This window comes from Gigantopelta aegis, chromosome 9 (genome assembly GCF_016097555.1).
Source record: "Gigantopelta aegis isolate Gae_Host chromosome 9, Gae_host_genome, whole genome shotgun sequence".
NCBI lineage: Eukaryota > Metazoa > Mollusca > Gastropoda > Neomphalida > Peltospiridae > Gigantopelta > Gigantopelta aegis.
Window position 1 is genome coordinate 57441187 of NC_054707.1, and position 135759 is coordinate 57576945.

General features: G+C 36.2%; 3 protein-coding genes across 7 annotated transcripts; 1 reads left to right on the plus strand and 2 right to left on the minus strand.

The window, feature by feature from the left end:
• Positions 1-27906: 27906 nt before the first annotated feature.
• LOC121381873 (U1 small nuclear ribonucleoprotein A-like) lies at positions 27907-37846 on the minus strand. Its single transcript, XM_041511259.1, has 7 exons — positions 37676-37846; positions 32658-32742; positions 32104-32276; positions 30907-31046; positions 30542-30612; positions 29661-29790; positions 27907-28592 (listed from the first exon to the last, which is right to left on the minus strand). The coding sequence occupies exons 2-7, from the start codon at positions 32719-32721 to the stop codon at positions 28433-28435; spliced, it is 738 nt and encodes a 245-aa protein (XP_041367193.1). The 5' UTR covers positions 32722-32742; positions 37676-37846; the 3' UTR covers positions 27907-28432.
• A 2080-nt stretch (positions 37847-39926) lies between these two features.
• LOC121380554 (vacuolar protein sorting-associated protein 26B-like) lies at positions 39927-63286 on the plus strand. Its single transcript, XM_041509418.1, has 9 exons — positions 39927-39967; positions 42570-42713; positions 47610-47685; positions 47851-48007; positions 50198-50362; positions 51897-52003; positions 54257-54325; positions 56391-56533; positions 57894-63286. The coding sequence occupies exons 1-9, from the start codon at positions 39965-39967 to the stop codon at positions 58053-58055; spliced, it is 1026 nt and encodes a 341-aa protein (XP_041365352.1). The 5' UTR covers positions 39927-39964; the 3' UTR covers positions 58056-63286.
• An 8233-nt stretch (positions 63287-71519) lies between these two features.
• On the minus strand, positions 71520-121132 carry LOC121380743 (UDP-N-acetylhexosamine pyrophosphorylase-like). Of its 5 annotated transcripts, XM_041509703.1 has the most exons (12): positions 121068-121132; positions 120679-120733; positions 92981-93354; positions 92106-92310; positions 89397-89572; positions 84125-84297; positions 83636-83829; positions 80920-81063; positions 79149-79340; positions 76186-76212; positions 75036-75114; positions 71520-74357 (listed from the first exon to the last, which is right to left on the minus strand). In XM_041509703.1, exons 3-12 carry the CDS (start codon positions 93255-93257, stop codon positions 74259-74261), a joined length of 1566 nt encoding a protein of 521 aa, XP_041365637.1. In that variant the 5' UTR covers positions 93258-93354; positions 120679-120733; positions 121068-121132; the 3' UTR covers positions 71520-74258. The 5 variants fall into 5 exon arrangements, with proteins under 5 accessions (XP_041365637.1, XP_041365639.1, XP_041365636.1 ...); XM_041509705.1 differs by lacking the exon at positions 121068-121132 and having other exon boundaries at positions 79149-79334; positions 120679-120800; XM_041509702.1 differs by lacking the exon at positions 121068-121132 and having other exon boundaries at positions 120679-120800.
• Positions 121133-135759: the final 14627 nt, after the last annotated feature.

The window sequence follows — 135759 nt, forward strand, 5'->3', positions numbered from 1 at the left end:
TAGTATGACTGCAGTATCACCATTTACTACCTAGATCGCTGATTGTATATTAGTATGACTGCAGTATCACCATTTACTACCTAGATCGCTGATTGTATATTAGTATGACTGCAGTATCACCATTTACTACCTAGATCGCTGATTGTATATTAGTATGACTGCAGTATCACCATTTACTACCTAGATCGCTGATTGTATATTAGTATGACTGCAGTATCACCATTTACTACCTAGATCGCTGATTGTATATAGTATATGACTGCAGTATCACCATTTACTACCTAGATCGCTGATTGTATATTAGTATGACTGCAGTATCACCATTTACTACCTAGATCGCTGATTGTATATTAGTATGACTGCAGTATCACCATTTACTACCTAGATCGCTGATTGTATATTAGTATGACTGCAGTATCACCATTTACTACCTAGATCGCTGATTGTATATTAGTATCGCTGAGTGTATATTTAGTATAGATCGCTGAGTATCACTGCAGTATTTTACTACCTAGATCGCTGATTGTATATTAGTATGACTGCAGTATCTACATTTACTACCTAGATCGCTGATTGTATATTAGTATGACTGCAGTATCACCATTTACTACCTAGATCGCTGATTGTATATTAGTATGACTGCAGTATCACCATTTACTACCTAGATCGCTGATTGTATATTAGTATGACTGCAGTATCTACATTTACTACCTAGATCGCTGATTGTATATTCGTATGACTGCAGTATCACCATTTACTACCTAGATCGCTGATTGTATATTAGTATGACTGCAGTATCACCATTTACTACCTAGATCGCTGATTGTATATTAGTATGACTGCAGTATCACCATTTACTACCTAGATCGCTGATTGTATATTAGTATGACTGCAGTATCACCATTTACTACCTAGATCGCTGATTGTATATTAGTATGACTGCAGTATCACCATTTACTACCTAGATCGCTGATTGTATATTAGTATGACTGCAGTATCACCATTTACTACCTAGATCGCTGATTGTATATTAGTATGACTGCAGTATCACCATTTACTACCTAGATCGCTGATTGTATATTAGTATGACTGCAGTATCACCATTTACTACCTAGATCGCTGATTGTATATTAGTATGACTGCAGTATCACCATTTACTACCTAGATCGCTGATTGTATATTAGTATGACTGCAGTATCACCATTTACTACCTAGATCGCTGATTGTATATTAGTATGACTGCAGTATCACCATTTACTACCTAGATCGCTGATTGTATATTAGTATGACTGCAGTATCACCATTTACTACCTAGATCGCTGATTGTATATTAGTATGACTGCAGTATCACATTTTACTACCTAGATCGCTGATTGTATATTAGTATGACTGCAGTATCACCATTTACTACCTAGATCGCTGATTGTATATTAGTATGACTGCAGTATCACCATTTACTACCTAGATCGCTGATTGTATATTAGTATGACTGCAGTATCACCATTTACTACCTAGATCGCTGATTGTATATTAGTATGACTGCAGTATCACCATTTACTACCTAGATCGCTGATTGTATATTAGTATGACTGCAGTATCACCATTTACTACCTAGATCGCTGATTGTATATTAGTATGACTGCAGTATCACCATTTACTACCTAGATCGCTGATTGTATATTAGTATGACTGCAGTATCACCATTTACTACCTAGATCGCTGATTGTATATTAGTATGACTGCAGTATCACCATTTACTACCTAGATCGCTGATTGTATATTAGTATGACTGCAGTATCACCATTTACTACCTAGATCGCTGATTGTATATTAGTATGACTGCAGTATCACCATTTACTACCTAGATCGCTGATTGTATATTAGTATGACTGCAGTATCACCATTTACTACCTAGATCGCTGATTGTATATTAGTATGACTGCAGTATCACAATTTACTACCTAGATCGCTGATTGTATATTAGTGACCTGCAGTATCACCATTTACTACCTAGATCGCTGATTGTATATTAGTATGACTGCAGTATCACCATTTACTACCTAGATCGCTGATTGTATATTATTATATGACTGCAGTATCACCATTTACTACCTAGATCGCTGATTGTATATTAGTATGACTGCAGTATCACCATTTACTACCTAGATCGCTGATTGTATATTAGTATGACTGCAGTATCACCATTTACTACCTAGATCGCTGATTGTATATTAGTATGACTGCAGTATCACCATTTACTACCTAGATCGCTGATTGTATATTAGTATGACTGCAGTATCACCATTTACTACCTAGATCGCTGATTGTATATTAGTTGACTGCAGTATCACCATTTACTACCTAGATCGCTGATTGTATATTAGTATGACTGCAGTATCACCATTTACTACCTAGATCGCTGATTGTATATTAGTATGACTGCAGTATCACCATTTACTACCTAGATCGCTGATTGTATATTAGTATGACTGCAGTATCACCATTTACTACCTAGATCGCTGATTGTATATTAGTATGACTGCAGTATCACCATTTACTACCTAGATCGCTGATTGTATATTAGTATGACTGCAGTATCACCATTTACTACCTAGATCGCTGATTGTATATTAGTATGACTGCAGTATCACCATTTACTACCTAGATCGCTGATTGTATATTAGTATGACTGCAGTATCACCATTTACTACCTAGATCGCTGATTGTATATTAGTATGACTGCAGTATCACCATTTACTACCTAGATCGCTGATTGTATATTAGTATGACTGCAGTATCACCATTTACTACCTAGATCGCTGATTGTATATTAGTATGACTGCAGTATCACCATTTACTACCTAGATCGCTGATTGTATATTAGTATGACTGCAGTATCACCATTTACTACCTAGATCGCTGATTGTATATTAGTATGACTGCAGTATCACCATTTACTACCTAGATCGCTGATTGTATATTAGTATGACTGCAGTATCACCATTTACTACCTAGATCGCTGATTGTATATTAGTATGACTGCAGTATCACCATTTACTACCTAGATCGCTGATTGTATATTAGTATGACTGCAGTATCACCATTTACTACCTAGATCGCTGATTGTATATTAGTATGACTGCAGTATCACCATTTACTACCTAGATCGCTGATTGTATATTAGTATGACTGCAGTATCACCATTTACTACCTAGATCGCTGATTGTATATTAGTATGACTGCAGTATCACCATTTACTACCTTTACTATAGATCGCTGATTGTATATTAGTATGACTGCAGTATCACCATTTACTACCTAGATCGCTGATTGTATATTAGTATGACTGCAGTATCACCATTACTACCTAGATCGCTGATTGTATATTAGTATGACTGCAGTATCACCATTTACTACCTAGATCGCTGATTGTATATTAGTATGACTGCAGTATCACCATTACTACCTAGATCGCTGATTGTATATTAGTATGACTGCAGTATCACCATTTACTACCTAGATCGCTGATTGTATATTAGTATGACTGCAGTATCACCATTTACTACCTAGATCGCTGATTGTATATTAGTATGACTGCAGTATCACCATTTACTACCTAGATCGCTGATTGTATATTAGTATGACTGCAGTATCACCATTTACTACCTAGATCGCTGATTGTATATTAGTATGACTGCAGTATCACCATTTACTACCTAGATCGCTGATTGTATATTAGTATGACTGCAGTATCACCATTTACTACCTAGATCGCTGATTGTATATTAGTATGACTGCAGTATCACCATTTACTACCTAGATCGCTGATTGTATATCAGTATGACTGCAGTATCACCATTTACTACCTAGATCGCTGATTGTATATTAGTATGACTGCAGTATCACCATTTACTACCTAGATCGCTGATTGTATATTAGTATGACCGCAGTATCACCATTTACTACCTAGATCGCTGATTGTATATTAGTATGACTGCAGTATCACCATTTACTACCTAGATCGCTGATTGTATATTAGTATGACTGCAGTATCACCATTTACTACCTAGATCGCTGATTGTATATTAGTATGACTGCAGTATCACCATTTACTACCTAGATCGCTGATTGTATATTAGTATGACTGCAGTATCACAATTTACTACCTAGATCGCTGATTGTATATTAGTATGACTGCAGTATCACCATTTACTACCTAGATCGCTGATTGTATATTGGTATGACTGCAGTATCACCATTTACTACCTAGATCGCTGATTGTATATTAGTATGACTGCAGTATCACCATTTACTACCTAGATCGCTGATTGTATATTAGTATGACTGCAGTATCACCATTTACTACCTAGATCGCTGATTGTATATTAGTATGACTGCAGTATCACCATTTACTACCTAGATCGCTGATTGTATATTAGTATGACTGCAGTATCACAATTTACTACCTAGATCGCTGATTGTATATTAGTATGACTGCAGTATCACCATTTACTACCTAGATCGCTGATTGTATATTAGTATGACTGCAGTATCACCATTACTACCTAGATCGCTGATTGTATATTAGTATGACTGCAGTATCACCATTTACTACCTAGATCGCTGATTGTATATTAGTATGACTGCAGTATCACCATTTACTACCTAGATCGCTGATTGTATATTAGTATGACCGCAGTATCACCATTTACTATCTAGATCGCTGATTGTATTTCAGTATGACCGCAGTATCACCATTTACTACCTAGATCGCTGATTGTATATTAGTATGACTGCAGTATCACCATTTACTACCTAGATCGCTGATTGTATATTCGTATGACTGCAGTATCACCATTTACTACCTAGATCGCTGATTGTATATTAGTATGACTGCAGTATCACCATTTACTACCTAGATCGCTGATTGTATATTAGTATGACTGCAGTATCACCATTTACTACCTAGATCGCTGATTGTATATTAGTATGACTGCAGTATCACCATTTACTACCTAGATCGCTGATTGTATATTAGTATGACTGCAGTATCACCATTTACTACCTAGATCGCTGATTGTATATTAGTATGACTGCAGTATCACCATTTACTACCTAGATCGCTGATTGTATATTAGTATGACTGCAGTATCACCATTTACTACCTAGATCGCTGATTGTATATTAGTATGACTGCAGTATCACCATTTACTACCTAGATCGCTGATTGTATATTAGTATGACTGCAGTATCACCATTTACTACCTAGATCGCTGATTGTATATTAGTATGACTGCAGTATCACCATTTACTACCTAGATCGCTGATTGTATATTAGTATGACTGCAGTATCACCATTTACTACCTAGATCGCTGATTGTATATTAGTATGACTGCAGTATCACCATTTACTACCTAGATCGCTGATTGTATATTAGTATGACTGCAGTATCACCATTTACTACCTAGATCGCTGATTGTATATTAGTATGACTGCAGTATCACCATTTACTACCTAGATCGCTGATTGTATATTAGTATGACTGCAGTATCACCATTTACTACCTAGATCGCTGATTGTATATTAGTATGACTGCAGTATCACCATTTACTACCTAGATCGCTGATTGTATATTAGTATGACTGCAGTATCACCATTTACTACCTAGATCGCTGATTGTATATTAGTATGACTGCAGTATCACCATTTACTACCTAGATCGCTGATTGTATATTAGTATGACTGCAGTATCTACATTTACTACCTAGATCGCTGATTGTATATTAGTATGACTGCAGTATCACCATTTACTACCTAGATCGCTGATTGTATATTAGTATGACTGCAGTATCACCATTTACTACCTAGATCGCTGATTGTATATTAGTATGACTGCAGTATCACCATTTACTACCTAGATCGCTGATTATATATTAGTATGACTGCAGTATCACCATTTACTACCTAGATCGCTGATTGTATATTAGTATGACTGCAGTATCACCATTTACTACCTAGATCGCTGATTGTATATTAGTATGACTGCAGTATCACCATTTACTACCTAGATCGCTGATTGTATATTAGTATGACTGCAGTATCACCATTTACTACCTAGATCGCTGATTGTATATTAGTATGACTGCAGTATCACCATTTACTACCTAGATCGCTGATTGTATATTAGTATGACTGCAGTATCACCATTTACTACCTAGATCGCTGATTGTATATTAGTATGACTGCAGTATCACCATTTACTACCTAGATCGCTGATTGTATATTAGTATGACTGCAGTATCACCATTTACTACCTAGATCGCTGATTGTATATTAGTATGACTGCAGTATCACACATTTACTACCTAGATCGCTGATTGTATATTAGTATGACTGCAGTATCACACATTTACTACCTAGATCGCTGATTGTATATTAGTATGACTGCAGTATCACCATTTACTACCTAGATCGCTGATTGTATATTAGTATGACTGCAGTATCACCATTTACTACCTAGATCGCTGATTGTATATTAGTATGACTGCAGTATCACCATTTACTACCTAGATCGCTGATTGTATATTAGTATGACTGCAGTATCACCATTTACTACCTAGATCGCTGATTGTATATTAGTATGACTGCAGTATCACCATTTACTACCTAGATCGCTGATTGTATATTAGTATGACTGCAGTATCACCATTTACTACCTAGATCGCTGATTGTATATTAGTATGACTGCAGTATCACCATTTACTACCTAGATCGCTGATTGTATATTAGTATGACTGCAGTATCACCATTTACTACCTAGATCGCTGATTGTATATTAGTATGACTGCAGTATCACCATTTACTACCTAGATCGCTGATTGTATATTAGTATGACTGCAGTATCACCATTTACTACCTAGATCGCTGATTGTATATTAGTATGACTGCAGTATCACCATTTACTACCTAGATCGCTGATTGTATATTAGTATGACTGCAGTATCACCATTTACTACCTAGATCGCTGATTGTATATTAGTATGACTGCAGTATCACCATTTACTACCTAGATCGCTGATTGTATATTAGTATGACTGCAGTATCACCATTTACTACCTAGATCGCTGATTGTATATTAGTATGACTGCAGTATCACCATTTACTACCTAGATCGCTGATTGTATATTAGTATGACTGCAGTATCACCATTTACTACCTAGATCGCTGATTGTATATTAGTATGACTGCAGTATCACCATTTACTACCTAGATCGCTGATTGTATATTAGTATGACTGCAGTATCACCATTTACTACCTAGATCGCTGATTGTATATTAGTATGACTGCAGTATCACCATTTACTACCTAGATCGCTGATTGTATATTAGTATGACTGCAGTATCACCATTTACTACCTAGATCGCTGATTGTATATTAGTATGACTGCAGTATCACCATTTACTACCTAGATCGCTGATTGTATATTAGTATGACTGCAGTATCATCATTTACTACCTAGATAGCTGATTGTACATTAGTATGACTGCAGTATCACCATTTACTACCTAGATCGCTGATTGTATATTAGTATGACAGCAGTATCACCATATACTACCTAGATCGCTGATTGTATATTAGTATGACGCAGTATCACATTTACTACCTAGATCGCTGATTGTATATATTAGTATGACTGCAGTATCACCATTTACTACCTAGATCGCTGATTGTATATTAGTAGTATGACTGCAGTATCACCATTTACTACCTAGATCGCTGATTGTATATTAGTATGACTGCAGTATCACCATTTACTACCTAGATCGCTGATTGTATATTAGTATGACTGCAGTATCACCATTTACTACCTAGATCGCTGATTGTATATTAGTATGACTGCAGTATCACCATTTACTACCTAGATCGCTGATTGTATATTAGTATGACTGCAGTATCACCATTTACTACCTAGATCGCTGATTGTATATTAGTATGACTGCAGTATCACCATTTACTACCTAGATCGCTGATTGTATATTAGTATGACTGCAGTATCACCATTTACTACCTAGATCGCTGATTGTATATTAGTATGACTGCAGTATCACCATTTACTACCTAGATCGCTGATTGTATATTAGTATGACTGCAGTATCACCATTTACTACCTAGATCGCTGATTGTATATTAGTATGACTGCAGTATCACCATTTACTACCTAGATCGCTGATTGTATATTAGTATGACTGCAGTATCACCATTTACTACCTAGATCGCTGATTGTATATTAGTATGACTGCAGTATCACCATTTACTACCTAGATCGCTGATTGTATATTAGTATGACTGCAGTATCACCATTTACTACCTAGATCGCTGATTGTATATTAGTATGACAAGTATCTACATTTACTACCTAGATCGCTGATTGTATATTCGTATGACTGCAGTATCACCATTTACTACCTAGATCGCTGATTGTATATCAGTATGACCGCAGTATCACCATTTACTTCCTAGATCGCTGATTGTATATTAGTATGACTGCAGTATCACCATTTACTACCTAGATCGCTGATTGTATATCAGTATTACCGCAGTATCACAATTTACTACCTAGATAGCTAATTGTATATTAATATGACCGCAGAATCACCATTTACAACCTAGATCGCTGATTGTATATCAGTATGACCGCGTAAAGAACAGGGCGGACCACAGGAGAAGGAAGGGCAATAGCGAGGCGAGGAAAAAAGGACGGGGAAGGGGAGAGAAGAGGGGGGAGGGGGGGGAAGAGGGAGAAAAGGTGGAAAAAAAAAAATGAAGGAGGGGGGGAAAAGGACGAGGGACATAGGAAATGGTAAAAGAAAGGGGAAAAACAGAAAAGGGTAGCTAAGTGTATATTAGTATGACCGCAGTATTACAAAGTACGAAAAAGATCGAGATGTATACAAGTATGCATGTAGTCTCACCTTTACTACATAGAAGAAAGATTGTATATGAGGGAATGGGGGGAGGGACAACCATTATACCTAGATCGGGGTATTGTGAAGAGTAGGACGAAGTACCAGCATTTACTAAGAGGGGTAGCGAAAAAAGATCGGGGAAGGAGTGGGGTCACTTACTACTAGGAAGGTGTGAAAAATAGGGAGGAGACAAGCAGTATCAAACGCGGTGGGGAGACGTCGGGATGTAAAGAAAGTATGCTGCAGTATCGGAATGACAAAGCCGATCGAGAGATTGTATATTATTAAGGTGCGCAGTATCAAGAAAACTACCTAGATCGCTGATTGTAAAAAAAAAGAAAGTAAGAATCCCCTTTAATAAAAGGATCGCTGAGGGTTATAGGATGACAAGTATATGACATTTACTAAGAGAGATCGAAGATGGTTGATTGTATGACGGCAGTATCACCATTTAACTCATAGATCGCTGATGGTATATTAGTATGGGGGAGGTATATCACATTATCTACCAGACGCTGATTGTATATAGGTAAGGGGCAAGTATCAATGGGGACATAGCAAAGATCGATTATTGTATTGTATGGGGGCAGTATCACCATTTATACCTAGATCGGAATTAGGTCGAAAAGCTGCAGAACAGCAAGGTAAATATTAGGGATAGGGAGAATTGTAATAAAATTATGACCGCAGTATCACCTGTACTACCTAGATCGCTGATTGTATATAGTACACTTGATAGTATCACCATTTACTACCTAGATCGCTGATTTAATTAGTGGACTGCAGTTAAATCGAATAAGTGGGGAAGGAAAGAGGAGAGAAGTAGATGATAGCAGTAAGAATGGGACTACCTAGATGAGCTATTGGATATGTAGTTGATGCCGTATTAACAATTTACTACCTGATCCTGAAAAGGGGGGGAGAGAGGGGACTAAAGTATCACCAGTACTACCTAGAGCGCTGATTGTAGATTAGTATGACAAAGTATTACATTACTAACCTAGATTTCCGATCAAACTAGATCCGCTGATTGTATTATTAGTACTTTATGCACCTATCACAATGGAATACTTCTTTTTGTGGATTGCCTTTTTAGGTTTGATCAGGTACTGAGACATACGGACCTCTTCTTCGTTCGTTTGGTTGATCTGCTGACTGGTGTTTGACCTAACATTCGATGCTTGGTGTGGGTTATAGCTATAGAATCGACCTTTCTCTAGAATCATCCATGTACTTTAGTAAGTAAAGTTTTTTAACATGTAGCGATAGAGACGCATTTTGATGGTCTTAATGACCCGTTCGGCATAACTTGCTTTGGTTTCATTGAGAGCAAACAGCTGCGTTATGCCATGCGACTTTCAACAATGCTTTGACCTTATGGTTCTTGTATTCTGACCCTGAATCGCGACTGAAACAGCTTGGGTTTTCTGGACTCTGATTTCCAGAATTCTGTCAAAGTCTCTACCACGTCGTTCCCCACGTTTTCGACTTGAGTGGTAGCACCCACAAGTACCTGGAGAACAGGTCAATGATCACCATGAGGTATCTCACCCCTTCATTGTATTTAGCCAAAAGCTGACCATATCCATTAGATCGGATTGCCAGTGACTGTCTAACCCTTCCACAACATAGGTACTACGTGGAAACTTTCGCCTCACTTGATGTGTCATGGTATAGGTCTCTTGACCTTTCAACCATGATTTAATACGTGTCAGAGGAATGTTAAATTTACCCTCTGCTTTAACAGCTTGATACAGTTTACTAGGACCTGCATAACTCCCAGGGTGCTTTGCATCGTAGTAAATAGACTCTAGGTACCTTTCCCACCGAGACATGGTTCTCAACTAACATACGTGCCACAAAGTCATGCTATTTATAAATAACAAAAGGATACAACACACAATTTTATTACTAAACAACAAAAATGTAGTACATAAAATATATGACAAAACATAGTGACAAAAACATTTGTCTCACGCGTGTTTAAAACTGATAATGTCTGAACACATTGTTCACATGGGGGCATCTCGGGGACAGTCTGTAATGTTCCATCACTGGGTCGTCCATTCTCTGCCATCGGTAGGCGCGTAGTCCACAACAGTAACAGACGACGGCATCGTGATCCCCTGTGTAGAAGAAACCGGCCTTGGCGAGCTCCCTCGGTTTCTGGCGTAACTGTATGGGCCACCACCCAAATGTCTGCATCCGGGCATAGAAATGTCTCATTTCAGGATGATGACAGAACAGGTAACGTCTCGAACAGCAGTCTTCTTCATCCCAGGCAGCGTCTGTGCCACGGGCGGCATCTGTTTGATCCACGGCTTCTTTGATTTCACCATCTTGATCCATATTGTCACAGGCAACATCCGTTTGATCCATGAAATGTTCTTCTGGTTTGGTAGCCACTCTTTTGATTGTATGTCTTTCTGAACATTTGCAGACCAAGACGTCGTCCTCGTCGCTACTGCTGCTGCTACTAAGACTGCTCGAATATCCCGATGCCATCTTCTTCGTTCCAGATAGAGTGCAACAAGCCACAAGAATGTCAGAATCATAAAACACGTCTGTTCTCTAGTAAAACGAACGTAGATCTGGTCGTTTTCGGCGAGCGAATGACAATGAAACCGTATCTAGCCTTTTTATACTCTTTCGTGTTAGTCTAGGTAGGTCAGGGGCCGGTCTAAGTAGGTCAGGGGCCGGGGTCAGTAGGACGTTGCACATGGCACAGTAGGCCAGTCTAAGTAGGTCACGGTCAGTCTAAGTAGGTCAGGGCCAGTAGGACGTTGCACACGGTACAGTAGTCCGTGACATCATCAAGGTCATGGCACCATACAGGCATGACGCTATACAGGACGAGGTCACGTGACGTCATCAAGGTCATCAAGGTCATGACCCCATACAGGCATCATGACCCCATACAGGCCCTGATACTACTTTCACCCTCAAATATGAATATAGTAAATATGTATTAATATAAATAAGAAAGACGAGGTTCAGGATCTGAAGGGCTTTAATAATAGGGTTAATTAATTGTAAGTAAATTAGAACACTGGGGTTTCCATACAGGATAATTTATCCCCCGGATCTATAAATCAATATACAAGTAGTGTATATCACACAGGTATAGCCCTAATATTTAACAAAATAGAAAACAGTTATATAAATACATGTTCAACAAAAGTGTAGGCTAATCAATTAAATAGCATTAGTAACCAAGCTTCATCTATCAAACCAAATACACATAATCATTAATATCAACTCTTCCATTAATATAAATAAGAAAGACGAGGTTCAGGATCTGAAGGGCTTTAATAATAGGGTTAATTAATTGTAAGTAAATTAGAACACTGGGGTTTCCATATAGGATAATTTATCCCCAGGATCTATAAATCAATATACAAGTAGTGTATATCACACGGGTATAGCCCTAATATTTAACAAAATAGAAAACAGTTATATAAATACATGTTCAACAAAAGTGTAGGCTAATCAATTAAATAGCATTAGTAACCAAGCTTCATCTATCAAACCAAATACACATAATCATTAATATCAACACTCTTCCACAATATCATTAAACCATGGCTTCAAGAAGAAGTAACATGAATAAGACATTTGTAATCATCCTCAACCCATATAAATTTGGCCGGCACTAATGCAACAAGTTAACAATACAAAATAGATTATTTCTAAACACTTAATAAGAACTGTCACTCTATTATTAGAAAAGCATTTTTACTTTAATATTATCCTGATAAACATGTTTTCCTATTCTATTTATGTAAAGTTGTATACGTTTCTTCTCTAGTGTACATGTATATCCTTCACATAAAAACAAAGTGAGAAAGCCATTCTCAAACAAATACAAACACATTACCAAAGGTTATTCAGCTTAAGTCAATTAATTTCAAGCTGAGACCAATGTTTATGTTGCAGCTGAGGATTTAATAGATATCGGTGTCAAACTGGTCGTCTGCTAAAGGAATGAGCCCCGGTCATTGTGACTATTTCCCAAAATTCTAAGTGCTTTGTTCTCTTAGAGTTAGAGCTGTTGGTGCTAATTAGGACACACACCATAATCCCCTACTGAGAGAGAGAGAGAGAGAGAGAGAGAGAGAGAGAGAGAGAGAGAGAGAGAGAGAGAGAGAGAGAGAGAGAGAGAGAGAGAGAGAGAGAGAGAGAGAGAGAGAGAGAGAGAGAGAGAGAGAGAGAGAGAGAGAGAGAGAGAGAGAGAGAGAGAGAGAGAGAGGCTAAATACCAACTGTTCCCTTGCAGTAATCGTTTACATGTGTGATCATTTGGTGATAAAATATATTTTGCTCACTAACTCAGCTCTTTCCTTTCAATACTAACAATGTCTTTAATATATTTTATCCCAGCATAAACATTTACAATAATCAAACCATTAACCTCGTTAATGAATACATATGTATGCAATATTCTAATATTAATTATTCAAATAAGTACAGAGATGAGCCTTTTACTAAAAAGGGCACCTCTATTTAAAAGCATACTAAATATGTGTCCAAAAATGACTGATCACATATGTATCATTTAAGTACAAATTATGAAAATTATAATATACATATCTGTAAAAGTATAATATGAATGAACAAACTAATATGTAATGATGTCAGTATCACTTACCCCACACGACCAGAGTCCAAACCTAAAGATGGCTCGAGTAACTCGGTGTTGATTGCTCGGTGACCAGAGTGGAATGCCTTGTGTGAGATCCACACCAAGAACAAGGAACTTTGACCCTTTTCCACATATGGTCATGTCACATGACCACGAAAGCTGTCCCCTCTGGCACCAGCCTTCCAAACATAATAATGTAAGCCCTTAGAGAGTGGTTGGTTGTGTTCTTTTTATAGAAAGGGAGGAACTATACATGCAGTAAATGAAGCAATGATAGTGCATTTCCACCACCATATGAAGCAGGCAAATCCCGACCTTCAAGATATAAGAAATAATACACCATATATATTTCACTATCCTACACATGCATAAGTGTGTTATACAGTCACTTAACATTATGATGCATATTCAATTGAATTAAAATTAACTCTTGGTTTGTTTCTGCCATTTACCAACACAAAGATCTAAAAACATCTTGTGGTCTTTGTCCCATTGATCTTCGGTGAAGTTTGAGGCAATATAACGCTAAGAGGTGGTCTAGACTATGGAATAAATAAGCAGTTAAACTTATGTCCCATCGACCTTCCATACTCTACTCCGTACCAGAGATCTACAACACACGAAATTACCTATGTGAGGTGGAGCTGGACCGACTAGAAGCATGTTCGATTGAATGTACATTTATGGATAATATGCCACTTTGTGATGAAGATGTGAACGAGCTTGGATTAATGTATATGGAAGAATACGGACTGGCACTCCCTGTTGATGCATACGAGGCTTCCAACCTGTATTTCAGACTACGGAATTGCATCAGACGAGATCTGGATATGTAGCTTGCTGGCGGCTAGCATATTGTGAGTGAGTTAAGCTGATAGGAACAAGAAGATATTTCACATCGCGATCGGAGGACTCCCTGTGACAAACATGTATGTGTCCATGAATAAATTAGGTGTTTCTAATACATCTTTATTCAATGAACATTTCTTTTGTAGAACTGTACATAAATGTAAACATATTTTCACAGAAATAAAAAACTTAATATATTTTTGAAGTTGATATTTTAAACTTCAAAAAAAATACAACGAAAAAAACAAACAAACAAAAAACCAATGGTGGACAAATTTCCAACTAAACATTCAGCTCTATCTAAAACAAATAATAATAAAACTTGTTCAAATATTAATTTGTTATATTGTTAATTTTCAAAGTGTTAGGCGTTCAGTATAGTATTCAGGGGTGAAAAACGAGTTCACAGTGCACATACCTGCAGCATTGACATTTCTGTAACAAACTAGGAATCGCAAAACATTAATAAACTACTGAAATTGTGAAAGCTAAATGATAATTGCTTATTTGTGCATGCATAATCGTAATTTATATATCGGCTACTAAAGCAACGTGCCTTCAAACTGTAAGTTGTACAAATATTTGAATAATAAAAAACGCATCAATTCTGGAAAGCACCCAGTTATAAAAAAAAAAGATAATTAATTATGATTATCATGGTTGTGTTGGTCTAAACCAAACCCTTGTGTAAAACTATCTAAAACATAAATCTAAACTCGACATCTGTGCATGCATCAGTTCTAAAAGGCAACCATTCGTTCACTTGCTTGGAGGAGTTAATCTGCCATACATCCACCTTACTACTATCTACGCAATGTCCATGATCCAAACACCACTTGACAACAAGTTGTTAAGTTCAGAACGAAAGGCTGTGTACCTTTCATATTCTGTAGGGAGTTCTAAAACTCGACCACACGTGTGTGCCACTGGTCATCGGCCAAGTTCATTTCGTTTGGCAAATGTTATGGTAATGACATTGGGCGTTTGCAGCATTAAATTTGAACCCGTTGTGAATCTCAGGAATTGCTTTAATGTAGATGGACTCATTTCACGTACAAATCGTCTCAGGTGGTTCACTGTCTCCATCTCCGATTCAGACATAACATTCGGCGGTACAAGTATCTTGCATACTTTCCGATTAGTTGGTACCAATTCCACATACAATTTCTGTAAGTCTTCGGGACTGAGAACCTTGCCCATGTCTTCCAGGACTTTTGACCAGCAGTCTATTATTTACTTAGGTTTCTGAATGAGTTCCTTGTGGGCAAGTTCCTGTACAAGTTTCCTCAAATTGTCTTTTGTCGGATGTGTTCTGCATTTATTATTGTCTAAAACTTCTATCAGGTCATTCACATCCTCTGATGAGAAGTTGGTCATCGCCATGTTCAGAGTAGTCTTGTCTTCTGCTGGTAGAGTGTCCAGAAATGAATCTATGAGGTCAGTAGTACTCGTACCAAACATAGCCATTTCTATAACGTTTGGTACCACGTGGATTGGAAAATAGTTTGCCTGAATCCATCCTTTGTATATTATACGGCTAACTGCTTTCCATTCTTCGTGCTGAAAATCATGCCTGATGACAGGAACTTTTATTTCATTGCCATTACAACAACTTTCATAAAAGTCGGTCCAGAACTCCGTTGCCATTTGGAAGAATCATGATCGCAGTGATTTCAGTTGAAAGTACTGTCGGGTCCTTGAAATATGATGTCATTTCCATGAGGCAGTTGCCTCGATGAAGTCTCATTGTGTTACATGCCATGTGCTCTGTAGAATAGGGCAATGTACCATCTAGTTCTTCGTTTGAAGTACTGGGAAATTGTTGGAAATTAATGTCAACGTCACTGGTGCTATTTTCAAGCATGTCTGATGATTCTAAAGGATGTTCGTTTCCTATCGGACCATCAGTAATAGTATTGATATATGTAGTCTCATCTGAAAGTGCAATTGATAGTGCTGGCAGTTTTACCTTTGTGGTTTTATCTGAAGGTGCAATTGATAGTGCTGGAAGTTCATCATTAGATGAATCATCGGCTATGTCCAGTGAATCCTTTTTGCAACATGTACTCATGTAGAGGCGAAGCAATCTCACTTTGGTGCATTGGTACATGCTGTCAACTGTGGTGAGGGTATCGACAACATCGTGCTTAAAGTCTCTGATATTAACATTAAATTCATCCATTTGACCTCTGCTGGACTTGCCATCCGGGAAAAACAGCTGTTTAGCTTATGTCAAGAAGTTCTCCAGCTGTAATAGTTTTGGACACCTTGAGATGTCGTATTCCTCCCCCAGTTTTTGACCGAACCTGTTTGTACTGATGATTACACTCATCCAAATGCACCCATCCTAGTTCCACACGCCTAGTAGTCTTTGAAGCACTTTTGTTTCCTGTTCACTTGGTCGGTGTAGAGGGTCCATAACAATCATCGTCGTCGGATGCTGGTGATCGTTTGTGCATTTTTGCACGTAGATTTCTTAAATGTACTTTACGCGTTGCCTTGAAAGGCAAATAATCAGACAGTTCTTCATCATCCAGCAAGAGTAGGACACTACAGTCAAACTGTAAAAGAGAAAGACAGTGTTATCACTTACATTTAAGTGTATATTGCTTAGAGCAATTAGCCCTAGTGATGGGAATCGGTTAGAATTCCATCATCGATTATCGGATGTAATCGGATTGTACCAACCGATGCACGTTTTGTTATATATTCGGTTTGAATATACATGTATATGATCTTGGGAAGGATCAGAGTTACTACTTTCCATGTTCACCATGTCAGGGCCGTACCCTCCGGGGGGGCAAGGGGGGCAGCTGCACCCCCCCCCCCCACCCCGAGAATCTTGTCCTTTATTTTTATTTTTTTATATATCTCCAGTAATAGCATAGAAATGTTTAATCTTTATAGTATGTTAAAAATTATTTATAAAATTTAGTGCCCCCCCCCCCCCCCCCCCCCCCCCCCCCCCCCATGGATTTTGGTCAGGGTACGGCCCTGCATGTTGATTTTTTAACATAGCAACGTAGTTCATCATCTAAAATGTCTGATTCAGTAATTTTTACGTTTAAACACTTTTAAACTCGGGCAGGGATCTGTTGCATGAAATTTGGATTTAAAGAAGGTTTGTAGAAGTTTTCCGCGACAATCGATTGTGGATTTCATATTCGATCATCACATCACTAGATCCACAACCGATAAATTTTCGATTATAATCGATCATCGGTACACCACTAATTAATCCTATTGGAAAGTTCTAATATGTATTATCATTCGCCGTTTACAGAAAGAGAGAAACAAAGCAAGAGAGAGAGAGAGAGAGAGAGAGAGAGAGAGAGAGAGAGAGAGAGAGAGAGAGAGAGAGAGAGAGAGAGAGAGAGAGAGAGAGAGAGAGAGAGAGAGAGAGAGAGACAGACAGACAGACCGACCGACGGAGAGAGAGAGGCTCCTCCTTATTTTATTAAAATGTAGATTATTACCATTGTGAAATGTTTTATCGTCTCAAATATTTAAATTATTATCGCAGATTCGTTAAATGCCATTAACTCACTCACTGAAACCTATCGCTAAGCGATTCCTACCCAACCTGTGTGATTATTCGTCACTGAACGTAGCTGTAGCCTAGAATGAGAAGTTTTTGGGGCGGGAGATGCGACTATATACAGTGTATAGATATAGCTGAAACACTGTAGACGTCAAATTATTTATCAGACAATAAGAACTCGTTATTCGTACCTTCTTGTCTCGCATTCGTTGTACATCCTCTTCTGGAATGTCGCGATCTTTTAACAGAAACTCTCCAAGTTTGTCCATTTCTCAATGGCGTCAAAGCTTGGGCGTAATTTAATAACTCATGTGCACGTTTTAATATCTCGTGCGCACGCTTTAATATTTCGTGCGCACGTTTTAATAACTCGTGCGCACGCTTTAATAACTCGTGCGCACGCTTTAAATTATTTTTTTCTATGTCCCTTCAACGCCGTGGTAAGTAACGAAGCAGAATTAAACTGATGATAATAACAACAGGAACAGCAGTCGGGCCTGTGTTGGAATGCTATATGAACATGCAATTACAAAAAGTTTTTCCTTTGAGTAGATCGTTATCTGAGTGTAATGTGTTTTTTCTCTTTCTTTCACTATATAAAAAGATTGAGCCATTGTGCCCATTCTTTATTAAACTTTTCATAGTTGCAGTTTTTGAAATAAATATATTTCTCAATTTCAAATTTGTTTTGCAACACGTTTTGAACGGACGCGATAGTTAAAAAAAATTCTTGCATTTTCGTACAGTATATAAAATATTTAATGTTAATAATTAACCAGTTAATTATATTAACGTTCTTTTTGTTCATAATACCAAACATAACAATATGTTTGTCAAAGTGGACAACAATTCCTGTTTTGGACAAAACCCAGTCTTCTACAGCTTTCCATAAAGTATTAACCTGAGTGCATTCATAGAAAAGATGTAGAGTTTCTGGGAAGTTATTACAGAATATACACATATTAGAATCTACATAATGAATCATATATAGAAAAGTGTTTGTTGCTAAAATCCGATGTAGGATGCGATACTGAAACCATAATAAAGTTGTATCATTAATGCTTTGGAAAGGTAATTCATAGTATTGTTCCTAATCACTTGAGTCAAAATTAAATCCTTGATTTCTATATTTTATCTGCGCTTTTGGGATTATGTGTTTATGGTTGAGTATGCAATACATGTCCGTACATCCCTGTTTACTTTTCAAAATAAGTCTTAACCTAAAAGGAAAAATTGGATTATTCACTTTTTTGAAACGATCGTCCCTTAAATCACTAAATGTTGATATGAATGATTTCACAGCATTTATTAGTGAAGCATAGCTAATGAAATTTGAATTAACATGATATTTTTCTGCAAATTGTTCATACTTTAATAATTCTCCATAATCATCTACTAAATCGTTTATGAAGATTATACCTTTTTGGGCATAATGTTTATATAAAAATGGTTTATGATTTATAACTATTTCACTATTATGCCAAATATTAACTGATAAAATATCATCTACAGATTGTGGCTTATGTTTTTGTTCAGTAGTTATCCAACTCAGTAATGTATCTTTCCAAAACATGTTTGACATCTCATTGCATTTTTTAGAAATAAAAGGATCACCATATATTATTAAATCGTTCTTTGGGATACCTGTTCTTTGAGATTGATCACTTAACACTCGATAAAACACGGAGAACACTGAACATAACATAGTCTGGATATATCACTGAATACACATCATACATAACCTGGAGAGATCTCCGAACACAATAGAACTTGGAGAGATCACTGAACACGCAACAGAACCTGGAAATGAAATATCACTGGATTCACAACAGAACCTGGAGAGATCACCGAACACACAATAGAACCTGGAGAGATCACTGAACACACAACAGCACCTGGAGAGATCAGTGAACACACATCATAACCTGGAGAGATCACTGAACACACAACAGAATCTGGAGAGATCACTGAACACACATCATAACCTGGAGAGATCACTGAACACACAACATAATCTGGAGAGATCAATGAACACACAATATAACCTGGAGAGACTACTGGACACATAACAGAACCTGGAGAGATCACTGAACACACAACAGAACTTGTAAAGATCACCGGACACACAACGGTACCTGGAGAGATCACTGAACACACAATATAACCTGGAGACCACTGGACAAATAACAGAACCCGGAGAGATCACCAAATACACAACAAAACCAGGAGTGTGCACTGAACACACAACAGAACCCGGAGAGTACACCAAACACACAACATAACCTGGAAAGATCACTGGACACACAATAGAACCTGGAGAGATCACTGAACACACAACAGAAACTGGAGAGACCACTGGACATATAACATAACCTGGAGAGATCACTGAACACACAATAGAACCTGGAGAGACCACTGGACACATAACAGAACCCAGAGAGATCACCAAATACACAACAAAACCAGGAGTGTGCACTGAACACACAACAGAACCCGGAGAGTACACCCAACACACAACATAACCTGGAAAGATCACTGGACACACAATAGAACCTGGAGAGATCACTGAACACACAACAGAAACTGGAGAGACCACTGGACATATAACATAACCTGGAGAGATCACTGAACACACAATAGAACCTGGAGAGACCACTGGACACATAACAGAACCCAGAGAGATCACCAAATACACAACAAAACCAGGAGTGTGCACTGAACACACAACAGAACCCGGAGAGTACACCCAACACACAACATAACCTGGAAAGATCACTGGACACACAACAGAACCTGGAGAGATCACTGAACACACAATAGAAACTGGAGAGACCACCGGACACATAACAGAACCTGGAGAGATCACTGAACACACAATAGAACCTGGATGCCCCCCCCCCCCACCCCACCCCCCCAACACACAGACAAAGCAACATGGCAATGTTTAGTTATACCCATGTGTACTACGATGATGTCATTAAAGTGACGTATTGCTGTACGATGGGGGAAAAAACTAGGTCTAGCGGGTTCGGCGGCATGCTTTCCCGGATTTTTTTTTTTTTTAATGTACATGCTCAGAGGTGCATTCTATTTGTGATGGGTTTTTAATATTTTATTTCAGGTATTTTGAGGTAGTAGAACGTACATTTTTTTTTATAAGACTTCAAGAGCAGCAGTAAACTTTAACAACATTAAAACTGTAAAACCGTTAACATTGATGAATAATGCACTTAATTGAGTATATTGCATATGTGTATGGGTAGAAGAAACGTAAATATACTCAACAACGAAAGTTTAGCTAATGTTAAAGAGAATGACATCACATTTATAAATTGACCTATCTTTTATTAATTAGTATTCACATCTGAAATATTTACCATTTACAAACAACACAAACGCATCAACCTTTGCCGTAACACAACAGGAGGACCTGGGTTTTTTAAAAGTTTATTCAACCATGGCAAATTTAGACGTCATAAAAGATATTTGCTAAACTTTCGTTGTTGAGTATATATGGAACGTGCGTATGCTTACATAATGGGTACATCTCGTACACTATTTTATGATAATTTCTAAGTACGCCAATATATACTTTATGTCTGATCCGACCATGCATGTCCAAGGTAGAAATCATCAGTCGTGAAATTTAATTTCACGCTTATGTTCAAGTATTTTGTTGAAAAACATATTTGGAACATCTAGTGATCAGTTTAATTAGAAAAAAGATTTCCCATCTTCATTCGTCGATGGTGCAATGTCGATAATTTGGGCATTTTAAAAAAAAATCCTCTAAAACAAAAAAAGACCTAGAAAAATCGGGCCTGAATGATGAATCCGAGGTGAAAGCAAACAGCGCGATTGTTGGAAAGGAAGAAAAGGACACCCATCAGTCAGTAAAAGAAAGCAACACCACCGTTCGGACAGCTCCGAAGCAAGAAAAACTTGAAGCTGCTAAATCTAAAATAAATGAGGATCTTAACAATTTGTACAAGAAAAAACATCAAGGACTGCTCTCAAAGGCAGAATGTGAAGACCTGAAGAAAAAACAGACAGAACTGGATAGAATAAAATTGGATATGATTTTTTTTTATGAAAAACAAAGAAAGGCAACAACGCTATCGAGATAACTTCAAATGAAAGCTGGAGGACTTAGATAATGACACTCGCAAACATCTAAGAGGAACAACCATTGGTCGGCCACCAACTGTCGAAAATGAGAATCTTTTGCATAAGGTGATTTTAGATATTGTCATTGGTGGTCGATGGATTAGCTGTTCCATCCGATACATCGGTTGTCAACGGCACACCTCTACTTTCACCTGAATCCCGAGAATCTCCTTGGGAACACATATACACATGTAAATACAATATTAAAATGTCTGGTGTATTAAAGCCGTTCAGCTTGATTTATAATTGTTTTGGGTTTACATTTACCTCTAAAAACCTACATTATATATTGCTGTCATGGCATGGCACGTTTAAGAGAAAACAAAATTGTGTTACGTAACGCTGTTCAATACACACACCCAGGGGCGTGCGCAGGAAATTTTGCAGGGTGGGTCGAGGTGTCTGGCGAAGCCCGACACCGCGAGCGCCGCAGACGCGAAGCCCGTGGCGGGGGGGTCTGCCCCCCCCCCCCCCGAAAATGTTGAAAATATACCCCTTCTAGGGCTATTCTGAGGTTTCTGCTGGCTAGTCGAGCTGCTTTCTGACCAAAAAAATGTCGCCTTGAGCAGGGGGGTTTCGACCCCCAACCCCCCCCCTGCGCACGCGCCTGACACCCCACCCCTTGTAACGCCACATAACGCTTGGAGTTACACGCCCCCCCCCCCCCCCCCCCTAAGCGTTACGTAATATTTGAATGGCCCCTTCTTTACATGAAGATCAGTTTGAAGTAAACATATATCTGTATGTACAACAGTGTTTGGTTACTATTTTGTATTTTGTACCGGAGAACATCGGTCGAGGTCGTTAGCGATGCCATCAGTATACACATTTACAAGCATAGAGAGAAGTCCTATAGGTTGGACTATACCAATTCAAATCCCATAGGCTACCATGTCAACGTTTGTGTTTAAAAACACTATATGCAATATATCAACCAAACTGTGACCCATAAATATCAGTACTACAACCCCTACCTCAAAGTATTAACTGCAGAAAATGGTACCTTTCATGGCTCATTTTCGGTATGACCAGATGTTTCTGCAACACCCCTAGTTTCGCACAAAATTTGAGTACTTTTTTTTACAGGTACCCCATACATGTTCCAAGCACAAGGCTACTTGACACGGTGGTACTACATCAAATAAAATTGCATGCATTTTTAGCCCAGATGAAACTTTTTTTTTTTACAACCAACACACTCACATTTATAACCAATCACAGGACTTGTGGTGTTAACTTCTCTATCAAAAACCCAGCCGGAAATTAATTGGTATAGTGCTACCTATAGGCTATAGGTGGAACTAAACCAAATAACTTCTGGCTGGGTCAAACTTTTGATAGAGAAGTGATCACCACAAGTTCTGTGATTGGTTATAAATGTGAGTGTGTTGATTGTAAAAAATAATAGTTTCATCTGGGTAAAACAAATATGCAATTTTATTTCATCTAGTACCAATGTGTCAAGTAGCCTTGTGCTTGAAACATGTATGGGGTACCTGTAAAAAAAAAAGTACTCGAATTGTGTGCGGAACTAGGGTAGTCACAGACGCTACCCGTTATCTGAGAAACGAGCAGCTTGAACCCCAATTTTTTCTGATTCACTTTAAGTGTGAGTGGTGGTAGTATTTCTATCCGTGGCGTTTATGTCGATTGATACGCTGCAGGTAGGAGTTTTAGCCACATATGTTACTATTGTCGTCTATGGTATTTGATTTGGTAGTATACACCCTATATATCGATATGGTATGCAAGTATCACACGTTTTTATAACGTACATGCTTATACATAACATAAAGTTCAACAACTTTCCCAGAAGTTAAATACAATATTCGTAAGTTAGACCAAACATCAAATTAGGATCGTATCGGGTTGCATGGGTCTACCACTCGGTTAGGCCTATCTGTTCTGTGGACTACAATCAACACCACTATTTCTATTTATAATCTAAATATTGAAAACTAAATAATTTCCTACAATATATATATATTATTATACTTATTATACTTATTATTATTGCTGTGTGTATGTGATAATTATTAAATTATTATATCTGTTCACTTTACTCACTTCACATCATTTGTATAGTTGGTTTCCTTTCCTTACAGATGTATATTTTAATTTTACTAGACCCTGAAGTAGGCCTACTGTTTGAGGCATATTTTGGAATTCAAAATAGACCAAGACTAAGAACAGTGGAAACGGAAGCAGCAGTACCTGTATCAGATGACGAGCGGGACGTAGTCCATTGGTAAAGCGCCCGGCTAATGCGCGGTAGGTCTGGGATCGATCCCCGTCGGTGGAGCCATTGGACTATTTCTCGTCCCATCCAGTGCACGACTGGCATATCAAAGGCCGTGGTATGTGCTATTCTGTCTGTGGGATGGTGCATATGAAACATCCGTTGCTACTAATAGAAAAAGTAGTGTGTTTCCTCTAAGACTATAGGTCAATATTACCAAATGTTTGACATCCAAAAGCCGATGATTAATAAATCAATGTTCTATAACTTTAACTGTATTGGGTGAATATGATAATACTGAACATAGAATCAAACAATTATCTGATAACACCAGTGAGAAGAATGACACTGAACCTGATCCAATTGACACAAGTAACAGAAAGGATGCAGTGGATTGTCTTTTAGAAAATAATCTGAAAATCAAATTTATGACCATATTTTGAAGTTGAGGGAAATGGAAAAAGAGCATAAGAAAATGTAGGCCTACATAATATTCTCGCTGGGTAAAAATTAGAGGGCGGAAGCCCCACTCCACACCCCTAAAAAAGAAACCAGAAGAGAAAAAGGGTGGGAAACATGGTTACCGTATAGGCTAGCCCGAGTACATGGGCTACTTGTAGGCCTATCGTTGGGTATTGGTCGACTTTGCGAAAAGACATACCCCTTGTTTTAATATTAATATTATTTTAATAAAGATTTCAAGATATCTATAAAAAAACAAAGAAGAAAAAAAAAAGGTGATCCCCTAAATTGGGATATCATGTCTGTGTTGTTCTTCATCGAATGAATCGATCGCACTGATATCGCCAGGTAATAAAGTAGTTTCGTTTTTGTAAAGGCGGTGTATATATAATTTGGAATCCAAGAAAAATACTTTTAATTATGAACACTACCACTTCCGTTATTTTTATAAGCGGTGATACCCCCAAAATGAAAAGTTTCGAATATTTTATAAAGAATTGCCGAATAAACAAATGACTAATTAAAAATCACCAGTTACGACCCAACTACATCTGCAATTGAGAACAAAATATCAGACGAATGTTGGTGAACACAAAAAGTGATTGGCCGTTGCTGTTGAAATAGTGTTAAATTACGTTACGGTAACTATCGTAAGCTACTGAAGTTTTTCCACATCGCGGCTTGTTTTCTTTGATATTGATTTTTTTTTTTTAGTGTGGAAAAAAAATGAAGTGTCGAATAAGAAATAGCGGAGATGGGTTTTGTAGGATGCGGGAAAATAAAGAGCGATGGAGAAAAATAAAGGGGGCAGCAAAACACGAAAACGGGGCGGCAAAATGCAATAGTGGGCCGGCCGCCCTGCTTAAATGGAGCAGCGAGAACACTTGTCACAACAGAAACAAAACTAAATATAAAACCATTCGACCCTTTGTCCGCCCCAAGTACCAGGTTACAACATGCTCACTACCAACCGAAGAATGAAACGATATCGTTCGACAGTACACCAACAAAATATGAAATTACTCCATAGTGGATACAAGAATCTGAATAAAGTGGGTGGGGTGCAATATGCAACAAAAAATTGAAAAACATTGGTGCGAACTGTTGTAATTAGATAAATTTCATCTCTCTCACTAATTAGTATTAGCCTACATTCATGTATGGGATCTGTAGATTAATTTTTAAAAATTAAATCGGAATATATAACTTAAAATACTGGGAAAAAATAAAATGAACAAAGTACCGATTCCAAATCAATTGATTTCATTGAAATTGGGCGGAAAGTAACCTAGAATAAGGTAATAATGTTGAAATTTCATTTTGACGCAGTCTACTTTGATTTTGAAAAGGTGACATCATTAATGCTGTATTTTTAATGGGACACACCCTAGTTACGGCTATTTGTTAACCATTACGGCGTTGTTTTTCGCTATTAAACCCCATTTTTCACAAATAAAATTGCACTTTACTTATATTTTATTATTTAGAATACACATTTCCATTCACCTGAAGTGCTTTTTGGTAATCCTGATGTTTGTAAAACCACGAAATGCATTTTTTGCATTTTTTCACAAGACGCGCTGTCGAGAAAAAACCGTTAAGCAAGCGAGATCCAATCTATTTTTAGAGGGGATATTTCCATTTCAATGTCACAGACGTTGGTGTATCACGTGGCCGTTATCATTTTGGTTCGGTTTGTTTTCTCGTGCACGGTTCGAGCAATCAACATCCGATTTGTTGTTCATTTGTGAGATTTTTCTTCACAGTTCGTGAACATTTTCAATAACAATAAAGTTCAGACAAGTAAGTGTCTCAATACAAAACGTTACAAACCCTTAAAACCAATAATTTTGCTAAGTCTTACAATATCTGGAGAGGGGATACCAGGACAGAACAGTTGGAACATGTCCAGGTTAGGTGAAACGAACGCACCCCAAGTCTGTGAAATTTGTCGTGACGTAGGCATTGTTGTGCTTCGAGCGACATCTACCGGTGACATCAGAATACTAACTTTCAAAATTATTTCAAGCAATTGGGACATGGGGATTCCCATGGTATTTATCGATATAAAACCTGCTTTTTCACTCCATTTGATAAAAACGTGATCTAAGTGTTACAAGTTTGTAGATTAACCAAATTATAATTTATTTTCGCTGGATGCAACTAGGGTGTGCGGCTTTAAAAGATATAATTAAGACAGAGCCCAAATACCTGAGATTTAGTTTTGTAAGGTTATTACCCGTTATTTGGCCAAGTTGTAGGTTTTCCCCATGTGACGGCTCATATTTTGTTTGTCAAACACATGTAAACCCTTTTAATCACACTTAAACATTGTTACTTTTGTGGTAATCTTAACAATGTATTTATATGGTGGATTATAGCACTTGCATGAAAGGATATTTTTTTAAGTTTTTTTTTTTTTCACGTCTGCTAGGACACGTGGATGCAGTATGGTGTGTCCCATTCTTTATTAGTGTTAGAGAGCCGGGTCCTCGAGATCCACGATTCATTGCGTTAAAGGTTAGTAATGTATACCAGCCTTAACACCCTCAACTCAATATGAAGGATGCAAAAACTGCACTTCCTCTTGAACATCGATTTTAGAGTAGTACAATTTGTGTTAATTTTCCAAGATTTTTCAAAAATGGTAGTCTTACTACTTGTGATCCAGGGTTTAAACTGGACCTTCGTAATTATTAGCAGTTTGGTTTGAAATTCTGTAGCCGAATTCAAATTTCCATATATTAGCCCAACATCTTGGGACAAATAAATGACAAAATAATCAGGTACGATTTTTAAAAGCTTTACTTTTACTTTTCTAAGTTGTCAAACAAGTTTCCAAATTATCAAGCACATTTAAACTTTCAAAATTAAATAGTCTTCACAGACTGTCATACTTTTTCTAATCTTTGCCAATACAAACTAGAGGTTTCACAACTCCAGGATGCAAATACTACTTAACAGGTGATAATGGGTAATTTTCATCCACATTCCAGACATCGATCTACTATATTATAGGAAACAAAAACAAACAAAATATGATGAAAAAATAATTTATTGAAGTCTATGAAAATGAATGTGAGTACCTTGCATCAGCACTGTGTGCAATGTTGACATCTGCACTGGTACAATACCAGACAGGCCAACGTATGTGCAATGCCGAGCAAAGGATGGGTGGCCATTGTGCAATGCCACAACAATAAACTGCTGCCACTGTCAAATTGTCCTACCTTATGACACAAACCTTACATAAGAGTGTCTCAATCTTCCATTAAAACTGCAGTCTCCTCTCCATACTTCAAAGCGAGGTGATGGCCATCTGCTCAAGACTATTTCTTCCTCTATTAATAAATGTTCAGTGCAACAACCACTAGTGCACATCAGATGCAGTTGTACTCCACTTATAGAAAATTAATTCAGCATATTCCATGCGAAAATGTCATGTCACAGATCTTTGTTATGTTGCAAGGACAACCTTCAATATAAACATTGTTAAAAGTTGGAAAGGTACTATTAACTCATGAATTACATGGAGTTCATGGTTAAAAACAATTCTATCCATTACTCATTTCTTAGCAAATGAGATTTTCATTGCATTTGACGGTGTGATTTTGAACCCTTGAAGTGCCTCTTTTGCTGCGCCAGCTTGGCTGTCTATCTCAAATTCTACAAATGCGATGTCATGGCGACCAGGTACCAAGCGGACTTCTTTAAATCCTGGGAATCTACAAAGAAAATAAAGTTTTGTTATTAAGGGATCAAAATCTTTCTGGCAATATAAACATAGCATTCACTGGTACATAATCTAAATACCAACACAAGTATGTTAAATATCATTGGTAAGTCAAGACAATCGATTATTTATAAATAAATTTTAAAATCAAACAAGTTTACAGGAAGCATTAAATTTAAAATAAGCTCTTTAAATAAACAAATTAATATTTTCTACAAATTCTTTAACACAAAAAAGGATAATCTATTCTAAAATACATATGCATGTATTAATGCGAATGTTTGTATCATATGGGTTTCCTGTATCAATATGTATCATAATATATTATTTACTGATTTCAAGGCATATAACAAAATAAAGATTACATGATACAAAATTGAAGTTTATCAATTAAAATTAGGAAATATATAGATCACTTCGGTGTACTAAAGCTGATTTAACAATCGTAAGCCCATCTTTGAACAGTTAAGAAAAACAGTCAATCTAAAAAGATCAGGTTTTCTGACGGAGAACTTGAAATATGGAAATAAATGAGGGTATTGCTACAGGAAGAGTATCAAAATATCATTACATATTATTTATCCTTTGAATCATAATATATCAGTATACCAATAATATTACACCACCCTTATTTATCACCAAGAGGTACCAAGCAACTACCCAAAGCTAGCATTCCTCACAGGCTTCTCAAAAATACCCAGCTGGCAACCGACTAAATCATACATATTGATTACGATGTAAGCAGTATTTAACATAACCGCAAATGATATTCTGGGCCCATTTCACAAAAGATTGCAAGGCTAGTTTTGCATGTAAATGTAAATCACTACTAAACCACAATTTCTTATTACTATTATAGTTCACTAAATATAGTTTGAAGAACACACATTGCATTTTCTTTTGTCCTTAAAATACTCCAGCTACCGTAATGACCGTAATTTTCTGTGTGAAATAGATGCCAAACACGTGTAAATGCACAGCCAGTATAACTGCTAGTAGCAGACGTAAACTTACAATATTTAGTGAAATAGGACCCCTGAGTATCTGAAAGTCAACTTACTGATTGAAGAGCATAGACAACATCATTTCATTGGTTTCTTCTGGCAGGTTGGTGATGAAGAGGATCTGGTTTGGAGGTTGTTCGGGAATGGCAGTTGGGGCTGGAGCTGTTACTACTGGTGTCGAGGCCACTGAAATAAACACAAGCTCAATATGCTTATTAAATGCACTCATATATTACTATCCAGTAAAAATGTCCAAATACTTTAGTAAATTTAACAGATGTCTGTGTATAAAAAAAAAAAATTCCCTCCTTCAAAATGGTGATAAAATACTTTTTTCACACAGCATGCACAATTAAAAAAAAATGACCTACTTAATATACAGCATTGTTTTGGTAAAAACTTGACAAAGACATGACTATATGGCAACACCTAGATTTGGTTACCCTTTAAAAATGCCCTCTTAACAGTTGTACTGTGGCAGGGAATAATTTTTTTAAAACAAAATGTTCCCTGCATGATACCAGAGATGCCAACCCTAGTTAGAGTGTCTTATGAATCCAGGCCTTCAAAAATAGGAATCCCTCCACCCAAAATAGGAATGTTATCAGTGATGGCTCAGGAGCGAGTTTTTCAACATTTTGGTAAAGTCATGTTCAAGGCCATAAGCAATAGGCTAAAGTATTATAGAGAACAAGGCAGGAAACCAATCTACAACGGTGAAGAGGGGGAAAAGTTCCATTTCTCCGGTGTTAAAAACATTTGTGCCTTCCAAAATACGATCAGACACCAAATACGCGAAATTACTATTTTCTTTCTAAAAATCAAAATTTCAAACAAGACAATCGTAATAGTGTAATCTATTTTAAATTCATAATGTTTCAGCTAAATTCGTAATGTTTGGCATGTCTGTGATATTGTATTGACCTGACCGTCATACCTGGTGCGGCAGGCTGTGGCTGGTGAGGTGCGGGCTGGACAGGTGGGGCACGAGCGGTCGGAGGAGCAGATCTGAAAACACAAAGCATGTTTGTTAAAATACATCTCATCAAACGCCCTCTTTGTATAAACCAGCACATAATAATTACCCATTAAATAAAAGTGATAATCGCTAATTGCAGAAGGCATAAGGCATTTAATACCCATTTAAGAATAAAAACCGAAGTGATTTTCAGAGTGCCAAAACTTTACCATATTTTATTAACCATTTAAATATGGAAATTGTATAAATTTGGAAATAAAAGCTATATGCTGTTCTACAAACTTAAGACCTCAAACCTAATATATATGTATATTATTATTTACTTTGTAGGTTTCGCCTGTTGTGCTTGTCCTTTCTTCTTTTTGCGTGGCTCATCATCTTCTCGTTTGCGCTTCGGCTCTTCAACATAGGTTCCCTTCATCTTTGAGATTATATGAGAATCCTTTTTTGAAAACTGAATTCTCTGGAAGAAAAAACAATTCAAATTGTAACAATAAAACCACATACTATTCTGAGATTCATCCAGATGTTCTGCGGTACTAAATACAGGCCCATATTCCTGAAAGTAGCACTAAAAAGTCCCAATTTTATGTGTAAATTTTGTTTTATTGTCTTTTCTAATAAAATAAATTAGCAATGATATGTTGTATAATACAAGTTAACATAAATTAACACTTAACATAGTAATAATGTCTGTTCTAATAAAATAATTTCAACTGATTAATTGCATCATACAAATTCTCACCATGGGTTTGTCATAGAATGGAAATGCACCATACAAGTCAACCCAAATTCTAACCATGGGTTGGTCATAGAATGGAAATGCACCATACAAGTCAACCCAAATTCTCACCATGGGTTTGTCATAGAATGGAAATGCACCATACAAGTCAACCCAAATTCTAACCATGGGTTGGTCATAGAATGGAAATGCACCATATACAAGTTAACACAAATTCTCACCATGGGTTTGTCATAGAATGGAAATGCACCATACAAGTCAACCCAAATTCTAACCATGGGTTTGTCATAGAATGGAAATGCACCATACAAGTCAACCCAAATTCTCACCATGGGTTTGTCATAGAATGGAAATGCACCATACAAGTCAACCCAAATTCTAACCATGGGTTGGTCATAGAATGGAAATGCACCATACAAGTTAACACAAATTCTCACTATGGGTTTGTCATAGAATGGAAATGCATCATAAAGTTAACAAATTCTCACCATGGGTTTGTCATAGAATGGAAATGCACCATACAAGTTAACAAATTCTCACCATGGGTTTGTCATAGAATGGAAAATGCATCATAAAGTTAACCCAAATTTTCACCATGGTTTGTCATAGAATGGAAATGCTTCATACAAGTCAATGGAAATGCATCATACAAGTCAACCAAAATTCTCACCATGGGTTTGTCATAGAATGGAAATGCACCATACAAGTCAGCCCAAATTCTCACCATGGGTTTGTCATAAAATGGAAATGCACCATACAAGTTAACACACTCTCTCACCATGGGTTTGTCATAGAATGGAAATCCCTGCATCGATCGCATGGCACTGGCCGCACTATTCACGTCTTTGAAGATGACGAAAGCCTGGCCTCTCATCTTTAGTGTCTTCAGTGCAACAATATCAAGAATTTGTCCAAATTGAGAAAATATAGCATATAAAGATTTCTTCAACTCTGCAAGGAGAAAAATCAACATTAACAAGCAATCAGATATGACTTGTATTTATTATAGTGCTTGGTTGATACTTCAAGATGGGGTTTTTATATTATTATTTTAGATTCACGAGTCTAACTTTAACATCTTAAGTTGGAGTACTAATGATTTTGTTTGTCATGTTTGTCCCTAAATTTCCCCAAAATTATTTAAACCATGGAAATCACCAAAACAATGTGAATGAACTCCCATTCACCTGCTTTGCTTTATTCGGTCTTAGTTGTAAACAAATATTAATAATATTACCCACACAACTGACTAGCTCATTACAAGAACAAACCCATCAAAACAACTCCTGGTGATGTCCATGCTAGACTGCACAATGAATTAAAATTGCATACCATCCTTTTTAATTTTTTCATTCAAGTTGTTAATATATACTGTATGGTTTGGTGCTGCAGACATGGTGATCTAGTGTTTGTCAGCCTGTAAAAAAAGAAAAAAAAGAAAAAGGAAAAAAAAAGAATTTAATAAACTGCAGTCATCTTCTTTTTAATCACAAAATATCAAAACACAAGCAAATTTTGTATAACTATTTTGTATTCTTTCTTGGTACTGATCTGAGTATTTTTTATTGGGTGGAGGGCGGGGGCAACAAAGGTATCACATGGGGCAAGTTGGTACTAAGGTTAAAAGACAAATTCCAGACTATCACTTTTGCTTTATACACAATACAAGCCATTGCAGGGGTTCTAGATTTTTTTTAATCCACTAGCCATGGGATCAGTGATTTAAAAAATGTACAAGCCATGATTAAAAATTCACAAGCCATACTTTACTTTAAGTTAATACAATTTTAATAAACAATAGTTAGTTAATCAGATATATGTCATCCTATAGAGCTTTAAAACACTAACATTTGGGGGTAGGGTGGGGCAGGATATTCATATTTACAAAATAAGACTTAACTGCAACATCTGACAAATGTTTTTCACTACCCGTTTGGCATAGCAATAGTAGTTATTTACTAGCCCAACATAGAATATCACTAGCCATGGGAGTAGGGCTACCATAATCTAGAAGCCCTGGTTTAAGTCAATTACAAGTTCAACATAGGTTTTGACCAATTTGGTCGAAACTTTTAATGAGGAATTATTTCTGTTCGACTTGTGAAAAATACTAAAAAAGGCACACATCAAATTTGGTATGTATCTTGTTCAACTCTCTGGTCTCCTCGTGGCGAGCAAGGGGTAATAGTAACGTTTAACGTACTGGCAAACAGAGAGAGAAATGTGTTTTATTTTCCTCCAACAAGGGCACATAACAATAACTGTGCATATTAAAGAAAACCCATACAGTCGGACTTTTTTTCTTTAATTCAAAGTGAAGATCGTTTCAAAGTAAGTATTTCATGGTCTCCATAAGCTCGTAATAGATAACAATACTCTATTAGGGTGGGAAAACATGATGGTAGTCGTTATTTTGACCTCAATTTCGTTCTTAGCAAAATTGCTTGGAACGGCCATGACTGCTACAGGCATAATGCCTTTGCCAGATTAACATTGACATGCAGTCAACGTTAATCTTGATGGAACTACGATAGAAGCCACATCCAGTGTCGGTCTTACACTGGTTATGCTCGGCAATGAGTAGTTCATCAAGATAAACGTCTCCGGCACGATATTTATTATTGTGATGTTTATTGCTGTGCCGTAACGTTTATCCATTGGATCGAATTTTCCATTTGCAATCACGATTTAATAAAATCAGGCATATTTTAATAAATTTTAGACAAAAATATTAAGTACAATACCTTTGGTAACCTTTCCAGGATTAGATGTTTGAAGATGACATATTTAAACATTTGAAAGCTATTTTTATCCTGGCACATCGAAAATGCGGAATGAAAATTTTGGGGAACAAGAATTATTCGTATCAAGCATTTTACGTACACCCAATAAAAAGAAATATTGCGGAACTGAATGGAATTGATTATTTATTTCGTTATTTTTGTTTCTATATAATATGTGCTTTGTGTGGGTTGCATTATATGCATTGTTAATAATAATATCACATTAAAGTTTTGGGGTGTATTATTCTTTATTATTATTATTAAAAAAATAATGATTGTTAGTAGGCCTACAGGTCATCCTTCATTTATTTACTTTTTTAAAAATTATTATTTCCTTTAGTATTTTTTTTTTAAATATTATTATTACAGGCCATTGCTTATGTGTTTCAAAGGTGTGGGTTTTTTTTTGTTTTTTAGCTATAATTACTGGTTATTAGTTATTTTAGGGGTTTTATTCAGTTAAAAAAAAAAAAAAATGAATATAAATTTCTTACAATTAATATGCACAGCCCCCAAGCCCACAACCTAAAAAAATCATTGATTATAATAGTTTCATTAATCTTTCATAATATTTATATTAATCTTTTATAGCAAGTTCTGGGGAAAGGTGAATAGACACACAAAGAATGGGGAAACAGACAATTTGAAAGTTAAACTGGCTGTTGAAAATATTTTATACATGTAAATCTAACATGTTATAATGATTGTCAACTCCATGTAATTTATTCCTTGAAACATATTCATGTAACTACTTTCAAAACTTGTACTATAAGTCACATGTAGTTACATTTCAAATCTACACAGCAATGTACTTAAAGTACTGAAAAAGTATGTTCAATTACATAATTATCAAGAATTAATTCTCAAATGCTAACCATAACATTTAGAAATTACCATAAGTGTATGAACAGGTTAACTGTAAACTTACCTGAAGTGATCCTGGTACCAACAAAAGAACAGGAATGATACACATCCATCCCACTACTTGCATGTTATTGTCAAGTGCACACCAGTGTGCAGACAGGTACAAACAAGGCAGTCATCACAAGCAGCAGTTGTCATCAAGTCACAGATATGCATTAATTACAAAACATGTTCATATGGTTGCGAGGCAATCCTCAACAACACATTTAATGTTCAAACGGTTAAGTAGGAATCAAAATACACATCGGTTTAGCCAATGTGCAGACGGGTACAAGGCAGTCATAAGTGCGACTTGGTGACAACTGCTGCTTGAGACAACTGCCTCGTACCAATGTGTGTTAAACACGGGTAAGCACACTAAATTACGAATAATGCACATTAACAAGAAAACAAGAAACAAGCAAATGCGTGATATCTTGCCACCCCGTTTCATCCCTCTATGTCCGTCTCCCCCAAACCCCCTCTGTGTTGTGTGTATATAAGTGTCTGTGTGTGTGTGCAACAGAAACATTTATAAATGAAAAAAAAACGTTTTATTTAGTTAATAATTAAAATTTATTATCATTATTATTAAATCAATAATTTATTTATTATGTTATTTATTTATTATAATTACTAACATTCAGTAATTTATTATTATATTATTATTTATTAAGTATTAGTTATTTTTTTATTATAATATTTATTATTTAATTGTTATTATCTATTAATTAATTTAAAAAAAATATTATTCATTAATTAAGTGTATTTATTTATTTATTTATTATTATTATTATTAAACGTGATATTTCATTAGATATCGTGGAAGAAACTCGTGAACCAGAGACGAATAATAAAAATAATCCAATTCCGCCAACAGTTTTCAATCACATTTTAAATATGCTCACAATGGCCGGCGGGAATATTCGAGATTTTGTTTGTAACTAAAAATTGGATTAATGCAGGAATACTATTTGGACAAACTGTCTATTTATGCGTAAAACGTGACTCGGGAAGTTTTCTTAATACAGTAAGTGTTTATATTTATTGGTACATCTCATATTTCGCCACGAAATAATTAATTCCATGGTTGTATCGATTCCGCCTGAAATCTGGGCGGAAACTGCACGCTTGCTTTTGCTGTTAAAGTTGTAAACATCGGGTCCAATAAATGTCAAAATGTTAAAAAACGGACTGTAGATGTTTACCTTGGTTAGCATGAACCAACAGGAACGACAACTCGTGACGGCATGAATTGCGTCTGCGCAAAAACTGGCTCCAGATTTGTCTCATTTAATGGGTACAAACTCCGTCTGAAAGCTCTTTTCTGATAGGTTCTGACACGGGAAACATAGCCAATGAGAAAAGTTAATACATTAATCTGCTAGAACATTCTATTTTCACTTAATTATGCACGCATTTGCCTAAAAATAATTCAGTGTGAAAAGTTTGCTTCAGGTAAAAATGTAGTTAGGAGAGGTGTTCTACATCGTGGTTTGGTAATATGAAAAACCATCCATACCTTTATTAGTGTAAATCAGAAAAAATACAAAAAATGGGCGTAAAATTATTGATTTTGGAAGTTTAACAACCCAATGTGACTATTTCCGAGCGCTCACGGAAATCAACAGAAATTTCCGATCGACGTCACCAGCAAAAGTATTTCATGAAAACAAAAAACAAAAAATAATTTTCAGACACTGGTGGGTGAATATGAACATGACTATTCTCATTACTGACCCTAGTTGTGGACACGTTACTGTGCCAAAACTCCCGTAATATCCATAGCAGAGACAGTACAGGAGTTTTTGCGGAGTTACGTGCCCACAACTATACATACCAGTTAATTTTTCACATGCATTCTATAATCATAATGCACTAACCTCAAGATGGAGGAACCAAAGATAAGTACTCTGTTTCGCTGAAAATTGTGACTTTTTGCTTGCATATATCGTTGTAAAACGATACTTAAAACCATTTTAATTCTGCTTTATATTATTTGTTTCCATTTTCAATCAGATTAGAGGTCATATTACATGTAAAAAACAAAATAATCACCAGTTATTTGGATGATTGCCCTGTTACATTCATTATACAGGTTTTTGGACAGAAAATGAAAACAAATATTTAAAGGTCCGTCAACCGGCCGTATACAAAAATTAGTTAAAAATTTATTTTTCACTCTCTTTCATTAAAACAAAAACCATTCATCTTCTAAAACCCATACTATTATGTATGCAAACAATGTTTCCCATTTGAATTTAAAAAAAAAATCATTGGTTCATGCTACCTTGGTGAACTAGGCAATGAGTAAACGGCAAGAGTTCCAAACGTTCCAGCATTCAGTTCATTCAGGCTTTAGCGATAGTATTAGCATGCATGCTGGAATGTTTGGAACTCTTTCCGTACATCAATGGTTGTCCAGTGGACAAGTAAAATGTTAATGCAATTTCATTTTGAGCAAAAATAGTCTTTGCACTTCAATATAACACATTTGAGAAGTGAAAACATTACTGGACAAGTAGATTTTGCCAAATGAAAAATTCTGCTTATTTCTATCGCTATCGAAACGACCCGGTTTATGGTGCGAATCGACTCGGGACGAAACGACCTGATATACTACTAGTTAATAAATTTAACAAATATAAATGTTTATCACATTACCTGTTATAAGCAATTAAAATGGCTAACAATAATAAATGTTGTGTTTATGTAAAATCCAAAAATGTTTTGCTAAAATAAATTGCAACCAAATTTCACGTAGATTATCGTGGATTCTTTTGAGACAAATTCATATTTCGTTGAAACCACGTTTAATGGACGCCAAAAAACACGAGAAACTTCCGGTAGGAATTGAGTCCAATTATCGAAAAGCACCCACAAAATGTGATAAAATGATTACCGTACAAATCCTGGACACGAACACAAAATAATACGGAGCTCGTCTTGAAGACTCTTCAAATAACCACATAGAAAACACTTAATATATGTATATTTTGGTTCACAGAATAATAATTTAAAAAACCCAATTGTTTCAGTTTGCAAGCCCAGTGAGCTCCAAGGCTGATTTTTTAATGGCTCAAAGAGTATTATAACTGTAACACAGATTAGAACTTAAGCGAGGCAGATACAGGAAAATTAAAAGGGAAAATAGATTGTGCAAAATATGTAATTATGTCCTGCTTACGAAAAAAACCCCAAAACATAGAGACTTGCTATGTAAAAAAAACCTTGATCAACAATGTCCATTAATTTAACACTGTTAACTCATAAGAAAAACTATTTTTTATTCTTGACTGTCCAGACCTATCTCCTATAGTTGGTAAATTTTGAACGAAATGTTTAATGAGCGGGATAAACTACTTAACATCAACCCATTCAAACCTGCTAATTAACATAATATATATGCTGATCTGAAACAGTTTGGGGAGCACTGAAATATTATTATAAATATGTTCTATATATAATTTACTTCACTGTTTATCAATGAGTAAAATTAATTTTAATATGTTTATATTCCTAATGGACTTAAGTCCTTTTATAAAACACAAATTAAATATAGTCTTGATTGATATCAGAATGTATGCACATTTAATTACTACTCCTTTAATAACACGTTTAATGTGTGCTCCTTTAATTATTATTATTCTGTGTTTAACAAATTTAGATCTTTGTCATATTATTTAGCGTGTTCATGTATTAATAGACCACAATACGTGGCACAACTCATTTATACTGTTCATGTATTTATGAATAAACTGAATTGAATTGAATTGTAACTATACCGACTTCTCTTTTACTAAATATTACTTCTCACGGGCATATGAAGGTGCCAAAAATTGTATAAATATATAAAAACCATTGCTGCTCAACAGTGTGGGGCACATGTCCCCTGCATATCCACCCCCTACCCCTCCTACGCCATTGATTCTTATCCTTGACAGACATAACAGCCCCTGCACAATCAGTGTATGTGAACAACGTGCTTTTTAAAGCGTAATTAGACATAATTATATAAACACAAAATAAATATTTAAAAGTAAATAACTCTAAATTAATCCATTTCGCACACAAAGATGTCAAAGGAAGATGAGTTAACTACAGACAGAAATCATATTGGCTTCATCCATCTGAGTTATGGAGTATGTACTGAACTGAATGCGTCAAATTCAATCAGCCGTCTTTTAAAGATTCTCCAATATATTTTGTTTCTATTAGTAAATTAAATAATTAGGTTGTATTTGTATTGACATATAGCTGACAATATAATGTTTACATGTTAAACTTATACCGGGTAAATAATTTTGGCTGGAAGATTGCCTTCAAGACTTGCATGGTGTTGCCATAGCCTAGACATCATGCAACAAAGGCTACCGTATTGATTTTATAAAGATTTTAAGTTGTATACTGATGTGAAACAAACTATGTTCAAAGTAATAACAATAATAAAATAAAGTTGTATATTATTTAGCATTTATTTTACATTTTCATGTTTTGCCTATGATCTGGCAACAATAAATCTTTATTTGAAAAAAAGAAAAGTTTTGATACTATTATTAAATGACAGATTATGTTTGTGAGAAAAGGTTATACAGTATATAATTTTCAACTATTAATAAATTTAAATGATGCCAAAATCTATACCCACAACGGTTGTATTTTATGACAGATCCAATTCACGTTTATAAGTTTAGGTACACTATGACTGTTTGTGGTTGTTTGCTGTTCTTTACGATACACTATCTAAAATGATGCATTAATATTCAAGAAAATTCAAAACACGAATGCTGTTCATATTGATTAAGAATATTATTAGAAAGCTTGCATAATATAAAATAAAATGCAAACAAATTAAAAAATAATAATACCATATGTATTCTCGTTTACCCGAGATTTCGGAATCCATATTGTATTTCCGAAAGAAGTCGAAGGAGGAGGGTCATCCTCTTCAAAATGGTATAAAATATCGCCGTATTTTAATTTGTGTTATTTTATGGTTTCTAATGCTCCAGCTTTTTATTGTATGAAGTTTGTACTGTCAATCGTTACGCATAGTAATACAGTGCTTATTGATCTTGGAACAACAGTGTCCGTCATCGAAGAAAATTGGTTGAAAATAGGGGAGTGTTTACTGTTTGTCATGTGACATTATCGTGTTCCTAATTAATTTTAGAAAGACTTCCGTCTTCCCCCCTTAATTTTTTGGCCAGTATGCAAATAACAGATTTTGGGTCAGACATATAAAATTATGAGACAGAATCCCCAAATACATGTTTATGATTATGATAGAATTTTGAGAGAGAAATAAATCACCAAATTCAATGCCTGTTAGTGTTACTATTTTTATTATATACTCAACAGCAAAAGAAATGCAAGTATTTTAAAGAGGCTAAAAATTAATTGAAAAGTTCGATTTTTCACCTGCATGTAATGTACTTGGGTGTATTTTGAAGCAAATTGTACCTTGTAACAGTTTTCATTTCGTTTTGTTCGCATTTACGGTTGAAGCATATCATCAAAACATACCATAGGAAAATGTCATGGGATTGTTAAGAGATCCTCGTGAAAATCAAAAAGCATGCTCTGTTCATGATATTATAGGGTATAAAAATACCCAATTTTTTAAAATTTATTCACCAATATTTATGTCGTACGAATATGCCAAGACTTACCTCACAACAGCGGGAACAAGCAATCAGAGGCCTACAGGCAGGTGATGCCGTTAGTAATGCTGCCAATGCTTTTAACGTTCACATCACAACCATTTATCGTCTGCAAGATCGTTTTGTCACCACCAACAGTACTACTGACCTTCCACGAAGTGGCCATCCTTGTGTCACCACCCAACGACAGGACAGACATAGTCATCGCTTGCATCTTCGCAGCCCATTCCTGACAGCCAATAAAACAGCTCAACAGACAATTGGGAGTCCACAACCGACCCATCAGTGGTGACGCAGTTAGACGTAGACTCTGTATAAACACACTCAGTTGTCGTCGTCCTGCCCTTCATCCCAGTTTGACTCGGCAGCACCGACAGAACTGTTGGCGTTATAAATAGTCGTTTCATACCATAGTGCTTTGGTCATTTCGTACCACAGTCATTTCGTACCATAGCCATTTCGTACTTTTTACCATCTCGTACCATAATGTTTCGTCATTTCGTACCATAGTGGTTGCATACTCTGTATTTTATTTTTGTCATGGTATGCCACTTATTATTTTTATTGTTGACGAATAAACGTTGACGTGTAAATATACCTTGTAAAGTGAGCAAAGGTTTAAATGGACATATGTATATTGCCACTGATGATCATTTCATATGATACAAGACTCCCGCCATCTTATATAGGCTTACGTCTTTAGCCCTGAGATCAGCTTGTCTTAGAAGATATTGATATGTTATTCTAACACAAAGTGTTCGTTGGTAATTAATATAATGATGAATGGAAACGTTTGAAGATAAAAGTAATAAAAGTAATATATCATTCTTTTCATGTAATTTGTTTGTTTGTTACTTTCATTCTTAAGGGTGGAGCTTCAGTATAGCTGCATTAGCCTAATGTTTATTTTTTAAATCAATAATTCAACATTTTAATATCTATCAGTCAACTAAGCTGCACAATGATTGAGGTACGAAATGACCAAGGTACGAAATGACCAAACAGACATGGTACGAAATGACTATGGTACGAAATGACCAAATAACTATGGTACGAAATGACCAGGGTACGAAATGGTAAAATTGGGTACGAAATGACTATGGTACGAAGACTATGGTACTAATTAACTGATTACCCCCATGCTGATGGAAGAGTTCGAATATGGCGCAAACGTGGACATCGTTATGATGATCAGTGTTATGATATGGGCTGCAATTGGCCTGAATCAAAGACTTGGCCCAGTTGTCTTCCAGAATATTGGTCCGGGAAGAGGTAATGGTATTACAGCTCAGCGTTACATTGATCAGGCCCTCGGACCCCATATAGTGCCTTTTTTTGCTCTTCAGCCACAATACACGTTCCAGCATGATAACGCCAGACCACACACAGCTCGGGCTATGGTTAACTTCTTACAGCAGCATAACATCAGAATTTTGCCTTGTCCAGCCCTTAATGCCGACTTAAATCCAATTGAACATTTATGGGACGAGCTGAAAAGAAGAATTGATCAAGTTCGTCAAAGACCAAGAAATGCAGCTCAGCTTCAGGCAATCATACTTCAGACCTTTCCACTTATCCTCATGGCCTTTATCAACCATCTGATCCATTCCATGTACAGAAGGTGTGTCGCAGTTGTGAATGCAAATGGTGGACATACACAATATTGATTATTGATTACTCTGTCTGGGTTGTCTGCCCTTGTTATCATTTATGACTGATGCCTATTAACATTCCTTGAAGTTAAAAAAAACTTTTGGCTTCAATAATTTTTTTCATTAGTTTACATCAGTTTTGTACAATGCTATCTAAAAATAAATACCATTCGTATTATTATTGTAACTTGCGTTTCTTTTGCTGTTCAGTGTATGTATATATATATGGGGTTTTTTTTCCAGAGTTTTTTTGGGTTCGGTCAGAGTGCTGAAATAGACATTGTTCTTGAAGGACAGGATTCCCGTAAGACTGCTGAGATCAAGACAGAGGATGGTAAAAAAGAGAGATACTATTTGTACTATGATGGGGAAACAGTTGGTGGAAAGGTAAAAAAACTAAACAAATTACATTACTTTTTAATAATTCACTCCTCTATCTGAATGTTTAAATCGATATTCAAGACTGTACTGTCAAATACATATATGTGGAGAGAATGTGCAAATAAAATAATTACGGTATATAATCTGTGTTTTAAATACTGCTTGCAAAACTGCAAGTAGAAATGTCAAAATGTCGGTTGGAAAGTGTTGACAATTTTGTGTGTAGATCAGAAAGTCAGCGATTCTTTTATTATTGGAAAACTAAGTTATTTATTTACAAAATGTAAAAGCCTGAATGGATTGAAAGTGCCTGTGGTAATATGGTGTAGAATTGTTTAACATATCTCTGAACATGCAATCCTTTGCATATGATGCAGGGCTCGAACTTAAGGTTTTCATCTCTGGAGGTAAAAACAGCTTCCGGGAATCAAAAATGTGTGGCTTCTTGGAAGTTTTTTGAAACTCATCTGAAGCTATAAGTAATTATGAGGTGTAATTCACCCAAAGATATTATTAGCAACTTTCGTTGTTACAAAAATGTGTAAAGTGGATTTTTGTTTTAAAGGAAACATGTCACGTAACCTATATTTGGCACCAACCATGTACAATTAATTATGAATTGAATCACCTAAAAATAAATTCAAAAAAATTAATTACTTAAAATATCTCAATAAACCCCCCCCAGATACGAGCTCTTATCGGAAATTGCCGATCTTTAATGAGCAGGGCAATCACGAGGTCCGTGACGTCAGAGACGCGTCGCTTGATCTGAAGCCTTACACTTAAAAGCATTAGTCCATACCACTCATAAAGAATCTAAGACTTGCACAGCTTACCAAAACAATGAGTGTTCGTTCGCAAAACGTTTTGCCGTATCAATTTGAGCTGTTAGTAAATGAAGAAAGACACACATTTACTTACAACAGTGATACTGAAGAAAAAACGGATAGCGAGTCGGAGGGTGGAGAAACCGATGGTGCCAGACCAGACCGGTCGACCAATTTACAGCCCGGAGCCTGAAAGTAACACAGAGACAAAACCAAAACTCGGATGCTAATGCCGAGGTGTATACTGTTCATATTTAGCATAAAGATACACCTCGATATGATGTATTTAAATATGTACAAAATATAAATGTAGGACAAACATTTTTTTTTTTTTTTTTTAGAAAATATCGCATTTTTCATGTTCGGGCTGTACATAATGAAATCTGTATGCACAGTGTAAACAAACGCTCTAATTTACAAGGCGCTTCACTTTCATTAACCGGACTTGTAAAACATAAATGACTTGAGAGTATAATCAACTTTTTAACTAAATATATTTCAATTTGCATTAATAGAACGAAATGGGGTTATAGTATTTTTCTCTCTTTAAAAAAAAAAGCAGCATATTATTAGGCCTATTGGTAGGGTGCGTTAGAGTAAAAACGACCATGCACGATACCCATGTGATAATTTTCTTTTCTTTGGTACTACGTAATTGGTCAGTTTTGTAATTTTATATGGGAAAGTCTACTTAATCAAAGGTTTTACAGCATTATTTACATTAATGAAGCAGGGCGGCTGTATTGTATAGTCGTACTCGATATAGTAATCATGGGGAACAAAATTTGTTATGTGATTTTATTGAAACTTTACTGACAGTGCTGGAAAAGACTGTTTCTGTGAAATCCAAATGCCTGCTATTAATAAACAATTATTATTTATTAATAACAAATGGAACACTAATTAATAGATGTGCTACTGAACGTTTTTTGTTTTCTTCCTAGTTCATTTAAGTATTGTTATTTATTTTAATTATTATTATTAAATTTTTTTTCAACAAAACTGGCCCCTTGTCTGGGAATAAGCCCACCCCATGCTAAGCTCACAATGAGTTGTCTTGGCCCCCTGGGCTTATTTCCGGTAAAATACGGTAATAACGACCTTTGAAAACTCAATAAACTCGATCTCTCGACCTAATTCTTTGGTTCCATAATAAAGATTTAATAGTGTGTGGATTGATCAAACTGTCGTTGCCAATAGTATTTTAAAGATGAATGTATTGTCAATCATGTCAATCAAGCGAAGCGCGGCTGTTTCGGGTGGTCTTGGCTATGATAATTACAGAATAATAGATCGCCGACTAAGCAAAACGAAATGATCCTGTGTTTGGTACTCGGCGTTCGTCCATGTCATGTCAAACTTTAGCTTTTCTATTTATATATCAGTTAATGTGTATCAATTACCAGTCATTTAGTTATGTTAAAAATTGATACATCACAGATCTAGCAATCTGGGGAAGGACCCGGTAACGTGGGGTTTGCCAGATCGGTTTTTAAAAGGTCTGCTTACTTGTCATCCAAGCAATCTTGCATAGGGCCCAGAAATGGGGGTGGGTGGCCTGACTGGAGAAAGAAACTAGAGGTATGAAGCGTAAATAATTTTGTGTAAAACAAATATACTTCTACAGTGTTTCTGGTAGAAAGAAATTTTTGGGTATGGTGCTATGGAATTGAAAGAAAACACGGTCAACAGAGGGTATGGGGGCCTCCGCCAGAAAGAAAATGGCTAATGTTTAGGGTTATGGTTAAGAAAATCATACAGTAATGATAAGAGTCATTGGATTTGTCAAAAGGTTAACTTAAAAAAATTAAATATGCCAAAAAATTAGGGTATGGCGCCATACCCATTTTACCCTCTGGCAGAAACCCTGTTCTAGTGTTATTCGGCATTTAGTGTTTTATTTGTTATGTTTTGACATCTGTAAAATATGTCAATGTTACTTTGTGTTATATATATATATATATATATATATATATATATATGTGTGTATATAAATGTCTTCTTTTTTCTTCTTTTTTTTTGTCAATAAATACATGTGGCCTATATGCCCAAGCATATATTTCAAATTCATCTGGGTTATCTTTTTTGTTTTATTTACTTATTTTTACAATATACGCAAAATGAATGTACCACAGGTGTCGAAGATGCCAACAGCTAGGGTGGGGTGGTGTGGGATAAGATGGGTGGCGTAGGGTGAGGTGACTGACGTAGTAATTCGCCTCATATTTGAACTCTTATATATTAATTTCGAAAACTCAAACTCCCTGAAACTCTATTTCCTAGTCCTCTTCAAGATCGAGTTATCGAAGTTTGACTGTAATTGGCATACTTCTGAACTTCCTTGAGCACATTATTATTTATAGCACCCGACACTAGTGTGTCCTGGGCCGTTTCGGACACTGTCGAGTGCTTTTCGGGTGCAAAAGTGCCCGAGCCCTGTGGTGTTGCATGGGTTTTTTTGCCAGACAAATTTTCATAAAATTAATAAAGTGAGGCAGGGGTGCACAAATAGGTTGTCTGCATGCCCGGGACAACCAATATATGTTGGGGGCAACCATTCTTTGTCAAACAGTTGCCCGACAGGCAACCAAGAAAATCATAAAACAAATGAAATGAAAAACAAAACTTCACAAAACTCGGACAGTCACGGGCAATTCAAAAATATCGGCACTGACAACTTGACCGACAGGCGATATAAATATCCACCCTAACACTGCCATCCACCCTAACGCTGTCATCCACTCAGTGTCCACAGTGCAGGCATTTGGAAAAGCCATATGCCAGATATTTCGTCCCCAACTAGCTGGGTCCTACCAATTCTCGCAACAAAATATTTCCTATTCACCCTAAAAACCTTGCTGATGCATCCCAATACTGACGATTTTTTAAGACACCATCTGGCAAGCTTTAGTCTAATTAATAATGAAATATTTCTTAAATGTTGTCATTATTAACTTTATTTCAAAACGAGTTCTACATTTTGTAAAACATGTTTTTCATGTTTTAAGTTCTTTGTATTTTCATGAATTAAATTGTATTTTTGTTAAATGGTTTAGTAATATCGTCAATATAAAATATGTATTTTGTGGCAAAATAATCCAGATAGGGACAAACTAGTTGTACTAAGTAGGGTCGATTTAACATGAGACAAAATGTTTGGTATCACTGAAAATGCGGATCAGGCCTGCTACTCGTGATCATCACGTGTACACTGTTTTACAGAGTATTCCCGTGCTTTCTCACTCTAAGGAGCCGTTCAACAATTAAGCAATTCCTGCGGCGATTTGCGTCATTGGAATTATACGTGTTATAGAATGGTGGGGGTTGTTTCTAAAAACAATATCTTGTCATATTACTTGTGTTTAATTTGTTCGATCTCCTACACAGAGGTTAAGCAGTTGTTAAAAATTTGCGTTGAATAAGGTTGGCTACAGTATGTCACAATCTTTGGGAATGGATGATGCAGCCGTTGAAACAAGTATTACATAATTTTAGAGTTTGTTTACGCTCTTTTTTGGAGGGGGTGAAGTGTATGTTTGCGCGCGTGTTTGTGCAAACAGATACGTTTCAGAATGGTGGCTATCGGCAAAGGGCATAAGACATGTGAATGGCCACAAACTACACCAACAACCATCCAGTTCATCAAAGTATTATGACTGACAGCCCAAGTGAAGATGAGCTGTAGATAAATAATATTAAAAAAGGAACAAAACTAAACTGATAAGTAATGATAATAATAAAAACATTTTAAATTTCAATTTCATTTTAATGACAGTTCAAAATTATATTCATAAAACTTTTATGAAATATGTGGGCAACCAAGAGATGATGTTGGGCAACCATATTTCAGCCACTGGTTGCCCAGTGGGCAACATCACAATTTCACATTTGTGCATCCCTGGTGAGGATATTTATTTTTCCTGTGATCATAGTTTGTTTTCTTTTCCCTCAGAAAGTCAAACACTGCAATTAGTTTTTTGCTGTTTTTAATCTTTAGTCTTGTTTTTTGTTGTTGTAAAATAATATATTGAGGAAATGCCCTGTTTAATAAAAGATTATTTTGTTTTGTTTGTAGGTCAATGTTACACTCAAGAAATCGGGAAGCAAACTTGAACATCAAGGAATAAAAATAGAATTTGTTGGTCAGATCGGTAAGTGCATTTACATTTATATCATTGTTAAAATGTGCTACAGTTGGTTTTTGCTGGATTGCATTTATTTTATTCAGTATTAGAATATTTTTGTTAATAAGTGTATTTGATTTAATAACAGAAATTAATGTTATAAATGTGTAACAATAAATATTCATTTTTTAGAGTTGTATTATGATAGAGGAAATCACCATGAATTCACATCACTTGTCAAGGAATTGGCCCGACCAGGGGAATTAACTCAAAATGCCAGCTACAACTTTGAGTTCCAGCAAGTTGAAAAGCCATACGAATCGTATACGGGTGCAAATGTCAGATTGCGGTGAGTATGTTTTGTGAATCTAGTCATTTACATAAGAATATCTGCTAGAAATGTTTATACACATGTATACATACATTTAGAAAAGTGCAGCACCCCAGTAGTTCCCATCTTCTTAAGTAGGGCACTAGTTGGTGGATTGTTTTGAAAGTGAGCTAAACTGAAGGTGTTAGTAAGTGACGGACAAAGATTTCTCACCACCAGTTTACTAAATGTTCACCTAGTATCAGATTAATTTCAAGGAATAAATAATCTGGCTGGATATATCTTTTTTCAATCTAATATGCACATGTTGATAATCCTATCATGTGTGTTTGAAAGCTCATTCCTCGGTAGTTTATATCGGCTTGTATAATGTCAGAATTAAAATAAATAAATGAAAATGTGTCTTTCTTTAGCTTTGGTGTTAACCTGGTTTGGTCACATGACATTTGTAGCAGATGGTACTCGTATAGTTTCATTTTCATCTGCTGTTTCTATCCGTAATGATGTCATTGACTGCATATTTATAGTTCATTATAATATTGCCTTGTATAGTGATTTCCCTAGAAATTAGGCAAGGCATGGTAGACCAAACACTTTTGAGGCATTTTCATCATTTTTGGGGCACTTGTTTTTCATTAAAAGTACAAAAACAAATAATTAAAAGAAACAGTAATGTAATTTTTGTGCTTGCTTTAATAAATGAATGGCAAAAGATATAAAAGGCATATTTTATTAATGAATAATACCTTTTTGGGTGTTTTATAAAGGCAATTTTAGAATTAATTACTGAAAAAGGCTTGTTTAATCTCAGGGCAGCATGGTGCTGATTGAGGCAAGATGGTGCTAGACTATTGAGGCATGTTGCTGCACCATGCTAAAACAAGCTAGGGAAAACACTACTTGTACCAACAATTGTTTAGCCATTCTTAAGGATTTACATGTTCTTCTGTAATAAAGTAGTGTTGGGAATCGGTTGGATTTTCATAATCTAACATCGGTTATAATCATTACACAGTTGGGTAGAATTATGTGTACATACAGGGGGGCTAGCTCTGGGTGAGCAAAATAATTTGCCATATTATCTTTAAATATGCAAAATCCACTGTTATTTTTCAACAAAATACCAATTATTACATGAAATGTTTTCGCCAAATCAGAATAAAATTTGCCAATTGTCCTGAAATTTGCAGTTGGCGAATTTGGCGAGTGGCAGAGCTAGCTCTAGTACATAAGTTATAATTACTATGTACGTATTGTCATGTTCACCACAATAGACAATACAAATTACTGCTTTTACTTTTAATAATTAGTTAATATATTTTTCTTTATGTACTCATGAAAATAAAAACCACCTCCAACATATTTACCTCAGGACCATCATCTAAGCTGAAGCCTGAGTGAGTGCTCCGCAAGGCTCAATGGGTAGGTGTAAACCACTTGCACCGACCAGTGATCCATAACTGGTTCAACAAAGGCCATGGTTTGTGCTATCCTGCCTGAAGGAAGCGCAAATAAAAGATCCCTTGCTGCTAATCGGAAAGAGTAGCCATGTAGTGGCGACAGCGGGTTTCCTCTCAAAATCTGTGTGGTCCGTAACCATATGTCTGATGCCATATAACCGTAAATAAAATGTGTTGAGTGCGTCGTTAAATAAAACATTTCTTTCATCTAAGCTGGGAAAAAATTACATTTAATATTTTCCCACACAATTGATTAGGGATTTTTTTCAGTTGATCATCACTGCATTGGTATATCAGTATAATAAAACAGGGCTAGCTCTGGGTGATCAGAAAATTTCGCTATATTATCTAAAGAATGTGAATCTTATAGCTATTTTCCAACAAAATATCAATTATTACACAAATTGTTTTTGCCAAATTAAAATAAAATTTGCCAACTCTTCAGAAAATTTGCAATTGTCGAATTTTGCGAGTAGCAGAGCTAACCCTGATAAAATATCAATCTGAAGGGATCATATGATGGACATATTGTCCTTTAGTAGGCTCACTTTTTCCAATTCCAACCAGTGCACTACAGTTGGTTTTATTAAGAACTAGTATTTTTGACATTTTAAACTTGTTCCTGCTAATCACCAAAGAAAAACGAATAGCCATATTTGTTTGTACCTTGTTTTAAACATTTAATAATCACTAATTAAAACTGTTAAAATGTAATTCCTTTTTATTTATTTAATTTTTTCTGTTTTAGATATTTTCTTCGTGTTACAATAGTGAAGCGGTTGACAGATGTAGTAAAGGAACAGGACATTGTCGTTCACACACTATCTCAGTACCCTGATATGAACAACAGCATAAAGATGGAGGTCGGAATAGAAGATTGTCTACATATAGAATTTGAATACAACAAATCAAAGTAAGATACTGTTGACAGGTATTTGTGTGTTTTGTTATGTTCACGTGAGTGCCTGTGAAAGTGTGTATATATGGGGAGAGTCAGAGAACATATTTATTTGTGTGTCAGAGATGGAAGTTTTCCACATTTATTTGAAAGTGGATTTTTAATTGTCTATACAGTGTTTTGGGGTTTTCAACTGTTCATATCTTCCCCATATTCTGTGTCCAAAATCTTTGATATGATTTTGGTTGATACTTTGTAAACATTCTTTCTGGAGGCCACCATCTTATACCATTGTACAACCCTAACCCTAGAGCCAATCTCAATACCCGACCACCAATATTAAAATTTACAGATCTTTTTTTCATAATCTGCTTTCATCTCTGGTGTGTATACCATATAATTTGGTGTCTAAATCTGGTTAATTGGGCCATATGTCCATTACATGTTGACATTAAAAAAAAAAAAAAATCCATTAATTGTGAACAACACTTAATGGAATTTTTTTTTCTTCTGTAATATTTGATATCTAGTTCTATGTGCCGATTTACATCCATTTTCTAATGATCTGTTAGTGCATATATATCGTCACTTGGTGGTAACTATTTTCCGACGGGATAAGGGGGTGGAATGTTTTGTTGTTAATGATGATGTATACATTAATTAGCACATGTAATTGAATGTCTGTTTTACTGCTCTCTGGAGATATCACCTCAAGGATGTGATTGTTGGTAAAATTTACTTCTTGCTGGTTCGAATAAAGATCCGCTATATGGAATTAGCAATTGTGCGACGAGAATCAACTGGTGCAGGTATTGTCCATATACTGGTTATCCACCTGTGGCTTAATGTGACTGGAGAAATATTATTTTTGTATGTGCATGTTCGTTTCTGTTGGCTGAATGCAAGTTAATATGCTACTGTGTCATTTGTCCTTGTTACCCCTATTTTAATGTAACATGTATCTCACCTGTTATTTTACGTAGGCAGACTGCCATTTCATGTTTACTCTTGTAAATATTCATAATAGTAAATATCAAAATACAAGGAATATTGCTATGACTTCAGAGGTATGGCAGTGTTTGTAAATTTGGCGTTGTGTTTGGTAATATTGAATTCAAAATACTAAATGCGGTTTGCAAATGAATTCACATTAGTCGATTAAACTTCCTATAAAATATTGAATCTTTGGTTGACCATAGCAGAATATTTTAAACTTAAAATGGCTGTCCCAAAGTTAAATAAGACCATTCACATTGAAAGGTTAAACCCTGTATTCGTATAGGGTATGGTTTAGCACACCTTGCTAACTAGTACATTACATTTTTACCTTTACACTAAATTGAAATTTTCACTTCCAAAAATCCCAACAGTTTTTATTTGGAGTGATATAAGATACAACCCTTATTTCACTGATTTTGTCAATTTTTTTTTTTTTTTAAAGTGAATGCTTTGTAGTAACTATAGTAACCAGTGTATTTAGCCAGCATTACCCATAATGCATGTGTTTTTGTGGCTTGATTTCAAGTTTTTGTTTCATTTCTTGTGACAGGTATCACTTAAAAGATGTTATAGTTGGCAAGATTTACTTCCTCCTTGTACGGATAAAAATCAAGCACATGGAGGTTCAGATAATAAAACGAGAAACGACGGGGACAGGTACATGATTTCACTTTTCGTACTAACGGTCCTGTAAGTCCGACTGTTTTCACTTCTTTGTTCAGCTTACTTTGGCAGTTGTGTCCAAGAAAAGTTGATTTTGTTTTTCATTGCTACCCACCTGAGCAATCGTTCGTTTGTGTGCTCTGTCAAAGCAGACAGTGAGATGTCAATCAGTGCTATAGTGCTCATCTTAGCATTATTTGTCTCGGAGGATCTATTGGGGTATTTTTCAATTCCAAACATTATTCAATGACAGATTTATTAATGGCCATCAATTTTTCTGTCAGTGTGCATACCTTTGCTGTTAATTTTTAATTTTTTAATTTTTATTTAACCATTTTTGTTTACATAACCATACATACATATGATAAACATTTACATACATACGTACATACATTCAACAACAATATATAGCAACATCAAGATACAATTTTTACTACAACAGCAATGTTATATGAAAGTGAATATGCTGTTAATGAAAAATAGTCTATATGGTGAGATTGTTTTCACCTTTTTTCTTGTACATGTTTGTAATTTTTTGGGTATTCATTTCTTGATTGGTATTTAAGAGATACTAGAATAAATTCATCTGGACAGCCCTTATATAGTCAAATGATACTTTGTTTTCCAGTATTCAGATATATGTTTACATAATGACATGTACATGAAAGACGGAGTTTAAGTGTGTGTATTTAAATTCAAGGGATACATATACATTGAAACTCATGGGCAATCAGGCTAAGATATTGATTTCCTTATCTGCCTCTTAACATCCAATAGCTGATGGTTAATAAGTCAATATGCTCTAGTGGTGGTGTTAAACAAAAACAAACTTTAACCTTTCCTTCTCTGCCTCCTTAAAATGTTAGGCTGCAGCTGAAGCCCATAAAAATGTGCAATTTGGCGAATTTGCTAAAAATATCTGTCGCCAAATTCAAGTTTCATTTAGCAAAACTGCTATTCAGTTGGAGTAGCCAGTATGATAGAAGCAGGTTTCCTTTCTCAATATCTAGACATAAGTGTTAAAATATGTTAGACACTAAATATCTGTAGTCCACAATATGCTAATGTGTCATTGAAATAATTAGTTGTTTACAAAATGAAGAGCTTTAATTCTGGGTCATAATTAACTTCATTCCACAGTTACACATTTGTTTTTTCTATTCCTCTCATTTCTGTGGTTATTTTTACCTTTGGTTCTAAATTTATTTAAATGTAAGAGATAATACAGTATTGATGTTGGTTTTACAGTTTTATAATTATAAAGTTATGTTGTACTGTCACTTTTGTATTGCATGCATTGGATATTCTGTATATACAATTACATGTATGGTCATTAAATTCTGTTTATTCTTTGTTCGTACATGTTGTGGTATTTGGTATTTTTTCTGTGATGTACTTGCATGTGCTTCATTTTACCACTGCCTTTCTTAAATGTCTGTGTAATATTTAAAATGGATTACAGCATACTAACTTGTATCATTTTAAGTCAAAAAAGAATTTAGGAAGCATCAGTATGTCTCTTGTAGCTTTGGCATGACCTATATTCTCATAACGAACATGCACCTCCCACTGCCACTACACGTGTTCTAGAATGCTGTGAATATCAAATGTAAATAACATTGAAGATGTTAACATGGACTGCTTTTTGGAAATATACCTTGTTAATTTTCACAAACTTATATCACCAGTAATTTCAAACTTGTTCCAGAAAACTGGTCAGCCAGCCAACAGTTTGACATGTCCAGTACAAAGTTACTTCCCTTTTAATTATGTTCTTAGTGTACACACTAGACTAGTGAATAACATATTCATCAGTTGACATTCCTTCTTTATTCAAAGACTGGAAGCTGATTATTTATTTGATATATGTATATGCTGTTTAGGAACAATGTTAGAAATCCATACATTTATATGTCTATCATTTTGTCCATCAAAAGCTATGCTTTTTAAAAATTCTCTATCATTCGGTGACAGATTAAGTTCTCTAAAGCACATTATATATGAAATCTAGAACATTAATTGTCTACCGTTGTGTATAATTATGCAAAACTTGTTTTTAAAGAACTGCTGTAAAGCCAGATAGTACTTAATAGCAGAAAATCGAACTAATTTATAATATGTTATTGCATCATTTTAGTAATGTAATAATTAAAATGTGCTTATGTTAATAAGTATATACTGTAGTGCCTTTGTTGAAGTTTGTTTCATTTACTTCTGAGTGTTAACTATGCTGTTTCTCTCTTTTAGGTCCAAACACATTCAATGAAAATGAAACTATTGCTAAATATGAAATTATGGATGGTGCTCCAGTTAGAGGTGAGACTGATATTCGTTTGATCAAGTTTTATTGTTCTTGACTTGCCTGTTTTATGGGGGTGAGATCAAGCTGCATTTCTGGGCTAGAAATGAAAAAAAAAATCTACATGCACCAGGTGCATGCTGAAAAAAAAGTTACATGCACCATTAAAATTCTGCATGCACCAAAAATAAGGTAAATCGGAATTATTCGGCAATACCTATATGTATTTATTAACAGTACCGGAACGTTATACAGCTGCGTTTATTACTGATTTTTGGTCAAATTAGAAAATTTCACCCAACGTAAACGTCTTACAGAAATCTATAATAGGCCTATTACAAAAACGTACGAATATTTGTGTTTCGTATTAAGCAAGTTATCAACTTTTTTAACTCCATAAGATCTGTTGGTATAATATAAATTAGCCTACGGAATTCGATGAGAAGTTGCGATTGACATAATCACTGGCTGACTTCGAGTCAACTACGCGAGTAACGCACCTGCACGTTCGCAATCATCTGATCAAGTGCCCATATCTGAGGTTGAAAATATTCAAGGCAGTTACGATACTTTGTATTGATCACAGACCTGGCGGAGTTCAATTTGTCAGTGACGACAACAACTGTGTTATGCGCGTGGATACCCCAAAGTCGGTCTCGACCACCTTCCCTAATACCGTTCACGGATATAACCGAGATATTGCCGGCAATTTTCGCAAATATATTTCATGGAAATGACCGAAAGGGCGCCATTGTTGTAAGTAGGATTATGGGATACAAAATGGATGCGCCCATAAGATAAAGGTTATCGTTTTCATGTGGCGAACAGATTACGAAATGCATACGCAAAAATCAACAACTTGAGTCTGAATCTGGTAGACAACAGGATACTAGTATACACAGTACTTGAAAAATATTAGCATGCACCGCGTGCACCCAGTTTTAAAAGTTACATGCACACGCAAAAATCAGCATGCTCCGGTGCATGTACTAACACTGCATTTCGAGCCCTGCATTTGCATGTGATGGTTTTCAGGATATGTTGCCTCAATGGATTTTAAGGATGGGTAGAATTGGGCGGTATTGAAATTTCCGGTTCAGTATCTGTATTTTGGGGGTGAGTTACCTCAGTATCGGTATGATACCAATATCGAGCAGTATTTTCGGTATACTTAGCTTTAAATGCATGTCCTAGTTAAGTCTCACCCACTAATTTCATCTAAATAAAATTAAATTTCATACACAAGACCCTCATCTCTCTTCATTTCAGCTATTTTGTGTTCAACAGATATATTGTTTGTGCTTTACTAAATGGTGTAAAACATTTTTCAATAACAAAATGTAAGTATTTTGAGATTTGCTTGGTACGGTAAATCGATATTGACATGATACCGATACCAAACGGTATATACGGTATACTGCCCAGCTCTAAGGATGGGAGTTCCCGTCTAAACCACTGCCCTATGACTGGTACACAACAAGCTATGGAAAAGTGCACATAAAAGATAACTTGCTACTAATCACTGGCAGTAACCTAGTTTTACCCTTCTTTTTCTTATCTTTTGTTTTTCTTCTTTTGTTTTTCTTTTTTCCTTTTCTTTAGACATGATGGTGTTGGTTTAAATCTGTAAAAAAATACAGGTGACTGTTGAAAGGTCATGATCGTTTCAGGGGAGTATTTTTGAAAAGTCATGATTGTTTTAGGGGTGTTGTTGAAAGTTTATGATTGTTTCAGGGGAGTATTTTTGAAAGGTCATGATCGTTTCAGGGGAGTATTGTTGAAAGGACATGAGTGAGTTGAAGGTTCATGATTGTTTCAGGGGTGTTGTTGAAAGTTTATGATTGTTTCAGGGGTGTATTGTTGAAAGTTCATGATTGTTTCAGGGGTGTATTGTTGAAAGTTCACGATTGTTGAATATTAATGACTGTTTAATGATAGTATTATTGAATATTGATGATTGTTTCAGGGGTTTATTGTTGAAAGTTCATGATTGTTTCAGGGGTGTATTGTTGAAAGTTCACGATTGTTGAATATTAATGACTGTTTAATGATAGTATTATTGAATATTGATGATTGTTTCAGGGGAGTCCATACCCATCCGTCTCTTCTTAAGTGGGTATGAGCTGACCCCGACGATGCGTGACATTAATAAGAAATTCTCTGTGCGCTACTATCTCAATCTGGTGCTGGTCGATGAGGAGGAGAGACGCTACTTCAAACAACAGGTACACACAAAATAATTTTCTTCTTTCTCTTTCTTCTTTCTTTCTTTCTACTTCAAACAACAGGTACATATAAAATAGCTCTTTCTTCTTTCTTTCTTTCTTTGTTTCTTCTTTCTACTTCAAACAACAGGTACACATAAAATAGCTCTTTCTTCTTTCTTTCTTTCTTTGTTTCTTTCTTTCTACTTCAAACAACAGGTACACATAAAATAGCTCTTTCTTCTTTCTTTCTTTCTTTGTTTATTCTTTCTACTTCAAACAACAGGTACACATAAAATAGCTCTTTCTTCTTTCTTTGTTTCTTTCTTTCTACTTCAAACAACAGGTACACATAAAATAGCTCTTTCTTCTTTCTTTATTTGTTTCTTCTTTCTACTTCAAACAACAGGTACACATAAAATAGCTCTTTCTTTCCTTCTTTCTTTTTCTTTCTTTCTACTTTAAACAACAGGTACACAAAATAGCTATTTCTTCTTCCTTTCTTTCTTTCTTTCTGTCTTTCTTTCTTTCTTTCTGTCTTTCTTTCTACTTTAAACAACAGGTACACAAAATAACTCTTCTTTCTTTCTACTTCAGAAAGCAGGTACACACAAAATAGCTATTTCTTCTTTCTTTTTTTCTTTCTTTCTTTCTTTCTTTTTACTTCAAACAGCAGGTACATACACAAAACTATTTCTTCTTTCTTTTATTATTATTATTTTATTTTTTTTCAACTTTTTATTATTGTTAACTGTATATTGGAGGAAAACAAACTTGCATTATGAGGGAAAATATGTTTGTAACTAATCTATTCCAAAATAGACTTACGTTTGTTTAGAATGTTGTATTATTTATTCTGTTTTTGTGTACATTCATATACCGAACTACAAATCAAAACCAACCTTTTTTTGGTCTGCTATTCATTCACCTTACCTGGGATCAATCCCCATCGGTGGGCCCATTGGGCTATTTCTCATTCCAGCCAGTGCACCATGACTGATATATCAAAGGCCTTGGTATTTACTACCCTGTCTGGGATGGTGCATATTAAAAGATCCCTTGCTGCTAATCGAAAAGAGTAGCCCATGAAGTGACATCATCAGGTTTTCTCTCTCAATATATGTGTTGTCCTTAACCATATGTGTGACGCCATATAACCGTAAATAAAATGTGTTGAGTGTGTTATTAAATACATTTCCTTCCTTCATACACCTTACAGAAGTTTGCTCTTGTTATAATATTGAAAACGTTTTATGTAGAGTCTGTAAATCTTGAAAACTGTTTTAAATAGATGTATAACTTAAAATTAAACTTTCAGAATCTGTTGCTTAAAAACCTGAACTTTGACAATATTTAAATTGTTTGGGTTTTTTCTCCCCAGGAAATTACAATTTTTAGAAAGTCTGATAAAGTAAAAAGAAACTACCAAGCTTCCATGCACCATCATCATCAACACTTCGCTAGAGACCAACCGACAAAGAGTAAGACGGCGACACCCCCTGTACAAGAAAATAACACAGACAGTGCTGAGGGAGAGAAATGAGGCTGACTATGTTGGTAGAGTGATAGGACACTTCTTTGTTTGTGTGGAGAGAGAAGGAGACCATGGGGCGTCTTCCTGGTCGATCGGTGTGTGTGTAATACTGTGATTCATGATCAAAGACCTCGTAATTCTATTTACAATTACACATCTTTAAACAAGGAAAGACTTGGGGATTGCCGCAATACTGGTGAAGTGTGCATTAACTTTAAGCAGTGCTTGCGTACGCTCAACGGATGTAATTTGAGAACACGATTGTTATTTGTTATTGTCTCCCATGAAGTGACAGTTGCTGCACTAAAGTCGGAAATTTAGTTTTTACATACAATGTATACAGTGCACTGTTTAAACTGGAGTGAAAGGGAAAATGATGAAATACTCCGGTATACATTCAGAGTGACAAAAATCACCTAGTCTATTTTCACTGAACAGGACCCTGATTTGTGCCAGTTTACATTGAAATCCAGATTACGTGGATCCTGTTGGATTGGGTCATCTCCGTATTGTGGACTGACAATCAGAATTGATTATGACCACTTGATATAAAAATGACAGCAGTTCCTTTCATCACATATAGTATATTTTGGTGGGCATATATGTAACAGGAGGCATGGAAAGCTATATAATTTAGAATTCTGAATACTTTGAACTTTAAAATGTGTAAATCTGAAAACCATGACTTTAGACGTACAAAGTTCTGATTGTCAGCTCTCAATATGTTACGCCTAGATCACATTATTCGATGGTTATTGTCTGCAACCGAATATGTTCAGTCATGCCAAATGCTGTTAGGACAACTAAAATTCAGTCCCAAACAACTGGGTTTTTTATTACACACTACAAGACACGACTTGACTCAACTTGACAGTTGAGTTGTATTGCCTTGTATAATGTTTTCCAGGCTTAAGTTGTGCCCATTCAGAAGTGATAGGAGTGAGGCAATTAACAGGCAGAGTATGGGGGATAGGCTGGGTTGGTGAGTCATGTGCATTTTTAAAATGCTGTTATTGCATGATGATATAATAAATACACAGCTTATTTTAATTTCTTGAAACATGCACACAAGTGTTAATTCATAATGTTTGGCACTTACAAATAAATGTAACAAACATTAAAGAACATGCAGTTTTTAATATTTTCAAATTGGTAGTGTTTCTAGCTGTTAGTAATTACCTTTAAATTTTACCTTTAAATGTGTACGGTTAAGAAAATGTACAGTTCTGGCTAACTGCCACACTAGCCGTGCGCACATCTAACTAGACTTTAACTAGATGTCTGTCCTTGCTGGTCCATCTCAATTGGTCTCAGCCATTGTTTTAAAGAAATTATATTAGCATATTTAAAACCCCAGTCTCATATACACAAATTATATCCCGAATGGGCCCGATTTAAGAATTCTTGGATATACGTACTGAGACCATTGGGGGATCCTGGCCTTTCATCAGTATTCTTGAATGCTCTTGATCGACTCCTGACTGTTTTGAACATGTTCAAAACTGTCGGGAGTAATTGTGAATAAAGTTGAAATCGTGACTCAATTATACGAGTTCTTGAGGGTATCGTGTGTAACCGTAGTATGTTCGTAGACTCATTCGGGATATTCGTGGTTAAATGTGGGGTATTTTGTATGACTGTTGAAGGGTCTTTCTTTGCCTCTGGTTCTCCACGGGTGCGCTGGCTCTTCCCTCATCCTTTGTGGCCGTTTGCTGACTTGAAGAGCGGCATGGTGATGTTCACTGCTGGCATGCAGAATGTCAAATGAAATCTAGCCTGTTCAGCGTCTTGCTGCAGTCGTACTAGGTTCTTGACGCAGTTGTACTGATTATTCGTATAGCAGTCGTGCAGATTCGTAGGCATGTCGTAGTAATTCTTGACGCGTTCTGCATTAATCGTTATGATTCGTAGCGTATTCGGGAAGGCATCCTAGTAGGTCGTCCCGATTCATCGGGCTCAGGATCGTAGTGGTATCATGTTAGTTCTTGCAGCAGTCGTGAGTATTCGTACACAGTTCGGGAAAGAAGCCGAATCATACAAATTATGACAAAAAATCAGGAATAATCGGGGCTGCATAGGATCGTGTACATTCCTGGACATTCGGGTTATAATTCATGTATGTGAGACTGGGGCTTAACACTGCATTTTTGCAGCCTGGTTGGTAATTTAGTTGCATATTAATAATTAGGTATGACAGATGGCTAATCAGTTCTCATAATGTGTGAGAGAAAAATTACAGTCCTAATTTTGTCCAGCCCAGAAATATATTTTGGTGGTCACAAATAAAACTTTGAAGGGAGAAAAATAGAATTCTAGTCATGAAGTTGTTTTACATTCCATACATTTAAAATGGCCAAAGAATTATGAACAGTAGTGGTATGTTGGTAAAATGGAATAATAATGAAAAGTTATATATGTTTTAAAATTGCAGAGAGTAATGAATTGTTTAATATTTTTTAAACTGCAGAAAGCTGTGAATGCAAGACTCAAACTTAAGAATTTGTCACCCACAGCAATTTTTACAACAAATTGTGACGGATGAAATGGCCCACCAATGGCAATTTTGAGCCTCCCTACATTAAAAAAATTGTTTACAGTGACTTTCGCAGCATATGAACAATACTGAAAGGTTATTTTGCTGTATGAAGTCTATATCTAATGTACAAAATTGTATATACATTTTGGTGTATATATTTTGCCGTCTTTGAGGAACTTTACCGCCAGCAGTCATTTTTATCAGGCAGTACTTTGTCAGTTGATTTTCAGCTGGTGATTGTTTTGATTGAAACATTTTGGAATGTTTTCAATCTATAAACAATTGTAAATTGTTGAATGTTTTTAGACTACAAATTGCCAAATGTTAAATGGTTAATTTACTGTAATTCAACTGACTGGTCCAAATCACTACATTTTTTTCTCTCTTTTTATTCTAACATAAAAAAAATTGTTACCTCTATGAAATTCTTTTTTATTAATAACACAAAGCATGTAACACAGGCATGATTTGTCATCCTGACAACCATTGTAGTTTGTTGTGTGATTAATAATAATATGGGCGATGTTTTCAGTCCTGATGATTGTGTGTTATGGGTGTGGAACCTTTGATCATGATCCTATTTCTGTGTCCAGTCTTCACCAAAACCGACTTTTATCACGATACAAACGAGTTAATCGTATGTGTGTGTGTGAGAGAGCGGATACAAGTGCTATATTTTTTCCTGGTTTATGTAAAATACTATGAATACCATTAGCACTGCTGTATAAAACATTTTATTCAAGGAATTGTGAGTATAGGGCTGTTAAACATGTGTAAAGGAACGTTAAAATATTTACAAGTATACAAACAGTTTTCTGTTTCGCTACCACCATCATCTCCTCAAAGTGTCTCTTAAAAATGTTTTACAATGGAAATTGTTACTGACACACACACACCCCCCCCCACACTTTTTTTTTTTTTTTTAAACGTAAGCTAGTATTAACAGCCTTCACCCACCACCCACCACATCCCCAGAGTACAGTTAACCACTTTGTACACACATCAAAGTTTTGTTGATGGTCCCTAAAATGCCTGTATAAAGTGTTTTATTCAGTGAATACAAGTCGTACATGTATTGCTGTACAAAACCTACTGTGTACATTTTCAAACAAATAGAGTATATATTAATATGCTATTTCCTTCTAGATCATTTTATGTATGTACAGATTTATTAATATATGTCATCAGTGTTTTGTATAATTAACTCACTGTGTGTGTATATACTTGTGTATGTACTGTAATAAGATGTACATGTATGGGGTTCTTATGCCCTTAACTGGTTCATTATTCGATAACCTTTTTTTCCCTATTTATTTGTAAAAAAAATATTTGTTTTAAAAAATGTCCCGAGAGTTTGCTTGTTCATTGGAATGAAAGTGATGTTGCTCCATTAAACAAAAAACTGCTAACAATAACTATTTTACCATTAGTCTTTGTGAAAGCAATAATCGGGGTTTGACAAGTGACCCATCCTGATGCCTAAAAACCCCACAAAAACAGAATTGTTTTGCATATGTTATACATACATTGCAAGGTATTTATAGGCTGAAATTCGATTTAGAATTTGGCTAGTCATGCATAGTGGCTTTTTAAAAAATGTGTCAAACATTTGGACACTGCAATAGGCCTCAAGATTTTACGGAAATAATCGTTTTCACTAGAATATTGGAAGCAGGTCAGCAATATTACAGATTATCATGTGACATATTTTATCCTGGCCTCATATGTTTTCGATATGATAAGCAAAAAATTAAAATATAATAAAAACAATACTTTGTACATAAAATAATATGTTACCTCTCTCAAGTCACATTACTTTATTGTGAAAAACAGTGATAATCTTCCATGAACGCAATGTTTTTCTCCAAAAAAAAACTAGCCGCTAAGTCGTACAGGTGTTTTCGCTATATTTTGACAAACATCATATGTATTCGGTAGTTTTATTGGCTGTCTATTTTTGTCCTTGTTATGGAAGTGTAGGGTCTATATTCTGTGAAATAAGTTACATCAAAATCGTCTTTTGAAAATAAAATCATAAAATGTTTGTAACTTGTAGAAAATATTGAATTATTTTCAGATCAATAAACAGTGTTCACCAAAAACATATTTACATTATGTTTTTGTCATAGGTTAATGTCTAATCCTCTTGTTCTACATATCAACAACACCAAAATTCAGATTGTCACCTTAAGTATTCTGACAGAGGTACAGAACTATATACTTTGATTTGTAGTAAATGTAATGTACATGTAAACATGCCCCCACCAGAAATTACTGAAAAGAACTTTGCTGTGAATGACATAAGAGGTAACCCAACCAGACTTCCATAAATTTTATTGTTCAGTGTACTGATCATGTGGAATATCGTCTAACTTTGTCAAGTCAGATGTTGCAGATGATAACTTTGCAGGGATTTGTAATACTTGGATTTTGCTATGTGAGGCATTTCATTAGTACCAAAATATAGTATTAGGAAAAACTGATAAGATGCACAATAGTTATGGTATTTTAATTAAAACATAAAGCTGGTAGTTTGATTTGAAGCATTTTCATTATCAAGAGAAAAAAGACACCCTGTTGTTTATGTTCAGGTCAATAGTGACAAAATATCTTGCATAATCTCGCAATACATGCAGTTACAAAGTATGGAAAACATATGTCAATGGAAATTGCATGACGGTACAATACTATTACCATTATTTCTGAAAAACAGTTTCCTATGGGTTTGGATGATTACTCGACGCGAAACCGAAAAAGTATTTCCCATAAAATCTGTAATCCTGAGGCAGTGTGACATGAATTAAAGATTCCTATGAGACATGCTGAATGTTAGCAAGATTATACATGCATTTTATTTACTGAGTATCTGACTTCTTTTTTTATCTTCTAAAAAATTAGATATTAAAACGATAAAAAGTGTTTAAAAGACAAACAAAAAAACCATCTGAAAAATAAAGATGTTTACGACTTGTCTGAAAGAACATGCATGGGTCTGACTATATCTGACCTGTTAACCATATTCTATTTACAAATTTTTTATATTACTGTGAAGAATAACATACTTGCAACAGTAGGTTTCTTCTGTGTTGTAGTTGCAAGTTAAAGCTCATGGCTTGTTATTGAACATTCCTTCTTGCTGATCATCAAAAAAATTACCTAATTTGACGGTCAATTTTTATTTATCATATTGGCAATAAGCTTTTTTTATTGATATATTGCTAAATAGTGGGTGGAGGGAATTAAGTCAAAATGTTTTTAAAAATTCATTCTTAAATGTATATAAATAAGAAGACTAAAGGTAATTTAGTTATATATATATATATATAGATTATCATCCATTAAAGGCTTTTGTAGGAGATATCGCTGGTACTATGATTTGCGATATCTCCGCAGGAGATATCGCTTCTTATAATCTTGATTGGTCAAATTTTAATCACAAGACAATGTTTTGTTACGTCACTTTGTTTCAGCGCTAAAACTACCATTAGTGACGTCACGCCACTGCCGTTATGCTAGTTAACGAGTGTACCACTGACATTCAACCCACATTCCTGACATTGTTTACAACTGTCGCAAACATGGGCGTTGATCGGTGGGGGACAGAGGGGATGCATCCCCCTCACTTTTCAATGCCTGGGACAATCTATATAAATGTCCCCCCACCCCCACTTTTTCAATTAGCAAAAGCAACACCACCACCAGCAACAACAAAACACAAAAAAAACTAACTAATTTAATTACTGAATTATTTATTTAAAATGGCAAGTAGTCATCGCTTTATCATAGTTTTGTACGCACGTCATTGTTGACGTAAGAAACAAACACTAACACGTATCCCGCTCTTTTAAAGACGGATTGACGCCCATGGTCGCAAATGAAAAGAATGATAATGGATGATAAAAAGAATACCCCCTCATTGATAAAAGTATAAAATCCTCAGCAAGCCTCAGATTTCATACTTTTATCAACTCGTACTGATAAATTATGATATCACAAGACACTCGGGAGTATCCTATATATATATATATACCCGGTATATATATATATTTTTTTTATTTTTTTAATGGTGTTTACTGATGTATGCATGGATTAACAGGACATATTTAACAATGCTTGTGCTCATTTGGCCTATATATTTTTGTAGGCTGTAATATAGTCTTGTCTGAAGTTTTTGCTGAAAAAACTGAAGAAATGTTTATTTATACACTGTAACAGTGTAAGAAAAAACTTCCCATAGGCCAGTAGAACATCCTCATAAGGTTGGGCATCTGCTTGTAGGTAAAGACCGTACCAATTCGTAGTAATGTTAATATGGCAGTGGGTAAAAGAGGCTGACTCCCTGCCTCTATGTAGCTGTCGAACAACATTTTAATTATATTCATGATGAACATTCAGATTTTTAATGAAAATTTGGCAAAGTTTTATCTTATGAAATAAACATTAAAGCTTTGCTCACTCCAGCTGCAAAAACAATATTTGACCAGTTTAATAATGGAAATTTCGGAAAACTAAAAAATTATGGTTAATTATAGGAAAAAATAAATGCCACCTCTCTTATAGCCCTATATACGTATAGCTATAAGACAATAAAACACTAGGTTTTAAAGATATAGCTCATCATATTCCTCCTTTAACCATGCTTCATGTATTACCATTGTAGGTGCTTTATAAAAGGATGTTTAAAAGGATGTTAAACGTTTATGTGAAATTTCAACCGGATAAATTCTCATGCACATTTGTAGCAGTTTAAACAGATTCCCCCCACACCCCCAATACCTGTCCATATTGTTTTCATATTCCTCTTAAAATTTCACATGCTTCAGAGTTTACAAAAGTATGCCTTGTGTTTTTTAAGAGACAATGAGCATTTATTAGCATTTCCAGAAATAGTTGAATGGTTCAAGAAAAATCCGTAATTTTGCATTTCTTAAAATCACATAAAGCTGCTGCTGCTCCGTTTTTAATTACTAGTATAGTTTTGGTGCTGCTATTTTTTCTCTCAACCAAGCGGTCTTCAACTTGTTCATAGTGCTTTATTCTGTGCTGTACTATTTAGAGTACTACATGCTGCTGACATTTCTTTAAGTTATTGGCATTGCCATTCAGCATTCCTAGATGCATGGCATTGTAATTAAAATGGCAACATTTAGCTGGTTGTAAATTTAATGCTGAAGAAATGTACTTGATTTTTTTTTTAAGCATGTTAAAAAAAAAAAAAAAAAAAAGATTACTGTAAAGAATTTAAGGGTGAAAAATATGAATGTAGCAACTTTGATACTTGGCCAAATCCAGATACAACAGAATTATAATTATTATTATTATCTAAATATATAACATAAATAATGTATTTGTTAATTTGCTTATACAATTTATTGCCATCTTCAACTTCAGCATATATTTTAAACCATGAGATCAGAGGAGGCTAGAAATTTAAATTGTTAGTGCTGGGAGATATATTTTAACCACAGACTTTACTTCTGCACAGGCAGTTTTTAGGGATTATTTTAGTTTAATGTATATTCAAGATTGCTTTATATTGTATTATTCTGCTCCGTATTATCATCCACGATGTTTATGAATACGAACAACTGGGTGGCCAGAACATTTGGTTGTGCATCACCTCATGTAAAATACATGTAAATTCTAGCAGCACTTTATTGCTATTGTACCATTTGTTATGGAAATTGTTGTATGTTAATGAAAATAAAATGATCTTACTAAAGATGATTTGCATTTATCATTTTTCTGCTTATGGTGGGCGGGATGTAGCCCAGGTCTAAAGTGGTCACCTAACGTGCAATCGGTCTACGATTGATCCCCATCGCTCATTGGGCTATTTCTTGTTTCAGCCTGTGCACCACGACTGGTATATCAAAGGCTGTGGTATGAGCTAATCTGTCTGTGGGATGGTGCATATAAAATATCCATTGCTACTAATGCAAAAATGTAGCAAGTTTCGTCTCCACTTGTCAGAATTATCAAATGTTTGACACCCAGTGGCCGATGCTTAATAAATCAATGTGCTCTAGTGGTGTCGTTAAACAAAACAAACTTTATCTGCTTGTGAGGAATGGGATATAGCATAGTAATAGATTGCCAGTAATCGCGCCCTCCATCCATTGCCTTGTGACTGGTACATCAAAGCTATTGTATGCACAGTAGTTCCACACCCTGCAGGATTGCAATGCTACAGTGACTGTGCTTATGCATACTACTGTAGGACGCTTGTTAATGACAAAGAAAGGTTTTATTTAACCAGACACTTTGAGGACCACACTAACTATGAGACCGCAAAACCTGTCGTCACTCGATGAGTTACTCTTGATTAGCAGCAAAGGATAATTTATATACACCATCCAACAGGTATAGGTATCATTTATAAGCTCTCGGCAGGTCTTGAAAGGCTTACCTGTTTTTTTATGTTGATGTAACCTATAGAAATGAAGTGTAGATCGGTGATCTGTTTACAGAACATTTTCTTTGAAAAGTTTTATTTTGCTTGTTTTGTCAAGTTCAGAACTGCTGTCTTGTTATTTATGTCTTCAGCTTTAAACTGTTTCATTTAGTAAGGTCTTGGGCAATTGTTTTTTTATTGTTTTGTTTTTTAATCATGAGACAAACTGCTACAATAATACGATGTCATAATGGCACAAAACAAAACACATTTTAATAAGGATTTATTTTTCTATTTATTTTACTGATTAATTTATGCTTCATATCTGCATTTAACCTTAAACCCATTTATTTATTTATCCATACTGCCATACATGTAACATAATTAACAAGTTTTCAAAAACATAAGTCAACCATGAACAAAAAATCCTTATTGTATTTAGGTATTAATAATAAAGAATGTACTAAAAAAAAAAATCATATATATAAATTACAATGTTATCTTGTATGGTTAACACGTATTCATTTTATATTAATATAATAAAAACAGCATAAAATATATTAGAATACCAACAATCATTTATATGAGAAAGAAATATACAAATAAAAATAAATGTGATTGTAGTTTGCAAAAACTCTTAAAAAATAAAATATTTTTCGTTTAAAAAGACATTACAACACTTAACGATCACCTACACATAAAATCTAAGCCATATTCAGGAGGGGAGAGCGATCATGGTCTCACATAAGACTGGATCTTGAGCCTGATGTTAAATGAATGTACATGTAATGTGACAGAAGACTGGTACTAGTCAAATTGTTCGTGAGTGCTCAGCCCCCTGAACATGCCACAAAGATGTGTTCAAGATGCCAAGCACTAGCGAACAGTGACTGGTACCATTGTCTTGTATCATATCACATTCATCTCACATTAGGTGTAAAACCAGTCTAGCGAGCCACTGTGATCACCCACCCTCACGAACATGCCACATGTTGGGGCTGTTCCCGAGCTAATGATACAGGAGGAGCAGGAGACTAATTGTGTAAACCCACCACCCACAAACTAAAACTGTATTTGAACCACATGTGTACAGAAAACATTGCAGCAGACCCAAAAGGCGTAAAATAATTAGGATGTCTCCCACTTCTCCCCCACGTTGTTCGGGGCTCGAAATAGAATAGCAGGCAGAAGAGAAACTCACCTGCTGAAACGACCAAATGTTTTTAATAATTTTTAGACACATATGTATTGTTCAATTCTCTCATGTCATTTAGCTTATGATTCTGTTGTAAATTAATTCCACAATGCTCTAAAATACATCTCAGAGGTTCTAAATGTTTATTCTATCCCAAACACTACCCCCACCATGTGCTGTCTATTTCCAGAAGACCATTTGATTCTCTTAGCAGGACATATTTCTTTGGACCTAATGTTTAAAAAATAAAATAAAATAATAACAAGTTACTTGCTATTTCGAGCCCTGATGGGAACAGTCCTTACATTGACAATACAAGTTGCATATCAATGAAACCGTTCTTGCAAAATACAAACAATGGACTATTTGTTACAAGTCATCTGGCTACATGTTCAACGTCAACTAAGCATTGTTATTAGAAAACTAAAAGATGCCAAAAAATATTAAATAATAATAAAGGAAAGCTTGCTCAATTACTAATAAATAGTTCCCAATTTATTACCTCTTACACTGTTCAGCCTGGATACATTTTTTGTTAACAAGAGGTAACCAGCTAATCATACTGAGGATGTTATTTACTGTCTAACTGAAGAAAACTTGCTATTACCCTGCATGAATTTTTTTTTGCTTCCCTGTTCCCTAATTATTTTGATTAGATTCGACCCTGCATACTAATGGAAAGTGGTATACATTAAAGTAAATGTAGTCTGTGTCAATAAATATATTTTTAAATATGCACAAGATGTAGCAAATTAAGATTTAAAAACAAAACATTATACTACACTACACTTAAATTGTACGGGATTTTGAGATCTTATTTCAATTCCAGACTGAACAAGCTGTCCTTTTCCTTTTCTGCATATTACAACTGAGACTAATACCAACATACCGGGTAACAAATAACAGTGTCTTTTTCAGACATAATATAAATAATGTATAAATGACAAACAGCAGTGAAAATCTTTGAAAAAGAAATGACTACATGTATATGATAACTACAGGGTTGGTGGAGGGAGAGGGAGAGGGAGAGGGAGAGGGAGAGGGAGACGGAGAGAGAGAGGGAGAGAGAGAGGGAGAGAGAGAGAGAGAGAGAGAGAGAGAGAGAGAGAGAGAGAGAGATGGGTTTTGGAGGTTGGGGGTAAAGGCAGAGATGGAGAGAAAGATTGTAACATAGACAGGAAGGTACCAGGGGCCAACTTCTCACATGGCACAGTGTTTGCAAGTAGTTCTGCACTGCACTGTGAAGTTGCAAAGTTGTGAAAGTTTAATGAATTAGGCCCCAGAGAATACAGCACAACTACGCCATGCAGATACTTTTCACTTGCCATTTAAAATGGATCTAGCCAAATTAAGGCCACAACCTATGATATTAGATGAGGTTTAATCACTATTTGAATTTGAGGGGTTTTGATGTACTTGAGTGGAATGGTATCCATATAAGATCTGTTTTCATACTAAAAAGAGGTAAGAAAACCTATACAGTGCATTAAAGAGACTGTCTCCAGTTTGATTCCATTGTTTTAATGTTTCCGACTAAGAGCATGTTTTAATGACTAAAGTCACATTTTTATATAATACATCTTTCTTGTTTAGAATATCACCATGTAATGATGTATTGGAAACTGCTTTCACGAATGAATGAGAATGCATTCTTATCACACTACCAGGTGAGTTAGTGTGGCATTTGAGAAAGGGAACACGTTCTTGCCACTTTGAAATTTTTTAGGAACGTATTTGTAGTAAATCTAGTTTGGGCTACTACAAATATCTTGTATGTATAGACACAGATACTCTAAACATGGAAATGTATTTAATGCATAATTTTAATTATTAAAAATATTCTGAACATATTGAAAAACATGTTACAATAGTAGCAAACTAGAAATCTCTTTAATGTCACAAATGTGATTCAAAATACAATATGAAACAATGATACTCGTGTCCATAGTTGATGTCAGGCACTGGACCCAAAACCAAATTGCATAGTTTGTGTCAAGGCTTGCATAGTTACACCAATGGTTTGTGCTGTCTCTTGAGTGTTAGCAGTAAGGTTATAAATGGTACACATAACAAACTATAAACGTGTAAGGTGTTGTTGATAGTTGCATCCATTGATATTCATCTCAATGCATACTTAAAAAAATGTATTAAACTAGTACCTATGTCTCACCTTTTACTTTGGTCAAAATGAGACAAAAACTATAATCTGTGTTAGTGTAAGAACAGCAATTGGTTAACTATGGGAAATATTGCTAATTCACTGTTGATAGCAGTTTTATATATATAGCAATATAGGAGCTACACCAAAACACACCCAGTTTGTCACATGAATATTAGCAATATTGGTGAAATACACAAAAGTATGACATATAGAGATTACTATGTACAATATTCAAAAGAAACCACACAGTAAAATTTTATAATAATAATTTTTAACAATAAAAAACCCCTGATAACCACCAGAACCTAATTTTTTTCATAAAATTGTATAATATTCAAAATACTTTCACCTAAATTTGTATGCAACGTTTGTTTCATTATTTTGATAATAACAAAAAAAAAAAACAAGTCAAGTAAAACATGTCACTTGACAATCGAAATCCTGCTACTAGCAGTTTATGACTTTGCTTTAAATGGCCACTGCAATGGGTTAATACAAATAGTGTTCGTAGGATAAATGGAAAATTATAGGTCAAATTTATGAAGCCTGTTTTTCTTAGACACAGGTGTTTAAGCATTATAAATATATGTAGTTACAAGTTAAAGGCATATTATCACAGTCCACTGACCTATTTAATGGTCTAACAAAGTATTACCTGAACAAAAACTATTTGATTTGTCCCTATATGTACTTCATTCAACCATCTTCACAACCACCATACTCCATTTATTAATGATATTTTGTAAAAATAATTGAATTATGGCAATGGTCCATAATTCAAAAACTAAAATTGCCTAGAGGGTTGACATGAATTTCATTCCATCATGGTTCTGTTAAAGTGATGCGATAGCTAAATGTCTTCCAACAATTAATGTAATTTTTATTTATTATCCATTTATAGAGAAAAATGGTCCTTAAATCTGTGACAGTATGCCTTTAAAGACCAAAAACAGGCTTTGTCAATTCGGTCAATAGTCTTTTAAACAGTTGTAGTCGCACAGTAACTGTGTTAATAGTTCACCAAGACACACAGAAAACTCAGCTGATGAACCACTGTTTAATGTATGTACTACAAATTACAATACTAAGGAAGTATAACTATTATAAAAAAAGCTCCCAAAACCTGCCAATCCAAAAAGGAGCACATGGTCTGGATTGGAGGGGGGGGGGGGGGGGGGGGGGGGGGGGGGAAAGGGGAGAGTTGTTGTTACATACAGAATAGTTATTTTGGTTTTATAATTTATATACATTAAATAAAATTTAACATCTCTCAAAGAAATAATAAATAAATAAACTAAAATCAGGTGCATCCCACCCATCTAATGCTATCATCTAAACTACTCAACTTCCCAAATATATACTGAATTCCAGTCAGATTTGTACTTGTAAAAAGGATATGAAAATTAAAAACAATAATACATTTAACTGATTTTGTATAACTGGATGTATTCTGGTAGGTAATATATGACCCCAATATTGTATACTAGGGTTAGGGCTATTGTGTGTTATACAGCAACCTCACATATGCGATAGCAATAAGGGTTAGGTCTATTGTTTGTTATACAGCAACCTCACATATGCGATAGCAATACGGGTTAGGGCTATTTTGTGTTATACAGCAACCTCACATATGCGATAGCAATAATGATTAGGGCTATTGTGTGTTATACAGAAACCTCACACATGCAATAGCAATAAGAAATGAAAATTAGTGGTGCATTTTCTTTGGACTTCAGTATATAATGATATAGTGAATACAAATAAAAATAACACACATTCTAATGGCACGGGGAAGGTTGGAGAGATGGGCATTTAAAAATGTTTTTTTTTAATATAGAATAAAATGAACAATTCAGCCCAAACTTCACTAATACAAATTGCATAATGCTGCAAAATTTTAAAATAATGTCGAATTCTTCCATTATAATGACTTATGGGAACATTTCTGAAGTAGACCTAAATCTTTGACACATGAAAATTAATAATTTGTAATAAAACTGATCGTCTCAGAAATGCTGGTAAGGCTGGTTTTCATTGTATGATAAATATAAATATCTTATGTACAGAAACTAATCATAAATATATCTCCAACTTAAATAAACAACATTTAAAAGCAAACAGAATATATGTAACAAAAATAAGGCGAAACAACACAATACTTATTAATAATAGTATACAATTTCATAACAAACAAAAAAACCACAGGCAAGTTAATGCTGGTTTATATTAAGTAACAATCTATGTATGCAAATATTAGAAATTAATATTAATTTTTTTTAAATCAAGGCTGGTTGTATGTGATCACATGGAGTAGGGGTGGGGAGGTCGAAATGTTTTGGGTTTTTTTAAAATTCAAATACCTATCACCATCACCCATAAATGAAAAGTGAATTAAAACAATTTAGCATTAGTTGCATGTAAAATATTTTCAGCTGACCCATGATCCTGGTTGAAAGGCTTTTATAAATCCATATACCCATCAACATCACCCATAAATAAAAACTGAATTAAAAGAATTTAGCTTTAGTTGCATGCTGAGATATTTTCAACCGACCAATGACCCATAAAACAAAGATTAGTTCAGTCATCTCATTCAGCTCCCACCCCATGTGAAAAAGTCTCAAACAGCCCTTATATACATTTGAAATCAACACTAATTATAATCTATATGATTGTACTAAATGAGGAAAAAACGTAGCATTAAAGGGACTGTCCTGAGTTTGATGCCAATTATAAGATGTTTCCAAGTAATAAAATCTTTTAATGATTAATATTACCCACAAATATAATTTCTAGTTTAGAATTTTAGTGTCTGTGTATATATATTTTTTGATTGTCCTAATATTTGTAAGCAGCCCAAAATGGATTTGGTCTCCCAGTAATATTGTACATACGAATAAATATGTATTAGGAAATGAAATGAAGTATAACCAATTTCAAAAACTAGGAGGATCAGAAACACATTTAATATACAGCCACTAAAATTTTATGCAGAAAAATAAATTTAATATATAATTACAATTCTTGAAAAATGTCTGTTAGTTGGCAACATATTAACAATTGCTGTAAACTTCAGGCAGTTCCTTCAAGTCCAATTGGTCCAACTGTCTTGTAGCTTAGCAACAGTGATTAAAATGACAACAGTGTCAGTGGCATAACAATGAATCATATTAATAGACTAATTAATAGACATCTGTTATGGTGCATTTTATTCCAAACTAGTGAATGAATGGGGTACTGATTTGGAACAGCTGTTGTGGTTCTTGACCGTGTAATGATACATGCCCTATACAACAGCAGAATTTTTTTTTTACTAATTTAACTATGACCTCCATAAATAATGTCACTTACAAAACAGAGCTGGTGACCATAGCAAAAGGTTAGTTGAGATAGTGGATATTTTCGAGTTGGTCGACACGATAGTAGTGCTGAGATTGTTTTGTGGAATAGAGCCCAGGTGGTTACTGTCAAAGGAGCATTCAAGTTCATCAGAATAAAGACCATTATATACAATGCAACATATATCTCATATATTTCAGCAGATAAAACTACCACCACCACCACCCAACTTCACTGATACTTATAAATAATGCTGTGGCACCAAAGGGTATTTTCAAATTTAATGGTTTAACATGAAGCAATTTTGGTAAAATGCTGTATAACACTGACACTTTTAAATAATAAACTGCTGGCTGTATACACAAAACACTAATAAGTGCTGGCCTTCTATTTCATTACCTTTCGTATTGCACCATTAAAAAAAACCTGTTTCCATACAATATTTCAATTTTATTATATGGACCGTTTCAGCAAGTTGTGTGGATAGCCAATATATTTATTACATAATAATACAACATAGACAATATGTTATCACGACATATCTTGCCATATTTTATCGGTACAAGGACGTATAAAAAGTGCAGTCTTCACTGTCCATTGCTTTGGTGTATGGATGGCTCCCCGTTCTGAAGTTCTATCAACACGGGACACAGAAAGCTCTTCCCCTGCACTAGATCTTCCAAGCCCTGAAAAATATGAAGCATGTACAACCAATAAAAATTATACTATCTTCATTTTGATATTCACTCTACTGTTTTCAGTTCATTAAATGCCTACAGTAATAAAGTACAGCTCTATGAATCATGGAACATGCCCACTGGCTTAAGTTAACTACAGGCAAGCCTATATAGATCAGTGTTCGAAATAAGCACTTATCTGTTTGTCCTGACAAGTGATAATCAGCTAAGACAAGCAAAATATACCTCAGTGGTTGTCCAGTGGATAAGTCAAAATTTATAATGCTGTTTAATTTGGACCAATCGAAAACATTGTCCTTGCTCTTGAATAAAACTAACAACTTAGTTGGACAAGTAAAAATATTGATGGACAAGTAGATTTGTAGATGTACTTGTGATGTGTGTATATATGTATGTATGTATGTATGTATGTATGTATGTATGTATATATATATATATAAAATTTTTCTATGTTTGTCAATAGGCAAACAATAGCTGTTTGTTAATAAATTTAAAATCAACAATAATTATGCTAAGCTTAACTTAGGTAAATAATTGCTTATTTTTCATATAGATAATACAGTATTATAAGAAATTAAAAGTGGTATTTAGAACATAATGCAATTACCTCCCCTTCTTTATATACATGTAAGACCCTATTGGTAATACAGTAAAAAAATTAATTACCTCCCCTGCATAAGAAACTAATGGCGATATTTCACACACAATGAGATCGTCGTCAGAATGATGATCACTTGTTTGTCGACTGAAATAAGACATTTAAAAATTATTTTAAAAGTGAATTTTATAATAATAAATGATAATAACTCAACAATTCTAACATACCAATTTCTTTAAAATCAACCATTCTCAGTTGGTAGGTTGTGTTTTGTTTGGGATTTTAAAACACATTATTTGACCTTATAGATTAGGGCAACACAAATTATATGGCATATACAAGACTCATTCAGATGATTTTCATACAATGGTATTATAGAAGAAACTGGTGGAAAAAGCATACATACAAACTCGTGTCATTTTACAACACACAATGAATGGATTTTTTTTTTTTTTAATGAAACCATTAGAGCACATTGATTTGTTAATCATCGGCTATTAGATGTCAAACATTAGATAATTCTGACATATAATCTTAGAGAGGAAACTATATGTTTCTATTAGTAGCAAGGGATCTTTTATATGCACCATCCCAGACACGATAGCACATACCACATCCTTTGATAAACCAGTGTAGCACAACTGGGCAAAGGCTGTGGCATGTGCTTTCCTGTCTGTGGGAAAGTGCATAAAAAAATATTCCTTGCTGCATTAGGAAAAATATAGCGGGGTTTCCTCTGATAACGTGTCGGAAATACCACGTTTGACATCCAATAGCCCATGATTAATGAATCACTGTGCTCCAGTAGTGTTGTTAAACAAAACAATCTATTACCCTTAGCCCCATCTGGTATCACACCCAAGGAATATTACTGTTGAATATACCACAAGACTAATATAGTAAAAGCTGTGGTATATGCTGTCCTGTCCATGGAAAAATGCATACAGCAGATCACTTGGTAGGAGTAGGCCAAGTTATGGCAGCAGGATTGTCTCTCTTACTATAAAGACTAGGGCCATGGTATGTGCTGTCCTGCATGTGTGAAAGTGCATGGAAAAACTGGAAACATGTGTACATTACTCTCTAATGAGCAATTTAAAAAAAAGAGAATGTTTTTAAAAATTACATGAGTGTGCAGTTGTGATCATGCAAGACTAATTAATTGAAAGACACAAGAGTAAAAAACAGTTACTAGAATTTAACATAACAAAGACTTACCGGTCTCCTTTGCCATTTTGAACTGTCCTACAACAAGTACGAAACAAAAGATATCAACATGCAGCACATGCGTAACAGACAGATGAGTTTATTAGAAAAGTCCTCTGTATAGCTTTTAAACTCCAAGCCTCTTAATACCATCATGAGAAGAAGGCTTGGCCACTACACGGAGTCAAAAAAAAATGTCTAAGAAAATAAAACAAGATATCGGCGTGTAAGGAAATACGATACTAACAAAAAACAGTCGGTCAATCTTGGCTTCAAAACCTTACCGTTACATTATTTAATCAGTATTTTTAACAGCCTGTATTATGTCCCATACCAGTGTCCATTTGTTTGTTTGATACACACAAAAAAGTTATATTTTATTTGAGAAATGAAGTGAAATTTATTTTATTTTTATTGTGTCGACATTTTCCGGCAAATTCCACTGACAAGTAGTACCAGTATTTGGTGACAAATGTGTCACGTGATCGGAACGGTCATTAAGTCTTTTCATAACCGCTGATATTTTGTCCCCAATTGCAGATTTAATTGGTCAGAACTGATGATTTTTACTTACTATTATTGTTATCTGCAATTCCTAATAATGGGCAGAATTTTGAAAATAGCAATTAGTAAAAAAGTTAATAGATTAAAGAAAAAAAAGAAAAAGGTTACAAGCCAAAAATAAAAAAGAATTGACTGCTCGTCCGAATATTTAAATAATTTGGAGCATTTTAGAAGGACAGTCCAAAATTAAATAAGAGAAAGAAGAGAGGATCTGACTATTTAATAATATTACAAAAAAGAAGTAATTTCGACATAAAATTTTGAACGCAGATCTAAACGTTTAAAGTCCGATCGATATGTCCACGCGAGTGCACAGCTTAAAGGGACGAGATGGGTTGCATCCCATCAAGAAAACCCCTAGATTGACAGTCGATAGACGTTGAAAGTGTAGTGCTGTGCTGAAATACAGATCTTGAGAAGCCGGATCTGTCTGAACGAGTAGAGTATCAAACTAGGGTATAGTCCAGTCGTCATGGGTTGGTATAGTGGTGCGGACGGGCCCGACTCCAGAGGATACGAGATGGTATCACTATAAAGCAATGTAAAGTCTAGAAAAAGAGTAATAGGTGCCGACCCCGCTTCCTATTTCTTCTTAGAGTGGGGCGGTCAATCTTCCAGTGCTGCTAGGACAGGCTCGGACATGTAGAGACTAAACGCGAACAACCATGGCATTCTGCAGAATGGCCGTCATACGAGTCACAAAAAAACAAGTCAACATAGTCAGACGGAGAAATGACGCGGAGGCAAGGAATCTCGCTGAAAAAGAATCCAACCTGGTGGTGCAGATTGTCGAAACGAGAAGCGTTCCAGCGTTCAATCAGTTCCAATGGCTGCATACATCCCAGTAGAAAACTTCATTTCACTGACAAAAACAACGAAATGAAGGACCCCCAAGTCGAGCACACGAAAGCACGTGCAGTGTGCACAAGCGAAACAAACACGTTTTACAGCATGGAGCTCCAGACTGGGAATCCCAGATATTGAGGCGAAAACTAAGGAGTCGGCTAATCCACAGAGTCAGCTAATACACAGCTATATATGGTAGTTACTGATGGAGCTATACAATGGACTTGAAAGGTTGAAGCAGTAAGTAGTGCAAATTAATGAATATGGTGCAGACAAAAATCTACATTTAGTGCTAAGTGTGATCGTGCTATACATTCAACATGTCAATCACTGCTTGTTAATATTAATGATCTATTAATTTTAAAAAAACTGTGTCAGGCAAGCATAAATTGTTTTAAGAATCAAGTACAAAGTAACACAATACTGTCAATATATTTTAGATTACATCTACTAGACTAAATTGACAGAAAATATAAAAGAAACATTAAAATATTGTCTAAATAGATCCTTGTTTGAGGATTATGTATCTTTATTTGAGGAATAAAAAAAAAGTGAAATTTATTTTTTAATTTTTTAATGACTTTATATATTGTATGTGCATATAAACTTTTACTATGATCTCTTGAAAATGTAGAAATGACAATTATATGTAATGTTTATTATGGAAAAAAACAACAACAACATTTTATACAACATCTATTAAAAGTTAATACAATTTCTAAGTATGTGATATATTTATGACAGAAAAGTAATAGAATACAACATAAATATATCAACACAAAAGATCTGGTTAAACAAAACATCGACTTAAAACACAGAATCAGGAAACTAAACATTTTGTTGCCATATATATATATAAATAGGTGGGATATAGAATATCTAATTTGTAAGAGCAGAAAGTAAATAACTTATTTTAAAAATGTCGAACATAAATTATTTCATTTGAAAAATGGACAGTAAAATATTTTGTTCAAAAACTAGAAGATAGAATATTTAATTTGAAAATATTTTTTTGTCAACAAAATAGGAAAATACTATGTAGAAAACCAAAACATAGAATTAGTCTTGAATGTTAGAACATGTTGTGTGCGTTACTAACTTCTTGTACCATTGAACTCTGTCTGTATATATAAATAAATAAATCTGCATGACATGTTACCAGAGCCATACCTAGTACAATAAGATAAAGTACCCATCTTACAGTAGTTTAAAATAGCTAGTTTTTGGAAAATTGAAGCAGAGACTATTATTGCACTGACATTTTTCAAAATCCTGATACCAATTTCACAAAATGTTGTATGCCAAGTTTTGTATGTAAACTAAATCTACGACTGAACCATAATGTGTATGACCAACAGCAGTACAATTAATATGGTTTGAAGTATACATATTTAATATTCTTTTGTCTTTACAATGCTCCATCTTCCATAATGATGCAATTTTCTGCATGAAACAGATGTCAAACATGTGTAAACGTACAACAGTAAAAATACAATTTGTGAAATTGGCTCATGCTCTATAAAGTTATTTTAGGCTATGCACAGCCCCGATTATATCTGAATTACCTCGGTATATCAGGGAGCGGGGTGCCATCCTTCTGTATGAACTTGCCACCGGCTGTCAGGATGTATCTGTGGTGAAGACTGTACAAGGAATGGCGACACGTTGTCTGGGTGTCTTTCGCCTCAGTGTCTGCATTCTTCAAGGGAGAGAACTCGTCCTCTCGGAGTACTTCCCACACGGCAAAGTTCCTGTCACATTTATACCAAGACAACGGACAAAACCAGACGACAAAGAATTTGTAAGGATAAAGGAGGAGGAGACAGATGTTTTGTTTGGTTCAAGCAAGCAATAAATGAATGGAGAATTAATGATTGGAATGCAAGCAGATTGCAGAGAACACACACACCAAGTTACACCAAACACGCACAACGAAAAACGAACAAAAAAAGAGAGAAAGAGAAACAATAACCCATTAAGAGCTACACCAAAGCATTAATAAAAAGCATATATATTGTAGGCAAAAATGGTACATATATTACTGGATAAAATACTATATACAGGCAACATTTTGTTTTCAAAATCTTGATTAGTGATTTTTCAAGTGAAAATTGAATAGCAATTACTGTTTAATGTTTTAAAATTGTCTGGCGATCTCTTAAACTTGTGTAGCAAATTGTGATGCGATGCTGAACAAAATGTTTCCTGACATAATATGCAGGATACTAAAATCTGAGAAATTAAAATGCTGCACTAACATTGCTTTATGAGGTGAGAAGTGGATAGTAAAATTTTAAAAAATAAAATAAAACTAAATTTTTTAATTTGAAAGACATGATAATATAAACAAATTATTATAATATCTATATGAATGTGTAGTAACATGGAGTCTCGAATTTTGGAATGATAATTAAAACCGTAATACTTAAACTACCATTTGAAATTTTAAATGTAAATATATGTAAATATTTATTTGCTAAATGTTAAAAAAGGGATTGTTTGTTTAAAAAATTAAATAGTGTGTCTTTAAAATATATATATTTAATGATGTCCAATTCCAATCCACCACCTCTAGCACATACATGTATATAAGCTAAATCACACAACTAAAAGACTAAAAACTTCTCAGATTTTATTATACCACAACCTTAGTTACACTGCTCGTTAAATAAAAAGCAATAATATATGGGCTAAAGTTTAATTATGTTAAATATGAAAATAAAACAGAATTTCTGTTGTGTAGCCTGTTTGAACACGCAGCTTGTTTAGTGTAAAACAAAACAGCGTAAATAAAGCAGGTTTTATTAATGTCAGGTTTGTATTTTAAATTAATACATCAGGAATGTTTAAGAACACACCAGCATAAAACGTTAATTAGCTGTTGGATGTCAAGCATTCAAGAGTATACACATGAGTATATATGTATATAAAAATAGTGCGAAAAACTTGCTAAAGTATAAAAGCACAACATTTCATAATTTACATTACAAAGTTTAATGTTTTGAACCCAATATAATCCAAAATTAAAACTATATAATTAGTTATAACTGGCCTGAATCATTAATATTTTGATGTCACTGATAATGTATTCTATGACTGAATTTTTAAAAAGGCAAAAAAATATCTATAGAAAATGTGGAAGAAATAAAATTTACTGCTTTTAAAAATAAAATACAAATATTTGAAGTTTAAATGCCAAATATGCAATATTAATCTACTGTATACAAAAATAAAATGAATTTTGGGCATTTGTGATCAAATAAGAAAAACAAGATTATAACATAATGAATTTGGAATTGTGGTTTTAGCCTTAGAAAACACTAAAAACCAACTCACGTTGCAAACTGAAAAACATCAAACACAAATTTTTCCATTTTAATTCCGTTAGGTTTTGTCGGTTTGTGCAAAGAGCCGTCGTCTGCAACATACGGAATCTTCTTTTTGGCGACATGATGTTTCAGTTGAGCTTCTTGTGCTGGACTAGAAACAAGGAAAGAATAGGAATATTTGCTTAATGACACCTCAACACACTAGACTACGGCTGTTTGGTGTCTAACATAGAGTCATTTCGACACTTGCTTGAGAAAGATAGACATAGGAAACAGCTGCCACAACATACCGGTACACTGTTACCAAAAAGAAATACAGCAAGTGATTGTTCATAATCAAAGGTTTTGCCAGAATACGAAGGGCTAAATTTTGTACCCTAAAATCTTGGAAATTATTAAATAAATACCGGTACATTGATTTTTTTAAAAAGATAATTTATATTAAGAGAACTACTGTTTAAAATTAGTCAAAGTATATGAATGCACTGTCCAATTTTAAAATATTTCAAACCCATAACCATCTAATAGGGGCACTTATGATTTGTTTTGTTTTTATTAGGTACCATTAAATTATTTTCTGGCCTTTGTGTACCAGTCTGTGGCATTAGTTTTGGTGGGTAGGTTCACTAAGGGTGATAGAACTTATGACCTATCATATCTCAGTTGAGGACTCTTATCACTGAAGTTTACTGTAATGCCTTTGCTGTCGAACAAAATTTGTTTATTTATACGTTAGAAAATGATTTTGTTTTACCAATATGGTTCAAAATATCATAATGTCTTCTTTTTGGAGTGACTACAGTTACCACAAATAAATCAAATCAAATAAATATTTACAGAGGTCTTTGGGTTTGTATGTCATCTATTAGTATTTCTGCCAGAAAGAAACTTTTGGGTATGGTGCTATGGAATTGAATGCAACCAGTCAACAGGGGGAATGAGGGACCTCCCCCAGAAAGAAAATGGGTTATTTAGGGTTAGGGTTAAAAAAACATACAGTAATAATAAGAATAATTAATTTTGTCAGAAGGATAACTAAAAAAAAAAAGATTGCCAAAAATGTGGGCATAACACCATACCTGTTTTACCCTCTGGCAGAAACCCTGTCTATGTACTGCGTAACTAGAAACATTTCGCACAAGTTTAAGTATTAGTTCAAAACACTAACAAGTTAATAGATTTTGAAATAAAACTGACTACAACAAAACTATTGTACTGCACTTACTGAGAAACGTGTTTCAGAAAGTCGAATGTGAACAAGTGCTTGCATATATTGCCCTGCACTTACTGAGAAACATGTTTCAGAAAGTCGAATGTGAAGAAGTGCTTGCATATAATGCCCTGCACTTACTGAGAAACCTTTTTGAGAAAGTCGAATGTGAAGAAGTGATTGCATATAATGCCCTGCGCTTACTGAGAAACGTGTTTGAGAAAGTCGAATGTGAAGAAGTGATTGCATATAATGCCCTGCACTTGCTGAGAAATGTGTTTCAGAAAGTCGAATGTGAAGAAATGATTGCATATAATGCCCTGCACTTACTGAGAAATGTGTTTCAGAAAGTCGAATGTGAAGAAGTGATTGCATATAATGCCCTGCACTTACTGAGAAATGTTTCAGAAAGTCGAATGTGAAGAAGTGATTGCATATAATGCCCTGTACTTACTGAGAAACGTGTTTCAGAAAGTCCATTGAGAAAGTCGAATGTGAAGAAGTGATTGCATATATTGCCCTGCACTTACTGAGAAACGTGTTTCAGAAAGTCGAATGTGAAGAAGTGATTGCATATATTGCCCTGCACTTACTGAGAAACGTGTTTCAGAAAGTCGAATGTGAAGAAGTGATTGCATATATTGCCCTGCACTTACTGAGAAACGTGTTTCAGAAAGTCGAATGTGAAGAAGTGATTGCATATAATGCCCTGTACTTACTGAGAAACGTGTTTCAGAAAGTCCATTGAGAAAGTCGAATGTGAAGAAGTGATTGCATATATTGCCCTGCACTTACTGAGAAACGTGTTTCAGAAAGTCGAATGTGAAGAAGTGATTGCATATATTGCCCTGCACTTACTGAGAAACTGTTTCAGAAAGTCGAATGTGAAGAAGTGATTGCATATATTGCCCTGCACTTACTGAGAAACGTGTTTCAGAAAGTCGAATGTGAAGAAGTGATTGCATATAATGCCCTGTACTTACTGAGAAACGTGTTTCAGAAAGTCCATTGAGAAAGTCGAATGTGAAGAAGTGATTGCATATATTGCCCTGCACTTACTGAGAAACGTGTTTCAGAAAGTCGAATGTGAAGAAGTGATTGCATATATTGCCCTGCACTTACTGAGAAACGTGTTTCAGAAAGTCGAATGTGAAGAAGTGATTGCATATATTGCCCTGCACTTACTGAGAAACGTGTTTCAGAAAGTCGAATGTGAAGAAGTGATTGCATATAATGCCCTGTACTTACTGAGAAACGTGTTTCAGAAAGTCCATTGAGAAAGTCGAATGTGAAGAAGTGATTGCATATATTGCCCTGCACTTACTGAGAAACGTGTTTCAGAAAGTCGAATGTGAAGAAGTGATTGCATATATTGCCCTGCACTTACTGAGAAACGTGTTTCAGAAAGTCGAATGTGAAGAAGTGATTGCATATATTGCCCTGCACTTACTGAGAAACGTGTTTCAGAAAGTCGAATGTGAAGAAGTGATTGCATATATTGCCCTGCACTTACTGAGAAACGTGTTTCAGAAAGTCGAATGTGAAGAAGTGATTGCATATATTGCCGGCACTGAACGTCAGTCTTCCATCCGCGTTGCGCTTCTCGGCAGTTTTCAGTGTAATCTCACTGTACTCCACCACCTGGTACCGGCCATCCACCTTACACACCACACCCACCGCCTCCGTCGGAAATGCCTTCTCCACAACCTGAAACGTAAACTGTTATAATGTAACACTGGTTTCATCAGAACATGACTTAGCAGTTATATACTTGTGGTAACTTGGAATTCAACCTTTAAAAAGACCCATACAACCACTGTCATAAGGGCCATCACTCTTACCGTGGCTCCCTTGGACAAGCAAAGTTTGTTTTTAGTTTAACGACACCATCAGACCACACTGATTTATTAATCATCAGTTATTGGATGTCGTTATATACTTTTAGTAGCTTGGAATTCAATCTTTAAAAAGACCCATTGGTCACAAGGGCCATTACTCTTACCTTTGCACCACAGTTGGCTCCCTTGGATATGCAGAATCCGATGAAGACTGGGTCTGCCATCTTGACGAGGATGTTGTCGACGCAGTACACATGGATGTACTGGATACCACGCTGCTCCATGTTGTCCAACACCTTGCTGTCACGCAGGGCACGGTACAGGCCTCCGTTACCATCTGAAATAGTAAATTACATCACACAGTGTTCTTCAGTACACCTTACTGTCCTGCAGAACCCGGTACAGGCCCCCGTTACCATCTGAAAAAGTACATTACATCACACAGAGAATGGTAATATTGATACAGCCCCAGTTACCATCTGAAAAAGTACATTACATCACACAGAGAATGGTAATATTGATACAGCCCCAGTTACCATCTGAAAAAGTACATTACATCACACAGAGAATGGTAATATTGATACAGCCCCAGTTACCATCTGAAATAGTACATCACACCACACAGAGAATGGTAATATTGATACAGCCCCAGTTACCATCTGAAAAAGTACATTACATCACGCAGAGAATGGTAATATTGATACAGCCCCCGTTACCATCTGAAATAGTACATTACATCACACAGAGCACGGTAATATTGATACAGCCCCCGTTACCATCTGAAATAGTACATTACATCACACAGAGAATGGTAATATTGATACAGGCCCCCGTTACCAACTGAAATAGTACATTACATCACACAGAACACGGTAATATTGATACAGGCCCCCGTTACCATCTGAAATAGTACATTAAATCACACAGAACATGGTAATATTGATACAGGCCCCTGTTACCAACTGAAATAGTACATTACATCACACAGAACACTGTAATATTGATACAACCTGTTACCATCTGAAATAGTACATTACATCACACAGAGAATGGTAATATTGATACAGGCCCCCGTTACCAACTGAAATAGTACATTACATCACACAGAACACGGTAATATTGATACAGGCCCCCATTACCATCTGAAATAGTACATTAAATCACACAGAACATGGTAATATTGATACAGGCCCCTGTTACCAACTGAAATAGTACATTACATCACACAGAACACTGTAATATTGATATAACCTGTTACCATCTGAACAAGTACATTACATCACACAGAGAATGGTAATATTGATACAGGCCCCCGTTACCAACTGAAATAGTACATTAAATCACACAGAACATGGTAATATTGATACAGCCCCCGTTACCATCTGAAATAGTACATCACACCACACAGAGAATGGTAATATTGATACAGGCCCCCGTTACCATCTGAAATAGTACATTACATCACACAGAGCACGGTAATATTGATACAGGCCCCCGTTACCATCTGAAATAGTACATTACATCACACAGAGAATGGTAATATTGATACAGGCCCCCTTTACCAACTGAAATAGTACATTAAATCACACAGAGCACGGTAATATTGATACAGGCCCCCTTTACCATCTGAAATAGTATATTAAATCACACAGAGCACGGTAATATTGATACAGCCCCCGTTACCATCTGAAATAGTACATCACACCACAGAGAATGGTAATATTGATACAGGCCCCCGTTACCATCTGAAATAGTACATTACATCACACAGAGCACGGTAATATTGATACAGGCCCCCGTTACCATCTGAAATAGTACATTACATCACACAGAGAATGGTAATATTGATACAGGCCCCCTTTACCAACTGAAATAGTACATTAAATCACACAGAGAACAGTAATATTGATACAGGCCCCCTTTACCATCTGAAATAGTATATTAAATCACACAGAGCACGGTAATATTGATACAGCCCCCGTTACCATCTGAAATAGTACATTAAATCACACAGAGCACGGTAATATTGATACAGGCCCCCGTTACCATCTGAAATAGTACATTACATCACACAGAGCACGGTAATATTGATACAGGCCCCCGTTACCATCTGAAATAGTACATTACATCACACAGAGAATGGTAATATTGATACAGGCCCCCGTTACCATCTGAAATAGTACATTACATCACACAGAGAATGGTAATATTGATACAGGCCCCCGTTACCATCTGAAATAGTACATTACATCACACAGAGCACGGTAATATTGATACAGGCCCCCGTTACCATCTGAAAAAGTACATTACATCACACAGAGAATGGTAATATTGATACAGGCCCCCGTTACCATCTGAAATAGTACATTACATCACACAGAGCACTGTAATATTGATACAACCCGTTACCATCTGAAATAGTACATTACATCACACAGAGAATGGTAATATTGATACAGGCCCCCGTTACCAACTGAAATAGTACATTAAATCACACAGAACATGGTAATATTGATACACCCCCGTTACCATCTGAAATAGTACATCACACCACACAGAGAATGGTAATATTGATACAGGCCCCGTTACCATCTGAAATAGTACATTACATCACACAGAGCACGGTAATATTGATACAGGCCCCCGTTACCATCTGAAATAGTATATTACATCACACAGAGCACGGTAATATTGATACAGGCCCCCGTTACCATCTGAAATAGTACATTACATCACACAGAGAATGGTAATATTGATACAGGCCCCCTTTACCAACTGAAATAGTACATTAAATCACACAGAGCACGGTAATATTGATACAGGCCCCCTTTACCATCTGAAATAGTATATTAAATCACACAGAGCACGGTAATATTGATACAGCCCCCGTTACCATCTGAAATAGTACATCACACCACAGAGAATGGTAATATTGATACAGGCCCCCGTTACCATCTGAAATAGTACATTACATCACACAGAGCACGGTAATATTGATACAGGCCCCCTTTACCATCTGAAATAGTACATTAAATCACACAGAACATGGTAATATTGATACAGGCCCCCTTTACCAACTGAAATAGTACATTACATCACACAGAGCACGGTAATATTGATACAGGCCCCCGTTACCAACTGAAATAGTACATTAAATCACACAGAACATGGTAATATTGATACAGGCCCCCGTTACCAACTGAAATAGTACATTACATCACACAGAGCACGGTAATATTGATACAGCCCCCGTTACCATCTGAAATAGTACATTACATCACACAGGGAATGGTAATATTGATACAGGCCACCGTTACCAACTGAAATAGTACATTACATCACACAGAACACGGTAATATTGATACAGCCCCCGTTACCATCTGAAATAGTACATTACATCACACAGAGCACGGTAATATTGATACAGGCCCCCGTTACCATCTGAAATAGTACATTACATCACACAGAGAATGGTAATATTGATACAGGCCCCCGTTACCATCTGAAATAGTACATTACATCACACAGAGAATGGTAATATTGATACAGGCCCCTGTTACCATCTGAAATAGTACATTACATCACACAGAGCACGGTAATATTGATACAGGCCCCCGTTACCATCTGAAAAAGTACATTACATCACACAGAGAATGGTAATATTGATACAGGCCCCCGTTACCATCTGAAATAGTACATTACATCACACAGAGCACTGTAATATTGATACAACCCGTTACCATCTGAAATAGTACATTACATCACACAGAGAATGGTAATATTGATACAGGCCCCCGTTACCAACTGAAATAGTACATTAAATCACACAGAACATGGTAATATTGATACATCCCCCGTTACCATCTGAAATAGTACATCACACCACACAGAGAATGGTAATATTGATACAGGCCCCGTTACCATCTGAAATAGTACATTACATCACACAGAGCACGGTAATATTGATACAGGCCCCCGTTACCATCTGAAATAGTACATTAAATCACACAGAACATGGTAATATTGATACAGGCCCCCATTACCAACTGAAATAGTACATTACATCACACAGAGCACGGTAATATTGATACAGCCCCGTTACCATCTGAAATAGTACATTACATCACACAGAGCACAGTATAGGCCCCCGTTACCATCTGAAATAGTATGGTTGAAATAAAACAATCACAAATTGTACTCTGAAATTGATAAATACTGAAAGCCTTATACAACAAATAAATACAATATCAGTACCGAACAAAACCTTTCATACAGGACGTCTGACAATTCTGGTTTTTATGGCATAGTGGATTTAAGCCACTAACTCTCCTAGGCACACACCTTGGCTATCTGGGCTGTCTATCCAGGACAGAGGTTAATGGTTCTTTTAACAATGGTTGTTAGTGAGAGAAGTGGGTGTAATTAATGTCCACACAAATAATAAAAACTCACTTAGAAAAAGAAGGAAATGTTTTATTTAACGACGCACTCAACACATTTTATTTACGATTATATGGCATCAGACAAATGGTTAAGAACCACACAGATTTTGAGAGGAAACCCGCTGTCGCCACTACATGGACTACTCTTCCAATTAGCAGCAAGGGATCTTTTATTTGCACTTCCCACAGGCAGAATAGCACAAACCATGGCCTTTGTTGAACCAGTTATGGATCACTGGTCGGTGCAAATGGTTTACACCTACCCATTGAGCCTTACGGAGCACTCACTCAGGGTTTGGAGTCGGTATCTGGATTAAAAATCCCATGTCTCGACTGGGATCCGAACCCAGTGCCTACCACGACGCCACCGAGGCCGGTTAAAAAAACACACAAAAAAACCTCAATTAGATGCAAGCCTATAACCTTTCCCAGCAAAGAGAAATAGGAGTGTTTTGGAAATAACAACAAAACCCCACTATATCTTTTTCACTCAATGCACGGTCGGATTGATCCCTGTCAGTGGGCCCATTGGGCTATTTCTCGTTCCAGCCAGTGCACCATGACTGGTATATCAAAGGCTGTGGTATGTGCTATCCTGTCTGTGAGATGGTGCATATAAAAGATCCCTTGCTGCTAATAAAAAAAGAGTAGCCCATGAAGTGGTGACAGCGGGTTTCCTCCCTCAATATCTGTGTGGTCCTTAACCATACGTCTGACACCATATAACCATAAATAAAATGTGTTGAGTGCGTCATTAAATAAAACATTTCCTTCCTTTCATTATATCTTTCTGCAATTTAAAAAACAATCGGTTCACAAATAAATAGATTGTAATGTAAGAAAACAATATTTGCTGCTGGGAAGGACTATAGTATTTACCAGACTTAAGGCCAATGGTAACCACTATGTCATCATGAGCAGTTTACTCCAGAATCACAACAAGCTATTTGTACCCTGTAATTCTCCGTGGAAAGAGTTTCACACTATACAATACCTGGTGCTAGGGCCACTTTAGACGGAGTCTGTAGTATAATTTTCCCATCAAAGTCGAAACAGGGCAGCAAGTTCTGTTCAAATATGATGACATTTTCTTTCTGGAGGCCAAAGTAATTGTGCTTTGTAAAGAATTCTAGAGTGGGTTCTTTTGTGTGCTCACTGGTCATAATATACCTGTGGAAAAACAGACAGACATGAGAAGATACAGATTGTCGTACCAAGCTTAACCTTCGATATGCAAAAATTACAGGATTCACTGAACCAACAAATGGTGATGAAATGTCTATGCTGCACCAAGGTACAATGTAGTTAACAACAAGCATTCTCAAACTACTGCTAAAGCAATACATGTCCCCTACATGCAGGGCCCAACAAATTTTCGTATCTCCTACATTCAAGGACCATAACTGTGAAGAAAAAAAGGGTAAATTGCCAAGAAAGTCAAACTTTATCTGTAACAATACATGGTAGAGCTATACACAAAATTTCAGCTCAATGTCTCGAGTCATTGCAAATAAGTCCAGAAAACTGATTTTCATAGGTCCTAAGTTCAAGGGCCATAACTCTGTCACAAAAATGGGTAAATCACCATGAAAGTCAAACTTGATCTGCAACACCGGCTTTGATGGTGTCGTGGTCAAGCCATCGGACATAAGGCTGGTAGGTACAGGGTTTAAAGCTCAGTGCCAGCTCCCAACCAGAGCGAGTTTTAAGGACTCAATGGGTAGGTGTAAGGCCACTGCACCCTCTTCTCTCTCACTAACCACTTAACAGGTAACAACTAACCCACTGTCCTGGACAGACAGCCCAGATAGCTGAGGTGTGTTCCCAGGACAACGTGCTTGAACCATAATTGGATATAAGTGCAAAAATAAGTTGAAATGAAATGAAAATGATCTGCAACTATACATGATAAAGCCAAATACAAACTTTCAGTTCAATATCTTGAGACATTGCAAACAAAAAAAATCCGGAAAACTATAAGTGGGACAGACAGATCGACAGAAGGATGGAGATAAAATCTATAGTCCCCTCTGGTTGGACTGGTAGGACTAATAACATACAAGCTTATTAAAACTGTAGTTATGTTAGTGTTCTGCATTAGTTGCATCGAAAGGGAACAGGTGCAAGATTGCTGCTGTAAAATTCCAGCATGAGTTAGGGGTGTATGATAAGAGCCAGTGTGCTCCACACACACACACACACACAGACAGAGACACAGACACACGCACAGACACACACACACACAATTACATTTGCATACTAGATAAGAAAGTGTTCAACAGTCTCAAATAGGAAGCATTACCATAGCAACTGGTATACTAATTAATATGTTTGTTAAGGTGGTGTCAAAAGTCATCAATGTCATTTGAGTATGTTGGTTTAGGTCATTGTAGTCATTATTGCTGCATGTACTTCAGCATAATGTTGTAAAACATATAAAGATGCATAAATCATATTGATAAATAAAACATTACAGTTTTCTGATGAGTAAAATTTAACCATTTAACCAAATTATTTTTGTGCTTATATCCAATTAAGGTTTAAACACGCTGTCCTGGGCACACACCTCAGCTATCTGGGCTATCTGTCCAGGACAGTGGGTTAGTAGTTAGTTGTTAGTGAGAGGGAAAAAGGTGTAGAGGTCTTAAACCTACCCATTGAGTCGTTAAAACTCGTTCTGGGTGGGAGCCGTTACCGGGCTGCAAACCCTGTACCTCCCAGCCTTGTATCCGATGGCCTAACCATGATGCCACCGAGGTCGGTACATTTCCATCAGCAGCAAAGGATCTTTTATATGCACATTCCCAGACAGGACAGAACTTACCTTTGATGTCATGGGACACTGGTTCGAGATTTAAAAAAACAAAACAATCAGAGAATGAGTTCACCAAGAAGGACCCATTGTACAACCCATGTACCTCAGGTGAGTGCTCTACCAAAGGAGCTAAATTCCCCCCCAACCCCCCCCACTCCAAAGTGAAATGAAATAAAATCTCAGTTCTTGACACACTAATACAGACAGAAATGTTTTAACAGTCAGGTGACACTCAATCACAGTCTACACTAAATGTCTGACCTTTGAAATGTTAAAAGTGACACTAACATCTCACTGTCTACAAGACTTCACCTTTAACATGCTTTCAACAAACAGCTGCCTATGTGTACTTTCCTTAAAACTGCACATACTGCGGCAGATATTTACATGCACCTGAATTTTGCATTATTTATACATGTACAATAAATATTTTCTCTTTAATCAGGGCCATAAATTTATTCGACTGAATATACACTAGAGGTGGTTGATCATATTTTTCATACCTAGACAGAGAGAATGAAATATGTGTACATATAATCCAGATTGGCCTCTAAGGCTTGCTCAACTGTTGAAAAGTACAGTGAAACCCCTCAAAACCAGACCCTCTGCAAACTGGAAACCCCTCAAAACCAGACATTTTTCACGGTCCCTTTTTAAATATCATCATTACAGAACATAACCCCTTAAAACCGGAGTTTTTACTTGGTCCGGTGGGTGTCTGGTTTAGAGGGGTTTCACTGTACATTTCAATTAGTATCCACGATTATAAATTTATAAGTCCAGCTGCAGTGCATTTGTATGGGAGGAACTTTACTGGAGCCTTGATTCTAGACATTTCAAGTTTTAAAAGTTCGGGCCCTAGTGTAAACATGTTACATCTGTACCTACCAGGGAACGACACATTTCTGTCCTCGGGTGAGCTGTGCCAATTTCTGCACCTTGAGGATTCTTTCAGCCTGCAGCTGGTAGAGAGTTTTTCTGGACGGAAGTCCCACGTTGTACATCCCCTTGGGGTAGGGAACTCCCAGCCGTGTGCCTTGACCTCCCGCCAGCAGCAACACTGCCACCTTGCCATCCCCAATTGCTGTTAGACCTGTGAAGAAGAAAATATATACATATAGAAAAGATTGGAATCTTTTTTGTAAAAATAAAAATCCTCAACAGACTTTAAGTAGCTATTTGTTAGTAAATAAAAGGTTATGTTGACACTTGGTTACCTGCTGCTGCCACAAAGATTATTCCCACCGAAAAACACCAGTAGATCTTTTATATGCATTTTTCCATAGAACAATACATACATGTACATGTACCACAGCTTTTGTTGTATAAGATAATGACACCAGTTGAAAGGCAGTAAAAATGAGGTCCATAGAGGGAAACCAATCCTATGACCCTAACACCTCAGGTCCCAGTGAGTACAACCCCTCCACCCCAACAACAAAAAAGAAAAAGAAAAAAAGAAAGCATTGTTTTATTTAACGACGCACTCAACACATTTTATTTACTGTTATATGGCATTAGACATATGGTTAAGGACCACACAGATATTGAGAGAGAAAACCCACTGTCGCCACTTCATGGGCTACTCTTTTCAATTAGCAGCAAGGGATCTTTTATATGCACCATCCTACAGACAGGGTAGTACATACCACGGCCTTTGATATACCAATCGTGGTGCACTGGCTGGAACGAGAAATAGCCCAATGGGGAGAAAAAAAAAAAAGTAAATAAGCAATAGAAATTTGTAACCATTTTCATATCACCTTGATGTTGGTAATTTTTCAGTGTAGCCTTATCACACCTGGCCAGACTGCCACACACATCAGCTGAAAGTGGTTGCAAATGATCGTCGATCTTCTCTGAGGCGTTCTGCAGGGATTTCTCTGCCGTTTTGAAGAAGGCGGTCACTTCCTGCAGGTTCATACCCGACAGTTCCTTGTAGAGATGTTCCTTGTCCGACTCGGTCAGCTCCGGCCAGAACTTGGACAGGTGCTCCTGGCCGTACTGTTTGAGGTCAGACTGGAGAGATTCCATATCCATCTTTAAGTCGCAATCACACGATTCACTCGCTGCTAAATGGTTTGTGGATGGTCAACACTAGATCTGGCTAACTCATAAGACTTAAAACTGTTGGTATCTGAAAAACATAAAACATTTTCAAAACATACTGTAAGTTAATATTAATCAAAAATAATTTTCTTCAATATTAGTTTTTTTTATAGCAGGACTTACACTGAAAAGTTTTGATTAAGCCAATTTTCAGAGTATTTCATTGAACATTGTAAAAATCAAGCCTGGCAACTGCCCATGGCAACTGACAATGCCATTGAGTTTTTAATTCACCACAACACTTTTTTGCCTTAAACTATATTCAGGTGTCTTTTCAACTGCATGTTTTGAAGTGTTTTTTTTGCCGTGGATGAAATTGCAGGGGATGAAACTGTGGTTAATTTAAGGAATATTTTATTAGCCAAAGACTAAATGGTGTAGCCACCAATTTGGCAATGGACATGGTAAGCCCCAGCTGCTATAATGTGTAAAAGCTCTCTTCATCCTAAATAACAATGGTTCTGCTTATCCTGTACTTGTCTATCCAGTTACAATTCTAGTAATAACAGTCAGTCTGTGACAGAGGTAATTTTTAGGTCAGTGCTGCCACCACAATGGCCATTAATTCCTACCAATAATAGCATATTACAACAAGGGATTTTTGTTATTATTGTACACCTGTCAAATCGTTAATGAGTCCTAAAACCAGACTGCAAATTTCACTCCGCATAAGCCTGATCAAGCTAACCTTAAAGGGGTTATCCCGAGTTAAATTGTAAGATGTTTCTCACAAACAGTGACTTTTGGGCGACTAAAATTACATATCAAATATACCTTCTTGTTTAGAACATCAGTGTCTGCATATCTAATGTGTTGCGGCTGATTGCAGGAGTCATAATTTGCTGATTTTTCTCCCTATAGGTTTTTGTACATATGAAATTACTGAAAAGTAAAATCTTATTTGGACTTCTATAAACATTAGGAAAACTACAAACACCTTGTTTATAATACAGACACTGAAATTCTAGACAAGAAAATTATATTTAATATGTAATTTTAATCATCAAAAATTATCTGTTAGACTTTAACATGTTACAATGTCAGCAAACTCAAGAATGTCCATTTAAAAAACAACTAAAATTGAATATATGTTTTCCACCCTGTATGATATGTCTGATGAGTCCTAGAATAAAGAATACATCTAAAATATCCCTTGGTGGACTTTCTTGATTTTTCCACAATTCCAACCAATGCTCCACCACTAGTATATCAAAGGCAGGCTGGGTTTCTGTCAGAAGGAAAGGGCATCAGACAAAACATCCTTGTTATCAGATGCTAATGTGAAATATTACACTGTTCGGTTGTTCACAGAACCTGTTTTGTAATGCTCTACTGAACATCTGGATTTCTGAGCACAATTAACATATCATCTTGTAACAGAATACATCAGACGTGCATGATTTACATATTTTATGTGGAATGTCACCTATATTTATACAGATACACACATTATATTATACAGAAATGGTTTCAAATTGATCAAACATGTAATCATATTAATTAAGAATAAAATCATGGAAAGTACAGAGTTGTATTAACCAGCATCAAATGAATTCATGACTGACTGAATGAATCAATGCCAGAGCTAAAAAAACAACCATATATTGAATGTGAATGCCAAGTGAATTAATTATTATTATTATTTATAATCCAGTAATAAACAAAAACAAACATTGTAATTTATGTGACTGCCTATAAAGGAACGCCTATTCAACTTTTGATAAACCAGATATAAAATCTTGTATAATTATAATAATACACTAAGTATGGTACCAGTAGTACATAGTACAGATAAGTTAAAAATAAACAAGACGTACCTTGGACCACTGATTTACATGTGCCTTATGGAGCAGCAAGTACACACACACATATATATATATATAATACTATCACCTGTATCATACACGTTTCTTCTCCAGATTAGCCAATAAGAAGACTGGTGAAAAAGGAAGTACTACAACAGGTACAACATTTGCCAGGTCATGCGATACCAGGCTACCTGTGTAATATCTCTATCTCACCTTGTTTTTGTAATGCTTCAGTAGTATCACTGCCAGTCGAGAGAGCCATAACCCACATTGCATGGTTGACAAAAAGCAGCCTTACTGAATACACAATGCCCACGCAACTGGTCACTCATAAAACACCACACACAGACTTATAGCCATTGGCATTAGATGACAGTGGGGAGCAACAATGAGTTTACCCAAATATGTGAAGGAGTTATTATTCAGTAATACAACAGAATAATATAAAGTATCTTGTTTTATACACATATATACACAATGTGGATATACATATGTATATATATAGTTATATATTAACATATATCATTTCATGTTCTCGAAAGTCGTAACTTCAACACCAAACTTAACAGGATGTTCTGAAATGTACAACAGGATGTTCTGAAATGTACAACAGGATGTCAAAAATAGGATGGTACCCGGCCTATTTATTTAGCAGGTGTCTAATTACAGATGACTCCTGTTATAGGCAGGACTCTTTGGTGAAGTCAAAGGTTGTGCTTGAACAGTTTTCTGATCAAAACACACCCAAAATGACCCATACCCACAGAGATTAAATAGTGTTTGCATCGGGCATGGCATTTAGTACCATCTACAATGTACACATATTTTTCACAGCCAAGTTTGAAACATAATGAATAGCCTGCCTAATGTGGCTTAAGCGAATTTATATGGAAAGTAACACAGGCAGCAATTAACTTGCTATTGTTGCTTTGTGCATGATCTTTAAACTGTTGACATTTCACTTGACAAAAAGTGTTTATAGACATGTACTTTTAATCCAGACTTTAAAAGGTTTTACACACTTAAGACACTTGGGGTTGTGCTTCCAAGATATTAGGAGTCTCCTATAGACTTAAAGTGCATTACTTTGTAAATGGGCAAGACCAAAAGCCTTTAGTTTATATTTGTAAGTTTAAAGGGCCTGGCTCCGTATTCATAAATGTACTTAAGTCAAAGTATGATACTTACATACTTTAAGTATGTCAATAAATATCATACAATGACTTAAGTATGTTTATGAATATGGAGCCTGTTTTTACATTATAATATGCTCCTGAAGATTTTAATAATATACAGACAAAGCAATCTTATTTATCTCAAAGTCTCGCTACACAGTTTACTTCCGGATGAGAGTTAATACATTATGGTTCATAACAGTTCCTATCTGTGACACATGGTGAAGTTCTCATATTTATGTGTAGTAATTAGGGTAGCATTAAAACAATGTGTATTTTTCAATGGTACGCCAACTGGCCAGACTTTTGTATTATTGTGCATTGACCTTTTGGTACAAAGTTTGTTTTGTTTAAAGACACCACTAGAGCACATTGATTAATTAATCATCGGCTATTGGATGTCAAACATTTGGTATTTCTGACTCATAGTCATCAGAGGAAACCCGCTAGTTTTCTTAATGCAACAACGGATCTTTTAATATGCACTTTCCCACAGACAGGAAAGCACATACCACAGCCTTTGACCAGTTGTGGTGCACTGGTTGGAATGAGAAAAAACACAATCAGTTGAACGGATCCATTGAGGTGGTTCGAACCTGTGACGCAAGCACCTCAAGTAAGCACTCAACCGACTGAGCTAAATCCCGCCCCTTTTTGGTACATGCCATGGACATACAGCAGAACAGCTGGTCTGTGTAAATTGGTTTTGAACGACTTGCAAGGCCAGCTAATACAACCGCATGGACATATAAATAACACTGAGACATAAATTATGTTCTTAATTCCGGAGGGAATATCAATTAATTACTATTAGTTTTTTGACAGGATATATAGGATTGTACACCCCTCCAAAATCTGTATTTTCGGCGGGCCTGCCGAAGGAAATACAGATTTTGGAGGGGCGTACAATCCCGTACCCCTTGTAAAAAAAACTGCATGATGAATTTATTACCTTTTAGATCTTTATTTTATAATTAAACTAAAATTACACTAATAGTCAAACTTTTAAATATAGTACACACACATTTTGAGTTTGAGTTTAATAATATAACATAACATGTCATCAAATTCCTTAAAATTTATTGGATTGTTTTGTTAACAAATAACTAACTATTCATTATTCAAGGTATTTACAGCTTTTTTGTTAGCTGTTTGGGTATTAAGAGTGTCAACAAGGATTCCAAGTGGTTTCACCCTGAAACCATTTCGAACTGTTTTACAAAGGGAAACAACTCTTAACGCCTTATTATTTTGCATACTTTAAACATTTATAATTATGTTGTAATCGCGCATTGCGAAAACAAAACTGAACACCCGCAGCAGAACAAAAATGTTTGTGTTGTACTAGTGGTTAACATGTTAAAAAGCATGTCACGTTATTACTTAAACCCCTGCGCGTGCTGTAACCTCACCGTGGTGCAGGGGTGTAACATTCTCTTTGAGAATGGCCAATACAGCACAAATTGAAGTTTAGAGTAAAATTCGGTGTCCGTAAAATTCTGTGATATTTGTGTTTTTGCACAGTTCTTTACACTGTTTTTGTTTAAGTCTTGAATTTTTATATTGATGTTGATCATCACTTTATTTATTTGCATTACCATAGTTTGACACCCAATAGCCGATGTATTTTTCGTGCTGGGGTGTCGTTAAACATTCATTCATTCATTCATTCATTATTACTTAAAATATGTTCGTGATAATTGGCATTTAATTCACGGTAACTGATTGCACAATGCTATATCCTAGCATTAGCTTTTAATATGCTAAAACTACAATCTAAAACATTTTTTGACCAAACATGCTCAAGAAGTCTTCAAATAAACAGTAAAAATCAAATTTACAGACTTGTGGTATTCCCATTCATAATAAATTCAAGACTTAACAAATTTATTCAGTGAAGAAAAGTTGGAGAAAATTTTGTCGGTCTCATCCACAGTTTGTATTTTCATACAACCAGTCGAGTAAATCATGTGACATTTCATATACCCAGGCAAATTCTGTATTTTCCTGCAAATTCTGTATTTTCCTGCAAATCCTGTATTTTCTCGCAAATGACATGGTGTATTTGTAGTATGTATTAGCTATTGACCAAGCAAAACACATGAAATTTATCTAAAAGGTAATAAATACATGTATTATATATTTTTAAAAATTCAGAATTATACATGTCATTAGTGCCAATGGATGTTGAGCAACATAACATGGATTTTTATTTTTAACATAAACTATTGCTGTTGTCATGTTTTGAAATCACAATTTTCAATCGATGTAAATCATCAATCAACAAGTTCATGTAGATCTATGTATTTCATAAATGGTAAAGACTTATTCTATATGTGATGTACTTAAAGACTAAAATACCAATCACAATTATACTCAACCATATTTTTTCTTATTAAATTTGATTCATGAAAATCCCCAAAATGATACCTTGAAAACTAAATGAGCATAAAAGTGACCTATTACAATGTACAAATAATATGCATAATAAACATTAAAAAGTTGTAATTTATAGATGACAAATTACAGAGTTAATCACAATTGGGTGTTTGAAACTGATTAACATGTATGTGAAATTGATTGTCACCGACTTATAGATTTCAGGTTTTTGTTCCATGAATTTTCATAAATCAAATGTAATAAGCAAAAACAAGGTGGGGTATAATTTTGATTAGGATTTTAGTCAAAACCAAATGTGAATTGACCATTGTTAGTAATGCATATTAATGTATGTGTACATCATGTTCTACTTTTTAATTTTTAACTTTAAACATGTATGTTAATTAGCAACATCTTGGGACTGAAATACAAATGTCCAAAATAGTTTAGAAATACATATATACAGGTATCCCAAATTGTCATTAAGTTGGAAAATGCTACTCAATTCCAAAAACATCTAGTAAAAAAATAACAATTAATATTAGTGTTTACAGGAATCAGGAACTACATAGTTGTCCATCACACGTATACACTCCATTTCTTTTTCACTATTAGAAATGATCTTTAGTTCACACGATTCTATTTACTTTAAATACCAAGTATCAAAACAATTGTTCCTTAATGATTTGCAATTAAACAAGTTTTATTTCATACATGTTATTTTATTACCTAATTCACTCAGGACTGATAATGTATAATAAAACAGAAATAAGGGTTATGCATGACTAAGTTGATAATGGTAGACAGCAATGAATTTTAACTGGCTGCAGTGCAAATGGAATAATTAAATCAACAACCTCAATTGTTATTAAAGCATCTGGTACTTCTTAAAACAAATTAAATATGTTTTACCCGATCAGTTATCCAATTCAAATCCCACAAAATATGCAATAACTTGAACTTACTTGACACAAAGAGTTTGGATTCAGACTTGTCGGGGAAGCAAATTCTACACAGACTCACACAAGGTAGTCATGTCGTGTGGGACGTGTTGAAAATGAGAAGACGACAAATATTTGTGTCTAATCTTGTTTGACTTGAGATCAATACTCATGTGGTGTGTACAACAGACCTGCAACAGCTCCACTAAAGGTCAAGTGGTTCGCAGTGTCACCAAATCAGACGGCAACGATTGATTGAAAACCTATTTTATTGCATAAACGACAAAAGGATTGGGCACAAGTTTGCCAACTTACTAGGCCCTCTCCTATAGTGAATGCTACGGCAGGATTGTTATGAGATTACTGTTCAAAATGTTGGGTCTTTTTTGCCTTCTCAGTCTAGTCTTGTTACATGCACCAAACAATCTGATTATAGGCCACATAAAACAAAAAAGATGCCAAGCATCCCCTTCTGTACGCTCAAAACAATACACTGTTAGCTCATCAGATCTTTAACTTTACAAAATGGAAGATTTCTCATAAAATGACTGAACTCAATGACAATAATACAGAAAGTTTATTATGGTGATTTATCAGTGACATGTGGTTGGGATTGCTGTTTGGAATTCAGCTCGCTAGATATAACCACACTTTAAGCTGCTGTTCACCAAATCAGCAAAGGCGAATTAAAAGTTGAATTTGGCAAATTTATTTTATTATTAATTCTCCAAAAATCTACCACCATTTTTGTATGTTAGGTTACAGGTAACTGAAACTTGGAACTCCGCTACAGACTTTAACTTAGTTTAAGACCAAATTTGTGAAATGGATAATGATTTCTGAGGTCTAGCTTGAACACTGTATAACTGCTGGGTTGAAAATTAGCAACCATGGTGACCTTTATTGGTTATGGGTGACTAAGAACTTTACAAAAATAGTCCACTGGACGACTATCGATTTTAGCATCTGATGAGTATGGTACCAGTTGAAAAAGAAACGCACTGAAACTGAATCAAATGTTACAAAACACACCGCGTCTGTGCTGGTGTGAACTACAGGACAGCAGAAGACATAGAATATGAAATAAGAACAGATCAGTAAACTTTTATCATTTGTAATATGATAAAAAAAAATGTACATCGTATATTTTTGTAAAATGTTTTATTTGTTTACAGATTAATTTTTCTTTTGATAATTATTTTATTGTAGCCTACTACTGTAGCATTTACAATATCCATATTAAACGCACACCAACACACACGCGCATGCATTATAAAATTTTACTGAGGCAGAAAATATTCATTTTAGGGGAAAACTTTCAGTGTAAATTAAAAAGAACATTCTTTACACATTACCATCAAACTGCATCTATGTTAAATATTCATTTCTAATATACGTTTTAAAGCAATTGATGGAACATCCAAGGTAATCAGAATGACAAATCCGTAATACATGATCAGGGCATTTGGCAAAATAGTGGATGATTCCATGGATCTCTATCTAGTCCCTTTGTCTATTGTACAACCACTACCGAGGAAATTCTTTACTGAAATTTCATCCCTCTTTATCGCCTCAGACGACTGCCACTTCCAGACGAGTCTACTATAGCATGCATGTTTAGTCTATACTGCATTATATTTTACTTCACAGACAATTCAAGTCAAGCAGCATACATTGGCTGTTCTAGCCTTTGGTCTTCACCATAATAATGTTTTTATATGAACTTTCACTTTATTCATTTATTTATTATTGGTTTCCTTTTAACACAAACAGACTAGTACTAGTATATACGGTGAGCACATGGTTATTATTCAACAAGTTTGGTTTTGTTTAATGACACCACAGGAGCACATTTATTACTTAATCATCGGCTATTGTATTATTTAACAACTTAACTGCAAACAAAGTGCCCTAGCTTGTGACACTGTAATTTTTCACCCCAATATCGTGTAATGCTTGATACATACAAATCAATTTCTTCCTTGTTGTAACAATACTTATTTGTAAGGTGAAAAAAAAAATCCAAGATTATCATTATCAACTTCCTGAATGAAACTGTATTATTTAGCGATAAGATAACCTTACAAGTATATATAATGTATAGTAAGAGCACAAAGTCTGCACAGGCCAAGTTAAGATAAACATGTGACAACTAAGATACTACCATAATACATACCTGTCCAGACTCTTATGAAAGTTGATATGAGACATGCATGTTCAAGTGAATACTTCCTGATTTAACAATAAATTATACACTTAAACACACGTGTAATTTAACTACATCATACATGTATCAAATAATAGAAATATTATGTCATTTATGGTAAAGTTGTCAAATATGAGCTACTACTTGTACCCAATAGGGTATCCACAAGTACTCGGGCACGGGCCGTTCACAGGACTTGAGTACCTGTGCAAGCAAGAACACTCTCATTTAATTTTTTTTTTTTAAACTGTCATTTTGCCACATGCTTGCTGCCGGTTATGGGGTCCTCACATATCAGCCGGCGTCCGCGCGATTTTGGTTTTTCTCATCACAGGAGTCGCCGGGGGATTTAGAGCCCATGGATGAATCGGGCGAATTTCATGTCTGCGACATGTGCCCTCACATATTAGACGGGGCTCGGGTCGTGCCCTTTGAATATTGGATCGCAGTGGAGACAGTGCGGCCGCCAGGGCGTCAGCCAGATGCCACTAGATAATCTGGCGGGTGCCAGCTGATTAAAGAACAGGTCGGTAGGCGTCCTGGCGGCTGGCGATTGATGTTGCTGCTCCCCCCCGCGCCTCGAGTATATACAGATGCGTTGTATAAAGTTGTGGGGGCCTTTTAGAAGCCGCTGGAGGGGTCGGTTGGGACCAACCGGGCGCCCGGCCAATGTTGTACAAATCCCCCAGGATCCGTGAGGCTATCGTAGGGTGGCCATGAGGGGCCCGTGAAAATCCCACGGTGCCCGGCAGATTTTTTCCCCAATAATTTTCGTCAAAATCTTCAGGCGGCCGCCAGATCACCATTCGGTTTCTGGCAGACCGCCAGGTGGGGCCCTAGCAATGTCTACAGGATTGCCACGACCTAAAATTGCGGTTGGAAAATCGCAGATTTGGGAGTCAGGTTTTCACACCTGCGGAGTTTGGGCGATCCCTAAAAATCGCAGCGGAGCCTGTAGAAATTGGGCAGCGTCCGCCCGGATGCCTTGCGAAAATGCCCTTTTTGGCCTGTTTTAGGAGTCACGCGGGTGCCGCGACCAATATGTGAGGGCCACTTTACATGATAGGCCTATGAGACAGGGAGGAAAAACAAACGTCGAATGTATGGAATGTAATACAATGGCATGATTTGGCATCCATGTTCAACGCTAAAATTAAGAATCATAATTCTAGTTTACTTTATTCCTTAGTCTGATCATGATCTAGTGTCAGGTACTCTGTCTGGGTCGAGTTTGACCCTCGAGTACTCAAGTCCAATAGTTTGGACTCATGGAGGCCCTAGTAAGGTGAACCAGACTCCATTTAAGTGTTTTTGTCAGTAATTCCAGTTTGGTGTGACATAAAAAGAAAAGAAAAATTGTTTTGAAAATAACTAAAATGTTCCACCTCAATGTGCAAATTGTAAAAACATGGCAGGCATCGAAATGAGCAATGTGTCTGGAAACCCATGTACAGGTTACCACAAAATACAGACCTGGTAACCATAGCTTACGACACATTTATATTTCCATTATTATCATTATAAAATCTGTTCACAGACACAAGTGATACTTTGTTATTCATTCATGTCATTGTTGTTGCTGTACTAATACTGTATGGGAATCTAAACACGTGTAACACTTAAAGACCAAATTCATAACTTTGTTTCTACATGATAATGGTGTGTCTTCATGATAAAGACGATTGAAATGCTGATATCCGATTGGTTGAATTGGAGAGAACAGAGGAAATGCAGTCTAAATTAACTTGGTCAAGTAGTTTCAAAATAGTTTTGGTTAACAATTTGGTTAAGTTTTTTTGGTGAAAAAAGTTGAACAAATTACAGTTTATAGGCAATTCTATTTTTTCTATATAACTAGTAAAGTTCACCCCCACCCTGCGGAAAAATGGGCAACCCAACATTCATAACATTAAAAAATTAGATAAACCATCTACTGACCTTTACAACCTTTACAATTATGAAGACTATTTTGTTATAGCATTTCTGTAAGTAAAGAAGATTTTGTTTAATTGGCTAAATTTCCCCTTTTTGGGCCCTGCACTCAGGCCCGGGGGAGTCCAGGATAACCAAATCCACAAATTGGTTCTCCATGTACCAAAGAAACTCATCACAAACTGTGGCTGGAATTGGTCAATAAGGAAGTGTAAAATGTTCACACATGACAATGGATGAAAACAGATTGCAATATACAAAATGTGTGTACTTTATGTAGGCAGGGTTCATACACTTCAAATGGTTTCATTTTCCAGGACTTTTAAGGGCTATTTTCGTTCATTTTCCAGGACTCTGAATATATGACTTGGAAAGAAGTTAACCGGCCTCGGTGGCGTCGTGGCAGGCCATCGGTCTACAGGCTGGTAGGTACTGGGTTCGGATCCCAGTCGAGGCATGGGCTTTTTAATACAGATACCGACTCCAAACCCTGAGTGAGTGCTCCGCAAGGCTCAATGGGTAGGTGTAAACCACTTGCACCGACCAGTGATCCATAACTGGTTCAACAAAGGCCATGGTTTGTGCTATCCTGCCTGTGGGAAGCGCAAATAAAAGATCCCTTGCTGCCAATCGGAAGAGTAGCCCATGTAGTGGCAACAGCGGGTTTTCTCTCAAAATTTGTGTGGTCCTGAACCATATGTCTGACGCCACATAACCGTAAATAAAATGTGTTGAGTGCGTCGTTAAATAAAACACTTCTTTCTTTCTTTGGAAAGAAATTTTTGTTTAACGACACCCTAGCAGATTGTTTAGTCAGTGGCTGCTATGTCTCCAACGTACAATACTTGTTACACACGGTCTACAGTAGTCACACCCCACTCTGGATATAACTTTTGGATGGTAAAGTTGTAAACTAAAACTGTTGAAATAAAATATTTTATTAACTACATTTGTTGTACATTGTACAAAATAGTGATATAAACATGTATCTAATACTCAAATAGAATAGAGCAATCAACTTGGCTAGATAACTATTGTTTCAGTGTGTCCACTTTTGTGTAAATCTCGCTACACAGATCTTTCAACTTGTCATTCTTTTCTTTAGCTGTTCTCCTCAGACTATTTGATTTTGAAATCCAAGATAGCTTACTGGTTGACTCTGCTTTCTCGGCAAACTCATCTGCTGATTTGGTCAAGTCCACAATGTCACTTTCCCGTCTTCTTTTCTTTTTTTTCATTTCATCTACTTCATCAAGAAACAGCTTCCTCTTCTTGATCCCTTCCACTTGCAACTTTTCAGTTCTCTTTTCCTCCAAATACGCTATGTATTTCTGTCTACCTGCTGCTGCAGCTGTTAGCAGTTGTGGAGTGAGTTTCACATTCTGAACGCCTCCAACAGATGTCACATGATCACAAATCAATCTTTGTGCCTCTACCAATCGTTCTAGCAGATTTTCTACCTCTATCTCCTTATTGACAGAAAAACCGCGTTCCACGCTGGCTTGTCCATGTGACAACAGAAGAATATCTTTCACTACTTTGTTCCATAGCAAGTTGTACTGTCCACTGTTGCCCATGTGCCGGTACAACAACACATCAACCCTGCTGCTTTCAGTGGAGAACTCTGTGTATTCTGATTTGTGTTCAACAACAGTGGTTTCCAGGAATTCCCTAAACTCTCTCAGAACATCATCACATGTTGATGATCCACCTTTCACTCTGTGCGAGTCATTCAATAACTTTAACAGGTTTTTCATTCTTGTGATGCAGCCATCTTTATCTGTAGCCATTTTCCTGGGATTTAGACAGGATAGATTCCTTACAACCGGGTACTTCATTGGCACTTTTTCCAGCAGTTTACATACTATCTTCATCAGGAAGTCTTTACATTCCATCCTCATTTCCACAGCCTGCTTTTCGTTCATCTGTTTTGTAGCACTAAGCCTTTTCATTTCTTGCTCTGCAGCAAAGCCAATATCAATCTTTGATTAACTACAGTGGTTTTTCTTTTCCTGTGGATCCAAGGACAACAGACTGGAAACACTGACATTCTCCAACAGTTCACTTTTCATGAATCTCTGCATAAGATTTTTACACAGACGAAACATATCTTCATCTAAGAAAGGCAAGATCGGTTGATCTGTTTGGTATTGAACCAGAAATGTCACAATCTGCTTGGCGATGGAAGTGAAAATGTGGATTTTAGCTGTAATTAACTTGTCGTTACAACATGTCTTGATGGTTTCAAAGGAAGCTGTGTTAGGATTGGATACCTTCTTTTCTTCCACAGATTTCACATATTTTTTAATATGTGTCCATACTTCTAGTGCTCTGACGACTACTGGTGCATTTTCTAACCATCTGTGGTTACAGAATTTGAGAGGGAAGACACTGGAATTTGTCATTGAAACAAAATCTTCCCTTCGAGCTGGTGTATCCATAAACAGGTAATACAAACTTGGCAGTAGTTTCTGTATGTCCCAACCAGACGCATTGGACCCATCTTTAAATGCACCATGGACGATATGCAACCCACAGCTACCAATATTTAGTAAAGTGTTGTCACATGTTGTTGTCAGTTTGTCTTGTAGAAGACGATGGAACTTCCAATTGACATTTGGCCCATCTATGGAAACTTGGAGCAGGTTTCTCATATTTAAGTTGTCAACACAGTTTTCAAAGTGTTCAACCATTACTTCAGCAGTTGCATGACCCATGAACACAGATCCATAATAGAATGTTTTCACCTAAAACAAAAATAAAAAATAAAATATAATATGCATCATGTAAGAAAAAAAGAGTAAATAAAGCAAAATAATACACACACACATATACTGAACAAAATAAGAAACTTCTGCTAATTTTGCTTGAACATAACTTGATGAAAACAAACCGGGGGAATAATTGTTATATATGCGTTTAAAGAGTGTTCCATGATGCATCGTTTGGTGCAACAATCATGGCCATAGGTTAACAGAAACTGGGAGAAATTTTGACCAAGTGTGGTAGGGGTTAAAACAAAAAGAAAAACCCACTTCATAACGGGTATGACCACCTCTTGAATTGACCACTGCAGTGCATCGCAGACGCATAGAATTGACTAAAGTGTTGATTTCTGCCTGTGGAATATTGTTCCATTCCTGAATGAGCGCTTGACGAAGTTCGTTGACGTTAGCGGGTGGGTTGGGACGACGCCTCAAATGTCTGTTCAGACTATCCCAGACATGCTCGATGGGGTTGAGATCAGGACTTTTAGCGGGACAGTCATCAATGAAATCAATGTTATTTGTCCTATGAAAATTGACAGTGTCTCTAGCTGTATGAGAGGTGGCATTATCATGCTAAAAAATCGAGATGTTGGCGTTGTTATGGAACAGAGGAATGACGTGATGAGCGAGAATGTCATCGCGGTAACGTTAAGCATTTAAATTGCCATCAATGACGACTAGTGGTGAACGATAACCATGGGCAATGGCTGCCCAGACCATGACACAACCCCCACCCCCGAAACGATCTCGTTCAAGAACACAACAGTCAGCATAGCATTCATTTCTCCTACGGTAGACGCGCACCCTGCCATCACCACGTTGTAAAGAAAATCTGGATTCATCCAAAAAAAGAACGGTATTCCAGCGTCGCCATATCCAACGAGTGTGTATACGTACCCAATTAAGACGATGACGTTGTGTTGAAACGCATCCGACGAAAGGACATCGTGCATGTAAACTGTTCTCCCGCAGACGATTACGAACAGTTTGCCCGCAGATGATTACGAACAGTTTGCCCACTGATTCGGTTATTATGAAGCCCAGGTGTGTTAGCAGCAGTAGCAGTGGCAATTTGGAATTGATTGCGCAAATGCGTGTTCATGATATAGCGGTCTTGACCACGCGTTGTAACACGCAGACGTCCACGACGTGGCAAGTCGTTGGTGCTTCCTGTCGTTCGAAATCTTACGCGAAGATTTCGTATCGCTCGACTAGAACTCCCAACATGCCTTGCAACGTCTTCTGTCGACATGCCAGCATCAAGCATGCCAATCGCCCGTTCGCATAAATTATTGGGTCTTCTTGGCATACTAAAAATGCTACAATGTAAAAAACTTTATTTTTTTTTACAAATTTTGAAGCGTTTTCGTTCACTTGACAACAATGTCAGTAAGACAAGTAAAACAAATTGACCGAATACTACACGGGACATGTCGAACCATGCATGCACGTGCAAATTGAATTTCACGTTTCCGACGATTAACAGTGGAAAAATAATTGATAAAATTCATGAATCCTGATAATACAGCTCAAGGCTAATACTACCTATATAATTTCATTACACAATGAATTCTTCAACACAACAAATACTATATGTACAAATCGGAAGTTTCTTTTTTTGTTCAGTATATATACATACATACATATATATATATATGTACACACACACGCATATATATATATACATACATTGTTTTTCTAAAAATAACAGGACCTGACTGATCATATTCACAGCGTACACAATAATAAATGAACTTCTATGAATGAAATAATGTGTAGCTATAATTTTTAACAAATAATTTTCATTTACTATAAACAGTATAGGCCACATGTAGCATATTATATTATCATATTATAAATAAGTACTTAATAAACAAAAAACATACCTTTCCATCCTCCTGCCATATGCGGAAATTAATATCCATTTGCTTGTTTTTGGTTTTCCGATTCAAACTTTCGTCAAAAAGGAGGACATTTCCTGACTGGCTATCAATGTGTTTTGTCAACAATTGTTTGAAATATGGTGCAACACCAAAACATGAAAGGTAGGCCGTTTTGCTTTCGCCACAGGTGAATCGTTTCGCAATCTCACTGTCGGGAAACATCAGTAAAAATACTGATGAAACATCAGAACACTAATTGTATGAAAAATGTGAATTGATTACTTTCAGTGTCCAAAATATTTCTGATCTCAAACACTCGCTCCGATTCACAAACGATGCGACAGTCACTGGTGGGGGTGTAGAAGCTGTCGGCTTGTCAAAGGTAGATTTGTCTGTGAAAAAGTTTCTAATTGTTGTGTTTTCGTACAAACTTTCCCGATGTTCTTTCAATAACTGTTTGTGTTTAGACCCTTTTCCATGACTTCTTATTGCCGGTTCACCTATATTGGATATATCAAAGTTCTTTTTACAAACTTTACAACTGGCGCTGCATTTGTCTTCCACCCGTTCCAACCATGACATGTATTCTTAATTTTTTAGCCACCTGTCGTTAAACGTACACTTTCCGTTAGGCATTTTCGCAGAAGTGATTTACACATCTACCCGGTTTTTTTTCTCGTTTTTTTACTTTCCAGGGTTTTCCAGGATGCGTGCGAACTCTGTGTAGGTCACTTGAACCTTTGGAATATCATCTGCTCATGGAGTTTGGAATTATTCACTTTTTTCTTCTTCTTTTTAATTTTTTTTTTTTATCTTAGCAGGATAAACTAATCATGAAAATGTAATTCAAAACTCCTTGAGCAGATGACATTCTTCACTATGCAGTGCTAATGGTTTGAAAATCAATGATGGAATTAAGTAGTAATTAAAAAAAAAAAAAAATCAATATGAGACAAGCAGTTTTTTGCCCAGACAGAACTTTTTTCACACATATGCGAGCATAAACAATTACTCACACAAAAGTATTGGGTTAGTATTGTTGTTTTATTTATATATCGACCACTGTTTTCACATATTTTACATTAAAACTGAACATATATTTTTTATTTCCCGAACAGTTTTCCAGTTTATGTCAAGCCAAAAACATTATAGACCAAAAAAACACAAAACAAACACTTAAAATGCTACCTAAAATTGTCTCAGAGGGTGTAGTTCCACAAAATTATTTAATTGTTGAAATATTTTGGGAATTGTCTACCATTTACCCAACATCCAACATCTGTATTAATATCATACAAAAGATTAGCAAGTTTTGGCTTTGTACACAATAAATATAACATATCCAAGGGTAATTTAAAATATATTTGACAAAAGATACTTTTTATTTCTTTCATCTTTTAAAATTTAACCTTTAAGTAATATTTTGTCCAGAATTATGAAAAATAAAAACATACCAATCTGTAAAGTGTTGTCTGCTTGTTATATAATTTTTACAGGGGTCAAGGTTAGTAGACCGGTTTTTATTTGAATGTGGTGAAGCATTGTAATAATACAGCTAATTTTGAATTTGAATGACATGACTTTACATTGCCTTAACATAACAATAAACAGGGTACATGATGTTTCCGTTTTCAGAACCCTGGAAAAATTCCAAAGCAAAATTGTTATTGAATTTTTTTGTTTGAACATTACTACTGCACCTAGAGGTGTTTGAAAAAAAATCTTGTAATTAAAAAATGGTACCATTTACAAAATTTTGATTTCACGTGAAATTTCGGTGAGATATGCTATATTTATTATGTACAAAGTCCAAACAAGGGTGAGAAAAGTGACTGTCGTCGACCTTAAAACAAATATTCTGCTGCATGTTTGTTAGCTAAAGATTTTATAAGCACAGACTGAGGGCTACTATTTTATATTTTTGTTTAAATAGTGGATCCAAAAAATATGTCACGTATTATATGATAAAGAAACAAATATGACCTGCTGGAAATAGGACAACAGGGGATGAAGGGGGAGGCTGGGATGGGGTGTTCAAAATCAGGACCTCTGAAAAGTATTTTCAAGCATTAGTGGAATTAAAATATAACAAAATCACAAGCACAATATTAAATAAGATAATTGTACATACACCTGCCTCTTAAAAAATTATATCCGGTTTTTTTTTTTTTAATTGTGGGTTTTAGCAGGTGATTTTCCTTTAACCAGCATGGCCTAAAAAAAATGGGACTGCTTTTCGCAGGCTGCTATTTCGAACCCTGTGATATTCTAGTTCATGCATACCCATTGAGATTATATCAGTCAGCAACAGATCCTAGATGTGGATGTTTATCTAGTGGGTTCACACATGTCTCACTAGCTTGCACAAGATATGTCTGACCTCTAGTACACGGAATGAATCAAGTGTGTTAGTCGGTGATGGATGGCCACTATGTGTTTGTTTTAAAGCTGCCATTATTTGCCATTTCACTGAGAGTTGAAAGGATCACGTTTCGAGTCTTAGTGGAAACTATAGAGGGAGAGGACGTGTGGTTATTCAACTTGCATACTATCTCAAGCAAAACGCCCCACATAGCTCTGCAGTCAATGACTCTTTCACTTAGAAAAGACAAACAAAACAGTTTCACCTATCAATTTCAGACATTAAAAAAGCATATATCACCATGAAAAAATAACTGATGGGAGCTATTAATTGCTCCCCCAACTTGGATTATGATTAGCAATTTAAGATATTACATGTATCATACACTGAAATGTAATCCTTTTGTAATACTCCCTCTTTAATTCACATGCTAAAGGGAGATAAAAATCACTGTCCTTGAACTTAGAGGTGTGATGGGAAACCAGAGTGATAGCTCCACATAATCAGTTAGGTCTCTGTATATATACTGAACAAAATAAGAAACTTCCGCTAACTTTGCTTGAACATTGTAGCTTGTAGACGCGCACCCTGCCATCACCACGTTGTAAAGAAAATCTGGATTCATCCGAAAAAAGAACGGTATTCCAGCGTCGCCGTATCCAACGAGTGTGTACACGTGCCCAATTAAGACGATGATGTTGCGTTAAAACGCATCCGGTGTAAGGACGTCGTGCATGTAAACCATTCTCCCGCAGACGATTACGAACAGTTTGCCCACTGATTCGGTTATTATGAAGCCCAAGTGTGTTAGCAGCAGTAGCAGTGGCAGTTTGGAATCGATTGCGCAAATGTGTGTTCATGATATAGCGGTCTTGACCACGCGTTGTAACACGCAGACGTCCACGACGTGGCAAGTCGTTGGTGCTTCCTGTCGTTCGAAATCTTACGCGAAGATTTCGTATCGCTCGACTAGAACTCCCAACATGCCTTGCAACGTCTTCTGTCGACATGCCAGCATCAAGCATGCCAATCACCCGTTCGCATAAATTATTGGGTATTCTTGGCATACTAAAAATGCTACAATGTAAAAAAAACCTTTAATTTGTTTTACAAATTTTGAAGTGTTTTCGTTCACTTGACAACAATGTCAGTAAGACAAGTAAAACAAATTGACCGAATACTACACAGGACATGTCGAACCATGCATGCACGTGCAAATTGAATTTCACGTTGTCGACGATTAACAGTGCAAAAATAATCGATAAAATTCATGAATCCTGATAATACAGCTCAAGGCTAATACTACCTATATAATTTCATTACACAATGAATTCTTTAACACAACAAATACTATATGTACAAATCGGAAGTTTCTTTTTTTGTTCAGTATATATATATCTGTATATATGTATAGTACAGCTTATCTCAAAATACAGACCTTGGAATATTTTGACCTTGGCATATAGATTTTTTTTTATACACCTGTTGGTGAGAACATCATACGTTATTTTTGACAACATTAACACATGTACATACTGTTAATATATCATTATATGTAAGATAACAATTTAAAGACATACGACTGGCTGCTCCTAGGTGATGACAAGGATATTCGAAACAGAGTACTCTGTGATGTGTAAGTTAACCTGAAATTGGTTTTTCTATGACACATTAGATAACCACTGAGTGCTTGGGCCATAAATATGTTGCAGTTGAAAAGTTGTTGACATTACATTCGTGTTCATTAAATACGTTTTAAAACAACTTGTAGGGAAAATGGTATCTAACAGCCATTCATGAATGTAGTATTCTCTATTAATTAATACTAGTATCACATCAGGCAAGTTAAAAAAACACAATTCTAATATTTTAAAAACAAATGGTAAATTTTATTTTATTTTGGTAAAATATTTTAATGTAATTATTGTTATTTTGTTATCTAGAAAATAACTGGGGTTTTTTAATTAAAATATAATCTTGTAAAATTTTCTGCTCACACAGAGCTAGTCCTGCTGAAATATTAAATAGTGGTGGCTTTGATTAGCAAAAGTTCTATCACTAATTAACATTCTGATTACCTGTTAATGTTAAGATAAAGAGTATGTGGTCAGATTTTTTGTATGTAGTATATCCCCACATCAAAGTTATCATGTTCAGGCGAGTAAACCAGAGTATGCACATGGCTTATTTCCAGGGTATCTGGCACATTTTTAACAGACCTTGAGGGTGTGGTTCGAATTACCTGAGAATAATATAATCTAGTAGCCGTTAGAATTATACAGAATATATAGTCGGAGCGGTGATGGATTTATCCCGATCAACACTAGCCAATAAACCGATGACATGTGACGTGGGAACTAGTATAGTATTTTATTTATTATACTGTATATCAATGAACAAAACTCGCAATGAATGACTTCCAAAATAACCAAACAAGACATGAAAATGCACAGATTAAAGACTGGAAAAATGACGTCACTTTTCACATGACGTCATGTTGTGATGACTTCAATTAGCTCTTTATTAATGAAACTTTGCATTCCTACACCTCACATCTATCAATGACGTTTACACAAATACTATTATAAACATATTCACAAAAGTATTAAAATATATATTTTGTTAAATTATGTTAACATTAAAGGAGACCGGACACCAAATCGTATATACGGCGTAATGAATTGTTTGCCGTCATAAACCACAACACGCAACTACCGCGCTCCCCTTATTGACTAAGTTAAGCGTGCCAGTCTTGGTTGGGGTATTTTTTTCGCCGATCTCCGATGTTTGCCGGAAACTGTCGACAATTGATGAGCTAGACCTGTGACGTCATCGATGAGAGGAAAACTGAAGAAACTACCAAGCAGCTACCAAGCAGCATGGACGAACTTAGCGATTCGAATGACAAAGAATTGTGTCCAGCTTGTGCTAATGGCATCAAACCGTATCAGTTTGAACCACTTATTAGAGACTTTGTCCCTAATCCTGGAAATGTTGTCTTAGACGAAAATTTGGATGAATCAACTGCCGACGAAGACGAGGAAGCCACATGGTCATAGACTAGCATACAAGCATTTTTTAAAACATAATTTTTTATGACATTTTTAATGTAAACTGAAGCAAATGGACCTAATTAGAAGAAAAGCACACAAAATGTAATAATATTTCATCATAAATCTTGTTCAGCATAGATGTAAATATGACACGTCAGTGGATATTCCAGAGGCCGATTTCGCAAATTTGCAAAAAGCGTCCCCTCCTCACCAAAGCAAGATATAATAATTTAACAAAAAACTTTGTTCTCTTAACTAGTTACCCTCCAAGTTTTAATGTGTTTGGTTTAATTATTAAGAAAATGTGTTACCAGTCTGCCGAAACTGTCCACAGCCGGGTACAGAAACACAGAAATGTTGGAAAATATACTGTTGCCACATACTGACAATCACTTTACAACTAATATGTCTTATCGACAATATTATTATGTAGTTTTTGCATTTATTAATATAAAATACAACAGGCCCGTAGGAACTGGGGAGGGGTGGGCCTAGGGGCTTGTTCTCCATCACACACTCTAGGAAGAAAATGTATGTTTTAAATTTTCACTACTTTGCATAAATAAAGATGATATTAAGATAAAAAATCTAGTTTGTATCCCTCACTAGAGACTGTATTCCCCTTCTCCCCCCCCCACCCCCACTTCCTTTTATCTTTAGGATTTTGTAATCATGATTTCAAACCAACTGTTTCAGGTAGTTTGCTCCACATACTGACATAAAACACATTTGTTATATATTGGAATAAAATAAAAATAATTACAATATATCCAGTGTTATTTTCTTTAATCATTCATGGAGGAAGAAGGAAGTCCTGATGAAAATATATTACAGGTCAAATATATTACAGGTAAAACAAAATAATATATGATGCTTATTCCATGTGGTAATTATTGTTAATTTTGCTTTAAATTGCTAGATGCCAAAAGTGATTAATTATATTATTTTATGGTAACAGTCGAAAATTAGACGACCAATTGTTTCAACCTCTACCAAAGGTACCAGGTTTTCTGCCAGAAAATAATTTGAGGGTACGTAATAAAACAGGCCTGTAGGAACTGGGGGGTGGTGGGGGGTGGTGGGGGGGTGTTGGGTGTGGAGGGATGCTCCCCACTTGTGAGCTTTTCTTTATCACATTAATTTTTGCCATTGTAACCAAAATCTGATGTAGAGTTTATACCCAGTCTGTCAGTGCCCCCCCCAAGTTGTTCCTACGGGCCTGTAAAAACAAAATATATTCAAAGGAGTATATTGGGTGGTTATAGGTTTGAAATGGGTTTTTTATTTAACATTTTATTTCATGCACTTTTATAAATTTTAAACAGCAATTATGTTACTATAATCTATCGAAAAAATCAAACATATATATATATATATATATATATATATATATATATATATATATATATATATATATATATATATATATATATATATACATACACACACACACATTAATTTCTGAGATTTTTTAGTACATACATATAAGTTTACCCTCCGCACCCTCTGGCAGAAACCCAGGGTAGGTATTAAAATAATCATTTGGTGTAGAGTATTTTTAATATGACATACAGAACGCATTGAAAAGTACAATTTTATTATGCTTTAATAATCGACACTAGCTTTAAAATTATTTAACCATCATTCCTTCTGGCCAAAGTACATATGTTGTTCCTGCCAAAGTGTTAGCATTTTAATTTTAATGACAATATACTGAACTGACGATAAACATTGTTAACTAATGTAATAATTCACGTTTTGAAGGTGTTTTATTATGAGGTTAACAAACCAACTAGATCAAGAGACGTTAGTATGGAGTCGTTATGGGCTGTCATTGAAAATTAATTTGGTAATTATAGGTAAATAAATGTGAAGTTTAAATATTCTTATGTGAACAAATTGCAATACCTTTATTTAATGTATATCTTAAGTACATACTTGTTTTAATTTTCACACTGTAAATGTAGCATAACCTGCTGTATTTAGTTGGTGTAAAGCCCATTCGACGACAATAATGCGTCCATGTTTTAAAACAACTTTCGGGGTGTTTTGGAAATCGAAACCATGATGCTGGCCATTTCTTGGGATGCATTGCTGTTACTGCTGCAGTTAAACACTGCGCAGTTAACCATCATATAATTACGTCGACAGTATATAATAACACTAATTATCTTGTAAATTAAATTTCCGATAAACCTGGAGACAAAAAAACAAAAGACGACTAAAAGGCACAACCAAAGAATCAACACGTGTACCAGTATTGCTTGGTAACTCTCACTGATGATGTATTGCCTCGCTTTCGTTCAGATCTATGCATAATCCCGCCCACTTCTGTTTTTACCCCAAACCTAAGACGCGCAGCTGACCGGTGCCTCGCAGCGAGCCAGGCGTTAGAGTAATGCGGTCTTTGACGCTAACTTAATCCATTACACACTACATGTCTTTTGGTGTCCAGTCTCCTTTAATTATAAGAAATGATATTAAGTATTTTTTACCATATAAAATTATGAATCGAAAGAACCATGTACACACTTTTTGAATGAACATCTACGCGAAGTTGTACTGTGTGACAGTAGATCACCTGATCAGAGGTCATAACCTCTCAACAGGCATATTCTACAATGTGAAGAAACAATAAATTATTACACGGTGTAATAATTATATACTCTTCAAAAGAAGAAACGCAAAACCACATTGTCGTAACATTTGGAGAATTGATTAATTATTGAATGGTGAGTCCGATAATTACCAAATGTTGCAGGATTGTTCACAATTCACTCTAGTCCATTGTGAGTAAGTGATAGGACACACCACCAAGGTCAAGGTCATCTGGAGTCAATACCGGGTGTGGCCTCCGCGTGTGTTGACAACTGCCTGGCACCGCCTGCCCATTGAAGCAACCAGAGTACGGATGACGTCCCGGGGGATGGTGGCCCACTCGGCCTGCAAGGCTGCTGCCAGCTCGGGCAGGGTCTGGGGCTGTGGTTGTCGCTGTCGGAGGCGTCGGTCCAACTCGTCCCATAGATGCTCAATTGGGTTCAAATCCGGTGATATCGATGGCCAAGGAAGGACATTAATGTTGTTGTTCTGTAGGAAAGCCGTTGTGAGACGTGCTGTGTGAGGCCTGGCGTTGTCATGTTGGAACACTGCGTTGGCGTTGGCCATAACTGGAACGATGTGTGGCCGGAGGATCTGGTCAATGTAGCCCTGTGCATTCAGGTTGCCCTGCACGTGGACCAGGTCAGTTCTGCCAGTGTGTGAGATGGCTGCCCACACCATGACACTACCCCCGCCGAATCTGTCCACTTCCTGCACGCAGTTTGCCGCATAACATTCACCACAACGCCTATACACGCGACATCTTCCATCATGATGTCGGAGCAGAAATCGGGTCACTGAACCACACCTGTCTCCATCGCAGTTGAGGCCATTGTCGATGAATCTGGCACCACTGCAGTCGGAGTCGATGGTGTTGTGGTGTTAAGATGACACCTCGAACTGGACGTCTGGCACGAATTCCTACCTCACGTAGGCGGTTCCGTACGGTCTGGTCGGATATCCTGCGCAAACCTGGTATTGCTGCGGCTGTGGAGGTGGCAGTAGTCAATCGTTCCCGAAGGTGGCGTACCCGGATGTAGCGGTCCTGCCCGGGGGTAGTGACCCGTGGTCGACCGGATCTAGGTAGGTCACGTGTTGATCCATGTTGCTGGTAACGGTCCCACAGTCTGGAGATGGTGCTTGGGGACACATGGAATGCCCTGGCAACGGCCGTTCTGGATTCGCCTGCGTCTAGTCGGCCGATGGCATTGTTTCTCTGCGGTTCACTGAGACGTGGCATGTCCTGGATTGTCAACTGTCTGCCAGATACAGAGGCCAGGCAAGCGAACACCCTGCACTTTTATACTGTCGGTGTTCATGTTGCACGTGCAGTGGTGACATGGTTTGCACGTGGCTGCGTTTTTGCGAATATTCACATTTTGGAACTTTATTGTACAGTAGCTGCGTTTTATCGAATGTAACCGTGGGAATGTGTTTGGGACATGCAATGACCTTATATTCACAAAGCATGAACCGGTAGGAAACATAAAATCGGAGTTATAACCCATTTGTACCCTTTTGCGTTTCTTTTTTTGAAGAGTATATATATTCCAGCTGCCTATTGGCTACCATGAACCACCACCCGTTAAGACACATGCTAAAACAAATGGGTCAATGTTACAGAGTGTCACTCCTGATGCGAGTGCTGCAAATCCAAAAGGGATTGGAATATAATCAACCTACCCAAGACGAGCAGGGTTCAAAATTAACATGAAAACCATTGTTGCCAGCAGGGCTAGTTGAAGAAAAATCTCACTGGCTCTTCTTAAATTAAACTAGCCATCCAATCATCACATTGAAATTTCACAGCACAGCCAAAATCAAAATTAGAATGCTCTTTGTTGAATAATAACAATGTGCTCACCGTATATACAGTGAAACCCCTCTAAACTGGACACTCTCTGGACCATGTAAAACATCCAGTTATAAGAGGTATCTGGTATGGAGAGGTTCTCTTCTGCACAGATATTTAAAAAGGGATCTTGAATAAATAAAAATGTTTCTGTACAAATTACCATTAAATTATACAGATTAAATCTTCTTTATTAATACATGGGTGATGACAAAATGCTAGAAGTAAAAAAACCAAATAACAATACAAAGGGAATAAAGGTAAAACTGTGCATGCTGTAAAACTAGTCTGAGGCTGGCATGTCCTCTTTGTGGCAATGCAAGAGGAATGGAATAAACTTTGTGGCGATGCAAGCAGGGTAAAATCTCCAGTAAAGGATTTCCTCAGGAGTTGCTGTCCTCCTAGACGAAGCACACACGTGTGCATTTAATTTGGAAATTGTAAATGCTATAGTAGTAGGCTACTAATAAAATAAATCTTGAAAAAAAAATGTTTGTAAAAAAACAAAAGTACGTAGTTATCATATTATAAAGCTTAAAACAGGAACTTATTGTTTATTACAGTAATATTTGGACAGTTATGTCATCATGTAAGTCTTGGTGACAAGACTTTATAGATCTGATCTGTTCTTATTTCATGTAAATCGCTTAAAACTTAAAACAATATTACCGACAACGACAATCAATTAACTGACCTTTGGCATAAGCCCTGTAGTAATGGAAAATTTCATTGTTATTTTTATATGTGCAAATGCACTCACATCAGTGTGAGTTAAATTTGATTTTGTCCCAGAATAATAATATAAGCTAATTAAATGTAATTTCTTTTTATCGTAACATTGAATAACAACTGTCAAATAGTAGCTCTACTAGATAATTATAGCATATCCAATCCATTCCGAAAAGCTGACAATTTCTGGCAGATTTTAAAAATACATGCAGTGTTACATTTTGAGCTCTATTTTTAGAAAGACCCTGCCCAACTGGTACCATACTCGCCAGAACCCAACGGACTACCTTTGTAAAATTCTTAGTCGCCCTTAACAAATAATGGTAACCCTGGAGGAGTACACTCATGTCACCTTAGTCTGCGCGGCACAAAAGTCTGCGCATGTTAATGACGTTACATTACGTCTCGAAACAAGTGTCGAGGTATGTTTGTAAACAAACAAACAACGTTAATTTAATTCACAAAACCATTGTTAAAAACAACACATCTTGATTGTGAATATATGTATAAAACTGGTCGATAACACTCTGAATTAATGCACTAAAAGTATACTGTTGCCAGCCTCGATCAACGTGTTTTTCTATCACCTGTCAACACGTGTCTGTCAACATTGTAATGATCAACCTTCAACCTTGCATATCAACTTACATAAATTTACATAGAAGCTTCAATACATACCTTATTGTAATTTATGAATCCATAAATCAAATGAATGTCTTATTTAAGTTAACGTAAACATCCAAGCATACTTTGAATTTCCCTCCGAGTGACACAATGCAAAATGGCTGCACACAGACTTTGAAGATTGCACCGACAGCATGGCCTATTTTAGCTATAGTCTGTTTCAAAATTATCATTCACTGTCCTATATGTCTAACGAACACTATTTGTGCTCATTTACACAGTTAATAATAGACACTTTTTTGTTGAATAATGATCAAATACTTTTACATTGGCTTTTTTTAATATTGTCATTTTGTGTTGTCCAAACACCATTTATATTTATCTCATTTGCACAATCTAAATGTTTCTGAAACTGACTATAACAGGAAGTGTTTGTTATTTAGAACTTATTAAAAGTCGGATCCATTGTTTGTTGCTGTTTTATGTAAACATTAGCGACAGAAGTGGTTGTTTTGATGTTTGCTGTGCAGACTTATGTGCCGTCATGCAGGCCAGTAAATGCAGGGGGGTCCCACTAAAAATGCGCTCATTACTTGACTTTAAAAAACATTAAAATTAAAATAACTTTAGTTGTAACACGTTTATTGTTCCATTGTACTGTGGCAGTGAAATAAATATTTTTAAAGAAATATTTTAACTTTAAAATATAACACAAATGCTTAGGTGCGCAGACTTAGGTGCCACCAGTGTACATACAGGTATAGGCCTACAAAAAAATCTGACAGCAGAGTGATTATATTCATCGAAGTGTCCGTCTAGCACCCTAGCAGTAGAGAGCTTGGGCTAATACTCCGCCTACTTTTTCACTTACCCATGTATTGCTGTTTTGTTTACATTTTGACCAATGTTTTATAAACTAAAAAGTAGTGGTACTTAATCAAGGAGAAATACGGTAATATAGAAGGCTAGCTTGACAGCTTTAGGAGGAGGTGATATTAAAATAACTACATGCGTGAATACTAACAAAAGTGCTTCAACCCACCTTGTTTTTGTCAAACATACACTTGGTCTTCACCTGTTCACAACTTTTCATGCAACTGTAAACGTAGAATAAAATAAAATATTGATACGTCAAATTTTATGAGTTTTCGGCTCGCAAACCGGAAGTAACACGTGTCACTGTTTACCAATATATTAATTCGCAATACAATATAGTACACATCATTTCATTGCTTTTCTCACTTATATATTGAAATATATTTCCTTTGCTATATTTTTTATATTAATGTTGAATTAATTCATGTTTATTACCATTTATTAGCAATACATAAACATTCTATATTTTTGACAATAAGTATGACCAGAGTGCAGGAATATGAAATGTAGTTTGTGTTTATTTACATTTGACAGCGCGAAATCAAAATCACTAACCGGCCTCGGTGATGTTGTGGTTAAGCCACCGGACTTAAGGCTGGTAGCCACTGGTTCACAACCTGGGATCTCTGCCACCCAGAGCGATATAGTGTGCCAAAACAAACACGGCGTTCGAATTTAATGGATGCAAGCAGTGTTACCCCCACGAACGTTCGTCAACCATACAGCCAAGAACGAAACTCCTTGCTCACGATATCGCTGGTTCCACGATATCGCAACATTTACATGTTTGCGGTTTAGCACGCGCAACGCCCCCCTGCTGGCACGTGTATTGTTAGAAATGTGATGACAAACAACACATTGTTTTGCCCATTAACAAATTTTAAGAAATGCCAATTTTTGTTTTAAGTATTCATAGTTTTACTGTTTGGTCATAAAATAACAGTGATTTTTCTGACACCCCCATGCTTTATAAATAGCCCCAAGTACATACAAGTTCTAATTGCAATTGGTATCCTCACTTTCGTAATAATTAGGGGCCCTTAAAAGGGCCAACACTGCAATACTATCGTGGTCTGATAGTATTGCGAATGCGTAGGAAGTAGGCCTTCTTTCGCATTCCCCGGGGATTAAAGTGGACCCCATCATCCAGAAAATATTCAAGATAATTCGTAGTCATCGGCACCGAGTCCCGCCGGATCAGCTTCTTCAACCCACGGTTGACGGCATTCCGAAGGATATTAAAACGGGCTATAGTCATTTCAGGGGACTTCCTAAATACCCCACGGCGGCAAATCTCCAGGATAGGGGAGACCGGGGTTGGTTGTCACACTTTTTATGTAGATGACGTTTTTAAATTTGTAAAATGTTATTGTCAATGTATATCCCTCCCTGGTTTTAGTGCTATATATCGGCCATATACTGTAAAAGTTAAGTTGGCAAAGGTTAATTCAAAGTACAACATATTGACCATTAAAACATATAACAATTTTGAGACAACCTGCCCCATTATGAGGTTGGTTGTCACGGGACCTGGGGTTGGTTGTCACTATATCTTGCCATGTGTTATAATTACCTGTATATATCAGATGTCCTTGTTAGTAATTCTTCAGATAACCACTAAGCAACTGCACTGTCTTGGACAGACAGCACAGATAGCTGATATATGTGCCAGGGACAGCGTGCATGAACATTATTTGGAAATAAGCATGAACACACATTAAAACGAAAGGAAGGTAAAACTTTGCTTATACATTTCATAATAAAAACATTTTATTAATCAAAATTAAGTTACTAGTGTTAAGCAAGATCAAGCATGGCCTAACGTAGGCTATAGTTAAAGCCTATAGGCCTACTCTAAATATATACAAGGAATTTTCAAATTTCATTACTCTATATGGAATTTTCAGTTTCATTGCATAAAATAGTTTGACAATGACAAAATAACACTTTCTTAAAACTAATTAATTAAAAACAATCAAACAAGAAATCCCTGTAGGGACACAATGCATTAACAATTGTAGAAATTCAGTTATCATCAGAGCATGAATCGCAGTTATGGCAAATATAGAGTTTCTCTCCTGATGTACACGCATTGTGAGCCCACATGTTGCAATCTATACATTGGACCCAAACCTCTCTTGGTCTGCTGTTGGAATTAGGGTTCCATACAAACAAGACAAAAACATTCATCTTCCTCTTCAGAAGAGTCGGAAGGTGCCAGATGTATACCTTTTGTCTTCTTACCACATTTGGAAGTTGAGTGGAGTATCTTCTTTACTTTCTTGGGAGAACATGGTCGTTTTTGCTTTTCTGTCTGAAGCGCATTTTTTATTGGTGTGTCCGTTAAGATTGCAGTTGTTCTTTTACGACTTGTTTTCTTCACACGTTTTCTAGCTGGAGATTTCGGTAGTGGTCTCAGATCTTCTGGTAAAGTTACAGTTTCATTTGGAATGGAGTTAAGAGGTGGCCTATTAAGTAGAACATGAGAAGCAGCACTGGGTTCTACCATACAGGAACCATTACCACCGTTGCTGGAAGATGTGCTGGGTCCATCGTCAGTAACCATAAGAGATCCATCATCAGTGTCTGTAGCTGGGGTATTACGTGCAGGCATTGGACGGTCGGTCACATACCCTGGAGCAAATTCAGAATCTGAAAACACATCTCTGTTGTATGGGAATATTCCAGCTACCTTAAACCCAGCCTGAACATTGTTTGCTGTTGCAGCAAGAGGATAAGCTGTTGCCACTATATCAGGTATATCATATATTGTCATTGTTTGTCCTGGGTGACTTAGCATCCAAGCATCAGAAGCAGTATTGATATATTTTTTGAGTGGTCCATATACTGATCTGTCAAGTGGTTGCAACCTATGTGAGCAGTGAGGTGGAAATGATAGAATAGTGATACCATTTTCTTTGGCATAGTTCAGACCATCAATGGAAAGATGTGACTCGTGGTTATCTAAGAGCAATAAGCATGGTTTTTCCATGGAGCACTTGGAATATTCCACAAAATGTTTCAGGAAATCTAGGAAGTTGTCCTCCTTCATCCATCCAGATGGATTAGCACAACCTTGACTTCCAGTCGGTCCATTTGCTACGAAATGTTCCCGAAAATTAACGCGAGGAAAAAAAAAAATGGAGAAATACTATTTCCTGTTGCAGAAACAGCACACGCAAGAGTAACAAGCGTGCCTCTCTCCCCAGATGTAATGGATCCAATCTGTTTGAATCCACGACGAGCCACAACTTTGTTAGGTTTTTGGACTGTTGTAACACCCGTTTCATCCATATTCCATATATCACCAGGTCCAAAGTTGTACCGCTTCAAAACAACTGACAAATTATCAAAGAATGCACCAACATTTGTTTTGTTAAAACTGCTAGCTCGTGCCAAGCTTGTTGCCTCCGGTTTGCGGATTGACAGACTTGGATGGCGTTTAAGAAACCCTGTGAACCACTCGGCACTTGCGTGCTCCACATCAGACCAAGTGTGGTGGATTTTCGACTTGTTAGCCACTGCCAACTGATAACCCAGTTTTCTTATTTCTTTAGGTGAAAGACCATGGTATATATCCGAAGCCTTATTGATATAGTCGACCAGTTTTTCTTCCAATTCTGCAGTGAATACCAATCTATTTTGAATGTATCCAACTGACGACACAGGTAGAGTGTTGTTTCCGTCGATCTCTTCATAAGTAAACTTTCTACAGTAGCGGGTTAAAGTCCGATAATTAATCCCTATGTCTTTTGCAGTTTCCCGTATGGACCTTTTGTACAATTTCACCTGTCTGACCGCTCTAAGTATGACATCCGGCGAGGTCAATCCTTTTTCTGTTTTTCTTTTGAAATTTCGAACCATTGTGTAACTAAAAAACAAAAACATTAACAAATATTGGTCAAACATAGATAACACACACACACACACACACACACACACACACACACACACACACACACACACACACACACACACACTATTCAGATAAACACATTTGTTAATGGATATTATTTAAAAACACAAAGAAACACTCAAACAGAAACAAACATAAGCTATAAAAATGTATTTTATGATACAATGCATGAATACATAATACATTTGCATTACCGGGGTTGGTTGTCACATGTGACAACCAACCCCTGTCATTGTGTGACAACCTGCCCCACAACGACCCATGGACAACAATTACTATCTGCCTGGCTGGTGTAGTTGTCTTGGGTTTCTACACTTGCACAATAAGAAGTATACTCCAGTTTCTGTTTAACTTTGTAATAATCTCAAACAAAACGTATTACTAGTTAGAACTATGATATAACAACATGCAGAACAAAAATTTACTTACAGTATAAAAATATCTTCAAATTGCCAAATCTCTTCAAAGTATCAAGTCTTCTCTGTAGTTTAAATATAGCGGGGTTAAAACATTTCAAGGGATATAACTCCGTTAGTCACATACGATTATGTTGTTTATTTGGAAAATTATGGCCCTTGTGACAACCAACCCATGTGACAACCATCCACGGTCTCCCCTACACACTCGAGCCACCCCCTCAGTCAAAAAACGTTGACGCAACCTTAAAAGGCGGTCAACTATCTCCTTCGGGACTGTCCCGGGGGCAATGTCATTGCCGCCCAGGTGTATTATCACCAGGGACGGCTGGTAATCCACCACTGCCTTATATAACTCCTCCGAGATACGGTCCGACCGCATACCACCTTGACCAAAAAATCGACTAATTGGTCAACCACAGGACCAATCAGGGTCACCAAAGCTCCCAACCAGAATAGAACTCACTAATTACACCATCTCTCTTCCAGAAACATCAACTGAACGATATAACCAATCAACGACCGGAAAACTGTACATAACTGAGGACTGTTCATTAAAAAATTATCAAATGTTATTATGCACTTTATGTATGTAAGGTAGTAGATACAATTCCTTTCACAACAGACAAAGGTGAGTAATAGTCGCTACAAACAGACCAGACGATCGCCAATAGAAAACAAGATACAAGTAAGATTAGCTAACCACTTACCTAAATAACTAGATATTCATACTCCCCCAAGGGGGCCCAGGGTGGGACCGGGAGGCATACCTATCGATACTCGTATGACTGTTGTGAATGAATGGTACCTACTACCTAAAAATTATCATATGCAAAGAACTACACTCGCACTATAAGGGAATTCCCTTTCAAATTAGATACCTAGAGTAACCAATAAACCCCCCCCCCCCACACACCTTGCATTCACTATGCAATTCAAGGAGAGGGGGGAGGGGGATGGGTGGCTTTGATCAGCCGTTGGAAACATAGAATAAGGACTCAATACAATAAGAACAACCATAACACAAAAAATAGGTAAACATGAACACGGCACTCTCAGCATATCATAGGGTGCATTGACTAATGATAACAATGCACCCGTCCATACGCAAAACCAAATAATGGCCCAGCACGTACTCCAATAAGGAGTCGGACAAAAGAAACCGGCTCCGAGTACACCATTGCACTGCACCCAGAAGGGACTTGTCACGGGGATCCTATAATACCCGTAACTGAATGAAACACAATTATCAAAATATCTCTCCTAACTGTATATCTATTAGATTTCTCTGTAACGGGCGGTTATACCCTAGTGTTGCTCGTCTAGGTATGATCAGAGATACGATCTATATAAAGTATATGTAATATAGCACGTTTAGTTCACTAGAAAACACAACAAAAACACAATACACTTTGGAATCTGTATTAACCTACGCTGACAAATGTACAGCCGCAGGAGTTAATTAACAACAACCAATAATAACAACCCAGAACGATCACTTAATTAGTTAATCTCTAGGTGTCTAGTTTACACAATATGCTAATCACTTCACCGTGACACAACACCCACACGTGTGATAATTGAGAAACGCTGCCAGGGGAACTTAATTAATAAAGGAATTACAACTCTATTCCTAACTGGTTAATTTTTAATTAACCCTTACTACTCATATTCAGTAACGTGTGATAATTGAGAAACGCTGCCAGGGGAACTTAATAAATAAAGGAATTACAACTCTATTCCTAACTGGTTAATTTTTAATTAACCCTTAACTACTCATTCAGTAACGTGTAACACAGAATTAATACTGGTACCTATCACAATAAAGACAATAACCTACAGTTTACCTAGGTCCTCTAGGATGACTGGTTAAGCTTTATATATATATTAGAACAGTGAGCCTACAGTTTACTGCGTCAGATTACCGGCAGCACCGTCTAAATAATATTGGTATAATACAGTATTAAAATATTTAAAGTCACATCAATCACATCAAGGTTATACACAGAGCAGAAAAATATATTTACCACGCCCGGACTGATCTTATATATTTCGTTCAGTGGACGACGTCTGTTTCCCCTGCAGCCTTCCTATGTTTCTCCCTGATATCTCTAAAACCCTAGCTATTTATCATAAAACCCGAATATCGCCTGGGGGTACATCGCGGCCCTGCCCCTATCAAGTGATATTTACACAGCGACCACGCCGGCATATTTTTCTTAGATCGCCCAGACTGGCTGTCGCCATTCCGCGAGCAATCCCCTGGTCATAAACAGCACTACCGGAGTTATTACGTAACTACTGACCACATGGCCTCCACACCTGGGCTGGGTGTGTATTGGAACAGCTCGACCACCGTCGCGCAGCGGAGGTATTACGTAACAAATTGTCCACCTGGGCTTAAGTTCATATTGGAACTGCACACGGCCCTCTAACACAATTAATATCGCCACAGGCGAAAACAAAATTAAGAGCATGTTCCGTCACAGGACTGAACAAAAGAATACCAGCCCCTTCCCCCAAACCCAAAACAAAACTTTCCTTGGCGCTGGCAGGACCTTGGGCAAAACGGACGAACCTACTCCACCTCCACGGCAACAGCATCGGCAACAAGCTTCCAACATCAAGCTCTCCACCAACGCCTCTACCTCGTCCAACATGCACAAATTGCTCGAGTCTACCCTGGGTTGTCATGCCACGATCAGAAGAGATCAGGCCCTTTCTAAGGGCCCTATGGGCAACCTAGGGAGACACCCTACAGCACCAAGACGGACATAATAAAGAGCCACTTTCGGAATACTAAAAGCAAAACCTATTGGCTCTCTTCACTATTTCAATTAGAACGGCCATCAAAATTGCGCCAAATTTCCTTCATGTAAAACGCGCACCTCTTCCTCTTTGACATAATCCTACGGGACTTTCAAAATTCCATAGCACCAAATACCCCCCGCCTGCCACCAACATTGGACTGCTGGTGCTCCCTTGCACTTGCCAGTGCAGGCGTTCCCTCTCTACAACCCTCCCCCAATCCTTTCCTGTCCTGGACAGAGGGAACCGGCCAAGGCCGGTCCATGTGGCCAGGATAGGCGTGTGCTACAACAGCTTGCTCTGAATGTGCACGTAAATCTCTTTGTCTTGTCTTGTCTTGACAATTATGCTCTGACAGCTATCAGACTGTCGTCTGGTTTACAATCAAAACGAGGCTATACTCGGCCATTGTGTTACTATATTTAGAGCGCGCGGCCTCTAGAAAAGTATGGAAACATTTAAGGGCCATGCCTATATTTATTGGCAATTTAAACAAAATATAACTTTTAATATGTTCTGTTCTTGGTTTCACTCGATAAATATTGATTATATAACAGATGAATCTTACTAATATGATGAACAATTTTTTTAAATGCCCACATTCTTGCATAATAATAATTATTATTACAGACTTTTCCATTGGAAAATGTAAATGTTACTACAATTGAAAAACGAAACGTTTTAAGTTGACTTTTCTTCGTTCTTGTGTCGAAGTTTGTTTACTAGACATTATTACAAATGTGTTTACAAAAAGAGATATTTTTGACCCGTGCGGTGCACCGTATTGTAACGTTTGCGATTTACCGCGATATGGTGGTAACCTCCCTTGAACGGAAGCCAGTGCTATGGTGTACTTCCATCAGCTGTTTTAATGTTAGAACTGCATTTATTTGTCAACACAATGGCATGGACATAATGCAGATACAGCAAAACTTGCAACCCAAGTATATTTACCTTCATATATGTTAGTGCATTTCTTTATTTCTTCCAAATAGTTAAGTGCCGCGATATCGTGGTACCCCAGTATATCAGTATCTAACTAAGATTTCAGTAGGCCACCTACGTTGCATTATAAAATCATAAAATCAAGGAAGAACAAATCAAATACGTGGACTTCGCCTCGCTCTATTCATGGGTGAACAAGTACTGCCAATACCCCGTCGGACATCCAAAGATCATCCACAACAATTGTGTGCCACCAACAGGACTACCACCCACTACTGCCTAACCGGTCCAACAACAAATTGAAAGTTTCCACTGTGTCGAACCTGTGAAGACGAGGAGCAACAGATGCAGTGTCAACATTCGGACAAAGAAAGGGCCATTCTAGGGACTTGGTGTACTCCCGAAATCCAGAAGGCCGTGGACAAAAGCTACCAAATCCTTAAAATCTATGAAGTCTACCACTGGACGGAAACCATGCAGTGTGATTAAGATTCCAAAAGTAGTGGCCTTTTCACAGAATACATCAACACCTTTCTTCTGTTGAAACATTAAGCCAGTGGCTGACTAGAATAGTGGACAGACGTAGACAAGGCTCGGTATGTGGAAGAATACATTTATAGACAGAAGGCATTCATCTGCGAGAGAGTGCCATCAAGACAAATCCAGGACTTCGCTCTATGGCCAAGCTCTGTCTCAACAGCTGGGGAAAATTTGGACAAAGGCTCAACATGAAACAGTCCTCCTTCGTCCATCAAAATGAAGCCAAGACCTTTTTCCAGATGCTGACAGACCCCACCAAAGAGGTCATCAACTTCCAAATATTGACAAATAACATCATGCAGCTGGAGTACTAACACAAATCGAGCTTTGTCCCAGATGACTAGAAAGTCAACATCTTCTTGTTCACATTCACAACACAACCCCTGTAATTAAGAAAATGTCCATGGTTTAAAAAATAACATGACTGAAAAAATCCCTGAATATAATCCAAGGCAAAAAAGTACCGTGGAGAATTAAAAATTCCACAGCAATCTTCACAGCATTGCTGACTGCCATAGACAACTGCAGGGGTTGCAACATTTTGGGCACGTCTGAAACGGTACAACGTTTTGGAGCTGTTGGATTGAAATGTGTTATATACTATGACAGAGACTCTGTGATATATGTATGCAAACGGGGCAGCTACCAACCATTTCTTGGCGGTTATCTTGGCAATTTGACAGATGAGCTGAACAGGGACATCACAGAATTTGTTTCTGTGGGTCCAAAAAACTATGTCTATAGAACCAGTAAGGGTAAAGAAACCTGTAAAGTCAGAGGGTTCACTCTGCATTACACCAATGCTCAGTTCATCAACTTTAAACCATTCGAAACATGGTGTTTAGTGGCTCCACTAGAGCCATATATATATATGGTATAATCATAAGAGATGTGTCCATCGCTGACTAATCCCGGCAAAATACCAAGAGAGAAAAGAAAGAGGAAAATCTACAACAGGCCCGAAAACATCAACCTTGGTGTGAAAATCCAAAACATTTTCTGGTTGCAGTTTAATCATTAATGTTATTTTGCAAGGCCAAAGGACCCCAGCTAACTAAACCGTGCTGCAAATATAATTATATGTAACCGGTTACCCACTATTTCAGCTATATACTTAACATTATCTTGAGTGGACAAAAAAAAATTATACACTGCAAAGACTGTAGCTCTTTTAACATACATAAACATTTTTATTGGCAATTAAACCAAATTAGTATTGTTCAACAATAGACTAAATATTAGTCTCCAAAACTGTATAAACAGCTTTTCATTTTTTTTTTTTTTTTTTTTTTTTATGCACGAAGTTGAGAAAATTTGGCACCAAGCTGGATTGTCTGTTGGCATCTGGTGAAGACTTGTTATTTGTTAAACATTATTAACCCTTTAAGAAAAGTTTGTTTTGTTTAACGAGACCACTGGATCACATTGATTAATAAATCATCGGCTATTGGATGTCAAACATTTGGTAATTCTGACTCGTAGTCAGAGGAAAACCGCTACATTTTTCCTAATGCAACAAGGGATATTTTATATGTACTTTCCCACAGACAGGAAAGCACATACCACGGCCTTTGTCCAGTTGTGGTGCACTGGTTGGAACGAGAAAAAAACCCAATCAGCTGAATGGATCTACTGTATTAACCCTTTTACTAGAAATCTTGGTAACGCAGATGACACCCAAGGTAACACACATAACGTAATGGATAACACATGATATCCTGGACAAAATGTATTTGTCTTGTTTAGATTTGTAATGCCATTAATTCTTATTGTAGCTAGATGTCAGAACTGTTTAGAATAGATGGGGCTTTATGTCAGGTTTTAAAAATAATTATTGATGTTACATGAATGATGAATGGGAGTTAGAAAAAACAATGATGTCAAAAATAAAACAATAATCCTGTTAATTTTTACACTTTAGGAAACCCTGTAAGATATTTGCTGGATCGAGCATTGGCAGGTAATCTGGAAACTAAATGGTTGTCGAGACTAATCGATGTTGAGTGAATTTGTATGGGCCTATATGTATATATCTGAAAAAAAATCTTACTAAGTGCTGTAGATGTATGTTGTCTTCATTGCTTGAGAAGAGGCGGGATCCTGCAAAGAATAGTAATTGCCTGAGGTTGTTTAGTCGTAGGATCAAACACCGTTAGTAGACCTGTCCCCTGTCCCCTGCCACCCCCCCCCCCCTCCAGTCCCAGCCAATGCCCCACAACTGTCTTATCAAAAGCCATGGTATGAGATTTGCTGTCTGTTGAAAGTGGATATAGAAGATCCTTTGCTGATGAAAAGTTTAGCAGGTTTTCACCAAAACTACATTTCAAAATTATCAACCCAGTAACCATTGATTAATATATCTAGTGTGCTCTACTGGCACCACTAAACAAAACAAACTTTTAACTTTCATTGCACAAAAATACCATTAATGGTTGTCATATTTAGATTTTAGTCGGAATATGTGCAAAAGAGATATTTTCATTTTGTGTCGTCTTCCACATAACCAACAATATTTACATTTTAGATATTCTAGCCAAGGATTCACCCGTAAACAATTATTCACTAACTGGTCTTGTTCTTGTTAAAATATTTACTTTCACCTGTTTCACTATTTCTTAAAAAGAACCTATTCGATCCATTTAAAAACTTTAAATATAATTAAACCAGGCAATTCTTTTTGTGTAAAAAAAGTGTGTGATTATCGACTATGATCAGTTGAAAATCGAGTAGCAACTACTATTTATTAACATTTAAGAAGTTTTTAGCAATCTGAAATTCCCAGGAAACACTTTTAAAGTCAAAAACGTAGTGGTTCTGTTGACATTTTCGGACAGTGTCACGTACGTTACCACCAACTCTGACTCGGATTCCAAGGAGACTTAGCCAGGATTTTAGATTTGGGGGCCAACCCACTATCGGGTGTGTGTGTGTGTGTGTGTGTGTGTGTGTGTGTGTGTGTGGGGGGGGGGTGATAGAGACAACCTATACTACGTATGTATGATTTTATCAAATTTAAAGGTAGGGTCAACTCAAACAAGAGCCTTATGTGTTGGAAAGATGCATACCCAGACCACCAACACATACTGACACTAACAAATGAAAAACGCGTAATTTTTGAGTTAATAAAAGAACATGATTATTCCTGCTAACTGGGGGGAGCCATTTTGTTTCGTTTTTGTGACGACCGGTGGTATAGCTTGGGGCGAAGCGACGTCAGCTCCGTCCATCTCCTCTATGCACAGTGTAAACAAACGCTCTAATTTACGACAAGGCGCTTCGCTTTCATCAACCTGACTTGTAAAACAACATAAATGGCTTGATAGTATAATAAACTATTTAACTAAATATATTTCAATTTGCATCAATAGAACGAAATGGAGATACAGTATTTTTCTTTTTTAAAAACATCCAAAGAAAAAATGCATATTGGTAGGGTACGTTCGAGCAAAAACGACCACTCACGATACCCAAGTGATACTTTTCTTTTCTTTGGGACAACATAATTGGTCAGGTTTGTGATTTTAGATGGGGAAAGTATACTTAATCAAGGGTTTTAAAGAATTACTTACAGTAATAAAGCAGGACGGCTGATAATGCCCATTACGATTTGATGGGTATCCGTGCGGTTACTACACAATACCCTGTGATCTTCATAAAAGAGGCACGTCTTTTTAGTGTGTCTACACAGTGTCTGGGGCCCGTCTAAATATACACCTGCCAATCAGGAACCACGGGTACAGGCCACAAAAAGAAAATACCAATTAACCAAGAAAACACACCGATTATTATTTCAGTACATGGATTAATTTATGTACAAAACATAACACAGTTATTTCAACACTTTGACAATGGTGGTTTATTTTGTATTGAAAAATAATATATAATTGTTGCTGGCTTACTGGGATGGCTATTATTACAGAACATTGCGATACATTCGCAAAAATCAGGTATGTTTTGTTTCTTCCGTTCGAAGACTAATTCCTGACGTGACACGTTAGGTATTACGTAACCACCAGCTCGCCAGAGAGCGTATTCACTGGGATGGTACAAAATGGCTGCGCCCGTTATATATAACAGCCGTCACATTTAACCGTTTTATTAATTAACTATACGATTATATTTGTTGATATTAAGCAATAATGTGCATTATATGTATCGCATGTGCGTCAATCCGGCTTTAAAAGTGTTGGGGGAGGGGGGACGTGTTAGTGTGTGTGTGTGTTTGTGTGTGTGTGTGCGTGCGTGCGTGTGTACATTAGTGGTTAAACATTTAATTGTTTGTTTGTTTTTTTGTTTTTTTGCTGTTGTTGTTGGTGGTGGTGTTGTTGCTTTTGCTAAACGAAAAAGTGTGGGGAGACATTTATATAGATTGTCCCCAGGCGTTGAAAAGTGAGGGGGACGCGTCCCCCCCCCCCCCCCCCCCCCCGTCCCCCACCGATCGACGCCCATGATATATCGTTGAATATGCATACCAGGTCAAATGCCTTAATTGTCCCCTCCTTTAATACAGTTTAAAAAAGAAAAGAAAAAAGGTTCGATTGGGGGTGGGCATGGCTCCCCCTCGCTATGCCACTGAAGGAGACTGAGTAAGTATCCTTTATGTTAGGCTGGTATAAGTAGACCATATTTCCATCTATGAACGCACTGACATCAACTTGTTATCTGTGCACACTTCACAGTTTTTTAATAGAATCCATGACACTTCAAAACTTTGTCAGATTCCATATCACGTGATACCGACCCCTTTTGGGACTTTCCTGATCAACTGTTCATCAAGGTCTTAATTTGTTGGGGATATGTAACAAGGGTAACCAGTATACTTTATCATATAGCACACAAGAACACCTTGATGTATCGGTTTTTCAGCAGACGTGTCTGAATGTCACGTGTGTTACCGTGGAATTGCCCATAACGAGTCATTCTGGAGAATTTGGACACTCTCCCAAATGGTTACTGTTTTTTTTCTCTCTCTCTCTCTCTCTCTCTCTCTCTCTCTCTCTCTCTCTCTCTCTCTCTCTCTCTCTCTCTCTCTCTCTCTCTCTCTCTCTCTGAACTCAAACTCAGCATGAAATATTAAACTAGGTACAACATAGCCTCATAGAAAATCAATGTTGGCATGAATCGGTCTCCAAACTGAAACATTTATTTAGTTATTATTTGACTTTGTTTTGACCTCAATTCAAATTCACTAATGTTTATTTTTCCGTAAATTGTCAGATATATTAGTGATTTATGGAGTCAGTACTCCTGTGTTTTAGGCCAGAGATTCAACATTTTATAAGTAGTTTGAATTCTCCATGCATTATCCCACTCTTCGCTCACCTCTTGGACACCAACAAGTGGTGTTTAAGGAGGAAGCTGCAAACCTATTTTTGGATACAAAAACAAAACAAAACATTGGCACAGTTAATCAAACTTAGTATGTTTTCCAAAAATCAAACTATGTATCAAATATTCATCTTCCTTTTGAAGTGTAAATATTATACCTTGAATTAAATAACCCCCACCCCCAAGAAAAAAACCCATCCAAATAATTTCATTTACTCCGATTTCTGTCTTCAAATGTATATTATTGAAACATCCAATAAGGATCACCAACAAGATTAGATGTGATGTTACGTTTTTGGATTTCACAAAGAACTGGCTGTTATTTTATGCATGAATATTTTTATTTACCGTATTTTATAAGTTTTGCTGACGGACAATGGATTATGACCGTGCTTCGTTCTGCGCAACATTTATTCTTTGTCAGGCGCGAAAATTGCTGAAGACGTTACCATAAAAACGCCAACATTCCTTTGATGTGACGTCAACAATGTTTAGACGTTTTAACTTAGTATGCTTATTGATGTCAAAGCGATACTACGTACATTCTTCTGAAAATAACTACCACAACTTCAGAAATGTGCGAACAGAATCGCTTTTTGACATTAATTAGCATATTTATTTTAAATGTCTGCTACTATTACTACTTAATGACGATATCGAACTACTTTGCTATATAGTTGCAATATTTTCTGCAAAAGCTGAGTGGATATATATATCAACAGAGGTAAATGTTTGTTTGTTTTCTTGCTTGTATAATTATTTGTTTATTAGGACCGATGAAGTAGGGGGTTGGGTGCGTAGGCATTGCTTGTTTGTTTATAGTTGTTTTCGTGCTTATATCCACTTACGGTTTTAGCAGGATTTTCTGGGCACACACCTCGGTCATCTGCACTGACTATCCAGGATAGTGAGTTAGCGGTTAATTATTAGTGGTTACTAAGAGAGAAGTCGGTGTAGTGGCCTTACATCTACCCACTGAGTCGTTAAACTCGCTTTGGGTAGGAGCCGGTACCAGGATGCGAACCCAGTGCCTACATATTAGTCTTAAGACCGGTGGTTTAGCCACTACACTGATGCCGGTCGTGGGCATTTGCGTAGACAGGATTTTATATTTATAGTTGTGCACCACGACTGATATATCAAAGGCCGTGGTATGTACTACCCTGTCTGTGGGATGGTGCATATAAAAGATCCCTTGCTGCTATTCGAAAAGAAGTGGCGACAGGGGTTTTTCTCTCAATATCTGTGTGGCCCTTAGCCATATGTCTGACGTCACATAACCGTAAATAAAATG

Coding starts and splice junctions, on each gene's coding strand:
- LOC121380554 (XM_041509418.1), top strand. Junction 50,363..51,896: donor TTTGAATACAACAAATCAAA/GTAAGATACTGT, acceptor TTCTTGTGACAG/GTATCACTTAAAAGATGTTA. Junction 52,004..54,256: donor ACGAGAAACGACGGGGACAG/GTACATGATTTC, acceptor TCTCTCTTTTAG/GTCCAAACACATTCAATGAA.
- LOC121380743 (XM_041509703.1), bottom strand. CDS start 93,257: ATGGATATGGAATCTCTCCAGTCTGACCTCAAACAGTACGGCCAGGAG. Junction 92,311..92,980: donor GAAAAATTACCAACATCAAG/GTGATATGAAAA, acceptor TCTTCTTCACAG/GTCTAACAGCAATTGGGGAT. Junction 74,358..75,035: donor TAGTTTCTTATGCAGGGGAG/GTAATTAATTTT, acceptor CATATTTTTCAG/GGCTTGGAAGATCTAGTGCA.
- LOC121381873 (XM_041511259.1), bottom strand. CDS start 32,721: ATGTCTGCAGCACCAAACCATACAGTATATATTAACAACTTGAATGAA. Junction 30,613..30,906: donor CAACAGGCGAAACCTACAAA/GTAAATAATAAT, acceptor TTGTGTTTTCAG/ATCTGCTCCTCCGACCGCTC. Junction 28,593..29,660: donor TTGTCTATGCTCTTCAATCA/GTAAGTTGACTT, acceptor TTTTCTTTGTAG/ATTCCCAGGATTTAAAGAAG.